Consider the following 121,896-nt stretch of genomic DNA (forward strand, 5'->3'; position numbering starts at 1 on the left):
TTGCAGGGGTCAAGAGAAATGGCATGTGAAAAGGAAGGAATTTCACCGTCTGGCTTGCTTTGGTCAGAGTTGAATCCTAGCCACATGGAAACATAAAACAGCAGTGAGATGGTTATGCTTGTGCACATCCAACAGCAAGCCTGGGATAAAACCAGCTACTACATGATGTTACAGAATTTAGTCATCTATACTCCGCTCTTTCACTCTGAGGTTTTCCTTCTATGCTCTGTATCTGTTTCTGTTCCATTTCTTTTCCTTTTAATTCCAGAAAACGTTTTACTACATTCACTAGAAAAATTCATTCTTCTCTCTCAGTTTATTTGGCAAGAAACCAGCTAAATTCTGAGACTTTTCTCCTATACTTGATTAAAACTCAAGACTATGTGTTTCTCACAAGGCCCTTGCCTTTCAAGATGGCCCACACTCTGTCTACGAAAAGAGTTTCTTGTTAAATAAATACTCATCACTTTGTCTCTCACTGAATATTTTCTGTGATGAGACATCAAAAACCTAAACTTCATTAAGTCCTGAAACTAGATGTGTAAGCTCCAATTAAAAGACCCTGGGTTCAAGTCCAATCTGGCTTATGGCTGGGTTGGAGTTTTGGGTTATGTGAGTTCAAGTCCTAATCTGGGTTACATGGTTTCAGTATTAAATGAGAAAAATTAAGCTGTAAATCGGCACCCACTTTGTTGGACAAATTATACAAACCTCTGTGATAAATTAGCCAGATTTATTTTACAAACAAATCAATCTTAACTTGGCTATATTTGATAAAAATAAAGGCAATTTTGGGCTTCCCTGGTAGCTCAGCTGGTAAAAAACCTACCTGCAGGAGACCCCAGTTTGATTCCTGGGTAGGGAAGATCCCCTGGAGAAGGGATAGGCTACCCACTCCAGTATTCTTGGGCTTCCCTGGTGGCTCAGACGGTAAAGAAGCCACCTGCAGTGTGGAAGACCTCTGGGTTCGATACCTGGGTTGGGAACTTCCTCTGGAGAAGGGAATGGCTACCCACTCCAGTATTCTTGCCTGGAGAATTCCATGAACAGAGGAGCCTGGCAGGTTACAGTCCATGGGGTCGCAAAGAGTTGGACATGCCTGAGCCACTTTCACTTTCAGGGTAATTTTAGAGAAAAAAAGTTATGTTTTAATAGATAATACATTTTAGTTTTACTACTTGAGGTCCATATCTACTGCCTAAAACATACTTTTCAAATAGCTCTATGTTATATTATAAAGCTTAACTGAGTTATTAAGAAGGTATTTTAAGCTTGTTACTGAAGCTGATCACTGTAATCTATCTTTGGATAAAGATTAAATGCATATAATTTATACTCAGGGAACTTATATGTTAGAAAAAGAAATCATTTAAAGGACTGTGTCCCACCTAGATAAAAAACCTCTTATCAGGTATTCTTCAGTGTATCACGCCCAAGAAAACTAAAGGGAATCAACTTCTAAGACTTAAGGTACTTTCCCCTCAATTTTTGAAAGGGCCCTATGGAGGGCTTCCTGAGGCCTGATGTCAGTCTTCCTCTCCTTTCAACTCTTACAAGTGCTGACCCTTTATTTCCAGTTTGCAGCCAGACCAGTTCTCACTCACTGTCACCACCACTGGGGCACCTTCTGTCCTCTGTCCTATTCCTTTGCATCAGGTTCTCAGGCATTGACAACTGGTTGGGAGACTACTTTGGAAGAGATAACATCTAAAGTTACAAATATAAACCTTGATTAAATTACATGGTAGATTTTGACATGGGAAAGAAACTTTTGGATAGGTAGCTATTGCTCCAGTGCAAGCTGCTATATCCATAAAAATAGCTGCTCCAACAAGGGCTGTCTCAAAGGTGGGAGCCAAGGCTACATACAGTTGAGGATATTATAGCCAGAGCCCGTGCGAACCAAATGGCAGCCCAAGCCCAGAGGGCCATAGAGCATACCAGATGGGGAATAATGCTGTCCCTGAGGCAAATCCACAATGGAATCACCAGGCAAATTTTACTGATAGAGATAGATGGGACTATATGATTAATTGTTTAACAGCAGGTATAAAAACTTACAGTGAAACATCAATTATGAAAAAGTGAAATAAGTCCAGCAGGGACCAGATGAAAATCCTATGTTTTTCAAGAGAGATTAAAGGAAGCTTTTAAAAAGTATACAAATGATCCCTAATCTGCCAAGGGATATGCCCTTTCAGCTATGCATTTCATTTACAGCTCAGTCTGCCCTAGACATCAGGTGCAAAATTCAAAAAACAACTGTGGGTCCTCAGACTCCTTAAGAGCGATTTGCTCCAATGGGCTTATTCGGTTTTCAATAATGCGGATATGGCCAAAAAGGCTGAATGCATCCAGAGGGATAAATGAAAGGCTCCAATGATGACAATGGCTTTCTCCACTCAGAGACCACCAAAGGGGAGGCTGGCTTTTCCAGGCCCATTTGGCTGTGGTAGACCACAAGGCCCATGGGTATCCAAAGAAAATCAGTAGGCCCTGTGTGGACAGAAAGGACACTGGAGGAAATACTGTGATCAATGTGCCCTTTACAAATAGCCAGGACATTGACAGAGGGAATGCCCCAGATGCCAGAGAGCAATGGGAGCCCCTCAGCCTTTAATGGTTTCACAATCAAAATACTAATGAGGCCCAAGGCCAAAAGTGGCTCTGCCTAGTGGGGCCATCTACATAACTAATGCTGAGCCTCATGTGGACACTGAAGGGGTGAGCCACTTGATAAATTTCTCGTAGACGCTGGTCTAGCCTTCTTGGTCTTAACCCAAAGTATTGGAAACCTTAACAACTATAAGAAATATGTAGTGGGAGTATCAAGAAAGAGACAAGGGCACACTTTTCTGGGACCCCTTTTGTGCCATATCAATGGCTGGTTGTTTCTTTATTCCTTTCTGTTTGTGCTTGATAGTCCTGTTTCTCTAATGAAAGGGACTTATTAACTAGATTAGGGGCCACTTTGTGTCTCGAGGGACAAGGAAGCTACCCTTAAAAATTTTTAAAAACAGATTAAATCTATAACTGAAATAAAAGACTCCATAGACCCTGCTGCTGCTACTGCTGCTAAGTCACTTCAGTCGTGTCCGACTCGGTGCAACCCCAGAGACGGCAGCCCACCAGGCTCCCCCGTCCCTGGGATTCTCCAGGCAAGAACACTGGAGTGGGTTGCCCTTTCCTTCTCCAATTCATGAAAGTGAAAAGTGAAAGGGAAGTCGCTCATGTGTCCGACTCTTTGCGACCCCATGAACTGCAGCTCACCAGGCTCCCCTGTCCCTGGGATTTTCCAGGCAAGAGTACTGGAGTGGGGTGCCATTGCCTTCTCCATCATAGACCCTAAGGTATTAATATAAAACACTGAGATTCTGAGACTAACCAAAAACAAACAGATTGAGGCTTTAAGTGATGGGGGAAATGGTTTAGATCTTCAAAATCATGGATAAAATCTCCTTTAACAACTTTTCTAATGCTTATTGCTGTATTTCTTTTCACTTATATCTTTTTTGTGGACTCATCCTCCAGTGTTTTACATCTAAGAGGACTAAAAGGATGATGCTAACCAGAGTGACATTGACTTGAAATTCTCCCAGTATAGAAGGGACAGTCAGCAAGGTGCTTTACTCCTTCCCTAGGCAGGCCTATGCCTCATCTCAGCTGGAAGTAACTAATGATTGATCATTGCCCCTTACCCTCTTTTAAGCATACGAGGGTAAACACCTGAAGGGGACAATGATATCAACAGAATAAAGGGGCAAAGTAGGTGATTAAATAGTAAATCTCCCCAGGGGATTGTAAGTAGAAAAAATATGGGAGACCCCTATAAGTTAACAATTACTCAAGAAAGCAGGCTTGCTTAACCACAAAACCAAGTAGGCTTACTTAGCAACCACCAACAGAAGCACCAACCATCTAGCAGAAGCACAAGAACGCTCCCAAACAATAAAACAATGGTGGCATGAGCCTTACATCCTGCCCAATGAGCTCAGTAAGTTAATGATCCCTAGGACATGCTCTCTGCACACATAAAAAACAATAATTTGTGGACCTAGCTTGACCGCATAGGGACAAAAAAAGCTCCCCTGCCCAACCTTGAGGAGAAGCTGATGATGAAAGCATGATGTCTACTAAAGAAAGACAAAGAAGTTCTCTTTCTCCCCACTTTTCCTTTGATTATAAAATTATAGCCCAGTAAGTTTTGGGGGCATGACACCCCACTGCCTGCCTGCTTATAAGCCTCACAAGCCTCCTGTTCTAATAAATCACTTCTTATCTGTCACTTTGCTTCTCTCTGACTTCTTTTCTGCACTGAACAATAAAGGACTATAGTACTGGAGCTCTTCACAGCCTCTAAAACAACATCCAAATGGTTTCGTGATTGTATTTTCTTTTTTTTTCTTGCTCACTATATGAAAATATATTGCTTTTGAACTCCTAGCTCCTTATACTGGGAATATCTAAGGTGCTTTTACTTCTATTCCCAGGATCTTAGGCGCCTTTACTTCCCAGGTGGTCCTCAATTCAGTTCAGTTCAGTCGATCAGTCGTGTCCAACTCATTGTGACCCCATGAATCGCAGCATGCCAGGTGGTAAGGAATTCATCTGCCAGTGCAACAGTTGTAACAGATAGGGGTTCAATCCCTGAGTTGGGAAAATCCCTGGAGGAGGGCATGGCAACCACTCCAGTATTCTTGCCTGAAGAATCCCATGGACAGAGGAGCCTGATGGGCCCCAGACATAGGGTTACAAAGAGTCAGAATATGATTGAAGTGACTTAGCCCACACACTTAGCTCTAAGATCTTAATGACCTGGATAACCATGATGATGTGGTCACTAACCTAGAGCCAGACATCCTGGAGTGTGATGTCAAGTGGGTCTCAGGAAGCATTACTATTAACAAAGCTAGTAGAAGCAATGGAATTTCAGCTGAGCTATTTCAAATCCTGTGTGCAGCACTCAATATGCCAGCAAATTTGGAAAATGCAGCAGCGGCCACAGGACTGGAAAAGGTCAGTGTTCATTCCAATCCCAAAGAAGGACAATGCTAAAGAATGTTCAAACTACCACACAATTGCAATCAGTTCACATGCTAGCAAATTCACATGATCAAAATCCTTCAAGCTAGACTTCAATCATATGTGAACTGAGAACTTCCAGATGTACAAACTGGATTTAGAAAAGGCAGAGGAAATAGAGATCAAATTGCCAACATCCATTAGATCATAGAAAAAGCAAGAGAATTCCAGAAAAACATCTAGTTCTGCTTCATTGACTATACTTAAGCCTTTGACTGTGTGGATCACAACAAACTGGAACATTCTTAAGGAGATGCGAATACCAGATCACCTTACCTGTCTCCTGTGAAACCTGTATGCAGGTCAAGAAGCAAGTTAGAACCAGACATGGGACAACAGACTGGTTCAAAACTAGGTAAGAATACTGCAAGGCTGTATATTGTAACCCAGCTTATTTAACTTATATGCCTACTACATCATGTGAAATGCTGGGCTGGATGAATCACAAGCTGGAATCAAGATTGCTGGGAGAAATATCAGTAAACTCAGATACACAGATGACACCACCCTTATGGCAGAAAGCAAAGAGGAATTCAAGAGCCTCTTTTTTTTTTTTTTTTTAGCCTCTGATGAAGGTGAAAGAGGAGAGTGAAAAAGCTGGCTTAAAACTCAATATTCAGAAAAATCAGATAATGGCATCCAGTCCCATCACTTCCCTGGTGGCTCAGATAGTAAAGTGTCTGCCTGCAATACTGGAGACCCAGGTTTGATCCCTGGGTTGGGAAGATCTCCTGGAGAGGGAAATGGCAACCCACTCCAGTATTCCTGCCTGGAGAATCCCAGGGACGGAGGAGCCTGGTAGGCTATAGTCCATGGGATCGCAAAGAGTCGGACACGACTGAGCGACTTCACTTCACTTCACTTCCCATCACTTCATGGCAAACAGATGGGGAAACAAAGAAATCAGTGACAGACTTTTTTCTCCTGGACTCCAAAATCACTGCAGATGGTGATTGCAGCCATGAAATTAAAAGATGTTTGCTCCTTGGAAGAAAAGCTATGACAAAACTAAACAGTATATTGAAAAGCAGAGACATCACTTTGCAAACGAAAGTCCCTCTAGTCAAAGTTATGGTTTTTCCAATAGTCATGTAGGGATGTGAGAGTTGGACCATAAAGAAGGCTGAGGGCTGAAGAATTGATGCTTTTGAAGTGTGGTGCTGGAGAAGACTCTTTAAGAGTCCCTTGGACAGCAAGGAGATCCAACCAGTCAATCCTAAAGGAAATCAGTCCTAAATATTCATTGGAAGGACTGATGCTGAAGCTGAAGCTGCAATATTTTGGCCACCTGATGCAAAGAACTGACTCATTGGAAAAGACCCTGATTCTGGGAAAGATTGAAGGCAGGAAGAGAAGGGGATGACAGAGCATGAGATGGTTGAATGGCATCACCAAACTCAATGGACATGAGTTCAAGCAAACCTGAGCAGATGGTGAAGGACAGGAAAGCCTGGCATGCTGCAGTTCATGGGGTCACAAAGAGTTGCACACAATTTAGTGACTGAACAACAAGACTGCATAATTTAGAATTTCACACATTGGTATTGAGAGAGGGAGAAACAGGATCCTGGATGAAGTTTGGGAAATAATAGTGATCTGTGTAGACTGATTCCTTTGCAAGAAGCATAAGATGAGCAGAATACAAGGTAGTTTCTACCCTCGAATTAAAAGAAAGTAATTATGAGTGTATCATTTTTCAATCAAATTCTTAGCTCTGAACACACACATGACCAGGCCTTTTACATTCCATGCTGGTATTTTTATTACTCAAATGGTGGTCTTTAAGCTCTAGAGGTTGCATTATTTTCCCAGGTTTCCCAAGATGCCCACGCAGAAGTGTCTGAGTGTATGTATGTGTTAGTTACTCAATCATGTCCGATTCTTTGCAACCTCTGTCCATGGGATTCTCCAGGCAAGAACACTGGAGTGGTTTGCCATTTCCTTCTCCAGGGTATCATCCCAACCCAGGGATCGAACCCAGGTCTCCTGCATTGTGGGAAGATTCTTAATCATCTGAGCCACCAGGGAAGCCCTAGAGGTGTCTGGGGAGGCTGCAAAAAGACTTTTTCTTTGAATACATATATTTTATAAAATATTTCTAAAGGCTGTTTGTGATTTTATTGTTCATAGAGGTGAGGTGATTCATAGAATCAATGAAAAATGCTGTTAGTTTTTTTTTTTTTTTAAACCAAAATTGTCTGATATGGGAACTGGACTGATTTTGCCCTCTAACAGTGAAATATCTGACAGTTTTTAGATTGAGAGCCTAGAATTACAGGGAGATTATTGCACTTTCCAGAAAGCAGACATGAACTACAAATTGTTTCAAACTATTGAAATAATGACCACAGAAAGTGAGCATACTTTAAAGCCCTATATGGTGTTACATTTCAGAAATGAGCTGGACTGGAAAATGAAACCAGCTTCTCTTCCTGCTGCTGAGTTTTTCTGAATTTCCTACAAGCTGCTTGGAATTTTGCAAACAATTCACAGCTGATAAAATAAAAGGGCAGTGGAACTGAGTGTCTCCAGTGAAGACCTAGAGGCACTCAGCAGGGCATCACCATCTGCCCCTTGTACTTCTGTAACCAATAACTGTATAATTTAAATTTTTCTTTTTGTTCTTTTAAATACGTGAGAGTCAATTGAGGAACTACAGAAAAGATTATCAGGCTAACTTGAATTTAGACTGCCCCAGAACCTTCTTGGAGGGTTTCATTTCTTCCTGTGATTTTCGTTTATTCACTCAAAGAACACTCACTGGTTACCCACTGTGCACCAGGCCTGATGCAGGGCACTGACGGCTTGAGGACATGCTCTCCACCCCTGAGGAACTCCAAGAGCTAGAGGGGAGAGTTAGACTTGGAAACAGGCACTTTGAATGTGGTCTGCTAAGGGCTGCACAGAGGCCAATGCAGGGGACTGAGTGAGCACAATCTTCAAGATTAGATGCACAGAACTGGGAGTTTGCCACTTTGAAGTGGAGGGTGTTGTATGGAGGAGAAATTTCCTACTGTTCTGAGAACTGCAGTATTTCAATATAGCTAGTTCTTAGGAGGGACGGGAAGAAATAAATGTGTGAGAAGACTGGAGAGGTAGGCAGGGGTTAGACCTCCAAAGCCTTGAATGCCAGGCTAAGAGACTGAAACCTTATCCTGAGGGCACTGGGCAGTTTCTGCAAGGGAGTGACATGTCCAGATTTTTTATTTAGAGCCATCAATCTAACTTTGTAGAATATGAATCAGAAGAAGCAAAGCAGGGAGATTATGAGGGCTATTGCAGTCCGATTAAAAATAATGAGAGACTGGTGATCTGATCTTTGGGTCAGTTTTCAGTGAAACTTTTTCAGGTTTTGAGCTAATCAAATGGATCTGACAAACTGAGAAGTAAAGAGACCATGTAAGTTTAGGGCAGGCTAAAAATTAGGGAGGCTTCCACCTCCTCTAGGAAGCCTTTACTCAGCTGCATGTGGGCAGAGATCATCATTGTTTTGGGGGCTCATAAAGTACTTTGTCAGTTTCTCTATTATAGTGTAATTCTATAATTCAGTTCAGTTCAGTTCAGTTCAGTCGCTCAGTCGTGTCCGACTCTTTGCGACCCCGTGAATCGCAGCACACCAGGCCTCCCTGTCCATCACCATCTCCTGGAGTTCACTCAAACTCACGTCCATCGAGTCAGTGATGCCATCCAGCCATCTCATCCTCTGTCGTCCCCTTTTCCTCCTGCCCGCAATCCCTCCCAGCATCAGAGTCTTTTCCAATGAGTCAACTCTGCATGAGGTGGCCAAAGTACTGGAGTTTCAGCTTTAGCATCATTCCTTCCAAAGAACACCCAGGGCTCATCTCCTTTAGAATGGACTGGTTGGATCTCCTTGCAGTCCAAGGGATTCTCAAGTCTTCTCCAACCCCACAGTTCAAAAGCATCAATTCTTCGGCGCTCAGCCTTCTTCACAGTCCAACTCTCACATCCATTCATGACCACTGGAAAAACCATAGCCTTGACTAGACAAACCTTTGTTGGCAAAGTAATGTCTCTGCTTTTGAATATGCTATCTAGGTTGGTCATAACTTTCCTTCCAAGGAGTAAGCATCTTTTAATTTCATGGCTGCAGTCACCATCTGCAGTGATTTTGGAGCCCCCCAAAATAAAGTCTGACACTGTTTCCACTGTTTCCCCCTCTATTTCCCATGAAGTGATGGGACCAGATGCCATGATCTTCGTTTTCTGAACGTTGAGCTTTAAGCCAACTTTTTCACTCTCCTCTTTCACTCTCATCAAGAGGCTTTTTAGTTCCTCTTCACTTTCTGCCATAAGGGTGGTGTCATCTGCATATCTGAGGTTATTGATATTTCTCCTGGCAATTTTGATTCCAGCTTGTGCTTCTTCCAGCCCAGCATTTCTCATGATGTACTCTGCATAGAAGTTAAATAAGCAGGGTGACAGTATACAGCCTTGACATACTCCTTTTCCTATTTGGAACCAGTCTGTTGTTCCATGTCCAGTTCTAACTGTTGCTTCCTGACCTGCATATAGGTTTCTCAAGAGGCAGGTCAGGTGGTCTGGTATTCCCATCTCTTTCAGAATTTTCCACAGTTTATTGTGATCCACACAGTCAAAGGCTTTGGCATAGTCAAGAAAGCAGAAATAGATGTTTTTCTGGAACTCTCTTGCTTTTTTGATGATCCAGCGGATGTTGGCAATTTGATCTCTGGTTCCTCTGCCTTTTCTAAAACCAGCTTGAACATCAGGAAGTTCATGGTTCACATATTGCTGAAGCCTGGCTTGGAGAATTTTAGCATTACTTTACTAGCGTGTGAGATGAGTGCAATTGTGTGGTAGTTTGAGCATTCTTTGGCATTGCCTTTCTTTGGGATTGGAATGAAAACTGACCTTTTCCAGTCCTGTGGCCACTGCTGAGTTTTCCAGATTTGCTGGCATATTGAGTGCAGCACTTTCACAGCATCATCTTTCAGGATTTGAAAGAGCTCAACTGGAATTCCATCATCTCCACTAGCTCTGTTTGTAGTGATGCTTTCTAAGGCGCACTTGACTTCACATTCCAGGATGTCTGGCTCTAGGTGAGTGATCATACCATCGTGATTATCTTGGTCATGAAGATCTTTTTTGTACAGTTCTTCTGTGTATTCTTGCCACCTCTTCTTAATATCTTCTGCTTCTGTTAGGTCCATACCATTTCTGTCCTTTATCAAGCCCATCTTTTCATGAAATGTTCCCTTGGTATCTCTAATTTTCTTGGAGAGATCTCTAGTCTTTCCCATTCTGTTGTTTTCCTCTATTTCTTTGCATTGATCGCTGAGGAAGGCTTTCTTATCTCTTCTTGATATTCCTTGGAACTCTGCATTCAGATGCTTATATCTTTCTTTTTCTCCTTTGCTTTTCACTTTTCCTTTCACAGCTATTTGTAAGGCCTCCCCAGACAGCAGTACTTGGATGCAATCTAAAAAATGACAGAATGATCCCTGTTCGTTTCAAAGGCAAACCATTCAATATCACAGTGACCCAAGTCTATGCCCCAACCAGTAACGCTGAAGAAGCTGAAGTTGGACGGTGCTATGAAGACCTACATGACCTTTTAGAACTAACACCGAAAAAAGATGTCCTTTTCATTATAGGGGACTGGAAAAGTAGGAAGTCAAGAAACACCTGGAGTAACAGGCAAATTTGGCCTTGGAATACGGAATGAAGCAGGGCAAAGGCTAAGAGAGTTTTGCCAAGAGAAAGCACTGGTCATAGCAAACACCCTCTTCCAACAACACAAGAGAAGACTACACATGGACATCACCAGATGGTCAACACCGAAATCAGATTGATTATATTCTTTGCAGCCAAAGATGGAGAAGCTCTATAGAGTCAGCAAAAACAAGACCAGGAGCTGACTGTGGCTCAGATCATGAGCTCCTTATTGCCAAATTCAGACTTAAATTGAAGAAAGTAGGGGAAACCATTAGACCATTCAGGTATGACCTAAATCAATCCCTTATGATTATACAGTGGAAGTGAGAAATAGATTTAAGGGACTAGATCTGATAGATAGAGTGCCTGATGAACTATGGACTGAGGTTCATGACATTGTACAGGAGACAGAGATCAAGACCATCCCCATGGAAAAGAAATTCTATAATTACAGGTATATAATTGGACTCCTCCTCTGAGGAATCTGGAGGAATCAATGTTAGGCACTTTGTCTTATTCATTTTTTTATCCCCCGTGTTTAGAAGCATCAGTAAACATTTGCTAAGTGATTGAAGGGGAGAAAGAAGCTGTGTGATGTAGTGGGAAAGGCATTTTTGCTGGTTGTCAGGACCTCGGGCTCTAACCCTGGGTCTGCTACTAAGTGGCTGTGTGACTTTGAACCAGTCTCCTTACAGCTATGGGTCTCAATTTCCTCATCTCTAAAATGAGAACGGGGCTTCCCTGGTAGCACAGACGGTAAAGAATCCGCCTGCCATGGGGGAGACCCAGGTTCGATCCCTTGGTGGGGAAGATCCCCTGGAGAAGAGAATGGCAACCCACTCCAGTATTCCTGCCTAGAGAATCCCCATGGACAGAGGAGCCTGGCGGGCTACAGTCCATGGGGTTGCAAAGAGTCGGACACGACTGAGTGACTAACACAGACACACACACACACACAATGAAAATAAAAATACAGCCCTTCTCAGGGTTATGGAGATTAAACGAGATAACAGAGCTCACCAGCTGCCTGCCCTGTTTGAGCCCTGCCCTCGTGAAACAGCCTGGACTATTGTTCCTGTCATTTGGATCTCATTTGCTCTCTCTCTCCTGGTGAGAGCCGAACTGAAAGCTGTTGCCTTGATGGAGGGGAAGTTTGCAGCAGCAGTATAACACACCGTCCAGGTGGACATTGTGTTGCTAGTAGGGTAGACACCAAAAAGAGGCGAGCATGTTAGGCTAGAGAGAGACCTGCTGTTTTTGGTGATCCCCAAAGCTGAAAAAGAACTCAAAGTGGGGAGATCTATATACTGTGTTGACTCTGAAGAAGCCCTAAAAGAGAGCCCTATAAACTCAGGAATTGAGCAGCATCTGGAGAAATGCCACTTCTATGAAAACCACTCATTCATCTCATGTCATAATTTCTCACTGCCTTGGGTTGATAGGATTTACCCTTTCCCCAAGTTTCAAGACAGATATAGAGGAGAGATAAAAAATTACAAATGCCAAATAAAAGGAGTATCATTCTGGAAAAAAAAAAAAGTAAAGACAAGATGTTAGGCACTATCATCTCAAGAGATTATGATCAATCCCTAGTGCAGATGTCTTTCTAGAAGATCCACTAGCACTGCTTTTTTTTACATTTTAAAGGCAAACTTTTCCACAAAAACTTGATATTCCCTAACTTATAAGGCACGCGGTTGGGGAGGTCCTGAAATCTGCAACTGATATAATTTGTAGAGTTCTCTTGTTTATTCCATTTATTGAGTTTATTTAGCTGCATGGACTTGGCCTTATCAGAAGACATGTGGTCAAGGGAAGATGATAAGAAAGGAAGAAAAAGAGGGGAATTGAGTTCAGTGATCCTTCCCCAAAGGCTAAAGCCAGTTTTGTGTTAAAGCCAGTGACCTTAAAATAATAAAAGTATGTTTCCATTTTGCAAGACTTAAAAAAAATATTGTGTGCTCAGATGGCACCTTTAATCACGAAGAACTTTTGGCTGAGTTCCAGGCTGATTCTGCTGGCACAGAGAGCTCTGAGATCATAGCCTATATTCAGTGCATAGAAGACATATTTCATCCATCTCTGAAATACAGAGGGGAAACAGAGCATATTAGAACTGTTTCACAGCAAGACCAGACCAGGGTGAAATGTGAAGGACACCTGGTCCATTTGGAATCACAGAAAGGTATATTAATTCTAAGTACTTAAGTGGCTTTTTTTTTTTTTTTCATTTTCAGAGTGTTTCACAATAAACTAAGTAGCTTGCATAAATCTGAAGGTAATCTCCAAGGCAGATTTTGTGATTTACCTAACACTAAATTTAAAAGAGAAAGGAGGGCGGCAAATGGGAAAAAAAATCAGTTCTCAAAGTAGCCGGTGGTGACCCAGGAGTTTGAGCTCTTAGAGCTGAATTTAATCCACACCCAGGCCAAATATAATTCTCCAGGATGGAAATGGTCCAGGGCACCAGAGCTAACATTTGCCAAAAAGCCTGAGGCAGTTTGGTGACAAGTAGTCAGAACCTCACTTCTATTTCTCAACTGAAGGAAAGTAAAGCCAGCATCATATGACAGGCGCTTCCCACCATGGCAGGGCACTGGTTCAAGTCCATCTGAAAGAAGTGTGCTTCCCCTTGATTCATCCTTACCTCTTGCATCACTGTTATTCTTCAGAGGCCTCTTATTCAAAGGTTTATTTGTTGGGCAGCTGGGTCATATGATCTTAGGTGGCAAGGTTGAATCACACAGCTTTACTGTGTATGTCAGTTTGGAGCACACATTATACACTTTCCTGCTTCTTTTTTTTATTATTTTTATTTATATATATATATCCCAGGGACGGGGGAGCCTGATGGGCTGCCGTCTATGGGGTCGCACAGAGTCGGACACGACTGAAGCGACTTAGCAGCAGCAGCCTCAGACAATGGCACCCCACTCCAGTACTCTTGCCTGGAAAATCCCATGGATGGAGAAGCCTGGAAGGCTGCAGTCCATGGGGTCACTGAGGGTCGGACACGACTGAGTGACTTCACTTTCACTTTTCACTTTCATGCCTTGGAGAAGGAAATGGCAACCCACTCCAGTGTTCTTGCCTGGAGAATCCCAGAGAAAGGGGAGCCTGGTGAGCTGCCGTCTCTGGGGTCGCACAGAGTTGGACACGACTGAAGTGACTTAGTAGTAGTAGCATATATTTTTTATTTTATTTTTAACTTTACAATATTGTACTGGTTTTGCCATATATCAACATGAATCCACCACAGGTATACACATGTTCCCCATCCTGAACCCTCCTCCCTCCCCGTACCATCCCTCTGGGTCATCCCAGTGCACCAGCCCCAAGCATCCAGTATCGTGCATCGAACCTGGACTGCTTCTTTACTGCATCTCCCAAAGCCTTAGTTGTGGGGAGGGCCTGGGTGATTGTTCTGTGAATTGAAAATTGAACCCCCACCACCAAACCATGAGAACTGGTCCACACAAAAGCTATTATGGAAATCTGAAAGACATTATCTTTCCCACACTTCCTCTCTTCACCTTCATTTTGTTTGGGAATGCACAGGGACACCCGTGAACAAAAATAAAGCAACTTGCCCTGACTGATTGCTCTGCTTTTTGAGTTATCAAATGTGAGTACTTCTGGCTCCCAGATACCCCGAAGTAAAGAGGCTGCTGGGAAGCCAGCCACAAATTGGGAGTTGATCTTCCAGCATCTTCTATCTGATGAATGGTCCAGGACATTCAAATTAATGTGCCCTGTCCCAGGTAGATTTGCCTCCTGAATCACATTTGAATTTCAGAAATGTAAGAAAGTAAGTCTATTAAGAACCCTGGTATGTAATTTCAGCACAGTCTGGTCCATTCCTTCTTCCTGGCTCTTTTCAACCCATGACTTTATACGGAGTCCATACACATTTTGACTGTCTGCTCCCAGGAACTGTCTCAACTCACAGTCAGAGCACTTTTAAGGAAGGCAGAACCACTTGAGGAGGTTGAGGGTGAAATGTGGCAACTTTCCCGCAGGCATGTCAATATAGCAGAGCCACTCGCGGTAGTTTTTGCTAGGGCTTAAATCAGGTTGTCAACCCAAACACAATAGGCTTTGTTATTCCTGTGTAAAGAGGAAATGGAGCAGTTTTTGGCCTCTTGACTGTATTGCAGAGTATGAAAAGCGGCAATTTCAGGCACAACCTTCAAGAGATGCTACTGTACCCTCCACCCCTAGCAAGTTAATTAGCAGTTTCTGAAATGTGTGAAAGTATTCAGCATTTCATACTTTAAGAATGGGGGGAGGGACTAGGTATACGTGGAAGAGGGTCTGTCGGGGGGAACAGAATAGAGCTCTTTTGGCGAGATTCCACCTGTGATTTATTTCGAAACTCACACACGCGCTGTAATTGCAAGGCTTTTCTCTTTTTTTCCTGGCTAGAGCCCTCGAGTTGAGGGGCCTGCTGTGGTGCTCCACTGTTTATTTCAGGTGTGGCGAGTTCCCCCTGGGTTCAAAAGTCCTGATGAACTGTGCAGAGGAACTGCGAAATGCCTCCTTAAGAAGTGCCTCACTGCTCAAGGGAAGAAATCGAGGCCGGGCTCAGGTTAGCGGCCGGGACTGCTGCACGGGGCCCACGGGCATGTCCTCTCACTGAGCAATAACGGTCCAGCAGTTGGCTTTAGGGACCTTTGCTTTATCTGACAACTTATCATGGGGGGTGGGTGAGGTGGGGCGGGCTGTCCCAAGCAAGGGGAAGAGGTCCGTGGGGGAAGAACTCTGCCCGGGGACATCCTAAGGGCCAGAAGACCGCGCGTCCCGCCAAGTGACAGCACGCTCCCCTCTCGGTCCGCTCCCCTCCCCCGCGGCCAGTCTCCGGGCAGAGGTGTCTCGCGCCAGCCCGTCCTCCCCCTCTTCTACTCGTCCGAGCGGACCGAGCCTCAGCGGGAGCCCCGCCTGTCTCCGGGCAGCTTGAGCCCCCGAGCGCTCGCCCAGCCTGTCAGTAACCGCCGTTTGCGCTTTCTTTCTTTTTTTTTTTCCTCCTCTTCTTTTCTTTCCCCCTTCTGCCTTTGTCCCGCTTAGTAACTAGGCTCCGACCAATCGCCGCCACACCGGCCGGCGCCGGCTGGCTCCTGATTGGCCCGCTTGGGGCGCGCAGTCGTCTCCCGCTCCTTTGCTGGAGCAAGGCAGACAAAAGACGCAGGCTCCGGGCTCCGGCAACCCGGCTAAGCCAATCACCAGCCACTTCACTCTCTCTTCCCCCCCTCCTCTCCTTTCTGCTCGCCTCTCCCTCCCGGCTCGGCTCGCGTGCTCCAGGCACTGACTCCTGGCGAGCAGCCAGCGCCCGGGCCCTACCATTCTGATTAAGGCTTGGGGGGGAAGAGAGGTTGGTGGGTTAAGGAGCCGAGGCCTAGGGAGCGATGGGGAGAATTGATAGCTGAGGCAGAGGACAGTTTGACTCACACCGTCTCAGGCACCTGACAGAAACTCCAACACTTCGAGGGGGATAGAGTGGAAGGAGCACTGTCGATGCTGGCCGTCCCCCCTGCTCGGCCTGGTTGGGTGGCGCCTCAGCGGGGGAGCTTGGGGGCGGGGGAGGGTGTCCCCCTCCGCGCCGTTAAAATGAAACTCTAGTGGCTGGAGTCGGGGCAGAGCGTGAGGGGATCAGACGCTGGCGGGCTCGCTTACAGCCCGGCGGGAGCGTCCGGCCAAGCAGAGATAACTGGACTCTGGAACAGGACCCCATCCCAAGGCTGCGGCAGCTTCGGTTCCGAGTCCGAACGGAACGAAGCCCGGGTCCCGGCCCCTGGGGATCTCTCCTCGCAGACCAGTGGGACCCCGAAACTTGAACGCAATACCCAACCCCCTTTTTATTCTTTTCTTTGTCACTTCCCCACCTTTCTTGCAACGCGTTCTTTTCCCCCCCTCTCCATTCTGCCTCTCGAAGGACACGAAAGTGGCTTCCGCGGAAAGATTTGAAGGCTATAGGAGCTTTTCTCTTTGCAGAACGACTGTGTAGAAGAGATTTTTGGAAAACCGCTTTTTAACACCTCTGCCCTCGCCCCCCACCCCCCCAAGCCTCTCTGTATCCCTTCGAGGAGAAAAGCCCGTAGATTGAACATTCCGGGGGCATTTTGTTTGATGCCAGAGGAGAGGGTAGAAGGACCCCGTCCTCGTCCTATTAGTTGGCTGGACTTGTACCGGCCGTTGGAAACCCCGAAGTACATTTTCCAGTGGGACTTTTACAGATATATATTTTTAGATTTTTAAAATATCAGATAAAGAATATATATGCTTTCTATATATTTTCTGACGACCTGCCCCTGACAGCGCGATGTACAATACGGTGTGGAGTATGGACCGCGATGACGCAGACTGGAGGGAGGTGATGATGCCCTATTCGACAGAACTGATATTTTATATTGAAATGGATCCTCCAGGTACTTGGGAGAAAAAAAGAATCTTGTGATGGGTCTGATTTGTGTTTAACAAGACCTTGGTGATGTTTTCCGGGCAGAAGTATTCTTGGGTGCTCTAGGTTCGGGATGAGGGGCAGATTTGCAGTTAGAGCTGCAGTAAAAACTGCTTCTGGTTTACACGTTTAAAGTTTGCAGTTAGGACCCCGATCCTATTGTCCTGTGAGAGTGGGGGTGGGGGCTGGGGTGGTGGGGGTGGGAGGAAGGACCCGTTTCTTTTACTTTGCCTTTGCTTCTCGTTCAGGTTTTCGTCGTACCCTCCACACCCCCTTTCCCCCCCTGTTTCAATTAAAGATTCTACCTGCAAAGGATGCTTTATATCCCAGTCTTAAAGTCAGTCTTTCCCTTTAGGGGAATTCTTTAAAGCTTGTCATTTCGTACGTTTGGCTCGCTGTGTTTCACCATCGTTAACTTCTGAAACTGGGCTTGCCTATGTGATTATTCGTTTTAAAGACCCCCTTTTCTCTCGTGGAAACCGGATGCCGGTTAGTGGTTTTCAGGGGCTGGGCTTTTTTATTCAGTCATGGCCTTAGTCTGAGGTTTTTCTTTTCAGAATATAGTCGCTCAGAAAGATATGTGTGCACTGTTTTATTACTCTTTAATTTAGGGTTATTTAACTTAATTTATGGGATAGTATTTAATGTAACTTCGGTTCTTAGCATAAAAAGAGGAAGAACCTTTTTTGTGTGAATATATGTGATGTGTACATACATGTGATAGGTTTGAGTCCCCATAATGTAAAGTATACATAGACTCTATTTTTACTTTAGAGCTTTGTCTGAGATCCTTACAGACATTTTGTGTATATGGTAGGAAAAGGAAAGGAAGGAAAATGGAAAAGTTGGGTAATTTTTTTTCTTTTAAGTCTATGTCCTGATTATAAGCTGTCAGATTTTCAAATCCTGTTTGCAATTATAGACTGTGCTTTATGTAATGATTTTGAATAAGTAGAGGGCCTTTGTGCCTATTTTTGTTGAGGATGAATTCGTTATGTCTTTTAAAAATGTGTTATAGCCAAGCCTACAGAATAAATTGTGTCATTGGGGAATCTCAGTTATCATAAGACTGTATGTTTTTGGAAACCTTTGAAAAGATCTGAGCCCATGAAAGTGTAATGAAGTATAACTGTCTTACAGGATGTATGTAGAAATTATTTCCTGTGTCCTTGTGAACAGTGAATTCTCCTCTTTGTGTTTTTTCTTCAATTAGTCATCGAGTGATAGAGTGTTAAATGATGTTATATTAAGAGCCAGTACTAATATTGAATCAACCTTTTTCACTCTCAATGATCACTTAGAATTTTTTTCTTTTCCTTTCATTTTGGAGCCTTCTTTATTTGCTTTTATAATTGTGACTGCGATCCAGATACAGCTTTTTTTTGTATTTTGCAAAGTTTGTAAGGTTTGCCACCCATCTATTGTGTGTATTTCCCTCTTTGTTTCCCCTTAATGGTAAAGCATCATTTCTATTAGATGCATTTGTCATTCACATAAATGGAAATTTAGTACATCATCAGTTCCTTTCCTGTAAAAAGTAAGGTTAATAATTCTACATATCTGTTAGTGTGAGAATCATATATTCAGACTGCCTTAGAATCATACTATGTTCATTTAATATCTGGCCTTGCAGACATACAAAGGGAATTTGTTGGGCGGAGAGGTGAGTGGGGAGGAGGGGAGAAAATGAAGAAGGCACTAATATTTGAAAAACATGGGCCTAGTAGAAATATAGACTGAGTTGAGTTGAGTTGTCCAAAAATGATTTTAAGAAAAGTCAGCTGTTTTCATTATGCAGTGCTGTGGGTCTTAAAAGGTTGTTTAGAAAATTCTGATCCAAACTTTGTGTATTCCATGGAAATAAACTTTTGAGTTTAGAATGTTTATTCTTAAATGAAATTTTGCATACTGAGATTCTAGTCAGAATATTAGAAGTATGCATATACTGTTCATTACCCATTTGTAGGCTTAATGTATTAATAGAATACAATTAGTTATTTCTAACAGCTTTTTGAAAAGGAAACATACTTGAGTATGCTAAAATATTGCCTATGAAGTGAATAGTTTTTAGTGTAAATAATGTGAACAACCTTGTTTTGTGTGATAAATTAAGTTTTGAGATGTTTAAGTAAATTTTTAGTGAAGAGGTTGCAGCATGTCTCGTATCCATCCTTTTCCTAGTTCCTATCATAGGATCCTAGATCAAGCTCCTGGACTGGTGTGATAGTGCACTAACTGTTCTCCCCGTTTCTACTCTGTCCAGTCCACAGTGTTCTTAAAGTATCATTTAATGATTTATCTTCCAATGGTAAACCTTCCAATGACTTAAAAACCTTCCAGTGCTTTTCCTTTGCCTACTGAAAAAAGCCACATCTTGCTTATCCTATCAGATAAGTCCCTTTATTTTTGCTTCCAACCTAATTTTCCAGTCTTTTCTCCTAGAGTCCATCACAAGTTCTGTGGAAGCTGTTTCATACTTGCTGTTCCTTGACTGTGTGCTTTTCCCTCTTCCTGGGTGCCTTTCACTTTGGGTTGAAATCTCATACATGTTAAGGGTCCTGGTTAGATGACTTCTTTGCCAGAATGTGTGTTCCCTGATCCCTACTGTTTGGAGACATCCTTCCTTTCTTTCCCTCCCTCTTCTAGCACTTCTCAGATAGAACTTTTTCCATTCTGCCTAGAGTAGCTTCTGCATTTATTTATGTATACTTCCTCCTTTGGAATTATCTTCCCACCAGTTTATGAGCTTCTTAGCTTGTCAAGGTCTTGCAAGTAGTAGACAATTTAATAAATATGTGTTGAATTAACGAATGCCTAAGGAGTGTTGTTTTTTTCTAGCCTTTACCTGCTTTTCTACTTAAGGTCTTTAGTCACTTCATTTCTTGGCTATTGCAGTAGCCTCTGTTTAAGTAACTTTCAAATTACACAGTTATTGACTTAGGGTCCTTAACTGTAATATTAATATTACAGTTTTAAAAATATGACTTTCATTTTTATTTTAGTCTGAAGTGTAAATATGAAATTTTTGTCTGTTATTGCTGTCAGCAGCCTCAAAAACTAGTTTTCAAAGGTCTTTCTTTCAGCCTGTATTTTCAAAAACTACCATTACCATGTATCCTGAAGATTCTAATAACTGGCTGGATTGCTACATCTATTATAATTTTCTGACAATGTAAGGGTTGGATCCAAATGAAACTTTGATGTCTTAATCTTTATATGTTTCCCAGAAATACTGGGAAATACCAAACTGTTTAGATGGAGTATAACATTTTAATATCAGAAATGTTAAGATTACGGTACAGAGAATTGCTTATAAGCATCTTGGTTAGTCCTCTTGTGATTTGGAAATCAGGATTATTCCATAACAGAACAGTTGCTGTCCTTTCCAAGAGCCCTGGTTTTTTTTTTTTAGATTTATTTATTTATTTTTTGGCTGTGATGGGTCTTCGTTGCTGTGTGCAGGCTTTCTCTAGTTGCAGCAAGTGGAGGCTACTCTTTGTTGTGGTGCTCTGGCTTCTCATTGCAGTGGCTTCTCTTGTTGCTCTTCTAGGCATGTGGGGCTTCAGTAGTTTTGATATCATGGCACTTGGGGGCTTGGGCTTAGTTGCTAGCAGCATGTGGGATCCTCCCGGACCAGGAATTGAACTGGTTGACCCCTGCATTGCAAGGCATATTCTTAATCAGTGGACCACCAGGGAAGCCCCAGAGAGCCCTGTTTTGGGGATAAGAGCTATTGGAAGATTACCAATATGCAACTGATCATAAACTCATCCCCAAAGCTTATAGGTAGAGTGCACTTCAGTTTTGACATTGTTATTGTGTTTATTTTGAGAAGATGTAATAAATCATTTCTTTTTTAGACTAACATACAATTCTTTTTAAGATTATAGACTTTTTTGTTCTTATTTTTTCTTATTAGGAACAAATTTCTGAATCTGTAGGGCAGCAGCAATCTCTTCAGTGATAATAGAAAATTAAAAAAATTTAATTGTTTGGCAAAACATAAATATAGGAAGGTCTGGAAAAGTGATTCTCATTTTTTTAAATCTCAGTACCCCTTTAATAGGCTTCCTGGGTGACTCGGTGGTAAAGAATCCACCTGCTAATGCATGAGACCCGGGTTTGATCCCTGGGTCAGGAAGATCCCCTGAAGAAGGAAATGGCAACCCACTCCAGTGTTCTTGCCTGGAAAATCCCATGGACAGAGGAGCCTGGAGGGCTACAGTCCGTGGGGTTGCAAAGAGTTGGACACGACTTAGTGATTAAACAACAACAACCCCTTAAACTCTTAAAATTATTGAGGATCCCAAAGAGTTTCTGTTTAGGTGGGTTGTTTCTATAAGTTTGCTGTATATTAGAATAAAACTGAGAAGTTAAAAAGTATTTAATTCATTTAGAAATAATAAAGCATTACATGTTAACATAACTTTAAAATGAGAAAATAGCTGTGTTTCCCCCAAAACAAACAAAAAAAGTGAGAAGAATGGCATCATTTTATGTTTTTTGCAAATAACTTTTAATGTCAGGCCTTTTAATCTTTAATGTATGGCTTAATAGAAGGCATATAAATTCCCATGTCTGCTCTTGCATTCAGTCTTTTGAGATATCACAGGTCATAGCCTCTGGAAAACTCCACTACACAGTTGTGAAAGAAAGAGTAGAGAAGGCAAATAATGTCTTAGTAACACTCTGAAAATAGTGTGAAAATTGGACCCTCTTGGGCCCTCTGAAAGGGGGGCCCAGTGGTTTGACCCTCAGTGGTCTCTGGATTACACTCTGAGAAATACTGGTTTAGTAGTTACTTGACTGCATAGTTTGATGGCCAACCTAGTAAAGTATTTTTGGAGCCAGATGAAAAGGTTGTTTTAGGAAACTTACTTTTTTTGGCATACTTGGTATTTTCATCCTGGTAAAATTTTAGATTAAGTAACATTCTGGTGGAGAACTAACATATTGGGCCTGTGGTTGAAGAAAATGTCTGCTGAGAAACACACTGGAGAAATAGGTCACCTGCTGCCATGTGGTCCTTACCGTTAGCAAACTGGGCATCCTGCTTCTGTGGTTGAATTTTTCTTTATAACTCTGAACATTTGATGGATTCATCTTATATAAAATGCTTCTCCTGTGTGTATCGTAAGATATTTCTTTTATGAGCTAGGTGTCACTTTTTAATAATATTGTAATAAGGAAGGAATGTTTATATAATCAAATGATGTAAAAAAGCCATGCCAACTTTTTCTGCATCTTCTTATCGAAAAAGATTAGTCATTGCTTTCATTTTAATATATTATAGTTTATAGTATATCTAAGTATGTTTCATTAGAAGTATGGTAAGTCTTCACTTGATAATGCTTTTAAGGTTTATTCTCATTGTTTTTTCATGCTTTGTATTTTTCTTAGAATGTAGAAAATATTGGACATCTTTATGGTCACCATGTTTAACAAAGTATATAGAAAAATAATGACAAATATGTCTATGTGATATAATTTTTATTGATATTAAAGGAGGATGCAGCCTGAATGTAGTAGAAAGAACACAGGCTTTGGAAACAGATGGTATGGGTCCCAAACCTAGCTTTGCTTCTTACTTTGCTGTGAGCATCCATTTTCTCTTCTGTAGAATTGAATTAATACATACCGTTCGAAGTTGTTCTGGAGATTAGAAGTACTATATCAATATCTTGTACAGTGTTTGGCATATGTTGTGTGCTGCATGTGTGCCTGCTCAGTTGTGTCTGACACTTTGTGACCCCATGGACTATGGCCAGCTAGGCTCCTTTGTCCATGAGTTCTAGGCAAGAATACTGGAGTGAATTGCCATTTCCTCCTCCAGGGAATCTTCCTGACCCAGGGATTGAACCCACATCTCCTGAAGCTCCTGCATTGGCAGGTAGATTCTTTACCACTGAGCCACCTGGGAAGCCCTTTGGCACATGTAATATACTCAATTCATTGTAGCTTATATCCTGGCATATTGCTAATATTCAGTTAACTCTATCTCTTTGCATACGCTTGTAGTCAAAACCTTTTGAGATATCTTGCTGCATGCTTTTCTTCATCCTTGACATTTAAACTGGAGCTATTTTGTTTTTGGAAGAACTCCCTAGGGTCTTTTCTAGACTCTCATGAGTCTATGGAAATATCACTCAAATCATCCTTTCTTTTTAGTTTCTATTGCCTTTGTTGCTCATCACCTCACATTTGAAATTATTTGTAATAAGGTAATAGTTGCCAGCATTTGTTGAGTAGTTATTGTAGACCTGGCACTATGTTAAATGCTTTCATATGTATTATTTCGTTTAGCCACACAACAACTTTATAAAATAGGCACGACTTTTATCCTACTTTACAGACGGGAAACTGACACAAATGTGTTTACTAACTTATTCAGTTGTCAGCAAGTAGCAGAGCAAGTCTGTCTGCCTAACCAACGCCCAGGTTCTTAACTGGTACCTCCTAACTGGTTCTTTGTTTCTAATTTCTTTTTCCCCTCCCCGTATAAATTCATCCTGAATTCATCAGCCAGATTAATCCTACTGAAATGTTATTTTCATTGTTTTATGGCTCTATTTAGAAATTATTAGCAACTCTCCATTTATTTTAAGCAGAGGCCATACTCTTAAACTTGACATATGTAATCTTTAGTAATATGGTACCAATTTACATTTCCATCTTAATTACTAATCTTCTATTCTCATTTTTTTTCTTGCCCAATTCCTTGCTTATCACTTCACTATACCTTGCTTATTTCCATCTCCAGCCTTTTGCTTATGCTGCTGCTTATGTTAGATTATGCTCATCCTACCCCATCTTTAAATCCGGATCCTTTGTAAGTCCTTCTTCCTCCTTTTCTTCCTCTAAAAATTCCAGCACTGAACCCCTTTAATGATCTAGGGCTGGTCTCTTATTTTGACACAAAATCACGTTCTGTTATGGCATTAATTATTTCGCAAATGTAATTTATTTCCCCAACAAGATAAGCTTAAACACCCAGTGTCTAAATATTTTGTTAAATCTTAGGCCTGTGGACCCAACCAGTTTTATTTTGTGACTCATTTCAAAATGTTGGTATTATTTATTATCAACATGTGATCTTTAAAGTTCTAAGGATAATTTATTGTAACAAAAGGAATAATGAAAAAATGCAATACATAGTGTTATCAGCAAAACTTTATGGTTTTGCATAAAAGTCGTATTTGAAATTTTGAAGTAGTAAAAGTGAATAGTAAGTTTCTGAAAGTTTGGGTTAAATGTAGTTGTTTAGTGTGTTACTATACCAATTAAATTTAGATTGTGTAGAAGTTGACTTGGGATAACAAGGTAAGGTCAACCATAGAGCCTTATAAGATCAATTTTCAAATTGTTCGCCCATGGTATCTTTTTTGGCTCCTTGTGCATTATTTGTAAGTTCATATGAAGTGAGAGGGTTATCTTATTTTTTTAATAAAAGGGGAAGTAGACTAGGTCTAGCCTGCTAGATCATTCCATTTTGTATGTCCCATGTCAGTGTAAAAACTGCCCTGTGCCCTGTGACTATGAGCCAACACAAAGCCAAAGTCAACACTATGATGTCATACCATCCACCATTATCCTGCCTTGGATTTCCTGTCTGATGTTCTGTTTGTGGACCAGTTTAGTTGTCTACCTGTGTGTAAGGGTATAGGGCAACAAGTCCAGGCTATATGATCTTAGGTAGTTATTGTTGTAGTTTCTTTCTTTCTTTTTGGCTGTACCAGGCGGCTTGCAGATGTTACTCAGTTCCCTGACCAGGGATTGAACCCAGGCCACAGAAGTGAAAGTGCTGAGTCCTAACCACTGGACCAGAGAATTCCCTAGTTTCTTTTCTTTTTTAAACTTAGGCAAATATAAATCATGAGTCAAAATTTAAAATTTGTATATAAATTATTTTGGAGAAGGCCATATCAAAATGATTGTGTTAGAGGAATACTGCTTTAGAGTTCATTCTTTCACATGTATCCTTCTTAGCTTTCTAACTGTACAGAAGAGTCATTCAGTATGGTATAATTCACATTGAACTTCTAACAAGGATTTGTAAAATGAACTACAGACTTCTTTTCCTGAAATTTGTCCTGGTCGTCCTGGGATATGTTTCATAAAAAAGTATATAATTAGTATATTTTCATCTGTAAGCAGCAGAACCTCATTTCAACATGGCTTAAGAAATAAGAAACTTTATCTTCTCATGTAATAAGCTTCAGCGTTGGTTGATTACAGAAATTCAACAATGTCAGTAAAAACCCATATTCTTTGCCTTGCCCAGTTCTGCTGCCCTCCCTGGAACTGGCTACTGTCTCTATACACACAACTTCTGAAAGAGGGAAGAGGTCTCTTTCTGTGCCACTGTATTCAGAGAGAGGAAACTTTCTCTAAAAGCCTGTAGCAGGCTTCTTTCACAGCTTTTTGGCCAGAATTGGGTCATATGTCTATTCCTGAACCAGTCATGAGTGGTTCAATAGTGATTACTATCGAAATAACCGTGTTTTTGGAATCTGGAGTGGTGTTGACTTCCTCTGAGGCATTATCAGGGGAAGGATTCTGTTAGGAAGGAAGAGGAGGGGATGAATTCTAGGTTGGCAAACAACAGTGGCCACTCTGAAAAGTAATTTGGAGAACCATAGCTCTTTTCAAAGTTCTTGTCTCTGTATTTGGAAATAAAGATAATTAGCGAGTTAATTTTTTTTCTTTTTCAAAACTAAAATCTAGTTAGTACAGTGATGTATTATGAAACCCATTTTCATTTTATAAATTGGAATTCACAGGGTTACATAGTATTGAGAGTTAAATATGACAGACCATTTCCTGTCTTAACAGTTGCTTTCCAGAAGATGAGGAAGCTAACATCTCTGGTTGACAGTTTCCTTATTTGAGGCTTGTAGGTGTTGGAATAGAGTAAATTAGTACATCTGATAAATGAGTGTGAGAAAGCATTTATAAAATTATAAATTCCATATTTCAAAGTTTAGTAAATTAAGTTTGGTAAATTAAGCCTAAGACTTGATTTATGATTTGAATGACTGACCTTAAAAATTAGGACACTTAAAGTAACTCATAGATCATATCTTTTAATTAGATTGTATTAACTAGTTAGAAATTCATAGGCAATATAGTGGGGCTGTGAAGAGAGAGGGTTCTGGAATCAGATTGCCAGAGTTCATGTTGGCTTCTGCCGCTTCCTAGCATATATCATTGGGCAATTTACTTATGTTTTCTGTGTTTTGGTTTCCTTGCCTAAAAACGGCAATGATGGTTGTCCCTACTTCAATAAGATTGTTTTGAGAGTCCAGTGAATTAACAACTGTAAAGCAGCTAACATGATGCCCAGACCATATTAAGCATCCAAACATGTTTTCGTTCATGTCTATTAATTAATTCATGTTTTTCAGCAAATATTTGATTGCCAGGCAGGTATAGCATTCAACAGAACAGCAAAACTCCCTTTATTCATGGAGTATACATTTTTAAGGGAGGGGAGAGAACAAAGAATAAACAAAATCATAAGTGGAATACATAGTGATGGTGATAAATGTTATGAAGAAAAAGCAGAGAACAAAAATATGAGTGCTGGGTGAGGGAGCTGCTGTTTTCAATATTATATATTTATTTACTCATTCATTCAGGCCATGCAGCATGCAGGATCTTAGTTCCCCAATCAGGGATCAAATTCATGCTCTCTTGCGGTGGAAGAGTGGAGTTCTAACCACTGGACCACCATGGATTCCCGCCGGAAACTATTTTAGATACTAGGACAGGAAGGGCCTGATGTGAAGGAAGTGAGGGTGCTAGTCAGGTAGATATATGGGAGGTAAGATTTATATGCCAGTATGCCTGGCAGAGGGAATACCAGATGACACACAGGAGCATGTGTGTCAGGCAGTCAGGGATCAGGTCGGAGGCCGGTGTGGCTGAAGTGGAGTGAGGGGAAACTATCATATAGTCAGATTTAAAAGACAAGTAATGATGTGGATGGTGGGGAAGACTGTATAGGACATTGTAAGAACTTGGGCTTTTAAAACTTGACTGAGAAATATAAATGGAGCGTAACCTTTAAAAGTTGTGACTCACTCTTCTGTACATCTGTAACTTATATAATATTGTATATCAAATATGCTTTAATAAAGAAAAAAACTTGACTGTGATGAGAAGCCATCCAAGTGTGTTGAAGAAGGATATGTTATGATTCCTGGCTTAAAAGGACAATGCTGGCTGCTGATGGAAATGGATAAACTGTTAGGAGGCTACGGCAGTAAACAGGCTGAGGGATGGTGGTGGCTTGGACAAGGGTGGATGCTGTGGAGATTGTAAAAAGTAGTTGGATTCTGAATATTATGACTAGTTATATAACTTGTCATTTCTAAACTGACTTATTTTCTATTTTTTAGCTTTAGGTATGCTTTAGTAATTAAAGATTTAGCTTTTAAAATGATGTCAATGTATATATTTTTGGATGGATTTTTCTATCTTTGAAGTGTTATGATTTCTAATCTCTGACATGAGTGCAAAGCAGCATAATATGTGGCCTTAGTTATTTGATGAAGGCTTACTCATGAGTTGCTTTGATAAACATTACTGAATAAATCTAGACTATATTATAATTTACTTTCAAAAGTAACTTTGAAAAGGAAATTATCTTGAAATTCTAAGTTTCTGTGGTGGGCTATGAAGGGGAGGAGAAATGAAAGAGAAGGAATCCATGCCACATATGTGTCATTTTACTTTATGTGCTAAAGTTGTTGGTGTTTTAGAATAATGAAAATACATTTGTGTGTTTACGTATTAGTGGAATGATTAGGTGCTTGAGCACAGACTTTGCTGAAATGTTGCTCAGTGTTTAGGGGTGCTGGATTCAGATTGTTTTGATTTCCAGTTGTATTCCTGTCTGCTTCTAGTTTGTGACCCCTGGAGAGCAACTTGAATAGTCTATAGCAACTTGAACAGTCATTGTTTTTGCTTCTTTCCTGCCTTTCTCAAACTTATTAGTTTCTCTTCCAGGAGTACCGGTTTCCCTTTCAGCTCTCTCCTTTGCCTGTTTCCTTACTGTGATCTGTATAATAAGGGCCAGTAAAGAAAAGAAGCTATGAATACTCATATAGGAACATGTTTGATTTTGTCACACTTACCTGCCAGAGGGTTTGACGTGTTTGACTTTTAGGAAGAAGTTTAAGACAGGTGATTCAAACCTGTAGTAGGACGGAGTTCAGTGCTTGGAGTTTACTCTTGTTCCTGAACTGTGGAAGAGCCGTTATCACTGCTGTCTGACTGAAATTGACCTGGGCCTCTCTTTTGATTCCTAGGTATCAACAGTGGGCATTTAGGGTAGCATTGCCAGATAAAATATATGCAGTATGTCCCCATGAAATATTTGGGACATATTTATACTAAAAAGTTATTCATTATTTATCTGAAATTCAAATTTAACTGGGTGTCTTGTATTTTTATTTGCTAAATTTGCCAAGCCTAATTTAGAGAGAGGCTAGACAGTTGAATGAACACTATTTCCTAGTACATTCTCCCCATGTAGATAAGATGTGTGGGAATAGACGTATAACTTGTTGTAACTATTATCAGAATACTTTTCAGATTCAGTAGCAAAAAGTCCAGCTCAAGTTGGTTTAAACAAAGAGAATTTATGGGTTTGTGTAATTGAAAAGTTCAAAGGGAGTGAGGGAGTAAACAAGATCCTACTGGATAGCACAGGGAACTATATCCAATCTCCTGGGATAAACCCCATGGAAAAGTATATAGAAGAAGAATGTATAGATGTGTATAACTGAGCCACTTTGCTGCTCAGCAGAAATTAGCACAACATTGTAAATCAACTATACTTCAGTTTAAAAAAGGTAATGAGGGCCCCTGGCTAAGTTTGATCAAAACTGTCAGACTTTGGCCCAGTTTTTCTGCATTTGCTTTGGCTTTTCCCTATATCAGCTTTTTTCTCAGGCTGGCTTCTCTTGTAGTATAAGATGACTGCCTTTGGCTCGTGGGATTGCATGTTTCCTCAGTTCTTGGAGTGGGGTGGTGGGTAGGGAGGATGCTTCCCACAAATATAACACAACGATCCTGAGTTTGTCACTAATTAGACTGTCCTGTGTCCCAAAGGATCACTGTCTTAAAATCGGGATTCCTTGAATTACTAATTGTAGCTTTCTCTGTCTCCTAAACTTGAGAGTGCATCAGAACCACCTGAAGGACTTTAAAAAAACAAAAACAAAAACAGAATGCTAGGCCTTACCCCCAGAGTTTTTGATTCACTAGGTTTGGGATTGGGTTCTAAAAATTTGTAACAAGTTTACTGCTTTGATGGGTCTGCACACCACACTTTGAGAACCACTGCTGTATGGAATCAAGGCCTACTCCTGGAGCTGGGGAAGGGGTCAGTCCCATATAAACTCCTTACCAGTGTGGGGAAGGGACAAGGTATATTTTAAGATAATTACAGTGTCCGCTAAAGAGAGGACTGCTTGCTGTTTTTGCCTGTCCAACTAACTTTCCCTCTTATTTGGGTAACAAGCTTCCTGATGTTTGTTTTGGAACCATCCGCCCCCATTTGCAGTCAGTGTGGCTTATGTAGAATTGATCTCATCCATTGGCTTTAAGGGTGGGTACATGACCCAGGTCTGGTCAATAAGAACACTGCATTCACCTGGCCAAAGGGATTAGTCTGGGAGTTAATAGGTCAGTGATCTTTGTAGTATACAATGCACATTACTATACATTACTATTTACTGTCCTAGCTAGTGATATACAGATGACATAATCCTTATCCTTAAGGAGCTCAGACTGTAATTAAGGAATACCCACCTGTAAACAAATGCATGCAGACTTCTCTTTATTACTTCCTCCATTTCTCATGGCTATCAGCTAACATACATTTCCATTATATACTGTATTACCCACTTTATAATCTTTAACCACACTTATTATTAATTGTTGAGTGTCTTTAGTCCTCATGAGATTATAAATTTCCTCAGGATAAGGGCTAAGGCTATAATTAACTGCTGGGTCTCCCATACATAGCCCTGTCTCTGGTACATAGAGGTGTTCAGTAAATATTGGTTAAATGAATATTTTAAGTGTAGTAATAAAAAAGTATAAACAGACGAGGGAGTGATTTACTGGTCAGGTAGTAGAGAGGTAACAGCCTGGATGAATGGACACAACTTGATTCATTTTGGGAACTGTAACTAATTCAGTTTTGCTGAAACAAGTATGAGATGGGAAGTGGTGGTAAATGCATCTGGAGATATAGGTGAGGGCCAATTCATGAAAGGCCCTGAATGCTATACTTAGAGGTTGGACCTTTTTCCTATGGGCAGTTGGGGAGCTACTGACTGATTGGTTTCAAGTAGGGAAAAGAATATATTGGCTGCAAAGTGAAAAATAGATTGGAGGAAAGCCAGATTGAAGAAGGTAAACTCTCTAGGAGGCTTTTTCAGTACAGATGAAAGATGTTATGAAAGCCTAAGGTAAAGGAGGGGAAAAAACAGCATGGAGGTGGGGAGACCTGTGCACAACAGTTCATGTGGACTCATGCAGATAGCTAATCTTAACTACCAACCCATATAGTTCTACATCTATACCCATGGTAGATTTATAACCAGAGATTATACTTCTGTTTTATCTTCTAATTATTTAAAAACAAATAAGTGGAAATTACGTGACAATTCCTCTTCCCACCCCGAACCCCCAAAAAAAGCCTAAGGGAAGATAGTAGCAGAGAGAATGAAGAGGAAGAGTTGTTTAAGAAGTAGAATAATGGGACTTAGAGACTATCTTGAGAAAAATCAAAGACTTAGTTTTCTGGCTTGGGAGATGGTGGTACCATAAACTAAGAGACCCAATTTAAAGAGGAAGGACATCAGGGGACGTGGGTTTGACCCCTGAACTAGGAAGATCTCAAATGCCATGGAGCAGTTAAATCTGGGTGCTGCAACTACAGAAGCCCAAGAGCCCTAGAGCCCATGCTCCCCAAGATAAACCATCTCCATGAGAAGTTCATGTGCTGCCACAAAGAGTAGCCCCAGTTCGCCGCAACTAAAGAAAACCCGTGTAGCAATGAAGACCCAGAACAGCCAAAAATTAATTTATTTAAAATAAATAAAGATGAAGGTTAGGCTTGGATCGTATGGATAAAAGTATAAAGGTGTATTTTATTCTAGGTACTTTTCTAATGGCTAGGAGCATGTGTGAAAAATGGGCCTCACCCTAGTGGGTCAGATGTTAAAGAATCTGCCTGTAATGCAGGAGACCCAGATTCGATCCCTGGGTTGGGAAGATCCCCTGGAGAATGGAATGGCAACCCAGTGTAAAGGTGTATTTTTTCCTAGGTACTCTTCTAATGGCTGGGAGTATAGCAATGAACAAAATGAACTCCTTGCTTTATGCAGGAGGAAATATAACAGTAAATTAAGTAAATACATAGGTTATGTTAGGTGAAAACAAAGAAATAAGAAAAAGAAGAAAAAAATCTACTGGCTGTAGAAAAAAAAAGTCTACTGGCTCAGAAATTTCCTGGCGGTCCAGTGTTTAGGACTCTGCACTCTCACTGCAGAGGGCCTGGGTTCAGTCCCTGGTCAGGGAACAAAATCCCACAGACAGCTCAGGGTAGCCAAAAAAAATGAGAAAGAGAAACAAAACAAAATGGCTACTGACTTAGGGAGATAGAAATCAGAGGAAGAATTACTGTTTTATTTTGGGTAGTCAAAAGAAGGCCTCACTGGTACAGTGATTTAACTTTTTATATTGTGAAGTAAAATACACAATCCCATATAAAAATGGGCAAAAGACATGAAAAGGTATGTCTTTGAATATATAAAATGTGTAAGTATATAAAACATAAATGTACAGATTACTGACTTCATATAGTGAGCAACTTTGTAACCATCACTTAGATAAAGATGTTGACGATAACTTCCCAGAAGCCAAAAGCATACCCCTTTCCAATTATATACCCCTTCTCTTCTCCCTACCAGAGGTAACCATTGGCTTGACTTTTTTTTTGTTGTTGTTGAAAGATAATTGCTTTACAGAATTTTGTTGTTTTCTGTCAAACTTTAACATGAATCAGCCATCAGTTCAGTTAAGTCGCTCAGTCATGTCCGACTCTTTACAACCCCATGAATACCAGCACGCAGGCCTCCCTGAATATCACCAACTCCCAGAGTTTACCCAAATTCACGTCCATCAAGTCGGTGATGCCATCCAGCCATCTCATCCTCTGTCATCCCCTTCTCCTCCTGTGCCCAATCCCTCCCAGCATCAGGGTCTTTTCCAATGAGTCAGTTCTTCTCATCAGGTGGCCAAAGTATTGGAACTTCAGCTTCAGCATCAGTCCTTCCAGTGAATACTCAGGACTGATTTCCTTTAGGATGGACTGGTTGGATCTCCTTGCAGTCCAAGGGACTCTCAAGAGTCTTCTCCAACACCACAGTTCAAAAGCATCAATTCTTCAGTGCTCAGCTTTCTTCACATTCCAACTCTCACATCCATACATGACCACTGGAAAAACCATAGCCTTGACTAGATGGACCTTTGTTGGCAAAGTAATGTCTCTGCTTCTGAGTATGCTATCTAGGTTGGTCATAACTTTCCTTCCAAGGAGTAAGCGTCTTTTAATTTCTTGACTGCAGTCACCATCTGCAGTGATTTTGGAGCCCCCCAAAATAAAGTCTGACACTGTTTCCACTGTTTCCCCATCTGTTTCCCATGAAGTGATGGGACCAGATGCCATGATCTTCGTTTTCTGAATGTTGAGCTTTAAGCCATCTTTTTTACTCTCTTTCACTTTCATCAAGAGGCTTTTGAGTTCCTCTTCACTTTCTGCCATAAGGGTGGTGTCATCTGCATATCTGAGGTTATTGATCTTTCTCCCGGCAATCTCGATTCCAGCTTGTGCTTCATCCAGCCCAACATTTCTCATGATGTACTCTGCACATAAGTTAAATAAGCAGGGTGACAATATACAGCCTTGATGTACTCCTTTTCCTATTTGGAACCAGTCTGTTGTTCCATGTCCAGTTCTAACTGTTGCTTCCTGACCTGCATATAGGTTTCTCAAGAGACAGGTCAGGTGGTCTGGTATTCCCATCTCTTTCAGAATTTTCCACAGTTTATTGTGATCCACACAGTCAAAGGTTTTGGCATTGTCAATAAAGCAGAAATAGATGTTTTTCTGCAACTCTCTTGCTTTTTCGATGATCCAGCGGATGTTGGCAATTTGATCTCTGGTTCCTCTGCCTTTTCTAAATCAGCTTGAACATCAGGAAGTTCGCGGTTCATGTATTGCTGAAGCCTGGCTTGGAGAATTTTGAGCATTACTTTACTAGCGTGTGAGATGAGTGCAATTGTGCGATAGTTGGAGCATTCTTTGGCATTGCCTTTCTTTGGGATTGGAATGAAAACTGACCTTTTCCAGTCCTGTGGCCACTGCTGAGTTTTCCAGATTTGCTGGCATATTGAGTGCAGCACTTTCACAGCATCATCTTTCAGGATTTGAAAGAGCTCAACTGGAATTCCATCACCTCCACTAGCTCTGTTCGTAATGATGCTTTCTAAGGCGCACTTGACTTCACATTCCAGGATGTCTGGCTCTAGGTGAGTGATCACACCATGGTGATTATCTGGGTTGTGAAGATCTTTTTTGTACAGTTCTTCTGTGTATTCTTGCCACCTCTTCTTAATATCTTCTGCTTCTATTAGGTATTGTGCCCTTCTTTTCATGAAATGTTCCCTTGGTATCTCTGATTTTCTTGAAGAGATCTCTAGTCTTTCCTGTTCGGTTGTTTTCCTCTATTTCTTTGCATTGATTGCTGAGAAAGGCTTTCTTATCTCTCCTTGTTATTCTTTGGAACTCTGCATTCAGATGCTTATATCTTTCCTTTTCTCCTTTGCTTTTCGCTTCTCTCCTTTTCATAGCTGTTTGTAAGGCCTCCTCAGACAGCCATTTTGCTTTTTTGCATATCTTTTCCATGGGGACGGTCTTGATCCCTGTCTCCTCTACAATGTCACGAACTTCCGTCCATAGTTCATCAGACACTCTGTCTTACCAGATCATATCATCCCCTCTCTTTTGAACCTCCCTCCCATTTCCCTTCCCATCCCACACCTCTAGGTTGATACCGAGCCCCTGTTTTGAGGTTCCTGAGCCATACATTAAATTTCTGTTGGCTTGACTTGTAATACAATTACTTCCTTGTTTTTCTTGGATTCAGAATTCTGGTTTATAGAATATATGTAGAGAATGCCAAATTATTGCTTTCTGTAACAGTATGTGTTATTCTACATCTACAGTAACCCTTGGTATTGTCAGACCCTTAAACTTTTGTAAATCTCATAAGTGTGTAGTGGTATCTCATTGTAGTTCTTTTATTTAAAAAAATATTTATTTATTTATTTATTTATTTTCGGTGGCACCAGCTGTTGTGGCATGCGGGCTTCTCAGTAGTTGTGGCTCACAGCCTCAGGAACTCAGTCCCAGGTTCTAGAGCACAGGCTAAATAGTTGTGGCCCGTGGACTTAGTTGCCCCACAGCATGTGGGATCCATAAGCATTGGAAGGTGATTTCCTAACCACTGGACCACCAGAGAAATCTCTCCTTGTGGTTTAGATCAATTTACATTTTCCTTATTCTTAATAAGGTTTATAATCTTTTATAGCCATTTGTTTATCCTCTTATAAAATACCTTTTCATGTCTTTTGCCCATTTTTCTATGGGATTGTTTAGTTTTTCTTAGGTTTGTAAGGATTATAAACATGAATCTCAGTTCTTGTTTATTACATGTATGCAAATATTTTAAGGTGCCATTTTGGGCAGAGACCTAAAGGAAATGGAGTGAGCTGCGGGGGTAGTTGAATGAAGGGTATTACAGGCCGAATGAACAGCAATAACATACAAAGACCTTGAGCTAGGAGTATTTTTGCAGTGTTGCAGGAGCAACGAAGGAAGCTTATGTGAGGTTGGAAAGGAGAGGGGTAGAAGGATCGCAGGAAGAAAAATTAAGCCAAATGAAAAAAAACAACTCATGGAATATTATTAAAGTGTAGGCTATAATATCCATTTCTTGCTATTGCTACCAATATGTAAAAATGAAATACAGTGAAGGAAAAGAACTAGAATATGATCAAATGAAAAGAGTAATAATAGGATTGTGGATAATTTTGTCGTAGATTTGTTATTATATATCAAAAACAATGTTAAAAGTACATTTAATTTTACTTACTCATTTTTGGCTCTGCTGGGTCTTTGCTGCTGCAAGGGCTTTTCTCTGCCTGTGGTGAGCGGGGGCTGCTCTATAGTTGCGGTTCCCGTGGCTGCTCTTGTGAAGCGCAGGCTCTAGGGCACTTGGACTTCAGTAGCTGTGGCTCCTGGCCTCTAGAGCACAGGCTCAATAGTTGTTGCGCACAAGCTTAGTTGTTCCACGTCATGTGGGATCTTCCCAGACCAGGGATTGAACCTGTGTCTTCTGTGTTGGCAGGCAGATTCTTTCTGAGCCATTTGGGAAGTCCCTAAAAGTATATTTAAAAAGAGAAAAGATTTACAAGTAGATACTACAGTTAAGTTAAAAAAATTAATCTTCAGAAAGATAACCTTGAAGCTGGCTCTTACTCTTATGTAGAAACTCTGTATTAGTTTCCTATTGCTACCATAACCAGTTACCTTAAAGTTTGTGGCTTAAAACATTGTTATCTTGCAGTTCTGGAGGTCAGAATTCTAAAATCAAGGTGTTGGCAGGGTATATTCCTTTTGGAAGCACTGGAGAAGAGTTCATTTTCTTCTTTTCCCACTTTCTGGAAGATGTCTGTGTTCTTGGCTCCTGGTCCCTTATTCTGTTTCAAAGTCAGTGGCATTGCATCTTCAAAACTCTCTCTCTCTCTGACCTCTGCTTCTGTTGTCATATCACCTTCTCTAACTCTGATATTCTTGCCTTCCTCTTATGAACACCTTTGTGATTTCTCTAGCACACTTGGATAATCCAAGATGATCTTCCGATCTCAATATTCTTGACTTAATCACATCTACAAAAAGTCCCTTTTGGCATGTAATGTAACATATTCACAGGTTGCAGGGACATTCTCAGAGGGCCCTTATTCTATCTACTGTAGACTTGAAAGTTGAGAATAAAAAGTTCACTAATCCCTGTTTCTTAGGGTTTGATGAAGGAGGAATTATAAGTACAGATAGAGAGAACCCTTATTAACAGAGAAGAAGCTTGGTGAATGTCTTATCTTAATTTTGAATATTCTGCATCTGCCCACTCCAGTACTCTTGCCTGGAAAATCCCATGCATGGAGGAGCCTGGTAGGCTACAGTCCATGGGGTCGCTGAGGGTCAGACAAGACTGAGCGACTTCAGTTTCACTTTTCACTTTCATGCATTGGAGAAGGAAATGGCAACCCACTCCAGTGTTCTTGCCTGGAGAATCCCAGCGACGTTGGAGCCTGGTGGGCTGCCGTATATGGGGTCGCACAGAGTCGGACACGACTGAAGCAACTTAGCAGCAGCAGCAGCAGCAGCCATAGAGGGACAGCTTAAAGGTAGCCTTAAACATGATATGAAAGATCACTAGAAACTTTTAAGTCATATTTCATGTAGTTGATGGCTTGAGAGAGAAGATTGTGCTTTTTTAGAAGGCTGGTTTGAATTTTGTGTGCTTAACAACTGAAATACATTGAACAGTCTTCATCTATGAAATGGGAATTGTTGTTGTTCAGTCGCTCAGTTATGTCCCACTCTCTGTGACCCCATGGTCTGCAGCACACCAGGTTTCCCTGTCCTTCACCATCTCCTGGAGCTTGCTCAAACTCATGTCCATTGAGCTGGTGATGCCATCTAGCCATCTTGTTCTCTGTCGTCCCCTTCTCCTCCTGCCTTCAATCTTTCCCAGCGTCAGGGTCTTTAATGAGTAGGCTGTTTGTATCAGGTGACCAAAGTGTTGGATCTTCAGCATCAGTCCTTCTAATGAATATTCAGGATTGATTTCCTTTAGGATTGACTGGTTTGATCTTCTTGCAGTCCAAGAGACTCTCAAGAGTCTTCTCCAACACCACAGCTCAAAAGCATCAATTCTTCAGTGTTCAGCCTTCTTTATGATTCAACTCTCACATCCATACATGACCACTGGAAAAAGACTGTATGGATCTTTGTTGGCAAAGTAATATCTCTGCTTTTTAATATGCTGTCTAGGTTTGTCATAGCTTTTCTTCCAAGGAGCAGGTGTCTTTTAATTTCATGGCTTGCAGTCACCATCTGCAGTGATTTTGGAGCCCAAGAAAATAAAGTCTGTCAGGAGTAGTAGTACTTAATTCACAAAGATTTTTATAAGAATTATAAAATATAATATAAATACACACACACATATATACACATATAACAAACTGATGCTTAGTATCTGGCATATAGCAGGTACTCTTCTTGCAATTCAGTGCTTTTGTGACACAATGGTAGGGAAGTGTTAGCAAGGTTAAGGTAAGGGGCTTGTGCTGGAGGTTTTGCCAGAGGCAGCTGCACATCTTACTTGTTAGAAGCTGTCTAACTCTAGTGTGTGCTTGGTTCTACCAGACTGACCTTTTCTTCTTTTTCTGCCTTGAGAAAAGTCTATTGCTGTTCTTTCAGCATAATTATTCTTGAATCTTCCCTTTTTCTTCATGGTTAGCCTAAATGCTGACCATCTCATGCGTTCATTCAACAAATATTTATCGAATGCCTTGTATCAGTGGAGACTCAGCACTGGAGACACAGAGATAAATGAGAAAAGGGGTGTCCTCAAGGAGTTCCAGTTTCAGTGCAAAGACAGGTCAACAGCTGCACTGTAATGAATAAGCTTTATGTTAAAAGGTTCAGCAGAGCTCTGTGGAATCAAAGAGGAGGTAGTGCTTACCTAGGTCTAAAAGTATAAGGGAAAGTTTCATTGATAAAATTGTGTAAGACCTGGGTCTTAAAAATAGCTGGGTAGGACAGTGTGGTGGGAAATGGAAAGGAGAGGGAAAGAGAGGAGACAGAGGGAGAGAAAGGGTGAGGGAGAGAGAGGGAGGGGAGAGAAGCGGGAGAGAGGAAGAAAGAGAAGGAGAAACAGAGGAATGGGCGTTCCCTATGGTACAGGGAACCCTATGTACAGAGGCGTGAGAGCGTGTTGGATGAGCTGTGGGTATTTAGGTGTGGCTAGGGTGAAAGGTGCTTGTGGAAAAGTCATAGGAAAATGAGCTTAGAAAAGTAAGCAGGGCCAGACTTTGAAGGCCCTTATATTTCAAACCAAAGAATTTGGACTTTATCTTATAGGTAGTATAGAACTCCTGAAACATAGTATGCTAAAGCAGTATGATCAGATTAAAGACTCAAAGCAGCAGGAAAGGTAGGAAAAGAAGATGGATCACTGGGGAAATTTTTAGGAAGAAAAAAATGACTTAGCATGTAAAGCCTAAGGTGAGTTTGTGACATGAAGATAAAAAAGTTTCTGTTGGATTTTGTTATTGAGAAGAGTTTAACAAGACATATCTTTAGTGAATGGGTTGGAAATCATATTACAGTATGTTGAAGAGTGGATGAGAGGTGAGAGTGTAGAGACTACAAATATAGACCACTCTTAGAACATTTGCTGTGAGGGAAAAGTGAGAGGTAGCAAAAGAGAGGGATATAGATCTGAGAAACATATATATATATATATATATATTTTTTTTTTTTTTTAAGACAGAGGAATCTGGGACTTGCCTGGTGGTCCAATGGCTAAGACTCTGTGCTTCCAATGCAGGGGACCTAAGTTTGATCCCTGATCAGGAAACTAGGTGCCCCCAACTAAAGATCTTGCATGCCATAAGTAAGACCTGGCACAGCCAAATAAATAAGTAAATATTTTAAAAATCATAAAAGCAGAAGAGTTGAACATGTGATATTTTGGTGAAGGTGATAAAGCAGAGATAAGATTGAATATATGGGAGGGTGTGATTTGATGGAACAGGGGAGTAATGTGTTTGCAGGTTGTTAACCCAACCTTTGTCTAACACTTGAAAGAAGATGAGTTTGAAGAACAGTGTAGGTTGGAAAATTGGGTGAGATCAGACTTCTTTTTCTCTGGTAGAAGGCAGTTGTAATAGAAGAGGTGTATAGAGTGATCACTGTGTGGAATGGGAAGGGCCACTGATCAGAGGCATATAAATGATTTACTAATAAGATAGTGAATGTCAGTGAAGGTTAGAGACTTACAGATTTGCAGTGGCACAGATTCCCAGCTCGTTGTAATTTTCTTTAGCAGCACTCAGCAGTTGTGGTATGGGAACAGAGGAAGCAGATGGTTGGATGACTTTCCGTGGTTGAAGAGATGTACTGAGCTGGTGTGGTAGAAGAAACAGCAAGGAGTTGGGTAGAGATATTGGTAAGAAAGTGGTTGATGCTCAACACTGAGGACATAAGTTGAGTGAATTATGACACATTCATATAAAAACTCTTACAGTTATTAAAATTTATGTTTATAAAGTGCTTATTTTATAGTATTAAAGTAATAAAAGTGCTATAGGTTGTACAAAGATTTAGTAATGATCAACTGTAGTACTCTAGGGGTTGTCTTAGGCATAATGATGAAAGAACTTCTCAAAGCCAAGAGTCTTGGTTGCCCCTGTTAACACATAGACAGTCATTCGACAGGGATTATTATCTCTGCTTTACAGGTGAAGAAAATGAGATTTAGCAAAGATGACTGTTCAGAGTTATAAATTTGGTGAATGGCAGAGGAATAACTATTACAGTACTTATTGAGTAGTTACTTTGTCAGGCATTATTTTATTTAAATCGTCTTATTTAATATTTTCCTCACATACTGCTCGAATTTTCATTTCTCAGTTAAGAAAACAGACTCAGGAGAGTAATAATATAAGCAATAGACAACTATCAAAATATGATCCCAACAAGTGCTTGTAGAAGTTCAAGAGAAGAGGGAGATCATGGGTGGATGAAGGACTTTGGAGATGATATTTGAACTTAGACTATGAAGGATAGGTTGTTGTTGTTCTAGTTGCTAAATTGTGTCTGACTCTTTTGTGATCCCATGGGCTGTAGCCCACCAGATTCCTCTGTTCATGGGGTTTCCTAGGCAAGTATTCTTGGAGTGAGTTGCCATTTCCTTCTTCAGGGGATCTTCCCAACCCAGGGACTGAACCCATGTCTCCTACATTGGCAGGCAGATTCTTTACCACTGAGCCACCTGGGAAGCCCATGAAGGATAGGTAGGATAGTCTTTTTTTGGGCAGCTGGGGGAGTTTCTTTGATTTACATTTTCCACATTAAGAAAAGGTTCTCTATAATAGTCTAGTATACCATGTTTTGGGAGAAGGCAATGGCAACCCACTCCAGTACTCTTGCCTGGAAAATCCCATGGATGGAGGAGCCTGGTAGGCTTCAGTCCATGGGGTCGCTAAGAGTCAGACACAACTGAGCGACTTCACTTTCACTTTTCACTTTCATGCATTGGAGAAGGAAATGGCAACCCACTCCAGTGTTCTTGCCTGGAGAATCCCAGGGACGGGGGAGCCTGGTGGGCTGCCGTCTGTGGGGTCGCACAGAGTCGGACACGACTGAAGCGACTCAGCAGCAGCAGCGGCATATCATGTTTCTGGGGCCTTTTGCTGAGATAAAAAAAAAATTATTTTTGCTTATTTTTAGTGAAAAGACCAAGACTATCTATAGATGTCGTAAGGACTCAACATAATTTCCAGATCTTAAGTGTATTGCGTTCAAGACTGCTTTAGAAGGAATGGAATAAATTTCCTTCCTGTCAGAACTCCTTAGTAGGCCTTCTAGGACAGGTTTAAAATATAAATATGAATCAGTCTATTTATCTACATATTAATCTTAGGTTATTTTTCTCCTTACACAGTAATTTTTATCCGGGTATTATTTTACGTTGGTTAATAGAAAACACTTCATTTAAAACAACAATGAAAAGGCCACCGAAAATTAGTTTTTTTCATGCTGAATTGAAATGGTGAAAAATAAGGGCTTTTTAAGGTGTAAAATTCCGTAAACCTTGCTATTGTTGCTGCTGCTGCTGCTAAGTCGCTTCAGTCGTGTCCGACTCTGTGCGACCCCATAGACGGTAGCCCACCAGGCTCCCCGGTCCCTGGGATTCTCCAGGTAAGAACACTGGAGTGGGTTGCCATTTCCTTCTCCAATGCGTGAAAGTGAAAAGTGAAAGTGAAGTCGCTCAGTGGTGTCCGACTGTTAGCGACCCCATGGACTGTAGCCCACCAGGCTCCTCCATCCATGGGATTTTCCAGGCAAGAGTGCTGGAGTGGGGTGCCATTGCCTTCTCCACCGTAAACCTTGAAGTAGGTTTAAATTTCCTTTCCTCCAGTCTTGACACTTTCCTTCTATTGTTTTAGTGGAAGAAACATTTAAATATAGAATATTTTACATTAAGGAATCTTCAAGAACACATCAGAAAGGATTTAGTAAGTATGATCTCACATTACTCACAGTAGGAGTTGTTCTGTGTGGATTTATTGTTTATCAGGTTTTATATTTGGAGATGCCTATAATTGCTGTCCAAGCAGTCCATTCTGAAGGAGATCAGCCCTGGGATTTCTTTGGAAGGAATGATGCTAAAGCTGAAACTCCAGTACTTTGGCCACCTCATGTGAAGAGTTGACTCATTGGAAAAGACTCTGATGCTGGGAGGAATTGGGGGCAGGAGGAGAAGGGGACAACAGAGGATGAGATGGCTGGATGGCATCACTGACTCAATGAACGTGAGTGAGTGAACTCTGGGAGTTGATGATGGACGGGGAGGCCTGGCGTGCTGCGATTCATGGGGTCGCAAAGAGTCGGACATGACTGAGCGACTGAACTGAACTGATAATTGCTGTCTGTAAATTTCTGCAAAGTAGTCACCGTTGCAGTCTGTCTCATTTTTAGATCAAGTCAGTATGTAATAGATTGTGGCTTCAAATGAGTACTTGATACTTTGTAATATAGGACTCATCTGGTAACTGCAAAGAAGTAAAGATAAAACAATTTAATGAGCTGTGTAAAGGTAGCTTCCATAGGGAAAGCACATTTTGAAAACACCTATGAAAAACTTACTGATTTGAGAAGAAATTAAAAATCTTTATAGTTTTTAACCATAAAAGAAATTGAATTAGTGATTAAAGAAATATACCCTACTAAAAACAATTCCAGGTCCATATATTTTTTAAAATCATGATTAAAAAAAAAAACTTTAGAAATTTACCAGCTTAACCATTTTAAGTGTGTAATTCAGTAGAGTTAATCATATTCACATTATTATAGAACATATCTCCAGGACTTTTTCATCTTGCAGATCTGAAATGCTATACCCATTAAACAACTCCCTTTTCTGCCTCACCTTGGCACCTGGTAACCGTGATTCTACTTCATGTTACTATGAATTTGACTACTTTAGATACCTCATATAAGAAGAATCATACAGTGTTTGTCTATTTATGAGTGCTTATTCACTTCCTATAATCCTTGCTGTTGCTGCTAAGTCACTTCAGTCGTGTCCGACTCTGTGCGACCCCATAGACAGCAGCCCACCAGACTCCCCCGTCCCTGGGATTCTCCAGGCAAGAACACTGGAGTGGGTTGCCATTTCCTTCTCCAATGCATGAAAGTGAGAAGTGAAAGTGAAGTCTCTCAGTCGTGTCCGACTGTATCGACCCCATGGACTGCAGCCTACCAGGCTCCTGCGTCCATAGGATTTTCCAGGCAAGAGTACTGGAGTGGGGTGCCATTGCCTTCTCCGGATTCATCTATTTTGTGGACTGTGACATGTTTTCCTTCCTTTTTAAGGCTAATATTTCATTGTATGTATATGCCACATTTTCTTTATCCATTCATCTCTCAGGGGACATTAGGGTTCTTTTCACTGGTGGCAATTATGAATAGTGCGTTGTGAAGGTAGGTATCCAGTATCTCTTTTGAGACCTTGCTTTCAATTCTTTTGGATATATACTCAGATTGGAATTGTTGGATCAAATGGTATTTCTTTTTAAATTCTTTTTTACTTATTTATTTTTTTCTTTTAATTTTTAAATTTTCGGGTGCTGTACTGTACATCATGTGGGATCTTGGTTCCCTGACCAGGGATTGACCTGTGACCCTGGTAGTGGATGTGCAGAGTCTTAACCACTGTATCTCCAGAGAAGTCCTGCAAATGGTATTTCTATTTTTAATTTTTTGAGGTACCTCCATACTGTTTTCCCTAGTGGTTGGACCATTTTACAGTCCTACCAACAGTGCACCAACAGAAGGGTTCCAGCTTCTCTAGATCCTCACCAACACTTGTGTTATTTTCTGTTTTGTTTGTTTTTAATAGTAGCCACCCTTATCAGACTTATGAGTTCAGACTTTACAAGTTAGTTCTAGCAAACATTCATGGATAATTATAACTTTAGATAAATTCTTCTAGAGTCTAGAAAAATAATTATGCATTTGAATGTTCTGGGTATTTTGTATAAATGGAATCATAAATTTTTGTCCTTTTATGTCTGGTTTATTTCATTTGGCATGATGTTTCCAAGATTTATCCATTTTGTAGCGTGTATCAGAACTTCATTCCTTTTTGTGGTTGAATATTGTTCCTTTATATGTATATATTACTTTTTGTATACCTATCAGTCTGTTGATGGACACTTGTTTTCACAACAAATATAATTTTAAAAAGATATAATTTACTATAGCAGCAACAGCAATTTAAAAAATACCTAGGAACAAAATCAGCACAAGATATTCATGACCTTTTATGGAGAAGACTATAAAATTTTATTGAAAGACATTAGAAAAGATCTAAATAAATTGGGATACCGTATTAATGAACAGGAAGACTCAGTATCATAAAAAACATTAGTTCTTTCCAAATTAATTTATAAGTTCAGTACAATTCTATTTAATAATAGGATATTTCATTTAACTTGACAACCTCTGTCCAAAATTTACATAGGAGAGCAAAATGCCAATAAAAATTAGGAGAATTTTTTAGATAGTGTGACTTCTAAAGCCATACTATTTGAACACTGTAATATTGGCACAGAATAGACCACAATGGAGCAGAGTAGAGGCCAGAAACAGAACCTCTTCATGTAAGGAAATTTAATATAGGACAGTGAGAGTTTTGCAGATGAGTGAGGAAATAATGGACTGACTAAACAGTCTAAATGGTAATGAAACAATGGGATATCTATATGAAAACAATGGAATTTCTATTCACAGCATATATACAAGTAAGAGAGTGAAAGTGTTAGTTGCTCTGTAGTAGTTAAAGATGTAAATATGAAAAACTTTTAGAAATAATTTGTAATTTGAACGATAAAGGAAAATACTAACAAATATATCTATTATCAAAATAAAAAAATGTACAGTTGTTAAAAGAAAACATGAAATGAAATATACCCTATCATCTAAGAGAAAATGTTTGTAAAACACTTAACTAAAAAGAATAGGGACTTCCCTGGTGGTCCAGTGGTTAAGAATCTGCCTTGCAATGCAGGGAATGCAGATTCAATCCCTGTGGGGGAACTAAGATCCCACATGCCTCGGGGCAGCTACTGAGCCCTCTTGCCACAGTTAAGACCTGGCGCAGCCAAAAATAAATATGTGTATTTTAAAGAATTAATATGCAGATATACAAATAATATTTTATAAACCAATAACAATGATAGTGGACTGGAAATTCATAGAAGAAGAAATGCAAGTGAACTATAAACATGAAGAAGTCTTTAATCTTAGTCATGGAAATGCAAATTAAAACCTCAAATAATACATTATACTTGTCATTTTGGTAAGGAGGTGGAATAATGGAAACTCTCATGTACTGCTGTGGGGAGTGGAGTATCACTTGAAACTCCAATTTAGAAGATGGTTTAGAAGTATCTGACATAGTGTATACCCTAGGGAAACTTGAGAAGGTGGGCCAGAGTTTGTATGTGTAACAATATGAGAAAATTCGTAGCAATATTATTTGTTAAAGCAAAAAACTGCAAACTGCTCAAAAGGCATCAATAATAGAGTGAAGGAATTGTAGAATATTTATGTAGTAGTAGGGAACAGTGAAAATAACCACAGCTCCATGTAATTGCCAACATCCATTGGATCATAGAAAAAGCAAGAGAATTCCAGAAAAACATCTGCTTCATTGACTATGCTAAGGCCTTTGACTATGTGGATCACAACAAACTGTGGAAAAAATTCTTAAAGAGATGGGAATACCAGACCACCTTACCTGCCTCCTGAGAAACATGTATGCAGGTCAAGAAGCAACTGTTAGAACCAGACATGGAACAATTGGACTGGTTCCAAATTGGGAAGGGAGTACATTAAGGCTGTATATTGTTGCCTGGCTTATTTAACTTATATGCAGAATACATTATGCCAAGTTCCAGGCTGGATAAATCACAAACTAGAATCAAGGTTGCTGGGAGAAATACCAATAACCTCAGAGATGCAGATGACACCGCCCTTACTGCGGAAAGCGAAGAGGAATTAAAGAGCCTGTTGATGAAGGTGAAAGAGGAGAGTGAAAAAGTTGGCTTAAAACTCAACATTCAAAAAACCAAGATCATGGCATCCAGTCCCATCACTTCCTGGCAAGTAGTTGGGGAAACAATGGAAACAGTGACAGACTTTATTTTCTTGGCCTCCAAAATCACTGCAGATGGTGACTGTAGCCATGAAATTAAAAGATGTTTGCTCCTTGGAAGAAAAGTTACGACCAACCTAGACAGCATATTAAAAAAGCAGAGACATTACTTTGCCGACAAAGGTCCATGTAGTCAAAGCTATGGTTTTTCCAGTGGTCATGTATAGATGTGAGAGTTGGACCATGAAGAAGGCTGAGCGCTGAAGAATTGATGCTTTTGAACTGTGGTGTTGGAGAAGACTCTTCAGAGTCCCCTGGACTGCAAGGAGATCAAACTAATCAATCCAAAAGGAAATCAGTCCTGAGTATTCATTGGAAGGAATGATGCTGAAGCTGAAGGTCCAATACTTCAGTGAAAACCTGATGCAAAGAGCTGACTCATTAGAAAAGACCATGTTGCTGAGAAAGACTGAAGGCAGGAGGAGAAGGGGATAGCAGAAGACAAGATGATTGGATGGCATCACTGACTCAATGGACATGAGTTTGAACAAGCTCCAGGAGATGGTGAAGGACAGGGAAGCCTGGCGTACTATAGTCCATGGGGTTATAAAGAGTCAGACATGATTGAGCAGCTGAACAACAACAATACATGTATCAATATAAATGAATCTTAAAGACATGTACAGAGTGAAATGCTGTGGAATGATTCTTCCTTCTGAAAGTTACGAAGAGACAAAGTATTTTAGGAGATGGAGCCTCTGGGGGAAAATAAAAAGGAAATTTGGGAGATTTAAAAAGCAGTGGCAGGGGAAGAAAAGTTTGGCAAGGAATCTGAAAAGGAACAGCCAGACATACAATTAAGTATAACTGAAAAGGATCAAGACCAGGTAGTTTTTCTGTCATATATACAATTGTAGTATTGGCAACTTCATTTTCACTTTTCACTTTCATACATTGGAGAAGGAAATGGCAACCCACTCCAGTGTTATTGCCTGGAGAATCCCAGGGACGGGGGAGCCTGGTGGGCTGCCCTCTACGGGGTCGCACAGAGTTGAACATGACTGAAGCGACTTAGCAGCAACAGCAGCAGTACTGGGTTGAAGGTAAGGCTTGAATTGAAACACATCACTCTTTCTGTGATTGGTCTTTATGTGTGTGTATTTTTATATTTTCTTTGTTATGAGGTTACAGAAGGTCTATTAAAAAGGCCTGATATAAGTCTTTTAAATTGGAGTTTTAAAAGTAACTTTGTTTGCTTTCTTTTCTATTATTGAGATATAATTCACATGCTGTTATAGTCATCATTTTAAAATACACAATTCAGTAGCTTTTAATATATTCATAAAGTTATGCAGCCAACTAATTCCAGAACACCAAAAAATGTAGGAATTTCCCTGGTGTCCAGTGGTTAAGAGTCTGCATTTCTACTGCAGGAGACATGGGAACTAAGATCCCACATGCTGCATGTAGCACAGAGCACCCCTCCAAAATGTTGTAAACCTTGTAGCCTTAGCAGTTACTCCCTATTCTGCTTACCCAAGCCCATAGCAACCACTGACCTACTCCTGTCTCTATGGATTTGCCTGTTCTGGACATTTCATATAAATGGAATGATGTAGTATATAGTCATTTGTGTTTGATAGCAAAATGTTTTCAAAGTTCATCTATTTGTAGCATATATCAGTACTTCGTTTTTTCTTATGGCTGAGTAATATTCCACTTTATGTACCTACCACATTTGTTTAAGTGGTAAAGAATCCGCCTGCCAATACAGGAGACACAAGAGATATAGGTTCGATCACTGGGTTGGAAAGATCCTGGATAAGGAAGTGGCACCCCACTCCAGTATTCTTGCCTGGAAAATTCCATGGACAGAGAGGCCTGGTGGGCTACAGTTCATGGGATTGCAAAGAGTCAGACATGACTGACTGAACACACATTTGGTCCTCCTTCATCAGTTGATAGATATTTGGGTTGTTTCTACTTTTCAGCTCTTATGAAGAATGCTGCTATGAACATACATGTGCAGAATTTTTAATTTTCAGTTTTCTTGGGTAAATACCTTGGAGTGGAATTGCTGAGTCATATGGTAACTTTATGTTTTTTTGAGGAACTGCCAAACTGTTTTCCACAGTGGCTGCTGCATGATCTTACATCCTTGCCAGCAACGTAAGACGGTTCCATTTCTTCTGCATCCTCATCAACACTGTTATCTGTCGTTTTTATTGTAGACATTCTAGCAGATGTGAAGTAGTATCTCAGTGTAGTTTTGACTTACGTTTTCTTGATGACTAGTGAAGTTGAGCATTTTTCATGTGCATATTGGACATTTGTATATCTTCTTTGCTGAAATGTCTGTTCAATATTTTATTCCCTGTGGGGGCTAGTCTAGGTAGAATTGTTTTCTAAATTTTTTATTTATTTATTGACTTTTGACTGTGCTGGGTCTTCATTGCTACAGACTTTTTTCTAGTTGCAGTAAGCAGGGTCTACTCTAGTTGCGGTGAGTGGAGACTGTTCTCTAGTTGCGGTGCACAGGTTTCTCATTGCCGTGGCTTCTCTTATTGTGGAGCACGGGCTCCAGGGCATGTGGGCTTTAGTAGCTGTGGCATGTGGGCTCAGTGGTATGGCTCCCCAGTTGTAGAATACAGGCTCAATTGTTGTAGCACACAGGCCTAGTTGCTCCGCAGTGTGTGGGATCTTCCCAGATCAGGGATCGAACCCATGTCAACTGCGTTGGTAGGCAGACTGGTCACCACTGAGCCACCAGATAATTGTTTACTTAATTTCGGTTTTGATTATTAATTGCTAGTGTATAGGAATTCATTTGACTTTTTCTTTACTAACTCAATTGTTAATAGTGGTTTCTTTGGGGATATGATTATAGGAGGCTTACACTTTTTTTTTAAGTTCCTGTTAGGAACTAGGCTGCACAACAGGAAGTGAGCAACAGATGAGCAAGCCAAGCTTTATCTGCAGCTCCCCATAATCCCCCACTGCTTGTATGACTGCCTAAAACATATTTCCCTGCCCTCCCTCCCTTCCATAGAAAAATTGTCTTCCATGAAACTGGTCCCTGGTGCCAAAAAGGTTGGGGACCACTGCATTATCAGGTTGAGGAAAATCCCTTCTGCTCCTAGTTTGTTGAGTATTTTTATGTTGAAAGATTGTTTGATTTTTGTCAAGTGCTTTTTCTGCATCTATTGTGATGACTAAACCTTTATTCTTTTATTTTGTTAATAAGGTATATGTCATTGATTTCTGTTTGTTGAACCAACCTTGCATTCCTGGACCAAATCTCACCTAGTCATGGTGTATGATCCTTTTTATGTTTTGTTGGAATTGGTTTGCTAGTATTTAGTTGAGGATTTTTGTATCTTTGTTCCTGTTGGGATATTGGATCCATAGTTTTCTTCTCTTTTGTTGTCTTTTTCTGGTATTGGTGTCAGATGCAATAAGTTGGAAGGAGTTCCCTCCTCTGTCTTGCTAATTCCTCTTTCCCCCTAATGTCCAATCCTAGTTGTCTTCAGTTCTGTTGTTATTTCAAAAATTTTAGTGCTATTTTTTTGGTTCTGTTTTTTTTTTTTTTTTAATAAATACCTAAAAATACTTTATGGTCTTCATAATTGCATTTAGTGTACCAATTGGGAGTATGATTCATGGTACACAGCAAACTTTAAATGAAATCTACCTAAGATACTATCTTTCTTGGACAGTCAAGTACAAGGACAGGAGGAACTATTTAGATGTAATCAAACATTTTATAGGTAAGACAAAAGAGTTTAAGAGGATTGTTCAAGGTTACATTACTAGATTATGGCCAAGCTTGGAGATTTTATTTTAGACCTGTAGCATTCTATGTGTTTGTGAGCAATACTAAGAAATAGTATTCTGTTAGTTGAATGGAATATGTCTAAAACTTATCATGTTATAATCATCATATTTTCCAATGGAGAAGTCCTTAGAAATATAATGAATTCATTGCTACCAGAAAGATATTATTGGAATCTTTAAAGCAATTAATTTTAACTGAAGGAATTGCTATTTACCTAAATTATATCATGTGAGTGGACAAAAAAATAAAGTCAGTGTCAAAATAAATTGAAATCTGAAGGAACTCTTGTCTCTAGGTTGGGGAAAGGAACAAAGGGAACAGAAATCACATTACGATTTCAACCTAAATGGTTTTTTTTTAATATTAAAAAAGTCCGAGGTTTATTTAGCATTTTATCTGAGGTGCAAATGAGAGTAAAAGAAGAACATGAAGATCAATCCCACATTCAACTTTAAGGAGTCTTGCGATAGTGAAAGCACTCAGACTAACAATTTTGAAAGTATGAAATGCCTTATGTTTACAACACACAGAAAATACTATAAGGATTTTCTGTCCAAAGGAGATAGTCTCAATATCTGCAAAATCTTTCCAATCTGAAGACTCCTAACACCCATGGTTCTGCTGTTTTTCCCAATTCTAACCTGGAACTCTGGACAAAACAAGTAGTACAGAAAGCTTTTCTAGGCAGAAGAGTCTCTGCTGCTGCTATTTAGTCACAAAGTCTGACTCTTTGCGACCCCACGGACTGTAGCCCACCAGGCTCCTCTGTCCATGGGATTCTCCAGGCAAGAATACTGGAGTGGATTGCTGTTTCCATCTCCACAACATAAATATTTTAACTTTTAATTATTAATTAAATGCTAGTTGTATTAACTTAATTTTTTTTGTTTTTGCTTATGAGACAGTCTTTCAGAAAAATACATTTTCAAAGAAAAAAATAAACAATATACTTTTAAGAAAATAACATATGTTTCTAAAGATAAAATCATAACTTCAATTTTACTGAGCCAAGAAGCTGAACTAGAAGTACTTGCTGGAAATTGCAGTTTTCTGTCTCAGTGTCAATAACGTACAAATGAAATTCTGTGTTGTGATTGGCTTATGTCCTGTTTTCATTCAGAGATTAGTTTTGTCAGCAATATCTGATTTGGGATTGGAATTTATCTCACAAAGCAGGTTGTTTTTTGGGACATAGGAAAGGGTCAGTGTCACTAATGAGCATGCTACAGAGAGAAAATTTCAGTGGAGAAAAATAGCATTTGTTCATGCATGAACAAAATTGTGCTGCAATTCAGTGTTGTATGCCAAATAGCCTGTGAAGTCTGGATTGGAGTGTGGCAGCTGGGGGTGGGGGGTTGTGTTTAATCATTATCTTTGAAAAAGAAGTTGGTTAAAGGTGTCAATTGTTTTTCTTTTAGAAAGATGAAATGTTTTTGTTTCTTTATCTCCTGTTTTCATAATTTTATTTTTAGGTTTTCAAAAAGCTGAAGATTTAAGTAAAATTTTTTTTCTTCCTTCTGAATAGTTGTTTTTTTCCTCTGGATAGTCTGATCCACCAGTTATTCTTTTCTAAGCATTTTTCTATATCTAACATTATATCAGCATCCACAGTAGTTCTAGTTCTTTTTAAAAAGTTATCTAAAATGAAATAGGTTTATCAGTTTTAGGAGCTATATTTTTATTTATTATTATTTATTTAACATTTATTTATATATTTTTGATTGCCTTGGGTCTTAGTTGTGGCACACAGGATCTTTGTTGTAGTGCTATGGCTTCACGGTAGTTGTAATTTGTGGACTCTGTGGTTTGTGGTGCATGGGCTTAGTTGCCCCTTGGCATGTGGGATATTAGTTCCCTGACCAGGGATCGAACCCATGTCCCCTGCATTGGAAGGCGGATTCTTAAACACTGGACCACCAGCGAAGTCCCTAGGGACTGAATTTTAATAGAATTATTTAGTTTTATTACTTTTGTATTTCTTCAACCCTCCCTGGTGGCTCAGACGGTAAAGCGTCTGCCTACAATGCGGGAGACCCAGATTTGATTCCTGGGTCAGGAAGATCCCCTGGAGAAGGAAATGGCAACCCACTCCTGGAAAATCCCAAGGACGGAGAAACCTGGTAGGCTACAGTCCATGGGGTTGCAAAGAGTCGGACACGACTGAGCAACTTCACTCACTTTTGTATTTAAAACCTTGTATAATTTCAGATTATTCACAAATACATGTACTGGGAATTTTTCTCTTGTTCCCTGGTTCCTTAGCAGTGGTTAGTAACTGCTGCTTTCATGTTGCCAGAAATTCAGAGTAATTTTTTAATAAAATGGTCATCTAAAGTACCATGGTTAAAACTTCATTTAGGTAGTCAGAATTTATCATCTGATGAAATATTTCAGATCTGTTATGTGTACTTGATAACATCGTTTGCCTTTGACAATGGAGGTGGTGGTTTAGTTGCTAAGTCGTGTCCAACTTTTGTGACCCCATGGACTGTAGCCTGCCAGGCTCCTCTGTCCATGAGATTTTCCAGGCAAGAATACTGGAGTCGGTTGCCATTTCCTTCTCCAGTGGATCTTCCCGACCCAGGAATTGAACCCTGGTCTCCTGCATTGCAGGCAGATTCTTTCCCAACTGAGCTACAAGGGAAGCCTTTGACAATACTTCACAAGATAATTTATTTACTTGGTATTATTTACACAGTACTCTCAATAACATATGGCAAAGGTTTATATAAATGAAACATTTTTCTTAAACTGAGAATTTTTAGGTCAAGGATATTTGTAGAAGATAGAATTTAAAAAAACAAATGTAAGAGGTTGATACAGAAAGATTTAAAGAACGCATTGCTAGTTCCTTTCTTTTAGGTGATTGATCAGAATCAATATCTAAATATAGCTTAAATGAGTTAACTGTAAAGAGGAAACATGAATTAGTAGTAGTTTGTTTCTTCTTTGTCTTTATTAAGTTAAAAAGTTTCTGATCTACTAGTTTGCCATCTCTAGTTATACTAAACTGCCAGTAACAGTTGACTAATCCAGAGGTCCTAGGGACTTTTTTCCAAATACAGAGATGACTACTTTTATGTTTACCTTTTGGTTCTGCATATGTTACTTAGGTCTGGTTTGGTGGTAACTTAAATATCCTGTTAATGTCTAATAAATATTTTTGGTGTCCACTGTGTCACATCTAGGTAAGAAAAAAACCTTTTTATCTACCTTTATATGTTCAGTTACTGGGGATTTCAAATTAAATTCACAATTGCCAGATTAGAAAGGAAAGGAAAGAAAGGAAAAGGTTTACCCCTCATGCACAGGAGTGTCACAGAAAAGTGAAAACCCAAAGCAGCAGTTAGGCCTAAGAGCTCATATGCCATATTTTTTCTTTTAAATTGGACTATAATTGATACATAACATTATGTTAGTTTCAGATATGCAGTATAATGATTTGATATATGTATATGTTGTGAAGTGATCACAGTAAGTCTAGTTAACATCTATCACCATGTATAGTTACAAATTTTTTTCTCATGATGATAACTTTTAAGACTTTTTCTCCTAGTAACTTTCGAATATACTATATAGTATTATTGACTGTGGTCATCATGCTGTACGTTACATTTCCAGGACTTATTTATTTTATACCTGGAAGTTTGTATCTTTTCACTACCTTCACCCATTTTGCTCGACTCTCATTCCTTGCCTCTGGCAGTCACCAATCTGTTCTATGAGTTATGTTTTTTTCTTTTTCTTTCAGATTCTACATACAAGTCAGATCATAGAGTATTTGTCTGTCTGTCTTATTTCACTCAGCATAATGCCTTCAAGGTCCGTCCATGTTGCCACAAATCGCATGGTTATTTTCTTTTTATGACTGAATAATATCCCATTATATATGTGTATGTGTGTGTGTGTGTGTATATATATATATATATATATATATATATATTTGGCTGTGCCATGTGGCTTGTGGAATTAAGATCCCTGACCAGGGATCGAACCCAGGCCACAGAGCAGTGAAAGCCTGAAAGCACTGAGTCCTAACCACTGGACCTCCAGGGAATTCCCTCCATTGTATATGTTTTCTTTATCTGTGCATCCATCTGTGGAGATTTAGATTGTTTCTGTATCTTGGCTATTGTAAATAATGCTGCAGTGTACATGGGGCTCCTTCTGTCTTTTTGAGTGAATATTCTCTTTGTTTTTGGGTAAATACCCAGAAGTGGAGATGCTGGTTTGTACATCAGTTCTATTTTTCATTTTTTAAGGAACCTTCGTACTGTTTGCTATAGTTGCTGTACCAGTTTAGAGTCCTTACTGACAATTCATGAGGGCTTTCTTTTCTCCACATCCTTGCCAACACTTGTTATTTCTTGTCGTTTTGTTTGTTTATTTTTGGCTGTTCTAGGCCTTTGTTGCTGCATGGGCTTTTTCTCTAGTTGCGGTGTGCGCTTCTTACTACAGTTGCCTCTCCTGTGAGCACAGGCTCTAGGGCATTTGGGCCTGCGTAGTTGTGGCTCCTGGCTCTAGCGCAGGCTCAGTGGTGTGGCTCATGTGCTTGCTCTGTAGCATATGTGGGATCTTCCCAGATCAGGGATCAAACCCATGTCTAATGCATTGGCAGGTGGATTCTTTACCACTAAGCTACCAGGGAAGCTGTTTTGTCTTTTTCATAATAGCCATTTTAACAGGTGTGATATCTATTGTAGTTTTATTTGGATTTCCTTGATAATTAGTGATGTTGAGCACCTTTTCATGTAACAGCTATCTGTATGTCTTTTTGAAAAAGTGGCTGTGCAGATCCTCTACCCATTTTTTATCAGATTTTTTGCTACTGAGTTGCATAACTTTTTAATATATTTTAGATATTAATCTCTTATCAGATATATAATTTGCAAATATTTTCTCCCATTCAGTTGGTTGCTTTTTCATTTTGTTGATGACTTTCTTTGCTGTACAGAAGCCTTTTAGTTTGATGTAGTCCCAGTTGTTGATTTTTGCTGCTGTTGCCTTTGCTTTGGTGTCAGATCCAAAAAACCATCACCAAGACTTATGTCAAGGACCTTACCTTCTGTTTTCTTCTGGCAATTTTATGGTTTCAGCTCTTATGTGTGATTGTTTAATCCATTTAAAAAATGTTTATTTATTTGGCTGTACTGGGTCTTAGTTGCAGCATGTAGGATATTTAGTTGTGGCATGTGAACTCTTAGTTGTAACATGTAGGCTCCAGTTCCCTGACCAGGGATTGAACCCAGGGCCCCTGCATTGGGAGCATAGTGTCTTGGCCACTGAACCACCAGGGAAGGCCCTCTGCTGTTTCTTAATTGCCTTAGCTCATAATAATGCTCATGCCAGAGTGGCATATTTTGATCCCCTTCACTGAGGCATGTTTTGTTCTATAACACATCTGGCCTTCTGAATAGGGTGTCAGATCAGAATCTGAGCCTCTTCTTTATCCTAGCTCTCTGTCTCTCTCTCTTTTTTTTTTTTGGTTTAACAATTCAGTTATATATAAACCTTTTGTACATGAACAAAAAGTGGTGATAAGAAAAAAAAATCACTTTTTAAACACAGGCCTGATTAAATTAGCAGTTCTTAAGCTTTTTGGTTTTGGGCCTTTACACTCTTAAACATTATTCAAGTAACCCTAAAGAGTTTTTGTTTATGGAAGTTATATCTATTGTTACTATGTTAGAAACTAAAACTGGCAAAATTTGAAAATGATTACCTTATTCATTTAAAAATAACAGTAACAAAACTATTACATGTAACATAAATGAAATATTTCAAGTGAAAAATAATTTAATTTCTAAATCAAATTTAGTTGGAAGAATGGCATTGGTTTTCTTTTTTTTTCAAATCTCTTTAATCTCTGGTTAATAAAGGGCAGATGGATTCTTATATCTGCTTCTTTCATATGTTGTGATATGTTGTTTTGGTTGAAGTTTATGAAGAAAAATCTAGTCTCATACAGATACGTAGTTGCAAAAGGGAGGAACATTTTAACATAATTAATATTAGTGTTTAAGCTCTTCCTTGACACTACAGCAAAACTTTAATAGTTTCTTAAAGGTTAGTTGAAATGTGGAATCAAAAACCATATCCGCCTTCCTTTGTGGTCTAGTGGTTAAGAATTCACCTTGCAGTGCAAGGTATACTAGTTCTGTCCCTGGTCCAGGAAGATCCTTCATGCCATGGAGCAACTAAGCCCATGTGTGCAACTACTGAGGCCTTTGTGGCTAGAGCCCGTGATCTGCAACAAGAGAAGCCACCACAATGAGAAGCCCGTGCACTGCAATGAAGAGTTGTCCTTGCTTGCCACAGACAGCCCACGCGCAGCAACGAAGACCTACCACAGCCAAATAACTAAATAAATCTTAAAGGGAATTTCCTGGTGGTTCAGTGGTTAAGACTGCGCTTCCAATGCAGGGGGAGTGGGTTTGATCCCTGGTCTGGGAATAAGATCCCCCATGCTGCACAGCACAGCTGAAAAAAAAAAAAAAAACTTATCAAACAACTTTCAAACTCTTATTATATTATAGTCCGTTGGTCTGTCTTGTACTTTAGTGGATTTCTTAGCCATGCATTATTTTAAAACATCATAACTTGTTGTAGTCCATTTGGGTTACCATAACAAGAATATTTTAGACAAGGTAGCTTATCAACAGCAGAGCTTTATTGTTCACAGTTCTGGAGGCTGAGAAATCTGTAATCAGGGTGCCATCAGATTTGGTATCTGGTGAGAGCTCAGTTTCACATTCATAGGTGGCTGTGCTTTCTGAGCCCTTATGTGGTAGAAGAGGGGTCTAGACCACTAAGGGAGGTCTCTGGGGTCTTCTTTTATAAGGATCCTGATCTCATTAATGAAGGCTACATCCTCATGACTTAATCACCTCCCAGAGACCCCCACCTCCAAATAACATCGTATTGGGAGTTAGGGTTTAACATATGAATTTTGTGGGTATATGTTAGGCTGTACCCTGCAGGCCTGCAAGCCCTGCCTGTTCTTGCCCCACTTAAAGACTGAAGAAAGAGCTTGGAGTCAGCGACAGAGATATCAATAGTTTCATAGGTGGGTGAATCTTACACCCACCTATGACAGCAGATGGCTACTGGAGGAAGGGGAGGTGGGTGATTCACATCATGTTGGCTCATTGGTTACCGGGGAAACCAACAGAGGGGCATATGCCTTTGATAAGCTATCACAGTGGAGATAAGTCTGATTTAAAGATTGAAACAATCACTAGCTGGTGTGGAGCAGGTGATTGATTAGATTCTATGATTAACACAAAATCAGTCATGTGAATAAGGTGCAGGTGAAGCAGGGACTGGATGGCCCGGTCATACACAATACACACAGTCAGCCTGTAGCGGACTTTTTGAGAATATTGGCTGACTTAATTAGGTAGATCTTCCACATGTTTTCACATTTAATTCTGCAATATTAAGTAATCATCTTAATACCACTGTTGACCTCGGTAGAAAAGTTTTAAAGTATTGGGAAGCTTTCAAGTTTTTCAGAAGTTGTAATATTCTTTTGAAAGCTCAATTTTGTTATAATGGCTGCAAATACTATCCATAGTTTTCTGTAAAGTGAGAGCCTTTATTTTTAAGAAAAATGTCTGCTAAATACCCTTAATAATTATAGTTTGTTAGCCATTTTTAAAGTTAAAAATAGAATTCTGTGGAGACAATAGCTTGCAAGTCAGTCACTTAAGTGTTTTTCTTCAACATAACTGTCATATTACGTTGTGCAGAACTGCTTTATATGTATTTTTCATTTTGTCACACAGAATATTAAAAAGACATTAAGGTCAAGGTTTATAAAATTTTAGGTATGTATATTTTAATAATAAAATAAATATAGCGATGTAATAAAATATTTTACTACTTTATGTAGGACACTTTTGAGTCCAACTGACTTTTTTGTAAAACTCAGATGTGTAATATAATAAAGAATTGAGTGACTAGACTGATAAAATAGTACAGTTTGATTCCACTGCTTTTATTTATCTTTTATCCAGTATACTTATACACTCTCAGTGAACCATAACTAAGTAAAAAAGGAAATACTAATATGAAAATAGTTTTGATTTTTATGTTCCCCGAAAAAAGTCTCAGGGGCTCTTGGGGGTTTGTGGAACACACTTTGAAAACTGTTGCACTGTCATCAGGAGAAGAGTGCTTTTTCTATGTCAGGACGATTTTAGTGGGAATCACCTTAGCCATTTATTTGGTCCTGTGTAGGAAAACAAAAGGAAAAGATTATGATTGTGCAGGTAAAAAAATTGTTCTAATATATACAAAATATAAGATTTATAATTTTAACTATTTTAAGTATGCAGTTCAGTGGCATTAAGTAAATTCATGATGTTGTGCAACCAATACCACTATCCATTTCCAGAATTTGTCATCATCCCTAACAGAAACTCAGTACCTTTTAGACAGTAATTCCTCCATTCTCCCTATCCCACAGGTCCTGGTAACCTCTATTCTACTTTTTGTCTCTTATTAATTTGCCTCTGCTGGGAACATCATTTAAGCTGAGTTAACAGTGTTTATCTTTTTTTGTCTGGTTTATTTCACTTCGCATTATGTGTTTAGGATTTGTTCATGTTGTCGCTTGTGTCAGAATTGCATTCTTTTTTAAGGCTGAATAATATTCCCTTTATTTGTATATCACATGTTGTTGGTCTGTTCTGTTGATGGAGTCAGCTTGTTTCTGTCTTTGGCTATTGCGAATAATGCTGCTATGAGCATTGGTGTACAAGTATCTGTTTGAGCCCTTGCTTTGAATTCTTTTGGGTATATACCTAGAAGTGAAATTGCTGGATAATCCGGTAATTTTATATGTTTAACTTTTTAAGGAACCAAAGCATCTGTACCATTTTTACATTCCCACCAGCAGTGTACCAGAGTTCCAATTTCTTCAGATTTTTGCCATCACTTGCTGTTTTGTTATTTTGATAATAGCCATCCTAATGGATATGAAGCAATAATTCATTGTGGTTTTGATTGGCAGTTCCCTAATAACCAATGATAATCTTTTAATGTGTTTATTGGTCTTTTGTGTATCTTCTTTGGAGAAATATCTATTCATGTCCTTTGCGTATTTTTTCAGATTGAGTTGTTTGTTTATTAGCTCTAGTAGTTTTTTGTTTTATTTTTGGTTGAGATTTTCTATATTTAGAGTACGTCATCTGCAAATAGAGGTAGTTTTGTCTTTTGTTTTTTTCCATGCTGCCTGACTTGCAGGATCTTAGTTCCCTGATCAGGGAGGGATTGAACCCAGGCCATCTCAGTGAATGTACTGAATCTTAACCACTGGACCACCACGGTATTCTCTTGCTTTTTAATTTCAAATTTGGATGCCTTTTCTTTCTTTTTCTTGCCTAATTTCTGGCTAGAACTTCCAGTCCCATCCAACTTTTACGTCATTTTACTCAGGTTTCAAAGTCCTGTGAGAAGAGATTCAGTTTGCTTTATTCAAATTATGTGTCCATCCCTGAATCCCTTAGCCTTGGGGATAACAGGAAACCTTGATTTATCAAGACATGTACAGGGAAGGAGTCATTCTACCAGGTGAAAGTGCAGTACTGTTAAAAAGAAGGGCAGATGGCTGCTCAACAGCCAAAAACAAACAAACTGCCATTCACTCCAAGGCCCTTTTTGGTCACAATTGATTGGGGCAAATCCAGGATTAGAACCCAAGTCCTTTGATTCATAGGCCAGTAGCTTTGTTCTGTATTCTAGCAGTTCTTTGTTATACATTAACCATGAATTAATTTTCTTAGAATGCTCAGTTCACTTGGTTTGAATGTTCTTTGTTACCAGTTGCCACAATTTAATAAGGCTTTTCAGCATCATTTTCTGTTACACAGAAAAAAATGTGTTGGATAATATTGAATTCTTTTATAAGTCCTTATGTTAATCTAAAAGTTTATGTTCAATATGTGTATATGGCATTTCATGTTAAGTTTTTATTCTCTGTCCAGTAAGAATTGCTCATGGCATGTATCAAAACTTCATTTTTGCATTTGCATTTAAACATTTCTCTATTTTATTTATTTAGGATGTTGACTTATGAAGGGATGACCACCTTCATTCAAAAGCATCTCCCAAAGCATGTTGTAGATTATTTTCTTAAGAAAGGATCATTCCTTCCTATATAAGAAAGAGGTAGTCTTTGAAGTGGTTAAAATGTAGCTCCAACCCTTATTAGGGCTTCTCTGGTGGCTCAGCTGGAACAGAATCTGCCTGCAGTGTGGGAGACCTGGGTTTGATCCTTAGGTTGGGAAGATCCCCTGGAGAAGGAAAAGGCTACCCACTCCAGTATTCTGGCCTGGAGAATTCCATGGACTATATATAGCCCATGGGGTTGCAAAGAGTCAGACACGACTGAGTGACTTTCACTTCACTTCCAATCCTTATTAGTTGGGCATGGGCTATCTAATCTTTGTGTGCTTCAGTTTTGTATTTGTAACATGGATATAATAATAGTATTTCCTTTATAAGATTATTGTGAGGGTCAGATTAACTAATATGTGTAAAGCACTTAGAACAATGCTTGTCATATAGTAAGTAAACACTCAGTGAATATTAGCATATGTCCCCACTGGAGAGGCATCTTGGTCCCAGTATTTTTCATTAAGCTCCGTACAGCAAGATTTGTAGTGTTTGTTTGCTTTGATAGACTTAGGGTGAATTAGTATACCAGGAGGGCTTCCCTGGTGGCTCAGATGGTAAGGAATTCACCTTCAATGTGGGAGTCCTGGGTTCAATCCCTGGGTTGGGAAGATCCCCTGGAGGAGGGCAGAGCAACCCACTCCAGTATTCTTGCCTGGAGAATCCCTATGGAGAGAGGGGCCTGACGGGCTTCAGTCCATGGAGTTGCAGAGTTGAACATGACTGAGCGACTAAGCACAGTATACCAGGAAATTTCATTACTAACTCAACAAAATACTCCGGAGCTTCTGACATTTATTAGAAACTATATTAGGTACTGAGGTTACAATGATGACTAGTGTACACTTCTTACTAGGAGCTTGTAGTCTACTGGGAATCACAAAAGAACAAGATATTAATAGAGACTGACCGGTACTATAATAAGAATAAGCAAGCAGGTTATCAAATAGAGGGACACTGAGTCTTGCCAGGAGAGAGAGGGCATTTGAGAAGTTTCCTTGAAGAGGTGTTGAGAATGAATTACATATAGGATTTACCAGGTAGAAATTGGGTGGCTGGAGATAAGATTTGGAGGTCTACAACATGAAACTACCACTGTAAAGTGTACAGAACATAGTGTTGCAAACTTACTGTATACAGGTAGCTATGAGTGAAGCAGACTATATATTTTAAACATGTGCTACACTAGCAAAATCAAAATGATAGCTGATAACTTGGCCTTAGGTATCTTGGGAGACCCTAGGGAGTAGTTTTTGCTTTGTAGCAATATGGGTTTAGGATTTTCAGACCTTCAGTTTTTTAAGAGAAGCCTGAAATTAAGATTTTGATGTCGTTTCAGTTTAGTCGCTGAGTCGTGTCTGACTCTTTGCTACCCATGGACTACAGCAAACCAGGCTTCTCTGTCCATTACCAACTCCTGGAGCTTGCTTGAACCCATGTCCATCGAATCAGTGATGCCATCCAACCATCTAATTCTCTGTCATCCCCTTCTCCCGCTTTCAATCTTTCCCAGCATCAGGGTCTTTTCTAATGAGTCAGTTCTTCGCATCAGGTGGCCAATGTATTGGAGCTTCAGCTTCAGCCTCAGTCCTTCCCATGAATATTCAGGACTGATTTCCTCTAGGATTGACTGGTTTGATCGCCTTGCAGTCCAAGGAACCCTCAAGAGTCTTCTCCAACACCACAGTTCAAAAACATCAATTCTTTGATACTCAGCTTTCTTTATAGTCCAACTCTCACATCCATCCGTCACTACTGGTAAAACCATAGCTTTGACTAGACAGACCTTTGTCTGCAAAGTAATGTCTCTGCTTTTTAATATGCTGTGTAGGTTGTTCATAACTTTTCTTCCAAGGAGCAAGTGTCTTCTAATTTCATGGCTGGAGTCACCATCTGCAGTGATTTTGGAGCCCCTCAAAATAAAGTCTCTCACTGTTTCCACTGTGTCCCCATCTATTCGCCATGAAGTGATGGGACCAGATGCCGTGATCTTAGTTTTGTGAATGTTGAGCTTTAAGCCAGCCTTTTCACACTCCTTTTTCACTTTCATCAAGAGGCTCTTTAGTTCTTCTTCAGTTTCTGCCATAAAGGTGGTGTCATCTGGCTATTGATATTTCTCCCGGCAATCTCGATTCCAGCTTGTGCTTCATCCAGCCCAGCATTTCTCATAATGTACTCTGCATATAAGTTAAATAAACAGGGTGACAATATACAGCCTCAATGTATTCCTTTCCCAATTCGTTGTTCCCTGTCCGGTTCTAACTTTTGCTTCTTGACCTGCATACAGATTTCTCAGGAGGCAGGTCAGGTGATCTGGTATTCCCATCTCTTGAAGAATTTTCCATAGTTTGTTGTGTTCCACCCAGTGAAAGAATATGGCATAGTCAGTAAAGCAGAAGTAGATGTTTTTCTGGAATTCTCTTGCTTTTTCTATGAACCAGTGAATGTTGGCAGTTTGAGCTCTGGTTCCTCTACCTTTTCTAAATCCAGCTTGAACATCTGGAAGTTCACGGTTCATGTACTGTTGAAGCCTGCCTTGGAGAATTTTGAACATTACTTTGCTAGCATGTGAGATGAGTGCAATTGTGTGTTAGTGTGAACATTCTTTGGCATTGCCTTTCTTTGGGATTGGAATGAAAACTGCCCTTTTCCAGTCCTGTGGCCACTGCTGAGTTTTCCAAATTTGTTGGCATATTGAGTGCAGCACTTTCAGAGCATCATCTTTCAGGATTTGAAATAGCTCAACTGGAATTCCATCACCTCCACTAGCTTTGTTCGTAGTGATGCTTCCTAAGGCCCACTTGACTTCACATTCCAGGATGTCTGGCTCTAGTCCGGTGATCACACCATTGTGATTATCTGGGTCATGAAGCTCTTTTTTGTACAGTACTGTGTATTCTTGCCACCTCTTCTTAATATCTTCTGCTTCTGTTAGGTCCATACCATTTCTGTCCTTTATTGAGCCCATCTTTGCATGAAATGTTCCCCTGGTATCTCTTAATTTTCTTTAAGAGATCTCTAATCTTTCCCATTCTCTTGTTTTCTTCTATTTCTTTGCATCACCAGATATTCAGTACTGAAGTCAGATTGATTATGTTCTATGCAGCCAAAGATGGAGAAGCTCCGTACATTCAGCAAAAACAAGACCGGGAACTGACTGTGGCTTAGATTTTGATGTGGAATTCCCTAATTTTTAAGTGTTGGGAAATCAAAACACTCTGGGAGTAGAGTTGGGGGGAAAATACTAATTGTGAGGTCAAAACAATATAATTCTGACCACTAAAGTCAGCCTTGTGGATTGCCAGTTTGTGATGTCTTGGTCTAGAGTGGTGGGATGGACGAGGCAGCTAGCCTAGGAAAAGGAGCCAGTAACAGGTTTAGAAAGAATGACCAGAGAGATAGAAAAAGCATGCAAAGGTATAGGGTCTCTGATGCAGAGTAAAGAGGGTATTTCAAAGAGGAGGGAATTATTAGTAGTATCAGATGCTTCAGATAAGGAATGAAAACTGCCCATCACGTTTAGCAATTGGGTCACTGCCTTGGACAAAAATGTTTCAGTGGGGTTGGGAGGCGGGATTGCAATGCATTCAAGAGGAAATTTAAATGGTGACACAGGTAGTATGCAGCTCTTTGATAAAAGTTGGGTAGAAAGAGAAGTTATAGGATATGAGTCCTTAATTTGGGACTTATGGATCCTCCTCCGTCAGTATTATATGCACACTGTGTATGTGTGTACATTTTCTTCTGGACAGAAGTCTTAAAGGTTTCCTCAGCTTTGCAAAAGAGTTTATAACTCCAGAGAACCACTTGTGTCAGGAGGCCCGTAGCTGAGAGATTTGGGTGTATTTATGAGCTTGTAGGAAAGGAGCCAGTAAAGCATGAGAGACTAGAGAGTAGGAATAGGGTGTTGGAGAACTGTTGCCCCTCTGGTGGTAAAAGGAGATGGGATCTGGAGTATTAGGTAGAAGGACTAATTTAGATAAAGAATGGGTATAGATGCATATATATTTATAGGTAAATGGTAGAAAACTGAAGTAGCTCAGTTCACAATGTTTATTTTTTCTGTTATATAGTATATTTTTAATATATAACATTGTAATATAATACGATATACAACATATATATTAATATATAACATTTATAGTATATGTTTATTGTTTCTGTTATATAGGTCTACCAAAAGATGAGTGAAGAGAGATGGAATATGATGTTTGAGGAAGGTGGAAAAGGTTTAAAATACCCATAGTGAAGAGTCAGAAAGAGGCAAATCTAGGGAAAGTCTTTTGGATTGCATTGAGGGGTTCTGTGTGTGATTGGAGATCATTACTAGTAAAACCAAATGGAAAATGTGTCCACATTTTCCCCATCTTGCAGCCTAAGGAGAGAGCAGAAAAGGCATGAAAATGGATTGAGCTGTGATAGGGGTCTTGCCAGGCAGGTGCATTTAGGAGAATAGGAGGAATAAAAGAGATGAGAGTATTAGTTGAGATCAAACATTGTATCGAAAGTAATGAGTTCAAGGAATTGGAAATCTCATAGAAGTGGAAGAACAGGGGGAGAACTGGAGTAAATGAGAAAACTGTAGAGACAGAAGTCAGAGTGCATTTATGAGATTAGGACTGGGGTTCTTTTCCTAGTTTTTTTTTGTTGTTGTTCTTTAATCAGAATTACCAGTTGTGTTTAAAAAACACAGATGCCCAGGTCTCATTCTGGATCAACAGATTGAGAATCTCTAGGGAGTTGGACCAAGGCATCTTCATTTAAAAAGTTCTACATGATTTAAATACAAATTTTTTAAAGTTTACATATACTAAAATTTACTTTTTTTGGTGTACAGTTCTGAGTTTTGACAAATGCATAGAGTAGATAGGAGGAGCAGGTATGGTGAGGAAGGTACATTTGTTTTTGAGCATCTGATTTCTTATTACACTGAAGATGTAGCCCATGGAGTTAAGATTATTACACTGAATTAACATTTTTTGATCACTTTTTAAAGCCTAGATCAGGGATGGCATACTTTTTCAAAGAGCCAGGTAGTAAATACTTTAGGCATTGTGTATGCTTAGTTGCTCAGTCATGTTTGATTCTTTGAGACCCTTTGGGCTGTAACTTGCCAGGCTCCTCTGTCTGTGGGATTCTGCAGGCAAGAATACTGGAGTGGGTTACTCCAGGGGATTTTTCTGACCCAGAGATTGAACCCGTGGCTACTGTGTCTCCTGCCTTGCAGGTGGATTTTTTACCCACTGAGCTGTTGGAGAAGCCCTTAGGCATTGTAGGCCACTTATGGCCTCTGTTGCCTGGTTTGTGTGTGTGTATGTGTTCCCAACTATTAAAAATATGTAAAAATACATTCTTTGCACTGCACAAAATAGGCAAAGGGCCATAATGTACTGACCCCTGGTAGAAAATCAGTACAACAGTAAATCAAGCTCTGATTTGTAGTATTTGCTGATTCTAGAAGTATAGATACTCCTGGGGCTGATTTCAAGCTACCAATGTTATATGCTGAATGCAGAGTTTGAAAGAGATGTGCAGTAGCACAAAGTATTTCTGCTGTATAGATAAAGTAGATGTAAATTAAACTTTGAATGCATAGTTGATAAAATATAGTAGCTGAAGCTGAAGCTCCAGCACTTTGGCCGCCTGATGCGAATAGCTGACTCACTGGAAAAGACACTGATGCTGGGAAAGATTGAAGGCAGAAGGAGAAAGAGGGTGACAGAGGATGAGATGGTTGTATGGCGTCATCAATGCAATGGACGTGAACTTGAGCAAACTCTGGGAGATGCTGAGGGACTGGGAAACCTGCTATGCTGCAGTCCATGGAGTTGCAAAGAGTCTGACATGACTGAGCAACTGAACAACAACAAATGCCACACACACGTTTTCCCTTTCCCCGTTTTCCAGTGTAGTTATATCACAATTATCATTGTTTCTCAAATTATCTTTTAGTGTTTACACTGTTATGACGGTGTAAGTAGTGTTCAAGTCATCTGTATGTTATGATTATATTTTGTTTATTATATGTTTTTGGAATTAATTATTGCTTTAATTTTTAAACATTTGCTGGATTCTTTTTATGTGCTTATGACAGTGTTATTCTCATATTCCATGACAGAACTATAAAAGTCATCACAGGGGGGTTAAACATGAGATAATCTATTATTTTAATTTTTTCCTTCAACACACCTCCTTAGTCCCCCATTGTTCTCTTGCTAGAATCCCAGTTATTGTTTCCAGCTATCATCCTGATACTCTTGTTGTCCTAGTGATTACTTTTGCTTCTCTCCTGTGTTGGTGTCCACTTTCCTGACTCCTACACCATTTTCTTCTAGGTTTATTTCTTCATTTTGCTAGAGGACATTGTAAAGGAGCTTCTTAAGAAAGGTACTAAGAGAAGTTTCCTGAGACTTTGTATGTCTGAAAATGACAATTCTACTCTCATGTGTAATTGATAATTTGGCAGGATATATGATTCTTGGTTGAAAAACCATTTTCCCTTAGAACTTGAAGGTTTTCCCTCCAGTACTGTTAATTTGCAATATTGCTGTTATTTCAGGCCTTAGTTCTTTGTGATCAGCCTTCCCCCGCTACCCCAACCCCACCCTGCTGTGATAGATTTTAAGATCTTCTCTTTATTGCTTAAGTGAAAGTCCACCGAGATGTACCTTGATATGGATCTTTTTCATTCATTTCTTGGCATTCTTGGCACTTTCCCTTTGGAAATGTATGTCCTTCATTTCTAAGAATTTTTTTCCCCTTATTTTAAATGTTTCTGTTTTTTGGAATCTCTTTTAATTCGGTTTTGGGTCTTAGTTTATTCTCTAATTCTCTTGCCTTTTCTCCTATTTTTCATTACTTTCTCTTTCTGTTCTGCTTCTAACTTTATTTGATAGCTTGTCCATTAAAGTTTTTTTAAAAAAACTCTTTTATAATTTTAGTATATCAGGGCTCTTGTTCTTTAATGTTACTTTGTTATAGATCTTGTTTGTATTTCATAGATGCAGTATTTCCTTTTGTATTTCTGATATACTTTTTTGATCTGTAGAAATCTTCTTCTTGAATTTTTGGTTTATGCTTAAATTCCTTTTATTTATTTATTTATGGTCTTCTTTAATGTTGGTGAGTTTCCTTATATGTCTCATGGTTTTTTATTTTTTTAAAAAAAACCCTGAGGTAAATATGCATAATGTAAAATTTATTATTTTAACAGTTTTTAAGTGTGCAGTTCTGTAGCATTAAGTTCTTTGACACTCTTGTGCAGCCATCACTGTCATCCATCTCCAGCGCTTTTTCATCTTACCTGACTGAAATTCTGTACCCATTGAACACTGACTCCCCATTCCCCCTCCCTATCAGCCTAGGCAAGCACTATTCTGCTTTCTGTCTCCATGAATATTACAGGCACCACATATAGGAGGAATCATACAGTGTTTGTGCTCTTGTGACTGGCTTATTTCTTCAAGGTTCTTCATATCTCCATGAAGACATGTCTTCAAGATTTGTCCTTGTGTAGCATGTTAGATTTTTAAAGAGTTTGCTTCTCTCTCTCTCTCTTTTTTTTTTTTTTTTGATTGTCCTATGCGGCATGTGGGATCTTAGTTCCTCTACCAGGGATTGAACTTGTGCAGTGGAAGTGTAGAGTCTTAATCACTGGTCCGCCAGGGAAGTCCCTAAAGGGTTTGTTTTTATTTAAGAATAAGATACTGAATAGCTGTATTGAAGCTCCATGTAAGTAGGAAGGACTTAGTAACTGGAGGCCTTCACTGAAAGGTGTTAAGATGATGAATATCTGTTTTTAAAGAACATCTTATTTTACTTATTTATTTTTAAAATTTTATTTTATCTATATTTATTTTTGGTTGCACTGGATTTTGCTGCATGGGGGCTATTCTCTAGTTGTGCTTAGAATAGTTGTGGCTATTGTCTTATTGTGGTGGCTTCTCTTGTTCTGGAGCATGAGGCTTTAGCATGGGCTTCACAGCTGAGATCTTTTCAGTTTCTCCAGAGAAAAATCTCCCTAACTCATACCTTGGGGTAGAAGCTTTGTGGCTTATTGTTTAGAGAACTGAGATGGGGAAGGGGTTTGGGAAATCTACCTACTTAGTAGACTTTTCTTTAACTTTGCTGTTTTCAGTAAAGGATTTGTCTCTTGACCCAGTTGCACTTGGTGTTCCCTGAGTCCAGAGCCTCTATAACTGTTTCTGTGACCTGATGAGTGACAGGTAGCCTTGGTGTAGGAGGAGGGAGAGGTAGTTGTCTGACTGCATGGGGACTGGGAGGAGAACTGGGGATCTAGCTGAGTTTGTGTACACTTTCAGTCAGTTCTCCTATTTTTGGCCCCTTCCCTCAATTCTCCCTTTAGAGATACAGTGTGCCTCCAAGTCCTGGTCTTTACAGAGTACAGTGGTGTGATTCCTTTTTTACTGGATTTTCTCTCTTCAGGCTTAGGTTTCAGTTTTTTGCAATCTACCAAGTCAAATTCATTTGGTTGCTCTTCGTGTGTTAAGAGTTTTGTTGCTATCATCTGATGTTGTTTCCTCTGATCGCTTTTGCTATTGAATGCTTCAGATCAGATCAGATCAGTCGCTCAGTTGTGTCGGACTCTCTGCGACCCCATGAATTGCAGCACGCCAGGCCTCCCTGTCCATCACCAACTCCCGGAGTTCACTCAGACTCACGTCCATCGAGTCAGTGATGCCATCCAGCCATCTCATCCTCTGTCGTCCCCTTCTTCTCTTGCCCCCAATCCCTCCCAGCATCAGGGTCTTTTCCAATGAGTCAACTCTTCATATGAGGTGGCCAAAGTACTGGAGTTTCAGCTTTAGCATCATTCCTTCCAAAGAACACCTAGGGCTGATCTCCTTCAGAATGGACTGGTTGGATCTCCTTGCAGTCCAAGGGACTCTCAAGAGTCTTCTCCAACACCACAGTTCAAAAGCATCAATTCTTTGGTGCTCAGCCTTCTTCACAGTCCAACTCTCACATCCATACATGACCACAGGAAAAACCATCTAGGTTGGTCATAACTTTCCTTCCAAGGAGTAAGCGTCTTTTAACTTCATGGCTGCAGTCACCATCTGCAGTGATTTTGGAGCCCAGAAAAATAAAGTCTGACACTGTTTCCACTGTTTCCCCTTCTGTTTCCTATGAAGTGGTGGGACCAAATGCCATGATCTTCGTTTTCTGAATGTTGAGCTTTAAGCCAACTTTTTCACTCTCCACTTTCACTTTCATCAAGAGGCTTTTGAGTTCCTCTTCACTTTCTGCCATAAGGGTGGTGTCATCTGCATATCTGAGGTTATTGATATTTCTCCCAGCAATCTTGATTCCAGCTTGTGTTTCTTCCAGTCCAGCGTTTCTTATGATGTACTCTGCATAGAAGTTAAATAAACAGGGTGACAATATACAGCCTTGACGAACTCCTTTTCCTATTTGGACCAGTCTGTTGTTCCATGTCCAGTTCTAACTGTTGCTTCCTGACCTGCATACAGATTTCTTAAGAGGCAGGTCAGGTGGTCTGGTATTCCCATCTCTTTCAGAATTTTCCACAGTTTATTGTGATCCACACAGTCAAAGGCTTTGGCATAGTCAAGAAAGCAGAAATAGATGTTTTCCTGGAACTCTCTTGCTTTTTCCATGATCCAGCGAATGTTGGCATTTGATCTCTGGTTCCTCTGCCTTTTCTAAAACCAGCTTGAACATCAGGAAGTTCACGGTTCACATATTGCTGAAGCCTGGCTTGGAGAATTTTAGCATTACTTTACTAGCGTGTGAGATGAGTGCAATTGTGCGGTAGTTTGGGCATTCTTTGGCATTGCCTTTCTTTGGAATTGGAATGAAAACTGACCTTTTCCAGGCCTGTGGCCACTGCTGAGTTTTCCAAATTTGCTGGCATATTGAGTGCAGCACTTTCATAGCATCATCTTTCAGGATTTGGAATAGCTCAACTGGAATTCCATCATCTCCACTAGCTCTGTTCGTAATGATGCTTTCTAAGGCCCACTTGACTCCACATTCCAGGATGTCTGGCTCTAGGTGAGTGATCACACCATCGTGATTATCTGGGTTGTGAAGATCTTTTTTGTACAGTTCTTCTGTGTATTCTTGCCACCTCTTCTTAATATCTTCTGCTTCTGTTAGGTCCATACCATTTCTGTCCTTTATCAAGCTCATCTTTTCGTGAAATGTTCCTTTGGTATCTCTGATTTTCTTGAAGAGATCCCTAGTCTTTCCCATTCTGTTGTTTTCCTCTATTTCTTTGCACTGATCGCTGAAGAAGGCTTTCTTATCTCTTCTTGCTATTCTTTGGAACTCTGCATTCAGATGTTTATATCTTTCCTTTTCTCCTTTGCTTTTTGCTTCTCTTCTTTTCACAGCTATTTGTAAGGCCTCCCCAGACAGTCGTTTTGCTTTTTTGCATTTCTTTTCTATGGGGATGGTCTTGATCCCTGCCTCCTGTACAATGTCACGAACCTCATTCCATAGTTCATCAGGCACTCTATCTCTCATATCTAGGCCCTTAAATCTATTTCTCACTTCCACTGTATAATCATAAGGGATTTGATTTAGGTCATACCTGAATGGTCTAGTGGTTTTCCCTACTTTCTTCAATTTCAGTCTGAATTTGGCAATAAGGAGTTCATGGTCTGAGCCACAGTCAGCTCCTGGTCTTGTTTTTGCTGACTGTATAGAGCTTCTCCATCTTTGGCTGCAAAGAATATAATCAATCTGATTTCAGTGTTGACCATCTGGTGATGTCCATGTACAGAGTCTTCTCTTGTGTTGTTGGAAGAGGGTGTTTGCTATGACCAGTACATTTTCTAGGCAAAACTCTATTAGTCTTTGCCCTTCATTCCATATTCCAAGGCTAAATTTGCCTATTACTCCAGGTGTTTCTTGACTGCTTACTTTTGCATTCCAGTCCCCTATAATGAAAAGGACATCTTTTTTGGGTGTTAGTTCTAAAAGGTCTTGTAAGTCTTCTTAGAACCATTCAACTTCAGCTTCTTCAGCATTACTGGTTGGGGCATAGACTTGGATTACTGTGATATTGAATGGTTTGCCTTGGAAATGAACAGACGTCATTCTGTCGTTTTTGAGATTGCATCCAAGTACTGCATTTCAGACTCTTTTGTTGACCATAATGGCCACTCCATTTCTTCTGAGGGATTCCTGCCCGCAGTAGTAGATATAATGGTCATCTGAGTTAAATTCACCCATTCCAGTCCATTTCAGTTTGCTGATTCCTAGCATGTTGACATTCACTCTTGCCATCTCTTGTTTGACCACTTCCAATTTGCCTTGATTCATGGACCTGACATTCCAGGTTCCTATGCAATATTGCTCTTTACAGCATTGGACCTTGCTTCTGTCACCAGTCACATCCACAGCTGGGTATTGTTTTTGCTTTGGCTCCATCCCCTCATTCTTTCTGGAGTTATTTCTCCACTGATCTCCTGTAACATATTGGGCACCTACTGACCTGGGGAGTTCCTCTTTCAGTATCCTATCATTTTGCCTTTTCATACTGTTCATGGGGTTCTCAAGGCAAGAATACTGAAGTGGTTTGCCATTCCCTTCTCCAGTGAACCACATTCTGTCAAATCTCTCCACCATGACCCGCCCATCTTGGATTGCCCCACGGGCATGGCTTAGTTTCATTGAGTTAGACAAGGCTGTGGTCCTAGTGTGATTAGATAGACTAGTTTTCTGTGAGTATGGTTTCATTGTGTTTGCCCTCTGATGCCCTCTTGCAACACCTACCGTCTTACTTGGGTTTCTCTTACCTTGGGCGTGGGGTATCTCTTCACAGCTGCTCCAGCAAAGCCCAGCCATTGCTGCTTACACCTTTAAAATATGTATTTTATTGCCAATTTGGAATGATTAATAGAGGGACTGAAGAATCACATGTATTTAATCTACTGTGTTTTAGCTACTGTTCTATACTTGCCTAATTTTTTTTTTTTTTTTTTTAGCTCCATAAAAACTTTTTGAAGAGAATCTGTAAGTTCCTTATTACTGAAAAGCTTAGACTAGCAGCACTGGCATTACCTGGGAACTTGCTAGAAATGCAGAATTCCAGGCCCCAACCCATACCTAGCAATCAGTGTTCTGTATTTTACAGTATCCCTGGGTGATTTATAAGCACATTAAAGTGTTAAAGGTACTGTTCTGATTCACTGTGCCTGCTACAGTGCTTGACACATGTTAGGTGTCTTCTGTTGGATAATCAGAAATTTAGAAAAGACGCTGTAGTTTAGAAATACTGTTTTGGGGTCAGTATATAGGTATTATTTATAGAAGCTATGGGAGTAGATGAGAGTACAGATTAAAAGAAGGTCAAGGAAATGTCAGTTGTATGGGTGAAGGAAGAGAGGGCTCTCTGGGAAAACTGAGCGCTAAAGAACAGAGGCCTTGAGTATACAAGATGTAGGACAATGAGCAACCTTCCACGAGAATGGGCTGCCAGGTTAGAAGTGTCTTTAGGGAGTGCAAAACTTCAGAGATGGCTAAGAAGTGGGAAAAAACACTTTTCTGGAAAGACATTCAAGTTACAGAATAGTTTATTTAATTAGAATATGGGGAGAATAATCTAGGAGGTTGCTCCAGAGGACATAATGGAATGATCAGCAGTGAGAAGATGGTGTAGTGATGAATTATCTTGAAGTTTATACTTTTGGATTACAAAGTCCATAAGTATAAAGACTGTGTCTATCTAGTTCATTGCCATATTTCCAGCTCTTAGAACATAGGAGGTATTCAATAAATAGTTGTTATATACATATGGATTGATGATAGATTGTAAAAATAGGCCAGCATTTCATTCCTTCTTATTGTGTTCTTTTAGCAACTTTATGTAGAAACAGCTTTGTAATTGTTTCATTCTACTTATATTTCTGCAGATGAGAAAAAATACAAGGAGGCTGTGGGCAGCCCTCTGTAATAGATGTGACATGGTCATTATCTGTTTGTTGGTAGTGGAGCTATCACAGAACTGTCATTATCCGTAAATAGCAGCTTCCCTGTGCTGCTGGTCAACTCAGTTCTGTATAGAGCTCCCCCAGAGAAGGAATACAGACAGCAGCAAGTCTTTGTGGTTCCTTTCAGTGATTTGGTTCTTGTTGGGCCAAACTGGTTCTTGTTGGGCCCTGCTGGTCATGGCATTCAGTTCAGTGAGGACTTGGTTTGACAAGCCCAGTGTTTGAACTTTTCCCAGGAGAGAATCAGTTGTTCTTTTTGCTGGGTTTCAGTTGCTCTTACTGTGTTTTCATTGCACCTTACTTTTACTTTTATTACAGTATTCGCCTTGTTCTGCTGAGAATTATGGTCATGTGTTTCTAAGTGTCATTCCCTCTAGATTTCTTTTAGTGTCTTGTCTTTGTACCTTTCATAGTAATAGCACAGTGCTTTTGTATAGCACAAGTTTAAACTATTAATCCTTATAAGTAGAAGAATTTTAAATTCTGTAAAATTATATTTCCAACTGTAGCTACTTTTATATGCCACATCCCTTTCAAAGAAGATAGGTATAAATAAGTAGCTACTTAGAAAAAAAGAATGGATTATAGCAAGCTCTCCCCATCTAGTCATTTTAGAAGTCTGATATTTGTTTTTTTAAATAACAGCTTTTTTGAAATGTGATTCACATACCATTCAGTTCATCCACTTAAAAAGTATACAATTCAGTAGTGTTTAGTATATTCACAGAATTGTGTAGCCATCACCGCAAACAACTGGAACATTTTCATTGCCCTCAAAGAAACCTGCATACATAGCTGTCATTCCCTTTCTCCCTTTAGTCCAACCCTACACAACCATATACTTTGTTGCTGTAGATTTTCATGTTCTGGACAATGGAATTATACAATATATGGCTTTCATGATTGCTTTTTGTTTCATTTAGTCTAATGTTTTCATGGTTCATCCATGTTACCACATGTTTTTATTTCTTCTTACTGCCTAATAATATTTACTTGTATGTATGTATATTCACACATACATACACACTACATTTTATATATTCATTTACCTTTGATGGATATTTGGGTTGTTTCCAGTTTTTGGCTACTGTAAGTAATACAGCTTTGAACATTTGTATCCAGTTTTTTGTATGGTTTTATGGTTTCTTTCTTTTAAAATATATGGCTAGGATCCAAATTGCTGGGTTATGTGGTGACTCATCATTTAACCTTTTCAGGACCTGCTAGACTGTTTTCCAGCCAGTTGCATCATTTTACATTTCCATCAGCAGTGTATTGAGAGTTCCCGTTTCTCTACATCCTCACCAACATTTGTTGTTATCTGTTTCTTTGAGGTGGTATTTCATTGGTTTCATTTTCATTTCCCTGATGGCTAATACTGTTGAATATCTTTTCATGTGCTTGTGGGCCATTTGTGTATCTTCTTTGGAGAGATGTCTGTTCAGATGCTTTGCCCATGTTTAATTTTAGTCATTTTTTGTTATTAAGTTGCAAGGGTTCTTTATGTGTTCTAGATACAATTTTTATCAGATATATCATTTATGAAGATTTTCTCCCATTTTGTGGGTTGTCTTTTCACTTTCTTGATGGTGTCCTTTGAAGCACAGAATTTTAAATTTTGATGAAATTCAGTTTTCTACTTTTCTTGTTTGTGGTTTTGATGTCATACCTAAGAAACTATTGTCTAATCCAAGGTCATGAAGACAAGCTTATTTTCTTCTAAAAATTTTATAGTTTTGGCTGTTAACATTTAGGTCTTTGATCCATTTTGAGTTAATTTTTGAATACGTACAGTATGAGAAAGGGGACCAACTACATTCTTATATTCGTGTTGTTCCCCTTTTCCCACAATATTATCTTTAACTTTTTTGTTAATTAAAAAATTTTTTCAGCAATCTAAAACTTACAAAAAAGTTGAATGTACAATAGAAATAACTTGCTTTCTAGAACCATTTAGAGTAGGTTGCCGACATGAGAGTCCATGATGTCCATGTTTGTATTTCCCACAAATAAGAACTTTCTCCAACATAACCACAATCAGATCAGAGATCAGATCAGTCGCTCAGTCGTGTCCGACTCTTTGCGACCCCATGAATTGCAGCACTCCAGGCCTCCCTGTCCATCACCAACTCCCGGAGTTCACTCAGACTCACGTCCATCGAGTCAGTGATGCCATCCAGCCATCTCATCCTCTGTCATCCCCTTCTCCTCTTGCCCTCAATCCCTCCCAGCATCAGAGTCTTTTCCAATGAGTCAACTCTTCGCATGAGGTGGCCAAAGTACTGGAGTTTCAGCTTTAGCATCATTCCTTCCAAAGAAATCCCAGGGCTGATCTCCTTTAGAATGGACTGGTTGGATCTCCTTGCAGTCCAAGAGACTCTCACAGCTATCAAAATCAGAAAATGAACAATGATGCATTATTACCGTCTCATCCTCAGATTCCATTCAGGTTTTTCCATTGTCCCAGTAATGTCCTTTATAACAAAAAGATCCAGTCCAGACTCACACGTTGTATTTAATTGGCATGATTCTCTAGATTTTCCCTAATCTAGAACAGCCGCTCAGTCTTTCTTGAGTTTCACGACCTTGATGTTTTTGAAGATTCCACGCCAGTTCTTTTGTAGAATGTTTTTCTAGCGTGGTTGGTTTGTCTCATGTTTCCTTATGACTGGATTCAGTTTATGTGTATTCGTCGTGTCCTTGGTGCATCCTGTTGGTGGCCTGTGATCTCATCGTTACTGGTGGTAGCTACCTTGATTGCTTGAATAAGGTTTGTTTCCCAGGTTTCTCCACTATTATATTAACCTTTTTACTTTCCTGATTAATAAGCATTTGTGGGAAGGCCTTCAAGATTATATAAAGCTTCTGCGTTAATCTTTCTATTTTTTCATTTATTTGTTTACATCTGTGTGGACACATGGATTCCTGTTTTGTTTACTGGTTTATATTCCCTTACTATTGTTATTTGTATTGATGATCCAGTCATTCCAGATTGGGTAGTAGGAGCCCCTTCAAGCTGGTTACTTTGTTGTTTTGTCATGGCCCCTCATTCTTTGAATATTTGGTTACTTTTTGTCACAACATGATGTTCCAGGTTCATTTGGTACTTGGTTTACCCCACCCCAGCTGTTTGTCCACAAGTGCAGATATACAGCTTGATGTTCTTCTTTCCCAATTTGGAACCAGTCAGTTGTTCCATGTCCAGTTTTAACTGTTGCTTCTTGACCTTCATACAGATTTCTCAAAAGGCAGGTCAGATGGTCTGATATTGCCATCTCTTGAAGAATTTTCAACAGTTTGTTGTGATCCACACAGTCAAAGGCTTTGGCATAGTCAATAAAGCAAAAGTAGATGTTTTTCTGGAACTCTCTTGCTTTTTCAATGATCCAATGCATGTTGGCAATTTGATCTCTGGTTCCTCTGTCTTTTCTAGTTAAACATCTGGAAGTTCACGGTTCACACACTGTTGATTTATTTATTTTTATTTTAAAGATATAGGTATAAACACACACTTGAATAGCTTGCTAAATAACTGCTTCCCTGGCCTTCCTACTCCTTTTCCTGTTGACCAAGCGGCTGAGCCCTCAGCTACATAGGCTCTGGTGCCTAGCTGGTGTTTTTAAATAAAACACTGAAAAATGAAGTACAGAGAAGACTGTGGAAAGTAGTGAGAAAGAGAATACCGTGAAAAACAAAAGCCATAGGATGTGATGTTCAAATTTAGACACAAGATGGTTCATGATGATTATTGGTAAATAATAAAATAGGGGACAGATTGGCCAGGACCGAAGAAACAAGAGGGCCAGGGAGCCCCATTGTGCCTGACAAAGGTGGGCATCCTCCAGATGGAGAGTCTTAATTACATCCGTTACAGTGAACATCTTCACGACGCTGTGAGCTCTTCAAGGTCAGATGCATGGCTTCCTTATGTCTGTATCCCCACTGTTTAACACTTTCTTGCATATGGTAGATTTTTAATACATATATTTGGGAACCAGGAAACTGAGCTGAGTCGGCTTAATGCTTTCAAAGCCGTTTTGGGTGATGTCTATTCATGCAGTTCATTCACTCCTCTACCTAAGGCAAGGGTGACAGACTTCATCTCACTCTGGTGGACTGATAGTGAACACCTGGAAGCATTAATGATACAGATTTTGAGGGGACTCCCCTGGCAGTCCAGTCGTTAAGATTCCATGTTTCCACTGCAGGGAGCATGGGTTTGGTTGATGGCACGGAAGAAAGGAGTGCCACTCATTCACAGTGCCACCTTGAAAGAAGGGTGGCACAGATGTTCTCTACCCCCACCCTGGCCTAGGAGAAAGGCATCCAACAAAAAGTTAGTATTTTATAAGAAGGAAAAAAATGCAGATAGCTTGAATATTTCATTTTTTCAGGCAATTATTGGTAGAGTTCTAAAAGGATTCTTTCATTGGCAAATGTTTAACATTTAACATAAAATAATCCCTATTTTGATTTATAATGATCTGGAACCTTAATGTACATTGGTTAATGAACTGTATTTGAGGAAATTAGAGAGTAAATAATAATTTACATTACAAAATAATAATGTTAATTTCTCTTCTAGCTCTTCCACCAAAGCCACCTAAGCCAATGACTTCAGCCATTACAAATGGAATAAAGGACAGTTCTGTTTCTCTTCAGGATGCAGAATGGTACTGGGGGGATATTTCAAGGTAATTAGACTAAGTATTATAGTTGAATGGAGTTTAAAAAATAATTCTTGAGATTAGTAGTTTAGAAAAATATTTTTAATGCCCCACAAGTTGTCATTTAAAGATTACCATTTAAAAACCTGTGTAGGAGAACCTTTAAAATTTTCTAAATAGTTTTCTTCCCACACACAAAAAAAGACAAGATAATCTTTAAATTGTACGTATGGTTATTACTTTTAATACTGTATTGAGGATAGGGTTCTAAATAAGTGAAACGTACATTTAGGATAGATGTATGTGTTTTGGGATAAAATATTTATGCTTAATTTTCCCTATGTTTCTGTTTCTAAGGTAATGGTTCCTCAGTGTTTTCACACATAAAAATCAATGGAGTAGGGTTCAGGAATCTGCATTTATAACCTCCCAGTTGATTTTTATGTCTCTTCACCTCCTTTTGAGAAATAGGACTCTAGGACAGATTTGCTTTTTGGGTAAAATGTGGTTTTGGAAAACTCTGAATGTAGAGAGAAAAAAAAGATACATCTATATTTTATAGATAAATACGTATATATATTTTAAATTCAAATACTGTATTTTCTTGTTTTTAAAAAGTTATATCTACTTTTGCCAAATCAGATTTCAAGTTGCTTCTGTATTCCTCAATATGCTTGTCCTTCTCTTTCTCTTGTCTGTACTTTCCTATTACCAAAGTAGCACTCATTTATTTTTTTTCCATATCATTTTAACCATCTAAAGATGTACAGCTCAGTGGCATGAAGTACATTCACATTATTGTTCATCCTTCCCCACCCTCCATCTCTGAAAGTGTCATCTTCCCAAAGTGAGCTCTGTACTCATTAAACACTAACTCACTTTTCCTTCTGTTTTCCCCAGCACCTGCCTCCTCTTTCTGTGAATTTGACTTTTCTAGGTACCTCATATAAGTGGAATCATGTAACATTTGTTCTTTGTGTTTGACTTGTTTCGCTTAGCACAATGTCTTCAAGGTTAATCCATGTTATAGCATGTGTCAGAATTTCCTTTTTAAGGCTGAGTAATATTCCATTATATATACCTACCACATTTTAATTTATTCATTCTTATGGACATTTGGCTTTGATGAATACTTGAGTTATTTCCAGCTTTTGGCTATTGTGAATAATGCTGCTATGAACATTGGTGTATAAATGTACAAGATTCTGCTTTTAGTTCTTTGGGCATATACCCAGAAGTGGAATTTCTGGGTCATACAGTAATTCTGTATTTAATTTTTTGAAAAAGACTTAATATATTTGATATTAAACATAAAATTTAAATTTTAGCAATGTACAAAAAAAGGATCTACTATATTTACATACTACTTAATTTATATTTTAAGACCATGTGGTTCTGTGACTCAAGTTTCTTTTATGTCCTGCCGTTTTCTTTGAGTCTTCTAGTGTTGTTCCTTAAAGTCCTAAACCATCTCTGCAGAAGAAATTTTTTGTCAGTATAAATTCAAATTGGAGAATATTATTGAAAGATTGTGAACTGAGTAAATTATCCCCACTCTGATCTGACCCAGCTGCCACTGTTGTTTAAACTTAATCTTTCTAAACAGCTGCTGTTTTTTTCTGACACTCTACAAGTTCATACCTGCCTAAGGAAGCCCTAAAGGCTTAATGGAAACAGGTATTCCCTACAGACAGTTGAAACCTGGAAGAGTTTAAAAATCAAATACTCATCCTGGGATTGCAAAACACCAAAAATCAAAACAAAAGCATATCTAGGGGAGGAACTAAATGACCTCTGACAGCCCCCAGGATTCTATAATCTTAGACCCCACCTCCCAATTAGTCTTAGTGATAATATGTGAAGAAAACAACCAACACTTACATTAAAAAAATTTTTTTTTCCTATAATTCCTTTCTTCAGGGAGGAGGTAAATGACAAATTGCGGGACATGCCAGATGGTACCTTCTTGGTCAGAGATGCCTCAACCAAAATGCAGGGAGATTACACTTTGACCTTGCGGTGAGTATTTTTCAGCATTTTGTCTAGTGTTCTACTAGCATGATTTATTTCTGGTATACAAAGATTCCTGTATTTTATTTAAATCTTTATATACAAATTTCTTCATATTTTTATTTAATTTAGATACATAATTTTAGTTGTTTGGCTAACTATCTTTTTCCTACACATTTAAATATTTAAATTAATACTAAAAAGGCAACAATTTTTATTTTTATGTAGCAGTAAAACAAAAAGCCTTAAAATCCCTAAATATGATGAAGTAAGATGTATACTGTTGACCTTATGAGTGAAGTAGAAGTCATGGGCACAGCCTAAAGTTATTAATGATATGCTGGGAATCCACCCCTCCAATAACTCTATTGTTTTCCTTAATCTAGACTTCAGAGAGTAAAACTCAACATAAATAAGACAATTTTCATGCCATCCGTGTGGGCATATTAGAATCTCATAAGGTGGATGTATCAGTCTATATTTACAAAGATGGGATGTATAATTAAACAGATTAGGGAAACTGTATTAGATATTTCTACATTTAGTTTTAACCGTTAACATAGCCTAAGGACAATAAAAGAATCTGCCTGCCAATGCAGGAGAAGTGGATTTGATCCCTAGGCTGGGAAGATCCTCTGGAGAAGGAAATAGCAACCCACTCCAGTATTCTTGCCTGGGAAATCCCATGGACAGAGGAGGCTGGCAGGCTACAGTCCATGGGGTCACAAAAGAGTTGGAAATCACTTAGCAACTAAACAACAAGGACAATAAGGTCTTGCATTCTGTTTTGTTTTTTAAAAAGGGACTGTCTAAAGAATAATGGCAACGGTAACAACTTCCTTGTACATTTTACATGCAGTATCTATATCAAAACAACCTTATGAGGAAGGTATCATTAATACCATTAATATTTCCATTTTATAGATGAAGCAACTGAAGCTTAAGTTGGTTAAGAAACTTGTCCTAAAGACACTTAGCTTGTAAGTGTCAGAGGACAGGTTCAAACTCAGACTTATTTGTTTCTTTGTCGCCTTTCCAGCCTAGCATCTTTAGGAAAAATAATCCCATATTTTATCCTAGAAATTTGGGATTACTATATATCAGCTTCTGGTAAAGACATTAAGAAGTTAATTAAGCTAGGACTTAAGCTGTGCTGAGGAATAATCCATGTTCTGCAGTGATTCATTCAACATAATTTTTTCCCATTCCAGTCAGGCTTCTGTCTCTACTGCTGTTCACGGACTGCTAGACCAACGGCCACTTCTCTCTCCTTACCTTTCTGACCTCTTAGCAGCATTAGTCATGGACATGTCTTCTTAGAAACCGTTTATTGTCTTGGCTGTTCTGACATCACACTCTCCTAATGTTCTTCCTAACTCATTTGAGATTATTCCAGGGCTCAGAACTGGGCTTCATTCTCTTCTCCCAAGAGTGAGTATTCATTCTCCGAAGGTGAGCTTGTCCTGTCCCATGGCTTTAATGTACATCTTCATAGTGATGATTCATAAACCTTATCTTCTAGCTCTGACCTTCTGAATTCCAGATGCATATATCCAGTTGCCACTCAGATAACTAGAGCACATACTAATTTTAATATAGTCAAAGCAGAATTCTTGATTTCTAATGCAGCTCCCCCTACCCAAACTGTTTCTCTTCTAGTGTTCCCTTTTTTTTCAGAAACAGAACCACCATCTCCATTACTACCACTATTTTGTGCTACTCGAGTCACAAAATCTTTTTTTCCCTCACATCCAATCTGTCATTAAACAACCCCTGCCAACTCTACCTCCAAATCTATATCCATAATCTCTTCACACTTGTCTACCATCCAAATCTAAGCCACCATTTTCTGGCTTGATATTTCATAGTTACCTCCTAACAGGTTTGAATATGCAGAAAGTTAGAGAGGAGGTTGCAGGATTAGGTAGCAACAGAAACAAAGATTTGGAGGTGAGAAACTGTAGAGTTCTGTTCTGTGAGATGCAATTCCATTTGGCTAGAGAGTAACATTTGAAGAGGGAAAAGTAGCAGGGGTCAGAAAGTTGGAAAGGGTCATGTTGAAGAGGGCCTTGAATTCTAAATTTAGGAATTTGTGTTTAATATTGTATGGAGGCAGGGGGAACCATTTCATTTTTCAATGGGGATGTTTTACAGTTAGACTGTGTTTGAATAGAAAAAATAAAAAAGGATAGAGACTAGTAAGGAGTTAGATGGCTGTTATGAATTGAGAGGGAATGATGTTCTAGAATTAGGTTTATTCTTTAATCATTTAATATTATTAAGTGCCCACAGTGTTCCACGAAAAGAAAATACTGGACAAGCCAAAAATGGTTTCTTATCTATAGTGTTTATATTTGGGGGTTGGTTATAGTCAGGGAGAGGGAGACAAAAGAAACATAAAAAAAAAAAAATGAAACAGTTCCCTGGTGGTCCAGTGGTTAGGACTCTACGCGTTCACTGTGAGGTTCGGAAATAAGATCCTGCAAGCCATGTGACACAGCCCAAAAACAAAAGACATAACAAATCACTTTGTTGTACACCTGAAACTAACAGAATATTATAAATTGGCTATAGTTCGATTAGAAAAATGAAAAGATATAATTTCACAGTATATAAAGGGCTATGTAGGGAATACATAAGGTTATATGATAACAGAATATGAGGAAAAGAATTTCACAAAGTTTTGAGGAGAGCCTCTCTGAGGATATGACCTCGGAAAACTGAAGTATATAAAGAGCTGGCCAGAAAAGTGTTCCCAGGAGAGGGAACAGAAAATGCAAAGACACTGTTTTTTGAAAGATCTGGTGAATCCAATAAATGCAGACACCGATGTTCCTGCTTTCAGTGTGAATCAGAGTAGTAGGAGATGAAGTTGAAAGTGGGAAAGAGCCAGATGCAAAGAGCCTAATGAGCCATGGTAAGGAATTTGAACTTTATTTCTAAGTACAAAAAAAAAAATTAATAAAGGGTTTTAAGCAGGGCAATGACATGATCAAAAGATTGAATACACTATTACCTAGGATTGTGGCTCTAGGAAAGGAGTTGAGAATCAAAGTAAGAGGCAATGTTGAGCTGAGAGCTAAAGGGATTTGATAATAGAAAAAGTATGAGGTTACGGAGGAGTTAAAAGTGACTGTGGTTTGAGCCTGCTGGGCTTAGAATGAATGTGCCATTTATAGAAATAGGAGAGTCAGGAGCAGTTGATTTTTAGCTGCTTCAGAACTTCCAGGTAAAAATATATCTAGAGTACAGCTAGAAATTTATGTTTAATGCTTAAGGGAGAATATAGGGCCAGAAAAAGATTCAGGTACATATCTACATAGAATAATTGGAATTTTAAGGAAAGAGTTTATATAGGAAAAAAAGGGTGGAGGACTGAAGGCAAATTTTTTTTAGGGAATAAACTGTGTAGCAGGAGGATGGAGGCAGAGAAAGAACAATTAAGAGGTTGAAAGAAAAGAGTAATGTCACAGAAGTCATAGAATTATGAAATATTAAGAAGGAAGTGGGAGTAGAGGAAAGAAAGGGAGTGTGGAAATTTCAGTCACTGCAAAGAATCTGAGCCTGGGATAGAGGGGGAGAGCAGAGTCCGAATTTGGTAAAAAGTCACTGGTGACCCTCAAATGAGAGAAAAGAGCGTGAGATCAGACTGCAGACAATAGGTGAGAAGAAGTAGAGCTTTTTCAATTCAGTTACCATTTAAAAAAATCAGCAAATGGTATTTATAGTAGAAAATCTGGATAGTTAACAGATCTTTAGGAATCTGATATATGCCGGCATTGGACCAGGTGCTAGGATGTAAGGAGGAGTAGCAATGTTCTTCTGTTAAGAAGGTTACAGCATGGGAGAGACATAATTAAAAACCCACTATTCCTCAGTTCCTTCATGTCTTTACTTCCTTCTCTCTTTAAAGTTAACAGTCTAATATTAAAATAACCTTGTTGAGTATATCCTTTCTCCAGACTTGTGCCTCTCTCCCTTGTAGTAGTCGTCTAAATATTGATATATTCCAACACTTGTTAAATTCAACTCTCCATCTGTTTTTTGCCTATACCCGGGCAGCTGAATGTGGAGAAAAATACATCATGCAGACTGTTGTGCAGTCACTAAGTCCTGTCCAACTCTTTATGAATGTGTGTATGCTCCGTCATGTCCAACTCTTTGCGACCCTATGGACTGCAGCCCACCAGGCTCCTCTGTCCATGGAATTTTCCAGGCAAGAATACTGGAGTGGGTTGCCATTTCCTACTCCAGGGATCCAACTCTTTACCACCCTATGAACTGCAGCATGCCAGTCTCGTCTGTCCTCCACTATCTCCCAGAGTTTGTGAAAGTTCATATCCATTGAGTTGGTGATGTTGTCTAACCATCTCATCCTCTACTGCCCCCTTCTCCTTTTGTCTTCAGTCTTTCCCAGCATCAGGGTCTTTTCCAATGAGTTGGGTTGTGACTGCCAATCTTAAGTGGGCATTTAGTACTGCCCCGCTGAATTTACATTTTCACAGTCCCATTTGCTCTCTTACTTTTCCTAGATGATAATTTCACATGTTCTTTTTTTCTCTTCAGATCAACAACCCACATCCCTCCCTTTTAACTAAAGAAGTTGCTTCCTGTTTCTCTGAGGGTATGGAAGCAGTTAGAAGAGATCTAATTCCATCATGCTCCTGTTGCTACAGCCATCAACATGAATGTGAATACTCTGCCTTTCTCCTGTTCCAGTGATGACTGTTCATTTCCTTGTCCAGGATCCCGTTGTGGATGAGATCCCATCCCATCCCATCCCTCTAACCTACTCAAGGAATCACCCTAGGAATTATTTTGTTCTTTCTTATGGATCAACAGTTTTTGTCTCTACTGAGCCATTCCCATAATAATATAAATATGCTTTACAATCTTTCACTTAAGAATAATAAAGAAAGAAAATTCCTTTGACTCTTTCTTTTCAGCTGTTTCCCTATTTCTCTGCTTCCATTTACAGCAGTGTTCCTCAAGACAGTTGTCTGTAGGCATTTCTTCTTCCTCTTCTTTCATTCTCTTTGATCCATTCCAATCGGTCTTCCATCCTTACCATTCTATTGACACCATTTGGTCAGGACCCCTTAGTGATCTCTGCTTTGCCAAACCCCAAGATCATTTACCCAGTTGATCCTATCCTCTTTGACAAAATGCTTTTTTAAAAAACAGGGTTTTAAGATACTGTTTACTTCATTAATTTCTCTATCTTGGTTTCCTTTCTCATCTCCCTGACCACTAAACATTGGTGTACCCCGGGACTTAGACCTCAGACCTTTTCTCTTATTCAACTATGTTCATCTTCAAATAACATCTATAGGCTGACAACTCCTGATTTTATACATCTGGCCCAGAACTTGCTCCTGAACTTTAGATTCCTTACGTAGGCTGCAGGATCCTCTGCTCTTGGATGTTCACTGGGCATTTCAAACGTTAACAAATCTAAAGTTAAAGTGCTGTTTTCCTCTTTAAACATGTTCCTTTTATATATATCCTCCTCCTTTCTGATAAATGACAATTCCATTCTGACTGCTTAAGATAAAAGCCATGAGATCATCTTTACTTTTGTCCCCTTTCATGCCCATATCTAGGCCACAGCGCATCCTGTCAACTCGATCTTCAGCATATATTCAGAATCCCACCATTTCTCAGTATCTCCACAGCTACTACCCTTGTCCAAGACACCATCATGTCTTGCCTAGATTATTTTACAAGTCTCCCAGCTGACCTTTCTACTTCTACCTCTGCCTATTTTGAATGGTCTTATCAACTTAGCAGCTAGAATGAGCCTTGTAAAACACAAAATAGATGATATCATTCTGCTCAGACTTTCTTGTGTTCCCCATCTTAGTCAGCAAAAGCAAAAGCCATTACAGTGATCTACAGGCTATTATATGATCCAGGTTCCTTTTACTTTGCTTCCTACTACTCTCCTTTTTGCTTTTTTTAGCTCCAGCAATGCTGACCTCATTGCTGTTCCTGGAACATGCCCAGCTTGCTTCTACCTCAGGCGCTTTGTACTTGCTATCCCCTGTCTGGAAAACTTCTCCCCCAGATATCTGCTGTGCCAGACTGCTCCCATCATTTAGGACTCTGCTAAACGTCGCCTGAGCAGAGTGATTTTCCTTGTGCAACATATATGAAGTAGCCATTTCTCCACCCCCAGAATAATCTTTTTCCTTTGCTCTGTTTTTTTTTTTTCTAAAGGACCTATTACCAGGTGATGTATCTAGTTGTTTATTTTTGTGTTCTATCTTAGTGAAAAATTCTTTATCCTCTTTATAAAAATGGGGATATGTTCCGCCTGTTCCTAAACTGGAAGTTCTGTGAGAGCATGGACTGTATCTGGCCTGTTTATCACTGTGTCCACTGTGCCTCATACAGTCTGGACATATAATAGATGTGCAAAAAGTTTTTTTGAATGAGTAAGTACCTTCTAGTTTTCCTCTAGCAGAAAGAGCAGCTGGCATTACCCATACCCTCTATGGCTATATGCATGGGAATACACCTATAGAAACTGCCTATGATTAGGTGGTCCTTCTACTGTAACGTTTTATAGGATAGTTCTTCATCCATCTAAACTGACCATCTAAGCATTACATTTAAATCGTCCACGGATTCAAACCTATTGTGTTTGACCTTTTACAAATCCCAGTGCTTCATTTATCATGTGTAATGGCATGGCATAAAGAGATAAAGAAGCATATTTTCCCCCCATTAAGTCTGTATGCTGCTATAAGAACAGTTGAGTGAGAATTGTGCAGTATTTTGCTATGATATAATGAATCAGTCTGCTCTGCTTTTAGATTATACCTTAGGGGACTTGCAAAACATGGCCATTTTTAAGCTTTGGTTATAAATTATCTTTTAAGGGACCATTGGATATGTCTCAGTAAACAAAAGTGGTCTAAACTATTCAAGCATCTAATATAAATGGCTCTTCAAAAGCTATACTTTGTAAAACAGTTGAATGACAGTTGAATCATTTACATATTGTGATGCCTAAATAAATAGTCTTTCCAAGTATTATAAGTGAATCTAAAAGACAAAGTAATGTAGGGTGCTGGATTAATTACTCAGTTATAAATCATTCAAGGAGCTTAATTATGTTTGTGCATTAACAATAAAACCATGAGTGTTGTGTTGGTATATGTGTGACAAATGGTTATCACCCTCTTCATATAGAGATTGCTTCTGTGTCCCTCCAGAGACACACTACCACATATCTTTAGATCCTGAAGAGATTGTCTGTGTTCTTCTTGATACAGAATTTACATTAAAAAAAGTGGTTCAGAAAATAAACAAAAGATACACTTTACTTTTGTTTTAGTTTGTTTTAGTGATTATTTTTGTTAAATTTGTTGATACTGAAAGTTGTGTATGTTGACCTTTAGTAACCAAGATACTTTATAGACAGAAGAAATAATTGTAAAAATAATATGTATACTTCTACACATATAATATATGCCTTTTCACCCATTCCAGTCTTGTTAACATAATAAAACTTGTTTACAATGTGACACCAAGCTTTCATATCTCCAAGTGAAAGAGTACTTCAACGGAATTTTTTGGGAAAAAAAAATCTACAGTTATGTCTTGTTGTTCACAGGAAGGGAGGCAATAATAAGCTAATAAAGATTTATCATCGAGATGGTAAATATGGCTTTTCTGATCCTCTGACATTTAATTCTGTGGTGGAGCTCATTAGCCACTATCATCATGAATCTCTTGCCCAGTACAATCCCAAACTTGATGTGAAACTGATGTACCCAGTGTCCAGATACCAACAGGTAGGTATATTACATAAGTTTGGGATTTTTTTTTTTTTGGCTGTGCTCTGTGGCATGTGGGATCTTATTTCCCTGACCATGAATCAAACCCATACTCCTACAGTGGAAGTGCAAAGTCAACTACCGGAGCACCAGGGAAGTCCTCTGGTTACACAGGCTCTTAATAGCTAATCAGCAAGTCATTATTTAACAACATCATTTGATTCTAACTTACCAGGTTTATTAGGAAAAAAAAAAGAAGAAATGCTAGATGCTTAAATTTTCCTACTTAAGATTTAAGATATGTTTAGAACTTATTTTGTGACTACTATTCCTTAATATCTTGTTGCATGTGTTTGTTAACTTTATGATACAGGATACTCGGGGCTGGTGCACTGGGATAACCCAGAGGGAGGGTATGGGGAGGGAGGTGGGAGGGGGGCGTTCAGGATGGGGAACATGAGTACACCCATGGTGGATTCATGTCGATGTACAGCAAAACCAATACAATATTGTAAAGTAATTAGCCTCCAATTAAATAAATTTATATTAAAAAATAAAAAAATGTTTGTTTCCTATTTATATTTCATTAAAAAAATTTTAAGTATTACCTATTTTGATGTGATCTTAAGAGGTTGATCTTAGTGTTAACAAAAGGATTTAGTGGTTTCCCATACTTGATACTAATACAGTAGCTTAAACTTACAGCAGAAATACAATTTAAAAATAAATAGTTGTGGAAAGATCCATGTTTTAGAAATATTGGCATTCTTCATTTCTTTTGTTTACCTATATAGGATCAGTTGGTAAAAGAAGATAATATTGATGCTGTCGGGAAAAAACTGCAGGAGTATCACTCTCAGTATCAGGAAAAGAGTAAAGAATATGACAGACTATATGAAGAATATACCAGAACATCCCAGGTTAGTATATTTTTGTTGTTTAGGCCAGTAAGTAGGCGGTAAGGCTTACAGTTATCTTGGATTTTCTATAATATTATTATTTTCCATAATTCACTTGACAGTCTTTATCTGCCTTGATATCTTTTTTAAGCTAAAAAAAATTTATTGAAGTATAGTTGATTTACATATATAAATTCTTATGTATATAAAGATTTTTATGTATGAATTCTTTTTCAGATTCTTTTCCATTATAGGTTGTTTCAAGATATTGAATCTAGTTCCTTGTGTTATACAGTGAGGCCTTGTTTTAGGCTTCCCTGGTGGCTCAGGAGGTAAAGCGTCTTCCTGTAATGTGGGAGACCTGGGTTCGACCCCTGGGTTGGGAAGATTCCCTGGAGAAGGAAATGGCAACCCACTCCAGTACTCTTGCTTAGAAAATCCCAGGGACAGAGGAGCCACGGTAGACTACAGCCCATGGGGTCGCAAAGAATTGGACATGACTGAGCGACTTCACTTTCACTTTGTTGTTTAAGCTATCTTGGTATCTCTTTTTAAAAATTAAACCAAATTAAATTAATTAATTTATTTATTGACTGTGTTGGGTCTTTATTGCTGCACTTGGGCTTTCTCTGACTGTGGTGAGCAGGACCATCTCTTGTTGCAGAATACAGGCTCTAGGTGCACGGGCTTAGCAGTTGTGGCTCACAGGCTTAGTTGCCCTGCGCCATGCGGAGTCTTTCCAGACCAGGGATCAAATCTGTGTCCCCTGCATTGTCAGGTGGACTCCCAACCACTGGACCACCAGGGAAGTCCAGTACCAACTTAGTATTGAAAAAGTTTTCAGTAGGGTTTAAACACTATATATGCTCCTATACATTTTTATTCCTTCCCCCTTATATTGTTATCACTACTGATTACGTTGTTATACATTGTCTGCCCATTAGCATAGATTTATAATTATAGTTTTATACATTTGTCCTTTAAAACATATAGAACATGGACAGAAGAGCCTGCAGGCTGTAGTCAAAGGGTTGCAAAGAGTCAGACATGACTGAAGCTACTTAGCATGCACGCAACCAAAAGTACAAAACTACTGGCTTTTATATTTGCTTATGCAGTTGCTTTTACCAGTGTTCTTTCTTTATTCATGTAGCTTTGAATTACTGTCTAGTGTCCTTTCATTTCATCCCAAAGGAGTCTCTTGAGCATTTTTTGTAGGGCAAGTCTTGGGGTAACAGACTCCTTTAACTTTTGTCTATCTGGGCTTATCTTATATAATTTCTCTTCCTTCATTCTTGAAGAACAGTATTTCTAGTTACAGAATTCTTGGCTGACAATTGTTTTCTTCCAGGTCTTTAAATATTGCCCACCTGCTGCCTTACAGCCTAAATATTTTGGATGGCAAATCAGCTATTATTTTTTTATTTTTATTTTTTATTAGTATTTTTTTATTGAATGCCATTTGTATATGACAAGTCACTTCTTTTTTGCTGCTTTCAAGATTCTCTCTTTGTGTTTTGACAATTTGATTACAATTGTGAAATACTTAGATTTTTAAAAAATGTCTTTGTCTGTAGTTTGTTAACTGTTGAGGGTTAGTCATCTGTGAACTCTTCCAGTATTACTGTGCTTCATGGTTCCTTGTTTTGACCCTAGAATTAACGTTCTTGATTCTCAGCCCCAAAGCCCTTGATCTTGTTTCTAAGCTAGTGTCTGTGGTGTGCAGTGTAAATGCAGAGACTGCACCAGGAGCCTCTGGACTGGAGGAGTTTATTAGGAGATGTTGGCCTGCGAGAATTGCAGGTTAGGTGTGCGATACAGTGCTGACTAGGGGAAGGTGTGGGATTACAGTGGTCAGAGTTACTGTGATGGTCCATTTTTCTTTGTGAGATGTTTGGTTTCTTTTTTTTTCAGATTTTCTTTTATTAGCTAAGTAGTTATTCAGAATGACTGTAATAACCTTTTTTTCCCCTCCTTATCTGATGCTTGTGCTGTGTCTGTGGTGTGACTGTGTGTGTATGCTGTTTTTTACACTGCAGATTTCAGGTTTTCTGTGTTCCTTTGCCTCTTCTAAGTGAATTATCTGTGATGAGACTAGTATTTGATTTAGAATGGAGAAAAAGTTACTGAGGTTTCTTCAGATTGAATCAACATAAGTGGTCAATGTTAGGGGATGGTGAAATTATCATACATATACATATATATGGCTATTAGAAGAGTTTTCAGAAATTACTTTAAAACTTGATTTTTAAAACATAACAAAAGTTATATAAATATATATGTTAAATATAAATATTGCTGAATTCTATGAATTATATCACACAGCATGAAAGTCCCCATTCCCCAGAGGCAACTACTGTTATTAAATACTTCTAAGGAATTCCTCATGACCTCAGAAATGCTAATGATGTAGCTTCAGGTAAAGGATGGGAACTTAAGTATAGACAGACTCTCTCATAGGACATCAGTAGATTTTAACATAACCAGTTTTAGAAAATAATTCTCCTAAATTCCAATTTAGTTCATTTTATATTTTTAAGAAAGGTAATCTGTGTGTGTGTGTGTGTAAGAGGGGAGGGGGAGAGAGGGAGAATCAGGTACAAAAGATTAGTGCAACCATCCAAAAATATGTATTGAATACCTAGTCTAGGTAGGAAACGATTTTTGACTCCAGCTATACAGAGGGAGTAGTGAGGCCTTATTTTGCAGAAGTGAAAGGTTCTCTGACATATTTGTTAACTGTAATGTGCATTAGTCAAAATGGCATGCTTTAATCCCTTTCCTCTGCATCAAATAAAGCAGTGATGGGTTACTCTAATCGTGTGGGTGAATTTATTTAAAGGGCATTGTATAACACTATGTTTAATCTCACAAAAATATTAAGTAAAAGACTCAAAAGATATATGAGTATATTCTATAAGGTACAAAACCAAGCAAATGTTAACATTTTCATTTTGACTAGGAATATAAAGTGGTAAGGTTCTAGGAGAGCAGAAGTTTTCAAATTTGTTATGTATCCTAAATGCTTCAAATAATGCCTGCAATATTGTCGTTTATTCGCTAAGTTGTTTCTGACTCTTTGAGAACCCATGGACTGTAGCCCACCAGGCTTCTCTGTCCATGGGATTTTCTAGGCAAGAATTCCAGAGTGGGTTGCCATTTCTTTCTCCAGGGGATCTTCTCAACCCAGGGATCAAACCCACGTCTCTTGCATTGGCAGGCAGATTCTTTACCACTGAGCCACCATTCAGTTGTTTATTGAATGAATTTATGCAAGATAATGAACCAAAGCATTCCACCTTTGTCAAGAGCCTGAAATCAGATCTCAGTGTGGACTACAGTCTTGGGGAAGGTTAACACTTCTGTGAATGGAGGTTAGAAAAAAATAGCCACCATTGCATATGGCTTTGGCTTGTGTAGAGTTGCATTTCTTTCTTATCATGACTGGAGAAAACAGAAAACTCCACATATGGCACACATGCCCAATAATATCCTCATATTTAACAGCAGAATATGAGTGCTGAGCAGCTGGTATGAGACTGGGTTCTGGAAGTGGAATCCCTGCTTAGGGAACTGGGAATGGGGCTGGATGGAGGCAATCAAAAAAGCCAGAAGGCCAGAGCTAGAAGAGGGCTAATTTCTGTGTGAGAATTGAGAGTGCGACCTGAGATGGGCCAAGCGGAGAAGAGCCTTGGAGGCTTAAAGCTTTGGGAGGTAGAAGAGAGGGAGGGATCCAGAGGGATCCAGTGATTAACAGTTTAGGAGAGACAATGAGTGTTAAAGGGAGATCAAAGAACTGACCTCCTCCATTTGTGTTACAGTGTTTCTAAATGTTGTAGACCTTCTTCATGTTTTCTTTTTCTGTAAAAGGAAAGATTTCATTTTAGATAAAATCTAGTTTGCTGTGGTGTAATCAGATTCTTCCCAGAGAATGGGAAGAGATGGTGTACCCAGAGTCAGAGTTGGCACAGAGTGAGAATAGGCTGTATGTGGGGATATTTACATCTGGATTACATATAATTATGAGGCAAAGTGATAGGATTTAGTGATGGTTTGGAATTAGACACCAGAATTCAGCCATGAGATCATTGGTGATCTTGGAAAGAGTAGTGTCTGTAGAATGGTGAGTGCAGAAGCCAGAAAAGAGTCAGTTGGAGTATGAATGAGAGATGAGGAACGAGAGAGAGCCCATATAAACAATTCTTTTCAGAAGCTGAAAAGAGAAATCAGGATTAAGGAACTTTATTTTTTTTCAAAGTGGTGTTAAATTAGAACCTGTGTGAGAAGGAACCTTAGACTGGAAGAGTGAATGTTGTGAGAGGGACTAGTTGATATGATATGAAGTACCAGAGGAAGGGACAGGAGGTAAGACCCAGAGAAGAGAAGAAGGGGTAAGGTGGGTTACAGTTTTGATGGTAGGCATAGTCGCATTGTTTGTTGGGGAGCTGCTGCTTTGCCAGTGACACCAAACATTATTTCTTTTGCTGCTCTGCTTGCCAACACATACAACAGTCAGACTGTTGGTGTTTTCTTTGAGGATCTAGGGCCAGAACTTTAATCAGTTCAGTTCAGTTGTTCAGTCATGTCCATTTCTTTGCAACCCCATGGACTGCAGCACCCCAGGCCTTCCTGTCCATCACCAACTCCCAGAGTTTACTCAAACTTATGTCCATTGAGTCGGTGATGCCATCCAACCATCTCATCCTCTGTCGTCCCCTTTTCCTCCTGCCCTCAATCTTTCCCAGCATCAGGGTCTTTTCCAATGAGTCAGTTCTTCGCATCAGGTGGCCAAAGTATTGGAACTTCAGCTTCAGCATCAGTCCTTCCAATGAACATTCAGGACTGATTTCCTTTAGGATGGACTGGTTGGATCTCCTTGCAGTCCAAGGGACTCTCAAGAGTCTTCTCCAGCACCACAGCTTTGGCGCTCAGCTTTCATTATAGTCCAACTCTCACATCCATACATGACCACTGGAAAAACCATAGCTTTGACTAGACAGACCTTTGTTGGCAAAGTAATGTCTCTGCTTTTTAATATGCTGTCTAGGTTGGTCATAACTTTTCTTCCAAGGAGCAAATGTCTTTTAATTTCATGGCTGCAGTCACCAACTGCAGTGATTTTGGAGCCCCCCAAAATAAAGTCTGTCACTGTTTCCACTGTTTTCCCATCTATTTCCCATGAAGTGATGGGACCAGATGCTGTGATGTTAATTTTCTGAATGTTGAGTTTTAAGCCAACTTTTTCACACTCCTCTTTCACTTTCATCAAGAGGCTCTTTAGTTCTTCGCTTTCTGCCATAAGGGTGGTGTCATCTGCATATCCGAGGTTATTGATATTTCTCCCAGCAGTCTTGATCCCACCTTGTGCTTCATCCAGTCCAGCATTTCTCATGATGTACTCTGCATGTAAGTTAAATAAGCAGGGTGACAATATACAGCCTTGACATACTTCTTCCCCAGTTTGGAACCAGTCTGTTGTTCCAACAAGTTCTACTTGTTGCTTCTTGACCTGCATACAGATTTCTCAGGAGGCAGGTCAGGGGGTCTGATATTGCCATCTCTTGAAGAATTTTCCGCAGTTTGTTGTGATCCACACAGTCAAAAGCTTTGGCATAGTCAACAAAGCAGAAGTATTTCTGGAATTCTCTTGCTTTTTTGATGATCCAGCGGATGTTGGCAATTTGATCTCTGGTTCCTCTGCCTTTTCCTCCAGCTTGAACATCTGGAAGTCACGGTTCATGTACTGTTGAAGCCTGCCTTGGAGAATTTTGAACATTACTTTGCTAGTGTGTGTGAGATGAGTGCAATTGTATGGTAGTTTGAGCATTCTTTGGCATTGCCTTTCTTTGGGATTGGAATGAAAACTGACCTTTTCCAGTCCTGTGGCCACTGCTGAGTTTTCCTACTTTGCTGGCATATTGAGTGCAGCACTTTCACAGCATCATCTTCTAGGATTTCCATCACCTCCACTAGCTTTGTTCATAGTGATGCTTCCTAAGGCCCACTCTACTTTGTACTCCAGGATGTCTGGCTCTATGTGAGTGATCACACCATCATGATTATCTGGGTCGTGAAGATCTTTTTTTGTATAGTTCTTTTGTGTATTCTTGCCACCTTTTCTTAACCTTTCAAGGGAGCCAAAACCCTCCACCATATTTGAGAATTGTAGAATTTATAGCTAAATATTTAGATACAGAGATTCCAGTAAGTTTACAGTACTACTTGAGATATATATGATATATCCTCAGCTATATGAAGCATCACAAGGTTCTAGTGCCCCTCACCTGCTGATTCCCTTATGTTCCAGCCCTACTGAGCAATTGCAGTCTTTTAAGTGGACTTTTAATATCCACTTAAAAGTCATGCCATGCCATCTGTGTGCAATGCTGAATTTTCTTCTCCTACCCCAATTCTTTAAGACCTAACTCTGATGTTGCCTCCTCCATGAAGTCTCTGTAAAGCAATAAGAAACTAATTCACCCCACTTTATTTCCTCTATCATGACATGAAACACAACCTTATTAGAGTTCAGAAATCTATTTTGCCTGTGTATTCTGAATCTTGGAGGGCAGGCCCCTTTTGTGACTCTCTTTAACACCAGATGATACTGTCTGTGTAATGGATTCTCAGTAATCATTTGTTGAAATTAATCAGTCAAATTAATCAATTAATAGTTTGTTGAAAATAACCAGTGAAATTATTCAGAGCTTTCCTGGTGGCTAAGTGGTAAAGAATCCTCCTGCCAATGCAGGACACATGGGTTTGATCCCTGGTCTGCGAAGATCCCACATGCCGCAGAGCGACTAAGCCCGTGCACCCCAACTATTGAGCCTGTGCTCTAGAGCCAAGGAATTGCAACTACTATGCCCATTTGCCACAGCTTCTGAACCCTGTGTGCCCTAGAGCCTGTGGTCTGCAATAAGAGAAGCCACCATAATGAGAAGCCCGCATACTGCAACTAGAGAGTAGCCCACTCTTGCCACGACTACAGAAAAGCCCAAGCAGCAAGAAAAGACCCAGCATAGCCAAAACTAACTAAATAATAAATAAGACAAATAAAATTATTAAAAAAGGAATTAATCAGTGCTAAATAGTTGATGAATTGTCCCATAAGCATTGAAACTTTTAAACTTATAAACATTTAGGATTGCAGTCTTTCTAGAACTTTACACATATTTTCTTGACTTGCTAAAGTAAACAAAATTTAACCCTCTTTGAAAATTTTAGGGGAAAAAAAAAAAGAAAATTTTAGGGGAGTCATGATTCAGATGCTAAAGTGTACAGATACCTTCAGAGCTCATTGGAACATGGAGGACCACTTACCCTAGTGTGAGTGGCTTAGCCTCCTGGGCTTCTGTTTTGTGGTGTTTTTAGTTTTTAATCTTACTTTGCATCTGATTTTAGCAGCTTTCTTCCCCTTCCTCATTTTCTATTTTTAATGAGATGAATGTACTAATGAATCTGTTTCAAAAATGACATGCTTTGGAAATGAAGTAAGACTAAAGAGACTCTGTAAGGCTTTTCTGGAAAATAAGGTTTTGCATGCTGGTGCATGAACTCTGTTCTGTCTCTTCACTCCATCAGCACTTTTTAGGGGTCAGTACTGCATCGGTTACAAGGGAGGAACTTTATCTTGTCTTCAGGGTATGCAGGGTTAATCTCTTAGCAGCTCAGAGGCCTTTCTTTCTTTGGTTCTCAGCTATATTTCAGGTAATAGTTATTTTTCTTTTATTTTAGGGTTTTAATGATATATTTCATATATAAATAATGGTAGCAGGGTCTTGTTTTGGCCCCCTTAATTTGATCTCATATGGAATCATAATTAGAATTTTAAGATTTGTTTTAAGACTAAGGTTACAAAAAGAAATACAAAGATAATGAAGTGTGCTTATCTTTTTTTGTCTTATAGGAAATACAGATGAAGAGGACTGCAATTGAAGCTTTTAATGAAACAATTAAAATATTTGAAGAGCAGTGTCATACACAAGAACAACATAGCAAAGAATATATTGAGCGATTTCGAAAAGAAGGGAATGAAAAGGAAATTGAACGGTAAATCTACCTAATATCTCCAAGTGCATCAGTGAGCCAAGACGTTTTTTCTTCTTTAATCATCTCTGTCATGTCTGCTTTTACCTCCTCAGACTTGACAGTCCTGCCGTATGGAGTTACTTGCTGTTCACACTGATGGTACCAAGCTGAACTTCTTTCTTCTGCATTCTTTCTCCATCCTCCTAAATTGTTGACCCCTTTAGCCCTCAGCTTAGACATGACTTTCTAGAAAATTTTCTCTGATTCCCTAGACTGTTTTAGGGGCTTCTTGTCCACATTTCTGTAGCATCTGATCCTGATCCTTACTGTAACATTTACTGAAAGTCACACTCACAGAACTGTGTGCTTATTGAGTGAGGGTGGTGGCTTATTTTCCTTCATAGCTTCAGAATGTGTTACAGTATCTGAGAGTACATAGTGGTGAATAGAGTTAATAGAAATGCTGAGGACTGTATGCCTGACCAGACGTGGCAGGTGTGGGAGAAGCCAAAGATTATTCCTAGATTTCTGGTACTAGTGACTAAGGGATGGTGTAATTCACCAAAATGGGAAGTACATGAGGGGAGTTTCAAGTGGGAACCAGTGAGTTTTGAGGTTCCTGTGAGAACCCAAATGGAATTGTCTGAGTGGTAGGCAGTTGGTTATTTGGATTTGGAACTCTACAGAAAGGATTTGAGGGGCAAAAGTGTGTAGATTATGGTAGATGATAAGGATGAGATTACACAGAGAATGAGAAACATGAGAAGTATTGAATCTGGCAGTTAATACTGGGAACCTTTATCAAACAAATTTAGTGGAGTGTTAGAAAATGAGCCAAGTAACAGCGGGTTGAGGGGTGCAGAAGTAGATAATAAACCTGAATCATATGAAGGGAAAAGCAAAATTATTGCTCATATCAGCAAGTGTTAATGAACTTTTGTGCCTAAGAATAGTACTAAGTGCTGTGAGGCAGTATAGCTTAATAGCTTCAGTTCAGTTCAGTTTAGCCACTCAGTCCCGTCTGACTCTTTGCCACCCCATGGACTGCAGCACGCCAGGCCTACCTGTCCATCACCAACTTCCGGAGTTTACTCAAACTCATGTGCATAGAGTCGGTGATGCCATCCAAGCATCTCATCCTCTGTCGACCCCTTCTCCTCTTGCCCTCAATCTTTCCCAGCATCAAGGTTTTTTCAAATGAGTCGGTTCTTTGCATCAGGTGGCCAAAGTATTGGAGTTTCAGCTTCAGCATCCATCCTTCCAATGAACAATCAGGACTGATCTCCTTTGGAATGGACTGGTTGGATCTCCTTGCAGTCTAGGGGACTCTCAAGAGTTCTCCAACACCACAGTTCAAAAGCATCAGTTCTTCGGCACTCAGCTTTCTTTATAGTCCAGGTCTCACATCCATACATGACTACGAGAAAAACCATAGCTTTGACTAGACAGACCTTTGTTGGCAAATTAATGTCTCTGTTTTTGGGGTTGGTCATAACTTTTCTTCCAAGGAGCAAGGGTCTTTTAATTTCATGGCTGCAGTCACCATCTGCAGTGATTTTGGAGCCCCCCAAAATAAAGTCTGTCACTGTTTCCACTGTTTTCCCATCTATTTGCCATGAAGTGATGGGACCAGATGTCATGATCTTAGTTTTCTGTAAGTTGAGTTTTAAGCCAACTTTTTCACTCTCCTCTTTCATCAAGAGCCTTTTTAGTTCTTTGCTTTCTGCTATAAGTGTGGTGTCATCTGCATATCTGAGGTTATTGATATTTCTCCAGCAATCTTGATCCCACCTTGTGCTTCCTCCAGCTCAGCATTTCTCATGATGTACTCTGCATGTAAGTTAAATAAGCAGGGTGACAATATACAGCCTTGACATACTTCTTCCCCGATTTGGAACCAGTCTGTTGTTCCATGTCCAGTTCTACTTGTTGCTTCTTGACCTACATACACATTTCTCAAGAGGCAGGTCAGGTGGTCTGATATTGCCATCTCTTGAAGAATTTTCCACAGTTTGTTGTGATCCACACAGTCAAAGGCTTTGACATAGTCAATAAGGCAGAAATAGATGTTTTTCTGGAACTCCTGCTTTTTTGATGATCCAGTGGATGTTGGCAATTTGATTTCTGGTTCCTCTGTCTTTTCTAAATCCAGCTTGAACATCTAGAAGTTCACAGTTCACATACTTTTGAAGTCTGGCTTGGAGAATTTTGAGCATTACTTAACTAGCGTGTGAGATGAGTGCAATTGTGTGCTAGTTTGAACATTCTTTGGCATTGCCTTTCTTTGGGACTGGAATGAAAACTGACCTTTTCTAGTTCTGTGGCCACTACTGAGTTTTCCAAATTTGCTGACATTTTGAGTGCAGCATTTTAACAGCATCATCTTTTAGGATTTGAAATAGCTCAACTGGAATTCCGTCACCCCACCAGCTTTGTTCGTAGCGATGCTTCCTAAGGCCCACTCTACTTTGCACTCCAGGATGTCTGGCTCTAGGTCTGTGATCACACCATCATGATTATCTGGGTCATGAAGATCTTTTTTGTATAGTTCTCCTGTGTATTCTTGCCACCTCTCTTAATATCTTCTGCTTCTGTTAGATCCATACCATTTCTGTCCTTTATCGAGCCCACATTTGCATGAAATCTTCCCTTGGTATCTCTAATTTTCTTGAAGAGATCTCTAGTCTTTTCCATTCTATTGTTTTCCTCTATTTCTTTGCACTGATCACTGAGGAAGGCTTTCTTATCTCTCATTGCTGTTTGGAACTCTGTGTTCAAATGGGTATATCTTTTTCCTTTTCTTCTTTGCCTTTTGCTTCTCTTCTTTTCACAGCTATTTGTAAGACCTCCTCAGACAACCATTTTGCCTTTTTACATTTCTTTTTGTGTTTAATGGCTTAAACCACGGGCTTAAATTCTGTGCATGCATGCTGAGTCACTTCAGTTGTGTCCAACTCTTTGCGACCCCATGGACTGTAGTCCACTAGGCTCCTCTGTCCATGGGATTCTCCAGGCAAGAATACTGGAGTGGGTTGCCATGCCCTTCTTCAGGGGATCTTCCTAATCCAGAGATGGAACCTGTGTCTCCTGCATTGACAGGTGTGTTCTTTACCACTAGCGCCACCTTGGCTGTGTTGCCTTCACTGAGTTACTTAACTCTCTGGACTAGTTTCTTTCTCCATAAAACTGTGGATAAAATCTTGTTGAAATGCTCTGAGGACTAAATAACACACACACACACACACACACACACACGCTTTATGGTAGAGAAAGCTGTGTATGTGTGTGAGTGTGTGTGAGTGTCTTGACATTATAGTACCAACAAGTGACCATTATTAATAATGAAGAAATGGAAAAGAACTTGTAGATTAGTTGCATAGGGAGTTAAAGTATCATGATGAAGTTTTAATGGTAATATACAACTGTTTATTATCGAGTGACAAGTGAGTAATGTGGACAGTTGTTGCCTTAGGGTTCAGAGCACGGCAAAACTTTGTGTGGTGGAAAAGCTTAGGGCCATCCTCTACTGAGTGCTTTACCAAGATGTCCCAGACACTGGTCCTTTTACATGTTGTGAGCACATTTAGTTCACATAGTAACCCAGCTTTACTCGTTCAGTCATGGCTGGGGCCAGGGCCCAAACAATGTCGTCCGGATTCTCCTCATTCTCTGTCTGTTGGCTCAGTTTTCTTCTGTGTTGGCTTCATCCTCAGGCAGGCTTTCCCTTCAAGGCAGTAGTATAAACTGTTGGGAGACTAAGAATCACATGTTAACAACTTAACAATCTCAGTGGAAACAGAGAATCTGTCTACAATATTGCTAGCAAGAGCCGTAGATTTGACTGTCATTGGATTACTTTGTGTATTATTCTGATTTCTGAACAAGTCATTGTGGCCTGAGGCTGGGATAGGATGGAAGAGAACACTTTTCTTGGCCAGGAGGGGTTGTGTGATGTTCACCAATGAATCTGAGATGGGAACAGGAGCCCTTCGCTACAGGGAACATGACAGTGCTCTTCCCAGAGGGGTGAGAATAAAGATGTGCCAGGCAAAAACAGCAGATGTCCACCACATTGAGGGTGTTAGACCGTGTGCATGCTGTAGAACGCTTCTGCTTGGTTTCTGTTTTAACCTTAATATGTCAAATATTTTCACAGAATTATGATGAATTATGACAAGCTGAAATCACGTCTGGGTGAGATTCATGATAGCAAAATGCGTCTTGAACAGGATTTGAAGAAACAAGCTTTGGATAACCGAGAAATAGATAAAAAAATGAATAGTATCAAACCTGACCTGATCCAGCTGCGCAAGATCCGAGATCAGCACCTTGTGTGAGTATTCTGGGCCTGTGGGGAGGACACCCTGGCACCACCTGATCCTGCTGCACGAGAGACATTAGAGGTAGAAGAAGAGATTTGTAATTGAGACCTGGCCAGCGGGACTGTAAGAATTTAGGAGAGTGGTCCTGTTAGTAGTAGGGTGTTACAGTCAACTAAAGTCAAGCGTGTGGGACCGATCAGGAGGTAGGGCTGTAATCCATACAAATGAACAGTGATGGAGCTTAAAAAGTGCAGATTAATTAAAGTTTGCCTAAAACACAAAACCCAGAATCTTTGGTTACCTAGAAAAACCGTAGAAATAGAAATTACCCCTGACAGGCAAGGAAACTAAAAGTGGGAACCTGCAAGTAAGTATACAGAATAGTCCATTGAAGAGTTTTTATTTTTAAGGGAAAAATTCTCTATTTAAGTAATAGAAATATGTGCGTGGATTTATCTCTGGGCTTTCTATTTTGTTCCATTGATCTATATTTCTGTCTTTGTGCCAGTACCATACTGTCTTGATAACGGTGGCTTTGTAGTAGAGCCTGAAGTCAGGTGGGTTGATTCCTCCAGTTCCATTTTTCTTTCTCAAGATCGCTTTGGCTATTCGAGGTTTTTTGTATTTCCATACAAATTGTGAAATTATTTGTTCTAGCTCTGTGAAGAATACTGTTGGTAGCTTGATAGGGATTGCATTGAATCTATAAATTGCTCTCGGTAGTATACTCATTTTCACTATATTGATTCTTCCAATCCATGAACATGGTATATTTCTCCATCTATTAGTGTCCTCTTTGATTTCTTTCACCAGTGTTTTATAGTTTTCTATATATAGGTCTTTGGTTTCTTTAGGTAGATATATTCCTAAGTATTTTATTCTTTCCATTGCAATGGTGAATGGAATTTTTTCCTTAATTTCTCTTTCTGTTTTCTCATTATTAGTGTATAGGAATGCAAGGGATTTCTGTGTGTTGATTTTACATCCTGCAACTTTACTATAGTCATTGATTATTTCTAGTAATTTTCTGGTGGAGTCTTTAGGGTTTTCTATGTAGAGGATCATGTCATCTGCAAATAGTGAGAGTTTTACTTCTTCTTTTCCAATTTGGATTCCTTTTATTTCTTTTTCTGCTCTGATTGCTGTGGCCAAAACTTCCAAAACTATGTTGAATAGTAATGGTGAAAGTGGGCACCCTTGTCTTGTTCCTGACTTTAGAGGAAATGCTTTCAATTTTTCACCATTGAGGATAATGTTTGTTGTGGGTTTGTCATATATAGCTTTTATTATGTTGAGGTATGTTCCTTCTATTCTTGCTTTCTGGAGAGTTTTTATCATAAATGGATGTTGAATTTTGTCAAAGGCTTTCTCTGCATCTATTGAGATAATCATATGGTTTTTATTTTTCAATTTGTTAATGTGGTGTATTACATTGATTGATTTGCGGATATTGAAGAATCCTTGCATCCCTGGGATAAAGCCCACTTGGTCATGGTGTATGATCTTTTTAATGTGTTGTTGGATTCTGATTGCTAGAATTTTGTTAAGGATTTTTGCATCTATGTTCATCAGTGATATTGGCCTGTAGTTTTCTTTTTTTGTGGGATCTTTGTCAGGTTTTGGTATTAGGGTGATGGTGGCCTCATAGAATGAGTTTGGAAGTTTACCTTCCTCTGCAATTTTTTGGAAGAGTTTGAGCAGGATAGGTGTTAGCTCTTCTCTAAATTTTTGGTAGAATTCAGCTGTGAAGCGGTCTGGACCTGGGCTCTTGTTTGCTGGAAGATTTTTGATTACAGTTTCAATTTCCGTGTTTGTGATGGGTCTGTTAAGATTTTCTATTTCTTCCTGGTCGAGTTTTGGAAAGTTGTACTTTTCTAAGAATTTGTCCATTTCTTCCATGTTGTTCATTTTATTGGCATATAATTGTTGATAGTAGTCTCTTATGATCCTTTGTATTTCTGTGTTGTCTGTTGTGATCTCTCCATTTTCGTTTCTAATTTTATTGATTTGATTTTTCTCCCTTTGTTTCTTGATGAGTCTGGCTAATGGTTTGTCAATTTTATTTATCCTTTCAAAGAACCAGCTTTTGGTTTTGTTGATTTTTGCTATGGTCTCTTTTGTTTCTTTTGCATTTATTTCTGCTCTAATTTTTAAGATTTCTTTCCTTATCTTTGCTTATTTCTTTCCTTATCTTTCCTTATCTTTGACAAAGGAGGCAAGAATATACAATGGATTAAAGACAATCTCTTTAACAAGTGGTGCTGGGAAATCTGCTCAACCACTTGTAAAAGAATGAAACTAGAACACTTTCTAACACCATACACTAAAATAAACTCAAAATGGATTAAAGATCTAAACGTAAGACCAGAAACTATAAAACTCCTAGAGGAGAACATAGGCAAAACACTCTCTGACATACATCACAGCAGGATCCTCTATGACCCACCTCCCAGAATATTGGAAATAAAAGCAAAAATAAACAAATGGGACCTAATTAACCTTAAAAGCTTCTGCACATCAAAGGAAACTATTAGCAAGGTGAAAAGACAGCCTTCAGAATGGGAGAAAATAATAGCAAATGAAGCAACTGACAAACAACTAATCTCAAAAATATACAAGCAACTCCTACAGCTCAACTCCAGAAAAATAAATGACCCAATCAAAAAATGGGCCAAAGAACTAAATAGACATTTCTCCAAATAAGACATACAGATGGCTAACAAACACATGAAAAGATGCTCAACATCACTCATTATCAGAGAAATGCAGATCAAAACCACTATGAGGTACCATTTCACACCAGTCAGAATGGCTGCGATCCAAAAGTCTACAAATAATAAATGCTGGAGAGGGTGTGGAGAAAAGGGAACCCTCTTACACTGTTGGTGGGAATGCAAACTAGTACAGCCACTATGGAGAACAGTGTGGAGATACCTTAAAAAACTGGAAATAGAACTGCCTTAGGATCCAGCAATCCCACTGCTGGGCATACACACTGAGGAAACCAGAAGGGAAAGAGACACGTGTACCCCAATATTCATCGCAGCACTATTTATAATAGCCAGGACATGGAAGCAACCTAGATGTCCATCAGCAGATGAATGGATAAGCAAGCTGTGGTACATATACACAATGGAGTATTACTCAGCCATTAAAAAGAATATATTTGAATCAGTTCTAATGAGATGGATGAAACTGGAGCCTATTATACAGAGTGAAGTAAGCCAGAAGGAAAAACATCAATACAGTATACTAACGCATATATATGGAATTTAGAAAGATGGTAACAATAACCCGGTGTACGAGACAGCAAAAGAGACACTGATGTATAGAACAGTCTTATGGACTCTGTGGGAGAGGGAGAGGGTGGGAAGATTTGGGTGAATGACATTGAAACACGTAAAATATCATGTAAGAAACGAGATGCCAGTCCAGGTTCGATGCACGGTACTGGATGCTTGGGGCTAGAGCACTGGGATGACCCAGAGGGATGGTATGGGGAGGGAGGAGGGTCCAGGATGGGGAACACATGTATACCTGTGGCGGATTCATTTTGATATTTGGCAAAACTAATACAATTATATAAAGTTTAAAAATAAAATAAAATTTAAAAAATAATAAAAAAATAATAAAAACAAAAAATAAAAAAAAAGTAATAGAAATATTTGAAAGCACTTATGAAAAATGGCACACCTGAGGAGTGATGGAATGTTATATGATTTAGCTAGATTGGCACCCCACTCCAGTACTTTTGCCTAGAAAATCCCATGGACGGAGGAGCCTGGGAGGCTGCAGCCCATGGGGTTGCTAGAGTTGGACACGACTGAGCGACTTCACTTTCACTTTTCACTTTCATGCATTGGAGAAGGAAATGGCAACCCACTCCAGTGTTCTTGCCTGGAGAATCCCAGGGACGGGGGAGCCTGATGGGCTGCTATCTATGGGGTCGCACAGAGTTGGACACGACTGAAGCGAGTTAGCAGCAGCAGCAGCAGGGATATTATCTAAGTATAGATGGAAAGATATATTATCAGAACAAGATATATCAATTAGATTTTTAGGCTGGATGACTGCTTCATAGAAGGACATAATCAGTGAGAAAGAAAAATGTATTAGGTTTAGTTCTAGGTAATGAATAGACTGTTTTGTAATATGTTTATGGGTGACTTTCACGCATGTAACACAGTTCAAACTCCTTGGCAGGAGGAGACAAAGTAAAGACCTCTGACTGGGTTTTCTATAGACTTCAGGGTTTCTTTGTGTGAGAAGGAGGGAGGGGATAAAATACAAGTTTCAAGGTTGGAACATTGGCTGTTGAGTTTTTGGAGAGGAAAGTTGAAGGTGATTGTTTCGGAAGCAAACAATTACTGAGTAGTTTTTAATAACATTCCTCTCTAGAGATCTTTCAGTTTGCTACTGTGGCCAAAGAGTCAAGCAAGCACACAAGCATATAGAAGAGCTTTGGAAGCAAGGCCAGGAGGTGGCTTTGTATACAAGCAGGGTGTGTCTGCTCTTGGAATATTTATATGGTTCTGGTCACATGATGAAGCTAAAGAAAAGCCCCAGAAGGCTGTGCCATGGACCAAAGGAATGAATGGAAGCATTTCTTTGCCCTGGAAAGTGATGAGATACTGAGAAACCTACCATTTCTAGGTGCATGACTAAGTATGGCAAACTAGACCTTGAAAATTCGTTTAACAAGTTCTGTAAGCTAAATATAAAATAGAATTTAGGTACTATCATGGGTGATAAGCCATGACCTACTTATATCCTGCTAGAATGTTTAGGGAGACACAGAAACCATTACCTCTTTTGGAACCATTGCTTCAGGGAGAACAGTCCAGTGTCCATACTCCATGCTTTGATGTTTCTACCAAAGACAACACTAGGATTGATGGGCTTGATCTGCTCTAACACTGAAATTGTATAGTCAGTCCTGGAAGAGACTGGTTGTACTGCTACCTGATACTGAATACGACCTCTCTTTGGTCCTGTTTTGAAGTTGGAATAGGTTGGAATTCTGCAGCACCTAAGAAGAGACTGTCATTAGTTCATCAAGTCCCCTATGCGTGTGGCCATTTCTCTGACTTCTTGCTATATATATAGCCCATAAGGACTTTTTGAGATTTTTCTTCTGCTGAGATTCCAGTGTACTGTTTCTAGAATATTCTTGAATGCCTAAATCAGGATTTCATTTCTTAAATATAAAATAAGTCAGTTCAGTTCAATCACTCAGTCATGTCCGACTCTGCGACCCCATGAACTGCTGCACACCAGGCCTCCTTGTCCATCACCAATTCCCGGAGCCTACACAAACTCATGTCCATTGAGTCAGTGATGCCATCCAACCATCTCATCCTCTGTCGTCCCCTTCTCCTCCTGCCCTCAATCTTTCCCAGCATCACGGTCTTTTCAGATGGGTTAGCTCTTCTCATCAGGTGGCCAAAGTATTTGAGTTTCAGCTTCAACATCAGTCCTTCCAATGAACACCCAGGACTGATCTCCTTTAGGGTGGACTGGTTGGATCTCCTTGCAGTCCAAGGGACTCTCAAGAGTCTTCTCCAACAACACAGCTCAAAAGCATCAATTCTTCGATGCTCAGCTTTCTTTACAGTCCAACTCTCACATCCATACATGACCACTGGAAAAACCATAACCTTGACTAGACAGACCTTTGTTGGCAAAGTAATGTCTCTGCTTTTTAATATGCTGTCTAGGTTGGTTATAACTTTCCCTCCAAGGAGTAAGCGTCTTTTAATTTCATGGCTGCAGTCACCATCTGCAGTGGTTTTGGAGCCCCCAAAAATAAAGTCAGCCACTGTTTCCCCATCTATTACCCATGAAGTGATGGGACTGCATGTCATGATCTTAGTTTTCTGAATGTTGAGTTTTAAGCCAACTTTTTCACTCTCCTCTTTAACTCTCATCAAGAGGCTCTTTAGTTCCTCTTCGCTTTCTGCCATAATGGTGGTGTCATCTGCATATCTGAGGTTATTGATATTTCTCCCAGCAATCTCGATTCCAGCTTGTGCTTCATCCAGCCCAACATTTCTCATGATGTACTCTGCACATAAGTTAAATAAGCAGGGTGGCAATATACAGCCTTGATGTACTCCTTTCCCAATTTGGAACCAGTCTGTTGTTCCATGTCCAGTTCTAACTGTTGCTTCTTGACCTGCATACAGATTTCTCAGGAGGCAGATCAGGTGGTCTGGTATTCCCATCTCTTTCAGAATTTTCCACAGTTTATTGTGATCCACACAGTCAAAGGCTTTGGCATAGTCAATAAAGCAGAAATAGATGTTTTTCTGGAACTCTTTTGCTTTTTCCATGATCCAGCAGATGTTTTCAGTTTGATCTCTGGTTCCTCTGCCTTTTCTAAAACCAGCTTGAACATCAGGAAGTTCACGGTTCACATATTGCTGAAGCCTGGCTTGGAGAATTTTGAGCATTACTTTACTAGCGTGTGAGATAAGTGCAATTGTGCGGTAGTTTGAGCATTCTTTGGCATTGCCTTTCTTTGGGATGGGAATGAAAACTGACCTTTTCCAGTCCTGTGGCCACTGCTGAGTTTTCCACGTTTGCTGGCATATTGAGTGCAGCACTTTCACAGCATCATCTTTTAGGATTTGAAATAGCTCAACTGGAATTCCATCACCTCCACTAGCTTTGTTCATAGTGATGCTTCCTAAGGCCCACTTGACTTCACATTCCAGGATCTGGCTCCAGGTGAGTAATCACACCATCATGATTATCTGGGTTGTAAAGATCTTTTTTGTACAGTTCTTCTGTATATTCTTGCTGCCTTTTCTTAATGTCTTCTGCTTCTGTCAGGTCCATACCATTTCTGTCCTTTATTGAGCCCATCTTTTCTTGAAGTGTTCCCTTGGTATCTCTAATTTTCTTGAAGAGATCTCTAGTCTTTCCCATTCTATTGTTTTCCTCTATTTCTTTGCATTGATCGCTGAGGAAGGCTTTCTTATCTCTCCTGCTGTTCTTTAGAAAAAAATATTTCTTAAATATAAAAGCCTTTATTTATTTTAATTTTATTTTTGCCTGTGCCATCCGTGGCTTGCAGGATCTTGGTTCCCCAATCAGGGATTGAAGCCAGGCCCATGACAACGAAAGTGCCAAGTCCTAACCACTGAACCACCAGGGAATTTCTGAAAAACCTTTAAAATTCCTTTTTTATAAAAGGGGTTCATTTGCAATTCTTTTCCATTAGGAGTTAGTTTTCATGATTATTGCTTCCTTTTCCTGGTTTTCGTAAACCTAAATTCATAAATTCAAAATAAAGAATAACTTGCCATGGTACAGCTCCGTCTAACTTGACTGACAAACTATGATCACTGCCGTCCTAGAGCAGCCTCTGTGTAGCGCGTCAGTCCATCCACAGCAGTGCCCTAACTCGCACTGTTATCAAACATCAGATGGTCATTAGCAGCTGATCTTATTTTTAAAAGCTGGTAGAAACAGCTGATCAGATAGATGGTAAGATATTAGAGACTAGAAAGATTTCAGGAGAGTGAAACTATGATCCAGATTGAATATCATAAAACTTAATTTGAATAAATATCATCTTACACATAGCTCCAAAGTCAACTTCCCAAATATAAAATTAGAGAGGCGAGGTGGGGCAGCAGTGTGTATAAGGAATTCTGAAGGATATTACCATGCCAATAATTGTTAAGTTAAGGTACAGATTGTGACTACAAAAGTTAGTTTAATCTTACCTTAAAATGTGTCCTAAATAAGCCATCCTCTTATGCTGTGCAAACAGTCCTTGAGTACAGGAAACCGTCTCTTTATCAGAGGATCATAGGTTCTGGGAAAAAAGTCCATTTGTTAATCCATTTCATTGAGTGTGCTGGAATTTTCCATCTGCCTTCACAATTTCTACTCTTCTTTTTCTACCCTGCTTTGTGCCTAAGAAAGCGGATCTCTCTGCCCTCTGGCTTCTCATTAGCTTTGGCCATTTGAAGGCACTGGCAGGAGATAAGAGGGCAGAAGGAAAGGAAAGTAAGAATATTTTATATTCTAACTTCTTCCCCTTGTGATCCCTATGAGATGGCTGTGTCCTCATTTTGTACCAAAGGTGGCACTCCCCAAATGGTCCTCTCTGGGTTCAGGTCACTGCTCTCTACAGCTGATTCTTCAATTCCAGGATACCTTGGCCTCACACTATTGCTAGCCCCAGGGAGTTTCTCTAAAACATCTCCAGGCCTTTGTAAATAGTCAACTCTCCTAGCTACCAGTTTGACTGTGCCTTATCCTTCTAGCTAAGACCCTAACTGATAAAAACTAAGTGAGATGTCATAGTACATAGTAAACAAAATTATAGTTTGATTAGAGATTTTAAGTTGAAAATGAAACTGAATGTAAAGAGAATAAGTTCATCTTATACGCACTGAATTTATGTTATAACTTCAACTTTATATCTTTTATAGAATAAACAAACAAAAAAGGACCACATAATTAGTAACAGAATGCTAATTGGATGTTAGGTCTTTGATGCTTTGTTCAGGTTTTGTCTCTAGAATGTATTGTTTTATACGTGATAAGGAAAATAAGGAAAAGTGTAGAGAGTGACTGGTGGACTGCCTTAGTTGGGACAATTAGGGTTGTCCTCTGAATGAACAGGGATGTGGTTGGGGGATGATGATGAATGAAAGAGTTTTTATACTCAAGTTTTAGGCCATTGTCCATCTCAGTGAAGCTAAATGAAATGGTTTATATCATTTTACATCTAAAATGTTGGTATATTTTAAAATACTGTGATGAAGTAAATTTGTATTAATTACTCAGATTGCTACCCTGAATTTCTTGTGGCTTGCTTTGGGTGTAAAAATAGACCTTGAAATTCTGTTTTAGAATTTTAAACTCAATGTATTAACAGTAGGCCATGGAGGAATTGCATCCTGTGGCTCAGTGGAGATTGCAAATGTGACACATGCTCACCTAACTAACGATTTCAAAAACAGCTGTCCAATGGTGTTTGAGTGCAAGGATGTGTGTGCTTGTGGTGTGATAAAACCTTCTAGAAAAGGAAAGTGAAAAATGAGGGACATGCCTAATTTCAAGTAGCTTTCTGTTTCTGCCTTTTTGCTGAAAGTTGAAGGAAAAGTAATAGAGAAACTATTAATTTTAGGGAAATCTCTAGCCATTCTTAGTGGGACTGGGGAAAGCAAGCTCTTGGGCCTGGATGTTTGGTTGGCTTGGATGTGTTTCCTTTGCACCGATGCCGACACTGGTGTCTTTCTTTGGGCAGGTGGCTCAATCACAAAGGAGTGAGACAGAAGCGCCTAAATGCCTGGCTGGGAATCAAGAATGAGGATGCTGATGAGTAAGTTCTCACTGTACCTTTCCGTCAGAGGGCTTTGTTGCCAGTGTAAGACATGGGCCTTTTAATGCTTGCTGAGTTGCTTGAGCAAATGTCCTCTCTGTTATTTGAGGACATTTGAATCAAGGACTTTGCACCTCTTTAAATTGATTTGCTTCATGAGTATGCTATAGGCACTTGAGTTCACAGACCTGCCAAACCATGTGAAACCTGGATACTTAAGCATCGCTCATTTAGACAGTCAGAAGTCAGAGTCTTGGATGAGACACGTGAATTTTGTGCTTTCTGCGTGATAGCAAATAATGAAATTTTTTTTAATCTTGGTTTTTGAAATTATTTTTCAAAAATCCAACTACTTGCAATTCTACTTTGTTATTTTGTGGTTAAGATTTAGGAGAGAGTTTTATTCGTGAATTTGCTTTTAGATATAAGTAAACTGATTGTTAGAATAATATTTTAACATTTAATTTTTAGGACCTATTTTATCAATGAGGAAGATGAAAACCTGCCCCATTATGATGAGAAAACCTGGTTTGTTGAGGATATCAACCGAGTACAAGCAGAGGACTTGCTCTATGGGAAACCTGACGGTGCATTCTTAATCCGTGAGAGTAGCAAGAAAGGATGTTATGCTTGCTCTGTGGTGTAAGTCTTCTCTGGGGATATAACCTTTTCACAACTTCTACATTGATTAATAGAAAGTCAACCACTCATAAAGTTCAGATCAAATTAGTTGAAGTATGGTAAAATGAGTAACCATGGCTTAGACCTTTAATATTTGTACAAAGAAAAGTTAGTTGCTTTAGGAGATATATAATCTGAAATTATTTGGGGGATTTTAATTTAAATGGTAAGCAGGGTAGGCCCTGCAGTTGTTCGTTGTTGGATTTCAGGTATCTGAAAAATAATTGGAGATTTTTCAATTGAAAAGATCACTTAATTCTTTAGTAGTCTCCTGCATGCCTAACTTGGCTTTCGTTGTCAGATTATGAAGACTTGATTGAATAGAACTGTTTTTACTTCAGAAGAAAAACTGTCTAAGTTTTGTACTTAAATAGTATTGTGTTGAGTTAGTGATAGAAAATGTTGGATGTTTTCTTATGACTGTTTGGAAAAGCTTATTTTCCTTTTAATGGAAAGTGAAATTCTAGGGACAACTAACTATGCCTTAGTCAGATTTTGCTGTTATATATAAATACATATTTATAAAATATATATAATATATATTTATATATTATGTATAGCATATATATATAAAACAGTTGCCTTTTTAAGGAATATATATATATATATATGTATTTTTTATGCTATTAATATGTTTTCATTGACAATGACCAATACCTAGAGAGGAGGTATAGTATGATGGTCATGAGAGAAGCTTTGGGATCAGATATACAGGATTCAAATCCTGACTCTACTACTTAAACATACATGTGACCTAGGGTAAATTACTTAACTTTTCTTTTCCTAGTTTCTTTATAAAATAAGCATAATAGTAATATCTACTTAAGGGTTTTTAAACTATCACATGAGTTAATATATGTGATATAATATGCTTTGATCAGTGCTGGAACATTTTAAGTAAATGTTGTTTACTAGTATTATTATGATGATGCTTCTGCTGGACAGGCTAGAAGGCAAGCAAGGATCACAAATGATCTGAGGACAAAGTGGTGAGGCTAGACAAAAGACACTTGTATTAACAGAGTGCTTTACATGATCATCTTATCCTTAGCAATCTATCTCTGTCATGCGGAGTTTGAATCTGGCTTTACCTGGTTTCAAAACCCACATTTTTTTTTTTTTTTTTGGCACCACACTTTCTTCATTTCACAGTTAAATGTCCAGGATAAATGAAATCACCGTGACATAGTTATCACCAGTAGTCTGTGTGCATGAGGAACTGAGTCTGGTGGAGAAAGGGTTGGGAGATTCTGTGGAAGAGATGGTGTTGAGCTGGACGTGGAAAGGATGAATAGTGGGGTGTCTGTGGGCAAAATGTAAGGGAGGTATTCGATTAGTGTTATCCCTGGATAGAGCTATGTGAAACATTTCATTTCTTTGTGATCTGGGCTCAGATCCTCAAGTTATCTGAGTGGAAATGGCAGGAAAAGATGGCTCTTGTGGGATCTGAGATCTGTAAGAACGATAAAAAGAAGACAGTAAGCTCAGTGCATCAGCCCCTCACCCTTATCCAGGTCCCTGGGTGGCAGCCTTGTGGGTTAAGGACTTGGCTGGTGGAAGGTGCTGTTCAGCAGCTTGGGTAGTTCCTGAGAAACCAGGGAGCAGCTTGAGTATCTTGGGGAGTGGTATTATTTTTCCCTTCCCTTTAGCCATAGACTTGACCAGTAGTGTGGATTTCTGTTGCCTATGAAAACCAGCTTCAGTCATATATCATATTGGGGTTCACCTTGGGGGACATTGGAAGCAAAAGAGTCTGGCATCACAGACTTCCACTTGTTTGCCAGCCACTGCAGCTATAGAAAGCCTGCTTATAGTGATTTTTCAATTTACTTAGGACTAGGTTAAGGACTTGCTTAACTCTACAGCCTTCTCAGGCTAGAGACCTGTAGCCAACAATGAGTGTGTTTATGTTAGGTAGTGAGCAGTTGTGATCCTTACATTGTTATTGCCATTTGGCATAAGAAATTTGATTAGGGATAGAACATATAGATCAACCAGGAAACAGAAGACTTGAACAACTCTATAAAACAACTAGACATAGGTAGTGCTAGTGGTAAAGATCCAGCCTGCTAATGCAGGAGATGTAAGACATGTGGATTTGATCCCTGGGTCGGGAAGATCCCCTGGAGAAAGAAATAGCAACCTGCTCTAGTATTCTTGCCTGGAAAATTCCATGGACAGAGGAACCTGGTGGACTACAGTCCATGGGGTCACAAACAGCTGGGCACGATTGAACTCACCCACACACACACAGAGACATCTTTAGAACACTCCACCTAACAACAGCAGAACACAACATTTTTCTCAAGTGCGCATGAAACATTATCCAGGCTAGACCACACTTTAGACCACAAGTCTCAATAAATAGGGTTGAAATAATACAAAATATGTTGTCTATAACCACAATGGAAAGAAATTAGAAATAAAAAATAAGGAAATTTGGGAAATTCACAGAATGGACAATAAATAACATATTCCTAAATAACCAATAGATTAAAAAAAGAAAACAAGGGAAATTAGAAAATACTTTGAGTTAAAAGAGAAACACAGAATAGCGAAACTTATCTAATACAGCTAAAGCAGTGCTAAGAGGGAAATTTATAACTTAAGCTCTCAAATCAATAACCTACCTTCTTCTACCTTAAGAAACTGAAAAAAGAAGAGCAAACTAAACCCAAACAAGCAGAAGGAAGGGAATAATAAAGATTAGAACAGAAATAAATAAAATAGAGAATAGAAAATAATTGAGGAAATCAATGAAACTGGAAGATGGGATGATGGGATGAATAAAATTGATAACCTCTTTTCTAGTGGTCATGTACAGATGTGAGAGCTGGACTATAAAGAAGGCTGAGCACCAAAGAATTGATGCTTTTGAATTGTGGTGCTGGAAAAGACTCTCTAGAGTCCCTTGGACAGCAAGGAGATCAAACCAGTCAATCCTAAAGGAAATCAATCCTGAATATTCAGTGGAAGGACTGATGCTGAAGCTGAAGCTCCAATACTTTGGCCACCTGATGCAAAGAGCTGACTCATTGGAAAAGACCCTGATGCTGGGAAAGATTGAAGGCAAAAGAAGAAGGTGGCAGAGGATGAAATGAACCAACTCAGTAGACACGAGTTTGAGCAAACCAACTCAGTGCACATGAATCTGAGCAAAGTCCAGGAGATAGTGAAGGACAGAGGAACCTGTAATGCTGCATTCCATAGGGTCGCAAAGAGTTGGACGTGACTTAACGACTGAACAACAACAAAGCTAAACTCTCACACACACATACAGGGGAGAGAGAGAAGACACAAATTAGTAAAATCAGGGTGAAAGAGGGGACACTCGTTGTAGTCCTTACAGAGATTAAAAAAAAATAATGATGGAATGCTACAAATAATTATATGCTAACAAATTAAACAACCTAGATGAAAGAGACAAATGCCTGGAAGCACACAGACTACCAAAACTGACTTAACAGGAAGTAGAAAATCTGAATAGAACTATAATAAGTAAAGAAATTGAATTACTAATTTAAAAAACTATCCACAAAGAAAACCCCAGGTCTAGTAAGTTTTCCTGGTGAATTCTACCAAACATTGTAAAAAGAATTAATACAGTTCTTTCACAGACTTTTCCAAAAAATTGGAGCAAATACGTCACAGTTTGTTTAATGAGGGCATATTCCTTATGAATATAGACATAAAAATCTTTAACAAAACAGTAGCAAAGCAACTCCAGCAGCATATAAGAAGGATCATAAACCATGACTAAGTAGAATTCATCTTAGGAATGCCAGTTGATTCAACATTAAAAAATCAGTGTAAATAAACCATATAAATAGATTAAGGACAAAAATCAACTGACAAAAATCTACTAATTATTTCAGTAGATTCAGAAGAAGTATTTTTACACTGTTATTTGTTAAAACACACTGAAAAAAGTAGAGATAGGCGGGCATTTCTCAACCTGATAAAGGACATGAAAAACCGACAGCTGACATCATACTTAGTGGTAAAAAACTGAGTACTTTTAAGAGCAGGAAGAGACTAAGGATGTCTTTTCTCACCACCTCTAATTATTGTACAGAAAATTCTAGCTGAGACATTTAGGCAAGAAAAAGAAAAGGCATCCAGATTAGAAAGGAAGAAGTAAACTATTAGAACTAATAAATGCATTCAGCAGGGTTCAGGTTAAAAGATTAGAAAACAAAAATTAGTTGTATTTATGTATACTAGCAGTGAACAACCTGAAAATGAAATGAAAACATACTATTTGTAATAGCATAAAAATGATAAAATGCCTAGGTTTAAAGTGTAAGAGCTGTACAGTGAAAACTATGAAACATCATTGAAACAACTTAAAAAAAATTCTAAATAAGTGGGAAAACATCCCATGTTCATAGATGGCAGTACTTTCCAAATTGATCTGTGTGTTCGGTATAATCCCCATAAACAGTACCAGCTGGCTTTGTACAGAAATGACAAGCTGATCTTAAAATTGATATGATAATACAAGGGATCCAGAGCAGCTAAAATAATCCTGAAGGAACAAGAAAGAGTTGAAGTACATCTCCCAATTTGAAAACTTAACTACAAAGTTGTAGTAATTAAAATTGTGAAGTACTAACATAAGATAGAAGTTATGACCAACCTAGACAGCATGTTAAAAATCAGAGACATTACTTTTCCAACAAAGGTCCATCTAGTCAAGGCTATAGTTTTTCCAGTAGTCATGTATGGATGTGAGAGTTGGACTGTGAAGAAGGCTGAGCACCGAAGAATTGATGCTTTTGAGCTGTGGTGTTGGAGAAGACTCTTGAGAGTCACTTGGACTGCAAGGAGACCCAACCAGTCCATCCTAAAGTTATCAGTCCTGAATGTTCATTGGAAGGACTGATGTTGAAGTTGAAACTCAATACTTTGGCCCTCTGATGCAAAGAACTGACTCATTTGAAAAGACCCTGATGCTGGGAAAGATTGAGGGCAGGAGGAGAAGGGGATGACAGAGGATGAGATGGTTGCATGGCATCACCGACTCAATGGACATGGGTTTGGGTGGACTCTGGGAGTTGGTGATGGACAGGAAGGCCTGGCGTGCTGTTCTTCATGGGGTTGCAAAGAGTTGGACATGACTGAGCAACTGAACTGAATTGAACTGAACTGAACTGAGGGCTTCCCTGATAGCTCTGCTGGTAAAGAATCCTGCAATGCAGGAGATCCGGGTTCGATCCCTGAGTTGGGAATATTACCTGGAGAAGAAAATGGCAACCCACTCCAGTATTCTTGCCTGGAGAATTTCATGGACAGGGGAGCCTTGGCAGTCTACAGTCCATGGGGTTGCAAAGAGTCAGACACAACTGAGTAAGTAAGCACAGCACAACATAAGATTAAACATGTGAATCAATGAATAGAAATGACAGCCAAGAGATAACCCTCTACAGTTATGGTCAGTTTGTTTTCAACAAGGTTCTCAAAACCATTCAAAGGGGGAAAAAATAGTCATTTCAACACACGGTGCTGGGATAGCAAGTGAGCCACGTGCAAAAGAATGAATTTGGACTCCCAGTTCATGCCACATACAAAATCTAACTCAAAATGTGTCATATAACTAAAAGTAAGGGCTAAAAGATAAAACACTTAGGAGGGTATAGGCAGAAATCTTTGTCACTTTGGAATGGCCAGTGGTCTCTTACACATCAAAAGCACGAGGGACAAAAAGATGAATTGGACTTCCCCACAATTAAAGACTGTCTGCATCAAAGGGCACTATCGGGAAAGTGGAAAGACAACCCACAGAATGGGAGAAAATATTTGCAAATCATACATCTAATCAACTAGTATCTAATACGTAAAGAACTCTTAATAAAAAGACATACTGCCCCAGTTTAAAAATGGGCAACAGCAAATAGACATTTCTTTAAAGAAGATATAAAGATGGTTAATAAACATATGAAAAGATGCTCAACATTATTAGTCATTAGGGAGCTGTAAATCAAAACTACAATGAGATACCACGTAACTATAATCAAAAAGATGGACAATAACAAATGTTGACAGGGATGTGGAGAAAGCTGCTGGCAGGAATTTAAAGTGGTGCAACACTTCAGAAAACAGCTTGGCAGTTCCTCAAAAGGTTTAACTTTCTTTGTCAGGCAGGGTGGGGGTACATGCCACGTGGCTTGTGGGATGTTAGTTCCCCAACGAGGGATTGAGCCCGGGGCCATGTCAGTGAAAGCAAGGAGTCCTTGCCACTGGACTGCTGGGGAATTCCCAAAAAGTTTATTTCATTTATGATTCAACAGTTCCCCTGTTAGGTAGGTATACATCTAAGAGGACTGAAAACATGTGTCCATACAAAAACTTGTACATAAATATTCATTATAGCCAAAAAATGTTAACAATCCAAGTGACCCATAAATTGATGAATGGATAACCAAATTGTAGCATATCTATACAATAGAATATTAGTCAACCTTGAGGAGAAATGAGGTCTCAATACATGATACCACATAAAAGAACTTAGAGAATGATGTGCCAAGTGAAAGTAGCCAGACAAAAGATTGAGTAATACTGTGTGATTCTGTTTATATAAAATGTCCAGAATAGGCAAAGCCATAGTGACAGGAAGTAGATTACTGGTCACCAGGGTCTAAGGGGAGGGAGGAAAACAGTGAATGCTGATGGCTACGTGGTTTCTTTTTAGGGTGATGAAAATATTCTGGAATTAGTAGTGCTTGTTGCACAATCTTGTGACTATTTTAAAAACAACTGATTTGTACATTAAATTTTTTTTTTTTGGTTTGGTTTGCCCCCTCCAGTGCATTCTTACCTAATTTAGGTCCAGAGCTGAGTGACCGAATGCAGCCAGCCATTTTAGCCCCACCAAGTCTTGGGAAGTGAAGGGTGTCTCTGTGACCAGTGTGGAAGGGGCTGGGGGGACACGAGGGTGTGATATCAGCTCCGATGGATGGAAGGCAGCTGCTGCTTTGCAGAACAGCCGCTCTCAGACTTCTGGTCTCAGGGCCCCTTGTGTTGCGCTCTGCCTTCATGCCCTGCGGGGTCTTGTCTTGTGTCGTTGCAGCGCCGATGGGGAGGTGAAGCACTGCGTCATCTACAGCACCGCTCGGGGCTACGGCTTCGCGGAGCCCTACAACCTGTACGGCTCCCTGAAGGAGCTGGTGCTCCACTACCAGCGGACGTCCCTCGTGCAGCACAACGACTCTCTCAACGTCAGGCTCGCCTACCCTGTCCACGCACAGATGCCCTCACTCTGCAGATAAGCAGGGAGCAGTGGCTCTCTGGCAGAATTTTTCTACAGTTTTTATTAGACTATGAGGGCATTCTTTCTACGTAGACTGCTTGTTTTGCACAAGAAGTGATTCTGTGAATGTGAAGTGGAGAGGCCGAGCAGCAGCCGGCCAGGATGGGGACATACGGGGCCTGGGGTTCTCGGGGACTCAGCCGTGCCACTGCACTGACATAGGAAGCTGGGAGCAGATGCTGGTTTTGGGAAAGTCTTTCATTGGGGTTTTTGTTTCACTTAGCCAGGCACCCTCAGCAGAACATGTTAGGCCTATTGGGGTGGGGGTTGTATCTGGAAGCCTCTGAGGAGGCCCTGTCCTCTTCTGAGAGGCCAAGGTGCTTTAAGACTGTGGAGGGGCGTGGCCCTGTTGGGAGTCTGTTTTGGTCTGGCGGTCTCTCTTCCTCCCAAAAAGAAGGTGGTTTTGGTTCAGTGGTAGAATGGCATTTGGTGAAAAAGACAACCAAAGAAAATGGGGAGGCTTGGGATTTCATTTAAAGAATTGTAATCTGTGGGTAAAAAAACTTTCAGCCGAAGGTACCTAATGAGTATAGTTCAGGTGTCAGCATCTCAGTAGCTCCTCTCTCTAAAGCATTATGTTTAGAAACCATATTGGTCCCAGCAAAACAATGGTTGCTGCCAGCCTAGGCGCGGTGGGCGATGGTGGCACTAGTGTCCGAACGCACACTTCTGAACCAAAACTTGAAAATAAAAGGAAAACTAGAGACTGTTAGTTTTAGCAGACACTAAAATTGCTCAGTGTAATTCCCTTTTGCCCTGCCCTTGTTTCTCAGAGATGAGGAATAGTGTTCTTTTTGTGGGCTGGTGAGCTTTGAATTATAAAATGAAGTTGGTGCTGTGTGGTGGTGTTTTCTTAGCCTAAAGAATGATCTGTTGTGTGAAACCTTTGTAACGTGTGTGTATGAGTAAAGAAAAGGTGCAATCCAGTGCTTTTAGACGGCTTGATATACCAAATAATGATCTAGAACAACATTCTTCTCTGTGCTTCCACAAGTTGAAAGGCCCTGCAGAAATAGTCAACGTGTTTAATTTCCCGTCATCTCCTGTCCTTTTCTGGGTCGGGCCAGGGGAGCCATAGGTGGCTAGGGCTGTGGCTAGAAGGGAGTCAGTGTGGTCAGGGACTTTAGTAGGTCACAGGCCTGGGGCTCTGGTGTCCCCAGCAAGGGCCATATGCCACCCTTGTGCTTCCAGACAGTGGTTGCTGAAACTTCTGCAAGGAGAGGAAAGGATGGCTTGGCGTTCAGACTGTTAGCTGAAGTCATCTGGAAGCTGTTCTTTGCCTTTTTTGTGATCCTGCCATTAAGATGATGTGCACAGACTGTCCTCATGCTCTAGCGGCCCTGACTTTAGGCCAGGAACCTTCTGCTTCATGTGGTTTAAGCCTTCCAGCTGAGTGAAGCTGGGCAGATGGAGTTGGGGCAGTGTCTACTCCCACCTCCATCGTGCTCCACCCCCATCAGTCAACATTCATTTGACAAACAAAAGAGTCCAGCTGCCTCTGAGCCAATCCTAGAGCTGCAATAGGCTCGAATGAGTCAGCTGTTGGAGCCCAAAGCTGTGCAGCCAGGCTTCCTGGTTGAGTAGGAAAGCCAATATCCAAGTCTTATTGAATCAGGTTTACACCTAGGGAAGCTCTAGTTTGGAGGATGAAAGAAAGAAATTTTGCTTTCCCTGAGCACTTATCTTAGTGACAGGATCTAGAATGTGCCACAACACAGATTAAAATTTGGGGGAGAACCTCCCGTTACTAACAATGAAGACAGAAAGGAAAGGGGGCATATCTTTGGCTTTTCCTTGGTTACGCTGCAGTTTCAGGATTGGATGAGGCAGACAAATGAAACCTCCTCCAGTGTCGCTGTTCTAACCTGAGCCCTTAACTGATATCAGCCAGCTGGACATTCCTTCCCCAGATGGCCAGATTGAAATCTTGCTAAGAGTTTTACTGAGAAATAAGGCCAGACCAACTACTGTGAGGCATGCCTGATGGCTTTGTGCCTTAAACAGTTAGATGCTCAAGATGGGGTGCCAGGAATGCCTTCTTTCTGGTGTTAAAATGTAGTGTGTTCTGGTTCTCTCTTAAAAGAAAACAAGAACCAGGATACATGCTGTAGTGTTGAACCATGCTGTGTTGCTTGCCAGGCAGCATTAACTAAGGGCGCATAGGGAGCAAGCAAGCGCGGTCTATCGCCTGCACTTGGGCTGGCTTGTGGAGGAAGCAACTCACTTTTAAGTCCTACATTCCTTCACCCGTTTGTTGCTTTCCTGTTTTTCATTCTTGAATTTGTTGCTTTGTGGGAACTAAGACGTAGGGATCATTTGAGAAGTTTGAGTCTCTTTTCTGACTGGTTGCCACATGATTTGCTTGATCTTGACCAGTGGAAATAGCGGAGGGACCAGTCTACTAACCACTGGGAGGGGTGGTATGCAGCTCCTTTATTCTATGGTCCTGGCCTCCTTCATCAGAACTTAGCTCCATGTCTTATCCCATGACCTGGACCCTGGGATTCTCTCTTGGCATCTTCGGTGCAGTCTCATTGAGGCAGAGGGTAAAGAAACAGACCAAGACCAGAGGGGCTCACTGTCTTCCTGGCTAGGGAAGCTGGCCACCAACATGGAAGCAGCTCAAGGCTGTCTGGACACTGGTCAGAGGCCTATCTATTCTGGGTGGAGCTTTCATCACAGAACAATGCTTTGTCTCCATCTGGCCACAGATGCTAACTAAGCCTCGACCATAGCTCAGGCCTGTATAGACTAGCAGTGTCCTTACCCCTAATTTGGCCAAGATTGAGGACTTCTGATACCGCCCCTACTCTGTCTCCAAGCCTCGATGAGACCCTCACAGGCTTTGCAGAAGCTCTGAGAACCAGTGTGGTATCTTCAATGGGTCTCCTTGCCGCAAGGAACGAGCCTCATGGGTCCTTTTGGGCCAAGAACTGCATCTGGGCAAATTACTGTTTTTTCAAGGTGTTTTCTGTTGCCAGTTAAGACTCCTTATTAGGTAGCTCTCTGTGAGGCTTCAGTGGCCTCAAAGCAGGGGGTCCAGATGGGGGCCTAGCTGGGCCCTCTGCTGTCAACTGCTCAGCCTTGCTCTAGCTCCAGCCACTTGTGACGAAAAACAACCTTGTTTCCTTACAAATTGCAGCATGTGACTTTGGTGCCCTGTTGTTACTTGTGAAAAACCTATTCTTCTGTTGTCTTTGATGTAGTCAAAAAAATTCATGTAGTTACGTAAAAATATCTGATTCACAAGGAAGCCAACTATATGTCTTGTGTTGGGACAGTTCATAATGTAGTTCCTAGACCACTTTTGCAAATTGTTCTTGTCACCAGGTGTGTTCAGACATTGCTGTGCAGTTGTAGGGGAGGGTGGGGGGGAAGGCGAGGGGAGATACTTTTTGGTCTTTTTGTTTTTTACCTTCCCCAAGAGGGAACAGTCTGGCCAACTTGCTCCAATAATGCAATAAAGACATTGCAATAAAGCACCTTTTGTTCTCATGCTATGGAGAGGTGGGCTGGGGTGGGGGCAAAAGGGAGACGACTGGGGTACTGAAAAGTCCTGAAGCTGCCAAACCCTCTCTCCCATGAGCACCAAAAGATCGGTCCTGGGGCTGAACTGGGGCTACAGAAATGCTTCCACCAACACTGGGGGCCTCAGAAACTAGCCCTGAGAAAGTTAACATTGGCGCCTTTCATCGCCACCCCATTCCTATTAGAAAGCCCACTGAGTTGATTCTCATCACCTCTCTTTGCCCAGAAATGTGTTTGCACATTCTGTTGTGGGGGTGGAGGACGGGGGCTGACTTACAGCGTGTCCTCTTGTGCCCCAGGCCCTGTCACCCTCCTACCACAAAACTGTGTTGAGGTCCCTACGTGTTGGGAACATAAGCAGCAAACATGACCACCACCCTGGGCAACAGGCACTGCGGTTCTTAGCCCGGGCACTCAGGCCCCACCCACGCGTACTGAACTGCAGATCAGACTGAAGGCTGATGATCTGTTGTTCTCAATGACCTTGCCTATAGTCT

The 121,896-nt window shown here is 39.7% G+C and overlaps 1 protein-coding gene across 2 annotated transcripts; it reads left to right on the top strand.

Moving 5' to 3' along the window:
- The first annotated feature begins 17,092 nt into the window (after positions 1-17,092).
- Positions 17,093-121,353, top strand: PIK3R3 (phosphoinositide-3-kinase regulatory subunit 3). 2 transcript variants are annotated; one of them, NM_174796.1, is given in 10 exon segments: positions 17,093-17,198; positions 77,411-77,519; positions 79,413-79,511; positions 87,124-87,304; positions 88,081-88,206; positions 96,095-96,237; positions 100,373-100,549; positions 109,807-109,881; positions 110,353-110,523; positions 117,632-117,830. In NM_174796.1, coding segments are annotated over 10 exon segments (1,386 nt in total).
- The last annotated feature ends 543 nt before the right edge of the window (positions 121,354-121,896 follow it).

The sequence above is a fragment of the Bos taurus genome, chromosome 3 (genome assembly GCF_002263795.3).
Source record: "Bos taurus isolate L1 Dominette 01449 registration number 42190680 breed Hereford chromosome 3, ARS-UCD2.0, whole genome shotgun sequence".
Classification (NCBI taxonomy): domain Eukaryota; kingdom Metazoa; phylum Chordata; class Mammalia; order Artiodactyla; family Bovidae; genus Bos; species Bos taurus.

Bases quoted from the DNA above. Each gene is read 5' to 3' on its own strand.
- PIK3R3 (XM_024985027.2), top strand. From the start codon at position 77,437: ATGACTTCAGCCATTACAAATGGAATAAAGGACAGTTCTGTTTCTCTT. The intron at 87,305-88,080 runs GTAGGTATATTA...TTACCTATATAG, and splicing joins CAGTGTCCAGATACCAACAG to GATCAGTTGGTAAAAGAAGA. The intron at 88,207-96,094 runs GTTAGTATATTT...TTTGTCTTATAG, and splicing joins AATATACCAGAACATCCCAG to GAAATACAGATGAAGAGGAC.